Below are 140,456 nucleotides of genomic sequence, written 5' to 3' on the forward strand. Positions count from 1 at the left end.
GCAGAAAAGCAAGCAGGTGGCCAACGTGCCCCCGCCGACCGACCAACGCCACCCCCCCACCGGCCCGACGCGCCCCCCCCTTCACCAACGCGAGACCTGACTAAACGCACAGGTATGTTGACACGTATGTTGGGCCCCAGCAGTAGGGAGGCGAGACCCACCTTTCTCTGCACGAAGTCCATGATGTTCTTGAAGTCGAGGTCGTCGTAGTAGTTGCGGATTCCTCTGCCGATGTTCCTGTTCAGGAGCTCCATGGTCTGCGGGAAGAAGACAGAAGATGCGGCCAACGTCCACGAGAACTGCGTGTAACACGCGTGTGGCGTGATGGGAGGGACCGACGCGGTACGAGGGGCTCACCTGATTTCTGAAGACCAGCGCCAGGATCCCCCCGGTGAGTTCCAGCAGAAGGCAGACCCCCAGCGTGTACATGAACTGCAGAGACAAAATACAATGGGTTAACGGACACAGAAAGTGGGCTTCCCCCAGAATTACCCCCCCCCCGGGCAGAAGGGGGTCCACAGCGGAAGGGCAAGACCAATAGGATGGAGGCAAAATGTAAAGAGGGGGCATTCAGTGCGTTGGCGACTCATCTTTTGCCCACTTTCTCGTTGCCCCCACCTTGAGCTGCCCGTCTCCCCATCACCCTTCCGCTCCACATCCAATACCCCATTTACCCCGATCCCCTTTATTACCAATGCCCCATTTACCCCAATTACCCCGATCCCCTTTCTTACCACCTGCAGCAGGCACAGGTTGTCTCTCAGAGAGGCCAGAACCCCGATGAAAGACACGACGAACATGACCACTCCGAGGAGGATGAGGATGAGTGCCGGGGCGAGGAAGGCTCCTTGCAGGGTCTTGTACTTCTGCCTCTCCACCTCCGCATAGATGCCGATGGCCAAGACAAAAGCCCCGATCAGCTGCAGAACGGGCAAAAAGACGAGCGTTAGGGGCAGGTCGGGTCCAGGGAGGACTCCTCGGTCTCAATACTGCGCATGGTCTTAGCTTTGTACGTTCATTCAGAGCGAGCGCGAGAGAGAGAGACAGAGCGAGCGCGCGAGAGAGAGAGAGACAGAGCGAGCGCGCGAGAGAGAGAGAGACAGAGCGAGCGCGCGAGAGAGAGAGACAGAGCGAGCGCGCGAGAGAGAGAGACAGAGCGAGCGCGCGAGAGAGAGAGACAGAGCGAGTGCGCGAGAGAGAGAGACAGAGCGAGCGCGCGAGAGAGAGAGACAGAGCGAGCGCGCGAGAGAGAGAGACAGAGCGAGCGCGCGAGAGAGAGAGACAGAGCGAGCGCGCGAGAGAGAGAGACAGAGCGAGCGCGCGAGAGAGAGAGACAGAGCGAGCGCGAGAGAGAGACAGAGCGAGCGCGAGAGAGAGACAGAGCGAGCGCGAGAGAGAGACAGAGCGAGCGCGAGAGAGAGAGAGAGACAGAGCGAGCGCGAGAGAGAGAGACAGAGCGAGCGCGAGAGAGAGAGACAGAGCGAGCGCGAGAGAGAGAGAGAGAGACAGAGCGAGCGCGAGAGAGAGAGACAGAGCGAGCGCCAGCGAGAGAGAGAGAGACAGAGCGAGCGCGAGAGAGAGAGAGAGACAGAGCGAGCGCGAGAGAGAGAGAGACAGAGCGAGCGCGAGAGAGAGAGACAGAGCGAGCGCCAGCGAGAGAGAGACCGAGCGAGCGCGCGAGAGAGAGAGACCGAGCGAGCGCGCGAGAGAGAGAGACCGAGCGAGCGCGCGAGAGAGAGAGACCGAGCGAGCGAGAGAGAGAGACCGAGCGCGCGAGAGAGAGAGACCGAGCGCGCGAGAGAGAGAGACCGAGCGCGCGAGAGAGAGAGACCGAGCGCGCGAGAGAGAGAGACCGAGCGAGCGCGCGAGAGAGAGACCGAGCGAGCGCGCGAGAGAGAGAGACAGAGCGAGCGCGCGAGAGAGAGACAGAGCGAGCGCGCGAGAGAGAGACAGAGCGAGCGCGCGAGAGAGAGACAGAGCGAGCGCGCGAGAGAGAGACAGAGCGAGCGCGCAAGAGAGAGACAGAGCGAGCGCGCAAGAGAGAGACAGAGCGAGCGCGCAAGAGAGAGACAGAGCAAGAATGTGGGGAACTGACCACGTGACGGGCAGACAGAGGTTCCCGCCATCTCCCGCCCCGTTGCACTCAGGTGCCAAGCTCATCTTCCTCACCCATCACTCTACCAACCCCTCTCCCCCCGTCTATCATCTCCCGGGCTGCTGCTTCATTATAAAATCCTGATACTTCAGGGCTCCCTTCCTCACTTACCTCCAAATACCCCCCAACCCCTCCCCTCTCCTCCCCTCTCCTCCCCTCTCCTCCAAATACCCCCCAACCCCTCCCTCTCCTCTCCTCCCCTCTCCTCTCCTCTCCTCCCTCTCTTCCAAATAGCCCCCAACCCCTCCCTCTCCTCCAAATACCCCCCAACCCCTCCCTCTCCTCCAAATACCCCCCAACCCCTCCCTCTCCTCCAAATACCCCCAACCCCTCCCCTCCCTCCAAATACCCCCAACCCCTCCCCTCACTTACCTCCAAATACCCCCCAACCCCTCCCCTCACTTACCTCCAAATACCCCCCAACCCCTCCCTCTCCTCACTTACCTCCAAATACCCCCCAACCCCTCCCTCTCCTCACTTACCTCCAAATACCCCCCAACCCCTCCCCTCCCTCTCCTCACTTACCTCCAAATACCCCCCAACCCCTCCCCTCCCTCTCACCTCCAAATACCCCCCAACCCCTCCGCTCATCCCACAATCGGCTCTTTACACTGGGATAGCATCGGGCACCTAGTCCTCCCCAAACATTTACACCCCCTCTACTAGATCGTAAGCTCCTGTGCGCAGGATGCGCTACTTGTTACATCCCGTTTACCCCATTGTACAGCGCTGTGGACTATGGCGGCGCTACATAAATCAATAACATACAGAGTATATACGTGCGCCGGTACACACCATGCAATCGCTCCCCCTAACCACGCCCCGACATACATGTCCCCCGCGTCGCTACATGCCCCAGACCCTCCAGGAATGTCATTGGGACCCCGACATGTCTGGGCAAAGCCACCCCCTCGGGGAGGGGGGTGATGGGGGCAGGAGGGTCTGCACTTTGATCCATACAAACCTGAGACCAAGGGTGGTTACAGTACATACATGCATCTGCACACGCGTGTATATACCTGCCTGCATCTGCACCCGTGACAACGTGCATATAACGGGGGATCATGTGACCCCAAAATCAAGGGGAGCTTATTGTACCCCCAAATACTGCACAGTAGCTCCCCCGGTATGTATCTGGGGGTGGAATTGCGTGTTTGCCCCGTTGCTGAAGGTGTGCTCGGCAAACACTGCTGATAAGACACACCCAGCAGGTAACAAGGACACGGGTGACACGCAGTTTAACCCTTTCCCTCTGGCATGCAAGGTACAGCTGCCTCCCAGCAGAGGCGGTAAAGGGAAAGACATAACCGCCTGGGACTGAGCAGTTTAACCTGTTGTGTAAATCGAGTGGATCCCACACCCCACGCAGGTTCCCCCAAACAGGTCCAGCCAGTTCCGCTGACACTCAGACTTCCCCGGGACGTCCGCGCGTTGCGTGACTCGCTTTCTAGCAGAACGAGACACCTTGAAACTCGAACAGTTTAAAAGACCCTGGGTGCAGCCCTGCCAGGAGGCAGCTCTGTGCACCCACTACTCCCAGGGGACAGTACAATACACCCACAAACACAGTACTTTTTTTTACAAGCCAACTAATTCATTACTACAGACACCAAACTCCTGGATCCTACATGAGTATCGAGTACCGGCTTCCACATCCCTTACAAACCCTCCCTGCCCCCACCCCGTAGATTGTACCCCAACTCTACAAACTGCCGCGTGCCCCACAAATCAACCCCCCGAGGGGGTCACTCACCCAGAAGATGGTGCAGTACACGATGAGGGTAAATTTCAGGCACAGGTAGGGGAACCTGGAGCAATAGCGGACATCCTCGGATCCCATGGCTGGGAGCGAGTGTGAGTGTGAGTGACACAAGGAGAGTGCTAGTATATCAGTGCCACACGCATAGTGGGGAGCGACTCACTCCTTGGCTGTCTCGGTGTTGGTGTCACTCACTCCTCGGCTGTCTCGGTGTTGGTGTCACTCACTCCACGCTCTCTCGGTGTTGGTGTCACTCACTCCACGCTCTCTCGGTGTTGGTGTCACTCACTCCTCAGGTGTCTCGGTGTTGGTGTCACTCACTCCCCGCTCTCTCGGAGGTTGCTGTCTCTCTGGGAGTAGATCAGGTGCAGACTAAATCAGGGAGGAGGAGACAGGAAACAGAATCAGCTGGGAGATCAGCATCCACGGCCAGTTTATACTGGGAGGAATTGGGATCCACGGGCAGCGTACTGGGGAGAGTGGGGATCCACGGGCCGTTTATACTGGGAGGAATTGGGATCCACAGGCAGTTTATACTGGGAGAAATTGGGATCCGTTTGTTGCGTGTGAGGTTGTGCTGTTGTTCGCCGGCTGTGATGTTATTGTGTGTTGTGTGTATTTGGCCTCGCCGTTGTTTTCCGTGTGATCGCTGTGTCCGGCTCCTCCGTCTGTGTCATCTGTCACACTCGGCCGTACCCCTCCCTCACCCCCCTGGCTGGCCCTGCCCTGCCTGCTGCCAGCTGTGCGTGTCACTCTCTGCCCTGCCTATGTCCCCGAGCTGCCTTCAGGCCGAGTGACTCGGACACCCTCCGTCCCCACCGAGTCCCGTTATATATATATATATATATACACCGGAGAGTATATAATATGAGGAATATACAGGGATTTAACGGGTTATAAGGACAGGATTAGTTATACGGCCGGAGAGTATATAATATATAATATGAGGAATATACAGGATATAACGGGTTATAAGGACAGGATTAGTTATACCGCCGGAGAGTATATAATATATAATATGAGGAATATACAGGATATAACGGGTTATAAGGATGGGATTAGTTATACGGCCGGAGAGTATATAATATATAATATGAGGAATATACAGGATATAACGGGTTATAAGGACGGGATTAGTTATACGGGGGGAGAGTATATAATATATAATATGAGGAATATACAGGATATAACGGGTTATAAGGATGGGATTAGTTATACGGCCGGAGAGTATATAATATATAATATGAGCAATATACAGGATATAACGGGTTATAAGGATGGGATTAGTTATACGGCCGGAGAGTATATAATATATAATATGAGGAATATACAGGATATAACGGGTTATAAGGACGGGATTAGTTATACGGCCGGAGAGTATATAATATATAATATGAGGAATATACAGGATATAACGGGTTATAAGGACGGGATTAGTTATACAGGGGGAGAGTATATAATATATAATATGAGGAATATACAGGATATAACGGGTTATAAGGACGGGATAAGTTATACGGGGGAGGGTATATAATATATAATATGAGGTATATACAGCGATATAACAGGTTATAAGGACGGGGTTAGTTATACGGGATGGAGAGTATATAATATATAATATGAGGAATATACAGGATATAACGGGTTATAAGGACGGGATTAGTTATACGGCCGGAGAGTATATAATATATAATATGAGGAATATACAGGGATATAACGGGTTATAAGGACGGGATTAGTTATACGGCCGGAGAGTATATAATATATAATATGAGGAATATACAGGATATAACGGGTTATAAGGACGGGATTAGTTATACAGGGGGAGAGTATATAATATATAATATGAGGAATATACAGGATATAACGGGTTATAAGGACGGGATAAGTTATACGGGGGAGGGTATATAATATATAATATGAGGTATATACAGCGATATAACAGGTTATAAGGACGGGGTTAGTTATACGGGATGGAGAGTATATAATATATAATATGAGGAATATACAGGATATAACGGGTTATAAGGACGGGATTAGTTATACGGCCGGAGAGTATATAATATATAATATGAGGAATATACAGGGATATAACGGGTTATAAGGACGGGATTAGTTATACGGCTGGACACTATATAATATATAATATGAGGAATATACAGGGATATAACGGGTTATAAGGACGGGATTAGTTATACGGCCAGAGAGTATATAATATATAATATGAGGAATATACAGGGATATAACAGGTTATAAGGACAGGATTAGTTATACCGCCGGAGAGTATATAATATATAATATGAGGAATATACAGGATATAACGAGTTATAAGGACGGGATTAGTTATACGGCCGGAGAGTATATAATATATAATATGAGGAATATACAGGATATAACGGGTTATAAGGACGGGATTAGTTATACGGCCGGAGAGTATATAATATATAATATGAGGAATGTACAGGGATATAACGGGTTATAAGGACGGGATTAGTTATACGGCCGGAGAGTATATAATATATAATATGAGGAATATACAGGATATAACGGGTTATAAGGACGGGATTAGTTATACGGCCGGAATGTATATAATATATAATATGAGGAATATACAGGATATAACGGGTTATAAGGACGGGATTAGTTATACGGGGGGAGAGTATATAATATATAATATGAGGAATATACAGGATATAACAGGTTATAAGGACGGGATTAGTTATACGGGCCGGAGAGTATATAATATATAATATGAGGAATATACAGGATATAACGGGTTATACAGGGGTGTCCAACCTGCGGCCCTCCAGCTGCTGCAGGACTACATCTCCCACCCTCCGCTGCCAGCCCCTTAGCTGAAAGAGCATTATGGGAGATGTAGTCCTGCAGCAGCTGGAGGGCCGCAGGTTGGACACCTCTAGGTTATAAGGACGGGATTAGTTATACGGCCGGAGAGTATATAATATATAATATGAGGAATATACAGGATATAACTGGTTATAAGGACGAGATTAGTTATACGGGGGGAGAGTATATAATATATAATATGAGGAATATACAGGGATATAACAGGTTATAAGGACGGGATTAGTTATACGGCCAGAGAGTATATAATATATAATATGAGGAATATACAGGGATATAACGGGTTATAAGGACGGGATTAGTTATACGGCCGGAGAGTATATAATATGAGGAATATACAGGATATAACGGGTTATAAGGACGGGATTAGTTATACGGCCGGAGAGTATATAATATATAATATGAGGAATATACAGGATATAACGGGTTATAAGGACGGGATTAGTTATACGGCGGGAGGGTATATAATTTATAATATGAGGAATATACAGGATATAACGGGTTATAAGGACGGGATTAGTTATACGGGGGAGGGTATATAATATATAATATGAGGAATATACAGGATATAACGGGTTATAAGGACGGGATTAGTTATACGGGGGGAGAGTATATAATATTTAATATGAGGAATATATAGGATATAACGGGTTATAAGGACGGGGTTAGTTATACGGGGGAGAGTATATAATATATAATATGAGGAATATACAGGGATATAACGGGTTATAATGACGGGATTAGTTATACGGCCGGAGAGTATATAATATATAATATGAGGAATATACAGGATATAACAGGTTATAAGGACGGGATTAGTTATACGGGGGGAGAGTATATAATATATAATATGAGGAATATACAGGATATAACGGGTTATAAGGACGAGATTAGTTATACGGGGGAGAGTATATAATATATAATATGAGGAATATACAGGGATATAACGGGTTATAAGGACGGGATTAGTTATACGGGGGAGAGTATATAATATATAATATGAGGAATATACAGGATATAACGGGTTATAAGGACGGGATTAGTTATACGGCCGGAGAGTATATAATATGAGGAATATACAGGATATAACGGGTTATAAGGACGGGATTAGTTATACGGCCGGAGAGTATATAATATATAATATGAGGAATATACAGGATATAACGGGTTATAAGGACGGGATTAGTTATACGGCGGGAGGGTATATAATTTATAATATGAGGAATATACAGGATATAACGGGTTATAAGGACGGGATTAGTTATACGGGGGAGGGTATATAATATATAATATGAGGAATATACAGGATATAACGGGTTATAAGGACGGGATTAGTTATACGGGGGGAGAGTATATAATATTTAATATGAGGAATATACAGGGATATAACGGGTTATAATGACGGGATTAGTTATACGGCCGGAGAGTATATAATATATAATATGAGGAATATATAGGATATAACGGGTTATAAGGACGGGGTTAGTTATACGGGGGAGAGTATATAATATATAATATGAGGAATATACAGGGATATAACGGGTTATAATGACGGGATTAGTTATACGGCCGGAGAGTATATAATATATAATATGAGGAATATACAGGATATAACGAGTTATAAGGACGGGATTAGTTATACGGGGGGAGAGTATATAATATATAATATGAGGAATATACAGGATATAACGGGTTATAAGGACGAGATTAGTTATACGGGGGAGAGTATATAATATATAATATGAGGAATATACAGGATATAACGGGTTATAAGGACGGGATTAGTTATACGGGGGGAGAGTATATAATATATAATATGAGGAATATACAGGATATAACGGGTTATAAGGACGAGATTAGTTATACGGGGGAGAGTATATAATATATAATATGAGGAATATACAGGGATATAACGGGTTATAAGGACGGGATTAGTTATACGGCCGGAGAGTATATAATATATAATATGAGGAATATACAGGATATAACGGGTTATAAGGACGGGATTAGTTATACGGCCGGAGAGTATATAATATATAATATGAGGAATATACAGGATATAACGGGTTATAAGGACGGGATTAGTTATACGGGGGAGAGTATATAATATATAATATGAGGAATATACAGGGATATAACGGGTTATAAGGACGGGATTAGTTATACGGGGGAGAGTATATAATATATAATATGAGGAATATACAGGATATAACGGGTTATAAGGACGGGATTAGTTATACGGCCGGAGAGTATATAATATATAATATGAGGAATATACAGGGATATAACGGGTTATAAGGACGGGATTAGTTATACGGCCGGAGAGTATATAATATATAATATGAGGAATATACAGGGATATAACGGGTTATAAGGACGGGATTAGTTATACGGGGGAGAGTATATAATATATAATATGAGGAATATACAGGGATATAACGGGTTATAAGGACGGGATTAGTTATACGGCCGGAGAGTATATAATATATAATATGAGGAATATACAGGATATAACGGGGTATAAGGACGGGATTAGTTATACGGCCGGAGAGTATATAATATATAATATGAGGAATATACAGGATATAACGGGTTATAAGGACGGGATTAGTTATACGGCCGGAGAGTGTATAATATATAATATGAGGAATATACAGGATATAATGGGTTATAAGGATGGGGTTAGTATTATACTGTAAAGTGAGTACATACTGTCACCCGCTGGCCCTGCCTACTGCCAAATTTATCAGGACAGTCCAGACTAATATCCGCGTTGAAGCCGCTGTTGGATGAAGTTTGCCCTTTGAAGTGTGAAACGCGTTGGCGTCAATCAGCAAACTCTGATTCTCTGAGTGGAAATGGGGACTCCAGATACTGAGCGGACAAACTGGATTAATAAACAATCAGATCTACCAAAAAATGAGTGAAAAACATATTAAACGGACATTCCGCGGAAATACCCCACCCCCTCCCAGGGGAATTAACCCCGTATGCGCCTCCCTGCTCTTTTTACATGTTTACACGCTGCCCTTTGTGAATCCAAACAAAGGCATAAAGAGAAGATCGAGTAGGAAGACGACGACCATTTCAGTGAATTCTCCCACGTGCTCTGGGGCTGGCTTTGCCTGGAATTACATGTTGACCCAGTGCCAGCGGGTGGTAGTATGCGGCGCTGACGGGTGGTAGTATGCGGTGGCGGGTGGTAGTATGCGGTGGCGGGTGGCAGTATGCAGGGCCGGCGGGTGGCAGTATGCGGTGCTGGCAGGTGGCAGTATGCAGGGCCAGCAGGTGGTAGTATGCGGTGGCGGGCGGCAGTATGCGGTGCTGGCAGGTGGCAGTATGCAGGGCCGGCAGGTAGCAGTAGGCAGCGCCAGCAGGTGGCAGTATGCAGGGCCAGCGGGTGGTAGTATGAAGTGCCGGCGGGTGACAGTATGCGGTGCCGTCGGGTGGCAGTAGGCAGGGCCGGCGGGTAGCAGTAGGCAGGGCCGGCGGGTAGCAGTAGGCAGGGCCGGCGGGTGGCAGTATGTAGTCACTTTACAGTATAATAAAGAGGTACAATAAGTGCAGTCATATAATAAGTAGAGCAGTCATATCGATATTATAATGAGGGTAAAACACGGGAGGATAAGGGGACACCATGTAACTAACACACAAACTCACCTCAACACTAACAACCAGACACTCACAACCAGACACTCACTCTAACACCGAACACTTACATACACTCTCCTCCTCCCTCACCTCCTCCCTCTCCTTCTCTCCCTCTCCTTCTCTCCCTCTCCTTCTCTCCCTCTCCTTCTCTCCCTTCTCCCATTCACTAACTCTAAGCTGACACTCTAACACCATACACCAATTCACACTCACACTCACACCATTCACTGACACGCATGCTTCGGGGGAAGCAGTGGTGCTGGGAGTGATTTGCAGCAGGACGTAAAGCGAGTCTGTCCACTAGAGACTTTACGGAAGCAAAAAAGTGGGTGAAGGGAACAATGGTGGGGGGGCAGCGACAGAGCTGTGTGGGGTCAGTACAGGAGTAGCAGAGGGGGCTGCGGGGCAGGATGGAGGGGCAGCAACAGAGCTGTGTGGGGTCAGTACGGGAGTAGCAGAGGGGGCTGCGGGGCAAGATGGAGGGGCAGTGACGGAGCTGTGTGGGGTCAGTACAGGAGTAGCAGAGGGGGCTGCGGGGAAGGATGGAGGGGCAGTTACTCCTCTATATGTAATGTAATTAGGAGATGGTATGAGTCAGGTTTTTCCTCCCCTGTATATATATACAGTATATACCGGGCTGCCAGCGCCTCACACACTTTGTGGCACGTTTAACGCCCGTCTGACTTCCTGTTCCTCCATTAAAGACGTGTTTAGTGATGAGTGACCTCGTTCTACCCCTGAGCGCCGAATATTATCTATCGAGTCACCGCAATTTCTGCCAAAAACCAAATGCTTTGATTTTCCATTCATTTTTTCACTTGCGGTCGGGCGCAGCCCTTTTACCTATTTTGGGGGAATATGACTGTTTTTCAGGCCAGAGAAATGCTATATGGGGTAATTTTAACAAACTGGGGATTTTCCAGTTTTCCCATATATTCTGAGGGTAATTTGGTGGGGAATGGCACTTTTTGACCCAGAGCTCAAATTTTAATTGTAAACCATCTGCTTTTGGAAATCTACATTTCTGGTGAGTATTTGGCATACCTGGGAACTTCTCGGCTTCGGCTACCTGGGACGCGGCCAGGACTGCACACTGACGTCAGCGGGCGGTCCATCCTGCGGTCAGCAGTAGCAGTAGTAGCAGCGGTAGTAGTAGCAGCGGTAGTAGTAGCAGTAGTAACAGTAGTGGTAGTAGTAGTAGTGGTAGTAGTAGTAGCGGTAGAAGTAGTAGCGGTAGAAGTAGTAGTAGTAGTAGCAGCAGTAGTAGTAGTAGCAGTAGTAACAGTAGTGGTAGTAGTAGAAGCGGTAGTAGTGGTAGTAGTAGTAGCGGTAGTAGTGGTAGTAGTAGTAGCGGTAGAAGTAGTAGTAGTAGCGGTAGTGAGTAGAAGTTGTATGTGTGTAGTAGTGCATAACAACTATGTGCACATGCAGCAGTGTGTAGCAGGTTGTGCAGTAGGGTGCGCCAGTTGTGTGTGGTAGTAGTGTGTATGTATGTGTGTAGCATTTGTATGTAGTAGTGTGCAGCGGTGTGTATGTGGTAGTTACGGATGTGTGTAGAAGTACTTTATATCTATGTGTATATACATGTGTATCAGTGTGTGTGGTAGTGTGTATGCAGTAGTTGTGTGTAGGAGTAACTGTGTGAAGTTTGGTGTAGCAGTAGCGTCTATTTATAAGTGTATCAGTGTGTATGTATGTGTGTAGTAGTAGTGTGTATAGTAGTATGCAGCAGTTGTGTGTGTGTGTTGTAGTATGTGTGTGTAGCAGTAGTGTTTATGTGTGTAGTAGTTGTGCGTGTAGTAGTGTGCAGCAGTTGTGTGTGTTGTAGTAGTTGTGCGTGTAGTAGTATACAGCTGTTGTGTGTGTGTGTTGTTGTGTTTGTGTTGTAGTTGTGCATCTAGTAGTATGCAGCAGTTGTGTATATGTGTTGTGCATCAGTTGTGTGTGTCTGTTGTAGTGTGTATGTATGTGTGTAGTAGTTGTGCGTATAGTAGTGTACAGCAGTTTTAGTGTGTGTAGTAGTTGTGCTGGTATTAGTATGCAGCAGTAGTGTGTATGTATATGTGTAATAGTAGTGTGTATAGTAGTATGCAGCAGTTGTGTGTGTGTTGTAGTATGTGCGTGTAGTAGTGTACAGCAGTTGTGTGTGTGTGTTGTAGTGTGTGTAGTAGTGTGCAGCAGTTGTGTGTGTTGTAGTAGTTGTGCGTGTAGTAGTATACAGCAGTTGTGTGTGTGTTGTAGTGTTTGTGTTGTAGTTGTGCATGTAGTAGTATGCAGCAGTTGTGTATATGTGTTGTGTGTTTAGTAGTGTGCATCAGTTGTGTGTGTCTGTTGTAGTGTGTATGTATGTGTGTAGTAGTTGTGCGTATAGTAGTGTACAGCAGTTGTGTGTGTAGTAGTTGTGCGTGTATTAGTGTGCAGCAGTAGTGTGTATGTCTGTAGTGTGTATGTATATGTGTAGTAGTTGTGCATGTAGTAGTGTGTGTAGTAGTTGTGCGTGTAGTAGTATGCAGCAGTAGTGTGTATGTCTGTTGTAGTGTGTATGTATATGTGTAGTAGTTGTGCATGTAGTAGTGTGTGTAGTAGTTGTGCGTGTAGTAGTATGCAGCAGTAGTGTGTATGTCTGTTGTAGTGTGTATGTATATGTGTAGTAGTTGTGTGTGTAGTAGTTGTGCGTGTAGTAGTATGCAGCGGTTGTGTGTATGTCTGTTGTAGTGTGTATGTAGATGTGTAGTAGTTGTGCGTGTAGTAGTGTGCAGCAGTTGTGTGTATGTGACGGCCGAGCCGCACCATCAGGAAGTGGCAGGGTGTGTGAGCAGCTGTGGCTGTGGAGCGGCACTCTTCGTTGCACTCGTGCATGCGCGCAGCCTGCAGGATGGATGCTCGGGGGAGGCTGCCCCTGGATATCTCCAGCAGGGACCCCCAGGATGACTTCGAGCTGATCCAGCGACTGGGGAGCGGGAGCTACGGGGAGGTCTATAAGGTGAGAGACCCCCAAAGCCAACGACACTGTCCCTGGGGAGGAACGGGTTAATGGGATTACTTTTGAGATCTCCCTTTACTAACATGGGGAGCGAGCACTCTACTGACTGCCACTCAATAAGTTTGTGAAACACGGTCCCCCACTGTGACTCTGTGAGAGAGGCTGCCGCTCAGTGTGAGTGTGCGAGAGAGGCTGTGTGAGTGTGAGTGTGTGAGAGAGGCTGTGTCAGTGTGAGTGTGCGAGAGAGGCTGTCACTCATTGAGGGAGGATTGTTCCTGCAGCTGGGGATAAAATATATGACATTTCAGCTTATTCATGACATCATAGCAGCCCAGGCTTTGAATGACATCATGCACTCCCCAGTAAGCGAATGTTTCCTAATAATTCTAATTGTGCTTATGGTCATCACCCTGTCCGCACCGGCCACGTGAGTGGACCAGCTTCAAGCCCTTTGGCTATATCTGGCCCTCTGGATTAACGTGGCCCCCGTGTCCCCAATGACTCTGACCCCCCCTGGCTCCCAGCCTCGCTTTGTGTGCCCCAGAGCTCACTTCCTGTGGTTGCGCATGTAACAGGTGCATGCCGCATCCTCTGCGCTTCCTGTGACTGGCTCTCTGGGGTAACCCTTTCACTGCCAGACACCAGGACTCATTTACAGAACAGCCCCAAAGATGTAGCCGAGACTCTCAGAGGGCCTTATCATATTCACAGATTCAGGGGCCCAAAGTGCACCCCAGTCCCCAAATCTTTATTCACGACACAACGTACAGGCCGGGGGGCATTTGGAGTAGATGTAGTATTTTTTGCAGCTCTGACTTCCTGCCCCGCTGCAGATTCGCACCCACCCCGGGGCTTCCCCTACTCAGGGGACGCAATGTCCTGTTACACTCGCTTTCTTTGTTCTGTTAATTAGCCCGGACACAACATTTAGTGGATAATGCCCCAGTGGTTATGCCAGCTGCCCCCCGGCACACAACGGGGCACACCGCGATATGGACACGATATTCCTCTTCTCACAGAGAATCTGCCCCTTCACCCAGGGAATCTGCCCCCTCACCCAGAGAATCTGCCCCCTCACCCAGAGAATCTGCCCCTTCTCACAGAGAATCTGCCCCTTCACCCAGGGAATCTGCCCCTTCTCACAGAGAATCTGCCCCTTCACCCAGAGAATCTGCCCCTTCACCCAGAGAATCTGCCCCCTCACCCAGAGAATCTGCCCCCTCACCCAGAGAATCTGCCCCTTCTCACAGAGAATCTGCCCCTTCTCCCAGAGAATCTGCCCCTTCTCACAGAGAATCTGCCCCTCACCCAGAGAATCTGCCCCCTCACCCAGAGAATCTGCCCCCTCACCCAGATAATCTGCCCCTTCACCCAGAGAATCTGCCCCCTCACCCAGAGAATCTGCCCCTTCTCACAGAGAATCTGCCCCTCACCCAGAGAATCTGCCCCTTCTCACAGAGAATCTGCCCCTTCACCCAGGGAATCTGCCCCTTCACCCAGAGAATCTGCCCCTTCACCCAGGGAATCTGCCCCTTCACCCAGGGAATCTGCCCCTTCACCCAGGGAATCTGCGCGTTACCCAGATACTCTGCCCCTTCTCACAATGAAAGTACTTGTTGTTCTCCATTTTAGGCCAGAAATAAAGCGAGCGGAGACCTGGCAGCCGTGAAAGTCGTCAACAAGGAGACTGGTGAGTTCTGGACCTTGTGGCCCCTGTTTTTGGCCCCCGTGTTCGCATCCGCTCCCGGCTCTCATTGGGCGTGCTGAATTTACACACAAACCCCTACAACATATATCACGATGAAATATTAATATAAAATTCCCCCGTATTATTTCCTGAGCCGCCATCTTGTTGCCCCGTTGCGGGGTATAAATCTCCCGTCGCCCTGTGATATATGTGATAATAGCGTTACGGAGGGACCTGCGCAGCTGGAAACAATCTCTAGCGCTAGAGCCTCCTGCGCAGTCCGCTAAAACAACGCGGGGAGAGGACAGGAAGCGTCTTCCAACTTCCTGCTCGGGCCGACCAATGGGATTCCGAGGTTCCATCTGCACTGAAATTTATTAATCAGTGCGAACGGCATCAAAATATACGTTTATACAGAAGGCCACGGCGTCTGGGAGACGGGTCGTATGTACAGGTTGTGATACCCCTCAGTGGGGCAATTACCATCAATGTTACCTCTAAGGAGAATACCACGTCACAAGCTGCCAAGTGTCCCTGTTTGGTTTCTCTAGTCCTTCTTGGGCCTCAAACCCCTGTGCCCCTCTTTCCTGCCCTAATGCTCCTCTCTCATCCCTTAATTTGCCCCCCCCCGATATCCATCTCTCTTCTCGCCCCCTCCCGATACCCCTCTCTCCCCCTGATGCCCCTCTTTTCTAGGAGGTCAGAATGTTTGCGGGGTATGAGGGGATCGCAGGGTTCTACGGCCCTAAAAGCCCCGTAATGTGTATAGAAACAGCAGGAAACGGCTTTATAAATTAAATATAAAATAAATATTTTATTCTTGTAAACGCCCCACCCAGTTACAGAAACCACGCCCCAGCCACGCCTCTAATCGCCTTAACCCTATAAAAAAAACTGGCTCCCTTTGGCCTATTAGGAATTAAATGAAAACAAAAAAAAGATGATTTTTTTTATGTCGCTTCCCCTTTAAATAAAAAACATGCGCGACATTCACCAAAACCCCGCGATGTTTGTAAATCTCACACAGACGAGGATTTTTCCATCATCCAGCAAGAGGTGCTGATGCTGAAAGGCTGCGCTCACCGGAACATCGTCGCCTACCACGGCAGCTACACCCGGTAACTCAGCGCGTTATCAGGACTGGTCAGGCAGCTGCGGGTCTGTATATAATGTAGGGGATGTGACCGGGTTATCAGGACTGGTCAGACAGCGGCGGGTCTGTATGTAATGTAGGGGGTGTGACTGCGTTATCAGGACTGGTCAGACAGCGGCGGGTCTGTATGTAATGTAGGGGATGTGACTGCGTTATCAGGACTGGTCAGACAGCGGCGGGTCTGTATGTAATGTATTATCAGGACTGGTCAGACAGCGGCGGGGCTGTATGTAATCTAGGGGATGTGACTGCGTTATCAGGACTGGTCAGACAGCGGCGGGGCTGTATGTAATGTAGGGGGTGTGACTGCGTTATCAGGACTGGTCAGACAGCGGCGGGTCTGTATGTAATGTAGGGGATGTGACTGCGTTATCAGGACTGGTCAGACAGCGGCGGGGCTGTATGTAATGTAGGGGATGTGACTGCGTTATCAGGACTGGTCAGACAGCGGCGGGTCTGTATGTATTATCAGGACTGGTCAGACAGCGACGGGTCTCTATGTATTATCAGGACTGGTCAGACAGCGGCGGGTCTGTATGTAATGTATTATCAGGACTGGTCAGACAGCGGCGGGTCTGTATGCAATGTATTATCAGGACTGGTCAGACAGCGGCGGGGCTGTATGTATTATCAGGACTGGTCAGACAGCGGCGGGTCTGTATGTATTATCAGGACTGGTCAGACAGCGGCGGGTCTGTATGTAATGTATTATCAGGACTGGTCAGACAGCGGCGGGGCTGTATGTATTATCAGGACTGGTCAGACAGCGGCGGGGCTGTATGTAATGTATTATCAGGACTGGTTTTATTTCTATAGGGTGAACAAGCTTTGGATCTGTATGGAGTACTGCGGGGGAGGGTCTCTCCAGGATGTATACCAAGGTATTTACTCCACGCTTGTTATTACCCCATGTAGGGGTAATGATTGTTTCTCTGCCCCCCAGACCTGTCCCGTTTAGCCAAACCTCGGCTGTTATCGGTAAAGACTCCCCGAGTTCCTCCATTTTCTGCTTTGTTCCCCCAGTGACCGGAGCGTTGTCAGAGCAACAGACGGCGTACGTGTGCAGAGAGACCCTACAGGTGAGCCATACATTCCCCCTATACACAACACTACACACTACCCCTATACACAGCACTACACACTACCCCTATACACAACCCTACACATTACCCTATACACAACCCTACACATTACCCTATACACAACCCTACACACTACCCCTATACACAACCCTACACTCTACCCCTATACACAACCCTACACACTACCCCTATACACAACCCTACACATTACCCTATACACAACCCTACACACTACCCCTATACACAACCCTACACTCTACCCCTATACACAACCCTACACACTACCCCTATACACAACACTACACACTACCCCTATACACAACCCTACACACTACCCCTATACACAACCCTACACACTACCCCTGTACACAACCCTACACACTACCCCTATACACAACCCTACACTCTACCCCTATACACAACCCTACACATTACCCTATACACAACCCTACACACTACCCCTATACACAACCCTACACACTACCCCTATACACAACCCTACACATTACCCTATACACAACCCTACACACTACCCCTATACACAACCCTACACACTACCCCTATACACAACCCTTCACACTACCCCTATACACAACCCTACACACTACCCCTATACACAACACTACACACTACCCCTATACACAACCCTACACTCTACCCCTATACACAACCCTACACACTACCCCTATACACAACCCTACACACTACCCCTATACACAACCCTACACACTACCCCTATACACAACCCTACACACTACCCCTATACACAACCCTACACATTACCCTATACACAACCCTACACACTACCCCTATACACAACCCTACACACTACCCCTATACACAACCCTACACATTACCCTATACACAACCCTACACATTACCCTATACACAACCCTACACACTACCCCTATACACAACCCTACACTCCACCCCTATACACAACCCTACACACTACCCCTATACACAACCCTTCACACTACCCCTATACACAACCCTACACACTACCCCTATACACAACCCTACACATTACCCATATACACAACCCTACACACTACCCCTATACACAACCCTACACACTACCCCTATACACAACCCTACACATTACCCTATACACAACCCTACACACTACCCTATACACAACCCTACACATTACCCTATACACAACCCTACACATTACCCCTATACACAACCCTACACATTACCCCTATACACAACCCTACACATTACCCCTATACACAACCCTACACACTACCCCTATACACAACCCTACACACAACCCTACACGTTACCCCTATACACAACCCTACACGTTACCCCTATACACAACCCTACACGTTACCCCTATACACAACCCTACACGTTACCCCTATACACAACCCTACACACTACCCCTATACACAACCCTACACACTACCCCTATACACAACCCTACACATTACCCTATACACAACCCTAAACGTTACCCCCTATACACAACCCTACACGTTACCCCCTATACACAACCCTACACATTACTCTATACACAACCCTACACATTACCCCTATACACAACCCTACACACTACCCCTATACACAACACTACACACTACCCCTATACACAACCCTACACACTACCCCTATACACAACCCTACACACTACCCCTATACACAACCATACACATTACCCCTATACACAACCCTACACACTACCCCTATACACAACCCTACACACTACCCCTATACACAACCCTACACGTTACCCCTATACACAACCCTACACATTACCCTATACACAACCCTACACATTACCCTATACACAACCCTACACTCCAACCCTATACACAACCCTACACACTACCACTATACACAACCCTTCACACTACCCCTATACACAACCCTACACATTACCCCTATACACAAACCTACACACTACCCCTATACACAACCTTACACATTACCCCTATACACAACCCTACACATTACCCCTATACACAACCCTACACATTACCCCTATACACAACCCTACACGTTACCCCTATACACAACCCTACACATTACCCTATACACAACCCTACACACTACCCCTATACACAACCCTACACACTACCCCTATACACAACCCTACACACTACCCCTATACACAATCCTACACATTACCCTATACACAACCTTACACACTACCCCTATACACAACCCTACACACTACCCCTATACACAACCCTACACACTACCCCTATACACAACCCTACACATTACCCCTATACACAACCTTACACACTACCCCTATACACAACCTTACACACTACCCCTATACACAACCCTACACATTACCCCTATACACAACCCTACACACTACCCCTATACACAACCCTACACACTACCCCTATACACAACCCTACACATTACCCATATACACAACCCTACACATTACCCCTATACACAACCCTACACGTTACCCCTATACACAACCCTACACACTACCCCTATACACAACCCTACACACTACCCCTATACACAACCCTACACATTACCCTATACACAACCCTTCACACTACCCCTATACAAAACCCTACACATTACCCCTATACACAACCCTTCACACTACCCCTATACACAACCCTACACACTACCCCTATACACAACCCTACACACTACCCCTATACACAACCCTACACATTACCCCTATACACCACCCTAACCCTACATATTAACCCTGTAGATAGCGCGTGCAAAACCACTAGCCGCTGGTACTTGAACATGCTGCAAACATACGTACAATCAGCGTACATGCACAGGTATGCCTCCATACATTAACCCTTTCCTGCCTCTACACACAGGGCCTCTCCTACCTACACAACCAGGGAAAGATCCACAGAGACATTAAGGTAGGTAACTGCCCCTGTACTTACCCCCGCCCCGAACGACCGCTGTCTATATCTTATCACGTTTACCTCCGATGAGTAGATCGCAAGCTCTCTGCTCGAGCCTCATCACACATACCCCTTCGTTATTCCAGGGGGCAAACATCCTTCTGAATGACCAGGGTGACGTCAAAGTCGGTGAGCGTCCTAACAACGACATAGGAACATATTACCCCCCGGTGACACCCTGCTGTGCCCTGTTACCCCCGTGACACCCTGCTGTGCCCTGTTACCCCCTGTTATACTCCATGACACCCTGCTATGCCCTGTTACCCCCGTGACACGCTGCTATGTCCTGTTACCCCCTGTGACACCCTGCTATGCCCTGTTACCCCCTGTGACACCCTATGACCCCCTGCTATGCCCTGTGACAGCCTGCTGTGCTGTTTGCCCCCCATGATGCCCCCTTTGCCCCATGACCCCCCCGCTATGCTCTGTGACCGCCATGACACGGACTTTCTCTCTCTCTCTCTCTCTCTGCAGCGGATTTTGGGATCTCTGCGCAGCTCACGGCCACTTTTGCCAGGAGGAATTCCTTCATTGGTACCCCTTACTGGTAACGCACTCCGAGCCGGGGGGGGAGCGCACTCAGAGCCGGGGGGGTGCGCACTCAGAACTGAGGGGGGGGAGCGTACTCAGAGCTGGGGCGAGAGCACACTCGGAGCTGTGAGCGTACTCAGAGCCGGGGGGGAGCGTACTCAGAGCCGGGGGGGCGTACTCAGAGCCGGGAGCATACTCAGAGCCGGGGCGGGAGCGTACTCTGAGCCGGGGGGGGGAGTACTCGGAGCCGAGGGGGGGCGTACTCAGAGCCGGGAGTGCACTCAGAGCCGGGGCGGGGGCGTACTCAGAGCCGGGAGCATACTCAGAGCCGGTGGCGGGCGCGTACTCGGAGCCGGGGGGGGGCGTACTCAGAGCCGGGAGTGCACTCGGAGCCGGGGCAGGAAGGTCCTTTCCACAAGCCTTTGGCCGCAGAGCTTACACTCTTGCCTTGCAGGATGGCACCGGAGGTGGCCGCGGTGGAGCTGAAGGGGGGATATACTGAGCTCTGCGACATCTGGTCTCTGGGAATCACGGCCATCGAGCTGACGGAGCTGCAGCCCCCCATGTTCCACGTGCACCCTTTGCGGTGAGTGTCGGGGGTAACAGCCGGGGACCTCCGCCCCTGAGAGTGCTGGGAGTCTCATATAAGTCCGACCTGCCACTAAAACCCACGCCACCAATTTTAATCACCCTGTTAATATCATCAAAAAAAGGAGGAACCTCAAAAAGACCCAGGGAGAAATCTGCCCTTTATTACCCCTCGGGGGCAGTTTTGGAGTTTATCACTTATTTTGCCTTCTTCTGGATAAAAAGATACTTGCATACTTGTGTAATCTGCCCCGGCGCTTTAATGACACGTGACGGCAGCTGGACACACGTGGACGCATGTTACGCTCTTACATGTTGTGTGTATGCATGTGACTCACGGACAGGGCATTGAGAGGTTGAAGTCCCAGGTTGCCATAGCAGCAGAAAATAAAAGCTGCCTCACAGCCTTCTGAGTTCAGGCTCCGGTGGGTACGAGGACTGCCACTAATGACCCCTTTTGCTGCAGGGTTCTCTTCTTGATGTCAAAGAGCGGCTACCAGCCCCCCAAACTGAAGGACAAGTCCAAGTGGTGAGTATAAAGTGTATTCACGTACATTTCTGCCACGGCCTTAAACCAAACCTCGGCCTTAAACCAAACCTCGGCCGGCCATAAAAACCTAAAAATAAAAGGCAAATATTTGTAAGAGCCAATCAGAACAGGGCATGCACCCCACGAGGACGCACTGAGAGACCCCCTCCCCGCCGGCCCGGTAACAGCCCCTTGGGCTTGTCCTGTGGCCCCCAGGAATCTCGAGGTTGGGGTCAGGCTGGCTGTGCTGGGGGGCCGTGTGTGTGTGTGTGGGAGGCATGTGCGGGGTTAATATGTATTTGTGGGGTTAATGCGGAGCCTCTTGTTTTCAGGTCTGCCAGTTTTCACAACTTTGTCAAGGTGGCATTAACAAAAAATGCCAAGAAGAGACCAAGCGCCTCCAAACTGCTGACTGTGAGTCCTGGGAGTGGGGGCTCGGGACACTCACGGTTATATATAGGGGGCAGGGGATGACAGCATGAGTTTGCCTGTCAGTGTACGTTGTTAGCGTGGATCAGCGAACACAGCGTGCCATTGGAACACAGGAGTGATGGGAGTGATAAAGGGCCATTGGAACACAGGAGTGATGGGAGTGATAAAGGGCCATTGGGACACAGGAGTGATGGGAGTGATAAAGGGCCATTGGAACACTGGAGTGATGGGAGTGATAAAGGGCCATTGGAACACTGGAGTGATGGGAGTGATAAAGGGCCATTGGAACACAGGAGTGATGGGAGTTATAAAGGGCCATTGAAACCCAGGAGTGATGGGAGTGATAAAGGGCCATTGGAACCCAGGAGTGATGGGAGTGATAAAGGGCCATTGGAACCCAGGAGTGATGGGAGTGATAAAGGGCCATTGGAACCCAGGAGTGATGGGAATGATAAAGGGCCATTGGAACACAGGAGTGATGGGAGTGATAAAGGGCCATTGGAACCCAGGAGTGACGGGAGTGATAAAGGGCCATTGGGACACAGGAGTGATGGGAGTGATAAAGGGCCATTGGAACACAGGAGTGATGGGAGTGATAAAGGGCCATTGGAACACGGGAGTGATGGGAGTGATAAAGGGCCATTGGAACCCAGGAGTGATGGGAGTGATAAAGGGCCATTGGAACCCAGGAGGTTTCAAAAACAAGGACCTTTCTAAGTGACCCCAAACTTTTACACGGTAGTGTGTGTGAGTGTATGGTGGTACAGTGAGGGTGAGTCTGTGTGCGTGTTTGTGTGTGAGTGTATGGTGGTACTGTGAGGGTGAGTCTGTGTGTGTGCGTGTGTGTGAGTGTATGGTGGTACTGTGAGGGTGAGTCTGTGTGTGTGCGTGTGTGTGAGTGTATGGTGGTACTGTGAGGGTGAGTCTGTGTGCGTGTTTGTGTGTGAGTGTATGGTGGTACTGTGAGGGTGAGTCTGTGTGTGTGAGTGTATGGTGGTACTGTGAGGGTGAGTCTGTGTGTTAGTATGTGTGTGTGTTTGTGTGTTATGTGGGAGGCTCAGAAGGAATACCGCACCCGGGGGCAGTAACCGGTGGGGTATTTCAGACGGGGGTCCTGACCTCTCCCCCATCTCCCCCCAGCACCAGTTCGTGGCCCAGTGTGGACTCTCTGCCAGCCTCACGCAGGAGCTGCTGGAGAAGCTGAGAAACCCAGAGAAGCAGAAAGACGGCCCAGACGGACAGGAGGACGACGAGTATGAGGTCAGAATCTCTGGGGCCTGCGCCCTCCAGTGCCACATCTGCCCCTGCGCACAATGGATTGTCCCGGGGGGTGGGGGGCAAAAAAGAGGGTAAATGTTTTAATCCTGCGAGAAACGATTGCAAGCTCTGCAGGCTAGACTCGAAGAATTCCGCCAAGGCTGCAGATGTTTTTCTGATTTACATGCGGGGGGTTCTTCCAAAACAGTTTAGTTTGCATTTGGGGGTCTCTATAAATCTCTACTTAGTCCCCTGAGAAAATATTCCTAAATAATCCCATCTGGACCCCATTACTAAATAACAAAAATACATCTCTCCTTATAAATGATCTTTTTATTTATCAATTTCTCTATAAATTAGGAATGAATTTTAATTAATTTATGAGGTCATTTATATTATTTTTGGTATTTAATGAAGTAATATTATTATTATTATTATTGTTATTATTACCGTATATTATTATTATTATTGTTATTATTATATTATTATTGTTATTATTACCGTATATTATTATTATTTTTGTTATTATCGTATATTATTATTATTATTATTATTTTTGTTATTATCGTATATTATTATTATTATTATTATTTTTGTTATTATCGTATATTATTATTATTGTTATTATTACATTATTATTATTATTATTACCGTATATTATTATTATTATATTATTATTATTATTATTATTATATTATTATTATTATTACTACCGTATATTATTATTATTGTTATTATTATTATTATTATTATTATTACCGTATATTATTATTATTATATTATTATTATTATTATTATTATTATATTATTATTATTATTACTACCGTATATTATTATTATTGTTGTTATTATTATTGTTATTATTATTATTATTATTACCGTATATTATTATTATTATTATTATTATTATTATTATTCTCTGGACGACCTCCATCCCCTCCAGATCCAGCCCACCTTTTCCCGCATCGTCTCAAAGAACCTCCACTCCAAAGCCCGGCGCTCGGCCTCCGACATCCAGCGTACGTACCGGCGGGGTCAGGGGGGGTTTGGGGGTTTGACGTGCGGGACCCCAATAACGCCTTTGTGTCCCATCTCTCTGCAGTGCGTCAGATCAATTTCGATCGATTAGCCGTAGCGGATGAGTACGGATCAGTACCGGTAATAATGTATTCCCCCGCCCCCCCCCCGCCCTTCTTAGTGAATAACGAGTATTAGATCAGTGGGATGTACCTGTGATGTCATACTGATGTCATAATGTGTGTCAAAACCGTATTAATCCCCAGAAAAAAATGGCAGATGCCGAAAATGATGAAGGTCGCCTGAACCCCTGCAGTAGGTGAGTGGGATGAAGCTGCGATGCCCCAACTGCCCCGGATAAGGGGTAAAACTGAGGCGAGGGACTGACCGGACCCCGAAATCATTAACGGTTATTAATCTCACAGGAGCTCCGATGAAGATGATGACAACGATGATTACGACGATGTCGACATGTAAGTTTTGATGCCGGAGTAGCAGTGGCCATGTACAAATATTCAGGGGTATTAGAAGGGGCAGAAGCGCCTCTCTCTGCTAATGCCCCTCACGATGCACCCCTGGTGTTAATGGTATGACGTTTGCGTTCCCGGCAGCCCAAGTTCTGCAGGTGACGCCGGCAGCGAGATGTCCCTGGATGAGGAAGCCCCTCCCCCTCTACCTCCCAAGGTGAGGCAAACCCCGCCCCCCACATTTAGGGTTCACCTGTCGCCCCGTCATTTACCGCCCCCGCGCCGTCTGTCCGCAGCCCAGATTCCGCGCCTCCTCTGCCAAAACCAACGCTCGGCCGAACAGGCTCCACGTGCCCCCCGCTCTCGTGCGATGCTCCAGCGGTCCGAATGTCCCGAGGAATCCGGGGAAGCTCTGGCCGGAGTGCGTCGGGAACCCGCTGACCACCGCCAACTCCGGTGAGAGGGGCAGATAAGGTGGGGGGCAGGGCTGTGGGGGTATTTGATTACTGATGGATCAGGCACACACAGCTATGCACACCCAGCTTTTAGACAGGGGTAAATGGCAGGGGTTGGGGTGAGAAGGGTCAGGGTTTGGGGTGTGAAGGGTCAGGCTTTGGGGTGTGAAGCGGGACCCCAAGATAAAACCCCTCCCTTTTCTTTCAGAGCCGTCCCTCTTGTTACATCACCTCCCGGGGCCCCCGAGTCTGCCCCCCAAACAGAGGAAGAATCAGGTAAAACTACCTGCGCGATTCCACCTCAGGTGAAGGTGGTAGAGTGGGAGAGGCCAGGCCTGGACCGGCCATCGGGCACACTGGGCACACCGGGCACACGCAGCTGGATGAGCTGCAAGCTCTCCGGCAAACTCCCGCTCTAGTGAATAGACCTCTCATTGAGCACTAAGAGGGATAGGAGATCTGCTGCCTGGGATCTGTCCGTGGTTCTGAATCCAGTGTTGTGAATCTGTTTCCTGGGATCTGTTTCCTGGGATCTGTTTCCTGGGATCTGTCCGTGGATCTGTTTCCTGGGATCTGTCCGTGGTCCTGAATCCAGTGTTGCGGATCTCTCCGTGGATCTGTTTCCTGGGATCTCTCCGTGGATCTGTTTCCTGGGATCTCTCCGTGGATCTGTTTCCTGCGATCTGTCCGTGGATCTGTTTCCTGGGATCTCTCCGTGGATCTGTTTCCTGGGATCTCTCCATGGATCTGTTTCCTGGGATCTCTCCGTGGATCTGTTTCCTGGGATCTCTCCGTGGATCTGTTTCCTGGGATCTGTTGGAGATTCTGACTTCTGATATTTTTTTATCTTTCTAGAAAAAAATCCGGTTCCGAAAGATCTTTAATGGATGCCCCCTGAAAATCCACTCGGCAACCTGTTGGAACGACCCCACATCAAAAAGTAGGTGCCACCCCAAAACTTGCCCCACGGCCCCCCGCCCCACGGCCCCACGGCCCCACAGGACAGGTGGCTGGGACCTAACGGTGTGTGTTTCAGATACGCACATTATCCTGGGAGCCGAGGAAGGGATCTTCACCCTGAACAGAGCGGAGACTCGCGCCTCCCTGGAACTGGTGAGTTTACCCTTATGCATGACCCGGGGCCCCGAACACTTCTGTGCCACGATCCGTGACCCCGAGAGGAGGCGTGTCCACGTCTCTCAAACATGGCGGCACGCGGCAGTCCCAAAGAGATCCGAATAAAACAGCAGAATTATTATTTTATTCTGACCCCCAGCCGCTGGGGTTAACTCTCTACGAATCCTACATTTCACGCAAGAACGTTTTTACCGAAGTTTAGTAAATTTGTTTTTGTGGGGGATTCGCGATTCCTTTATTTTTCAGGGAGATGAATAATGGATTCCGGATATTTTTTGGGGGGGTTCTAGGTTTCGGAGGTGTGCAGGTTTGGGGATTCACGTTTCAGGGAGGTTTTTGGAGCGGCCGGGGGTTACTATTTTATTCCCCCCCTAACTGAATGTCCAGAAGCTGAATAGCCATTAAAAGCCTTCACTTAATAGCCAGTGGCAAAAATCGAGCACTCGTGGCCATTATGGGTCCACAGCACCTAAAATACCACCTCCCTCTGGGCAGCAGCCGCGCATTCTGTGCCTCCGATGATGGATTCTTCTTCCGTTTCCCTTCCTAGCTCTTCCCCGGCCGCACGACGTGGATTTATTCCATAAACGACGTTCTGATGTCGGTTTCCGGTAAGAAAAAAGGACTGGGGGGGCCACCCAACGTCCACCGCCCCGCGAGCGTTAACTCACCGCCTCCCCCCTCCATCTGCCCCAGGTAAAGCCTCGCACCTGTACTCACACGATCTCGTGGCTTTGCACGAGGAGTCTCGGAAGGAGCCACGGCTGGTCCACATCCCCACGCACAGACTACTGCTCAGGTACACTAAGGGGCCACGAGGAGGTGGAGGCGCGTTACATGTGGCGGGAGCGGGCTTCAAAATGGGAATGGAGACCGGGCGTTGGTCCATGTGGGGACCGGACGATGAACAGGGCTCAGCGCTGGGGGGTGACAGGGAGGCTGGTGGGCCGCACACCATGGAGATGGGAAGCGGCCATGTCTGTGGTGGGGTGCGGGAATAGGGGGCAAATTGGGGCAGGTTAAGCAAGACCCTGAATTTTACTCCCCCCCCAGGAGGAAATCTATATCCAGCAAGGTCCCCGACACGAAGGGCTGTAAGAAGTGCTGCGTGGGTGAGTCCCTCCAGGGCCGCTGCTTTACGTTCGCTCGTCTCCTTGTTCACGGCCTCCGTTTACCCCCCGTTGTCTCGTCCCTCCGAGTTTGCCCCGTGAGCTCCTCTCCCGCCATCTTTCATTCTGTATTCTCCCCCATTTCTCCCCCATTTCTCCCCCTCAGCTCACAATGCCTCCAGTGACCGGCGCTTTCTGTGCGTGGCGTTCCAGAGCAGCGTCCTCCTCCTCGAGTGGTACCAACCCCTCCAGAAGTTCATGTTACTCAAGGTAATGGCTTCTGCCCCACCGCAGGCTCCACAATCCCGTCAGATGCCCTTTAATTCTCCCCGGCGCCCATTTCTACCCCACACAGCCATAACTGCCCCAAACAGGCGCCATTAACGGAAACCTGCGCAGAACTTGTGTCGTTTTTGTGATATTTTGTGTCGTTTTTGTGATATTTCGTTGTCGGCTCTTCATTCTGTCGCCTTTCCTTCCAGCAATTCGACTTCCCCCTGCCCTGCCCCCTGGGGCTGTTCCAGACGCTGGTGATACCCGGGGAGCAGTACCCGCTGGTGTGTATCGGGGCCAAGAAATGCCCCTCCCCAGGCACCGGCGTCCGCTTCCAGACGATCAACCTGAATTCTCTGACCTCCTGGTTCACGGACTCCGGGGCAGGTGAGAAACACGTGTGTAAGAGTGCATACGTGTTCATGTCTGTCTGTTACATGTCGTTAGCGTGTCGGTATCACTGCATATTCTGCGTATTCACCTGTTCTCAGGCAGCACGTGTCCGGGACCCGTCCAGGTGATACAGACAGCCGGTGACAGGGCTTTGGTGCTGGCAAACAGTAAGAGAGCGACCCCCCCCCAGCAAACCCCCAAACTCGCTCCCTCTATGATTCTCTGGACCCTCGACGTAACGTGCCCCCCCACCCCACCCGAGCCTCATTTAGCCCCCCTTTCCTCCCTGTCTGCCTCTCCCGGCCCCCAGCCTCACTCAGCCCCCAGCCTCACTCAGCCCCCCTTTCTTCTGCTTCTGGCCCTTCAGCCTCTCTATAAGCTGATCCCGGCCCCCAGCCTCACTCAGCCTCTTTCTGCTTGTGGGGTCTCCCGACCTCCCTGTTTTTATGCTTCTTGCAGATACACTAAACTTTGTGGACCTCCGTGGAGAGCCCGTCCCGCCGTGGCCCGTCCCCGAGGTGTCGTTCACGTTCCCTGTGGAATCTGTAGGTGAGACGTGTACCTGGGATCTGCTGTAATCTACCACCGGGGGCAGAATACCAATGGGGCATTCAGTGCCTGCAGCAGGGGTACCCCATGTGCCCCACCATGTGCCCCACCATGTGCCCCACCATGTGCCCCACCATGTGCCCCACGGGGATTAGTTTCTGATTGATTCAGGAGAGCCGTGTGAGAGCCGAGGGGGTTTTGTAACGAGAGGCTGTTCTTTGCAGTTATTTCAGGGGACAGCATCCTCGTTTTCGGGAAGGAAAGCTTCCAGGTGCTGAGTACGACGTCTGCAGAGGTGAGTAAATCCGCGGGACTCCGCGTGCCGACCGGACGCACAGCACACGAGGAACCGGCCAACCCACCCAATATGGCCGACACCGGTCTCCAACCCACCATAAAATACAATCAATATTATTAATGGAAACCGGTTCCACCGGGTCTTACCCCCCATGGTTTGGGGAGGGCATTCTGTGGCAGTGGTGGGGACCCCATTTCAGTCGGACGTAACGGTGGAGCCACTACTGGGGTCAACGGTCTCCAAGCTTCTTGTAAGCCTGACGCCAACCCAGTGAACAAAACATTTACCGCTCTCTCCTCCCTCGTGCAGGTCGTAGGCGAGTGCAGCGATCGATCCTACCGCCTCTTATCCTCCGACAGGTGAAGTCTCTTCCGACGGCCCCCGTATAGATTAAAGCGCCGATTCCCTACATCAGTCTACAAAACCCTATTACTCCTTTTCTCCTTCTACGCTCCTCATTATTTGTGCTCCTTTTTGGGCTCCCTCTATGCTCATTATTTGGGCTCCCTCTATGCACCTCATTATTTGGGCTCCCTCTATGCACCTCATTATTTGGGCTCCCTCTATGCTCCTCATTATTTGGGCTCCCTCTATGCACCTCATTATTTGGGCTCCCTCTATGCACCTCATTATTTGGGCTCCCTCTATGCACCTCATTATTTGGGCTCCCTCTATGCACCTCATTATTTGGGCTCCCTCTATGCTCCTCATTATTTGGGCTCCCTCTATGCTCCTCATTATTTGGACTCCCTCTACGCTCATTATTTGTGCTCCTTTTTGGGCTCCCTCTACGCTCCTCATTATTTGGGCTCCCTCCACGCTCCTCATTATAGGGGCTCCCTTTTCTCCCTCCACGCTCCCGTTTATTTGCTCACCTCTCTCTCTCTCTCTCTCTCGTTCTCCCCGCAGGGTGATTGTTGTGGAGGCTTTCCATTCCGCCGGCAGAAATGCTACAAACCTTTATGTCCCGGAATGAGGATTACGTCTCGCGCTCCGTGGGTTTGGAGGGCGGCCGTCGAAAAGTAAATAATCTGCATACATGACAAGCGTACCTGGCTAGTGGTAGATAAATGGATCAGCCTCCCAGCAGAAGTGGTCAATGCAGTAAGGCAATGGCGTAGGCCTACGGCTCCTGAATCAAAGACGAGACCGGCGCGTGTTTAAGGTCTGAGAAAGGGGCGACCAGACGAGGGCCGGATGGGTCTGGGTTTTCGATGTATTGCACCCCCAGATATTTGGGGAGACCCCGGGTGTAAGTGCATCGACTTGTATGAAGCTCCCGCTGTAACAATTAAACGAACCTTCTGTTTATGAAAGCAGGTAAATCCCGCGTTCGTCTCCTGAATCCCGGGCTCCTCGGGTCTGTGCGGGAAGCCAAGAGCTTTCAGTTAAATTCCCGCGCAGGCAGATCCCGGACCACATGGGACCCTCGGACACCCAACACGCTACACGGCTGAAGACCCTTCCTGCTACAGGCCCTGGTAATGGAGGCTCCTTTCTGCCGGGGGTGGGTGGGCTGCAGGTACCACGTCACTAAGACCACCACCTTTAAATAATCACTCGTTTTGGGCGTAACGTGGGCTGCGTTTTTACGAAACCCTCGCGTTTGGCGAAAGCAGCTGGCAGGTCACAGGTCAGAGGTCACAGGGTTAATACTTCCCATTCTAATCGGTCTTTACCGGCCCCGCACCCCACCGTGCTCTGCGGGACCCCCTCTGACCGTTACTCTCTACCCACGGCTTGGGCTGCACCCCCGGCCCCCTACTGCCGCAGAGACCGCATCGAGTGGCGAAGCGCGTCGGGTGTAACGCAGTAAAGAGGAATCAGGCGCCGCTCTCACAGCATAATTAATAAATACTTTATTACGGACAATCGGAACAGAAAAAGCAGCAACAAAGGCTGACCCCCCCCCAACAAACCCACGCTGGGGTCTCTGCGGGGCTCCGGAGACCCTCTCTGCAGACAAGACGTACAGCGAATGTAAAACACAAGATGTTCTGCAGCTGCCGGGAGGACGAGAGGCTCAGCCACAGAAACACGCAGACGTCTCACTAACGCGGCCCAACGCGACAAACGAATCCCAGCAGCCACGACTCATTCACAGCCGGGACGCGTCTCCCGGGGAAGGGGGTACAAGGCACTCTGTGACGGAGGGGCAATCCCCCCCCTTTAGAAATCTCTAATAATATTGTGCTTTGACTTTCTGCACCTCTGGGCGCGATTTACTAAGCGGCGCGTTTTAGCTACAGCGCAAAGTCGGAGCTCCAGGGTGCGTTTAGATGACGGCAGAATTCCCAGTTACCCCCGAAATTCCCAGTAAATCCTCTGAAAAATCACCAGGCTCCGAATAGAAGCCATGGAATAGAAACGCGTCAGTTTAATTAAATCCCCTGAATTCATATCAAATAAATAGTGGAAAGATTTGCTTTTTTTAACCCTTTTTTTTTAAAATGTTTCTTTATGGGAAGAACCAACAGCACAAGAGGGGCCCTTCCTGTGCGGCCGGTGGCTTTAAAGCGCGGGAGGGGAGGGGAGGGGGAGAGCTCTTTTGGCAGTGAAAGGGTTAACAGCACAAATCCGGCAGTGAAACGGCACTCGGCCTCGTTCCTACAGAAGGCCTGACACGGTTTCTAGTCTAAGATGCAAAGATCTGCCGAGGTCTCCGGTTTGAATAAAGTGAGATGCTCTGCAGGAATCACCCCGCTGCGTGGCACGGAACTCTCTGCAGCGCTCTCTGGGTTATAAAGACACGAGGTGCGATACTCTGCAAGGTCCTCTGCAGGGATCTCGCCACACAGTAAGTCTGTGAGTGAGCCCCGCCAAAGATGGTGGCTGAATAGGTGGGCTTCCCTGCGGCTGGCAGGGTTAAGGGTCCGCCCCGGACCCCGCTAAAGTATTGGGTGAATTTCCTGGTTATCCGAGCTGATCCTCGTACGTCTTCCTGAAACAGTCCCCGGCCGGGAAGAAATCCCAACACCTCTCCTGGTACATCTTCCAAACGTACGATTCCTGGAGGGCAAGGAACAGATAAACACATGCGCTGCCGAGAACTACAACTCCCATGATGCTCAGCCAGGCAAGAGGCCACTCCAGACGTATACCTGCTCTGAGACATATTCCCATCTCCGGGACCCCCCCCCCAGACCCAGATACAATGCTAATGATATAGACAAGGTGGGTGAGGCATGGGTGGAGAAAGCAGTTGGCTTTCGCGTCTCCAGCCCCCACGCAAGCATTAGCTGCGCATGTCACACGGACCCCCACGGACACGGACGCACGGCCTTCCGCTTACCTGCCCCGTGTGCTCCGTTTCATCCTTGTTAATCAGGTACATGAGGAAGAACCTGTAGGAGAAGAAAGAGGGGTCAGAGCGCTCCTCGAGTAGCCCCTGGGGGCTGAATGCCTGGTGGGACCCATCCGCGATATCAGGCTCTAGTTTCAGGGTCTTGATATGAAGTCTCTGACTGCCCCTATGACCCCGTGACCTCTAACCCCATGACCCCTTGGCTCACATGTAGTTGGCCAGGTTATGCTCCTCCAGCGTGTGCGTCTCGAAGCCGTGCGGCGTTGTGTCGAAGTAATCGCTGCCGATCCCGCAGATGAAGCACTTAGTCTAGAAGCAGAAGAGGGGCAATGAGGCACAAGGGGTTAAAAAAAACATGGCAGGCAGCTGAGGCCAATAGACTTTATATCATGAGAAGGAAGAGAAAGGAGGCCATGCCTTTGATTGGGGCAAATGGAGGGGCACGTTGGGGAGGAATGGGGTAATTAAGGGAAGAGATGAGGTGGAAGGGATGAAGCGAGATATTTGCCACTCACCTCCATGTCCTCCTTCACCTGCTCCTGTTGGTCTCTCAGTTCCCCAAAGGCATCGATGATTAAACCTGTAGACGAAGGACATATGAGAATGCAGAACCCATCTCTGATTGGTGGGTGGGAGGTCACACCCCTAAAGAGCGAGCCTATCAACCCAACCGCGGACAACGCGGCGTCCATATTGCTGCTGCGTACCCTGAATGATGGCCAGCAGGATGACGATGACAAAGAAGAAGAACGTGATGTCGAAGACCACCCGGTAAAGTTCGTACTCGTCTCCGGCGGGGTCTTCAATCTCATCTCCGATGCCCCCTCCAGCTCTGACTCCGACATACATGTGGAAGAGATAACACTGCAGAGGGACAGGGTTCACGCGTGAGATCATACATGATAACAATACATGCAACAGACAGATAAAGTGACGATTTGTCAAGAAACACCCCGACCTCGTAACGTTAGCGGGCATTAAATGAGCCGCCCCTCCCCCCCTCTCCCACTGGTGGAGGGACTTGGTCGAGTCACCAGTGATAAAGTCCCATGGCAGAGACAAAACAGACAGACTGACGATCGGACGGACAGAGAGACGGGCAAAGAGGGCAGCTCCTCACAGTCATCATGTCATCGCACTTCATGTCCGGTTCATCTTCATCTTCACTTTTGTTGTAAAACTTGCGGAAGAAATTAAAGGCGACGACGGTGTAGAGATAAACCACCACAGCCAGGAGGCCGACCGTCATCATGAGCTGCAGAGAAAGGAGGACAGGGGGGATTATCACACAGCGCGGGGAGGAGGAGGGCATGAGAATAACGGAGAGGTAGAGAGAAGCGGGCGGCCGCATCCACTGACTGAGAGGAGAACACGGCCACGATGGTGGGGAGACGGAGGGAAGAGATTGACAAGACAGAATGAAAAGATGGAGGAAAGGAAGGAGCATGGAGGAAAGGAAGAAGCATGGAGGAAAGGAAGGAGCACGGAGGAAAGGAAGGAGCACGGAGGAAAGGAAGAAGCACGGAGGAAAGGAAGAAGCACGGAGGAAAGGAAGAAGCATGGAGGAAAGGAAGGAGCATGGAGGAAAGGAAGGAGCACGGACGAAAGGAAGGAGCACAGAGGAAAGGAAGGAGCACGGAGGAAAGGAAGGAGCATGTGACGCCGCCACATAGGACTCGTACCTGTTTGCCATTGTGTGTGACGGAGGAGAGGATGGTGCGCAGGGTCTTCACGCCCATGGCGATGTCCAGCAGGTGAGCGGCGAAGAAGAAGTTGTTGTAGTGGCCAAGGATAGACATGACAAAGTACCAGACCAGATACAGGAAGGACTGAGGAGCAAACACAAGATTCTGAGACACCATCCCGGCGAGCGCTAAGCCATCTCAGCTGGACGTCTCCACACAAAGAGTCCATTAAACCCCCGACTTACATTATCAGTGAAAACCACGCCGAACTTCCAGATCTGGTATTTTATATCGATGGATGTGATCCTGTTAGTGAGAGATACAAAAACCAGTCAGAGGGGCAGGAAGGTGGCAGAGAGACTTCGAAGGGGCAGAAGGGCATGGCAGATGAGGCGCTGGGTCAGGTCAGCCATCAAATTAGGAGTTTGGGGGCATAAATGACATGTAATGGAAAAGGTAGTAGATAGAGGGAATAGACTTCCTGTCCTTGTGTCTATGGCACCAACGGAGATGTTACCAACCAGGTGAACATGGAATTATCCGGCGGGGGCTTCTTGGCGTTCTGAGAGGTGATCTCCAGGCTGGCCAGGTCCATTCCCAGCAGCTCAGCAATCCTCTCCCGGCCGTAAATGTCCCCGTATTTCTCCAGCACCTACGAACGTTTAATGAGAAGCTAATTAAGGAAAAAATAAGGACCCCCAAATCGTAACATAAAGGCTTTTAGATACGGGATTGAAATAACATTTTCATGGAGGTGGAATCACGAAAACAAAATAGTGAAGGGAACAAACCAGAGATCGGGGACGTTCACTGGTATTTCGTGTGGAATCTAAACATTTACCTTTCGTTTAACAAACTTGTCCCAGTAATTCCTCGGAAACGATCTGCAAAGAGAGAGAAACCCCCCGAAGGCATTGGGTTAGCGTTTATGGTCCTCATCGCCGTCTATCAGAGTGAAATTCCGCTTTCTGGGAAACCCATTGACCGGTCTGTCTTCCTTATGCCGGTAGAATCCCATTCACCGGATCTTATTCCGGAGTTCATTCCGGAGCCGATGGCACGAGCCATCGAGTAAGAGGAAATAATACTAAACCCGACTGCTTGTTCTGTTAACGACCCTAACGTTCCTAACCCTAACGAGCAGCTCGGCCCCATCATGGCATCCTTACGCCTCGCTCACGCTTCACTCTTGTGTCTGTTTACTCACGGTGTGTTCAGGACCAAGCGGTCCCATTGTCCCTTAATGTCATCGTCTTCTGGCTGTTCTGTGATATAGACACCATCGAACTCCAGCTTACGGGCCAGTTCCTTCTCACGCTTGAATATGACGAGCGGTACCTGGCGGAGGGGGGAGAATTCAGTAATAATCCGTGTTATTCCTAGCAGCTGATGATTGCTCTATTTACGCAATTCTATGGTAACCCAGAGACAATGAATTAGAGTCTGTGTGGACACAGAAGGCCGATGGTGGACGATGAGGAGTAAGACGCATGGCCTCACCTTCAGGCAGTTGTATCCAATGATGCAGAGGAAAGCGATGAGCGTGTGAGCGATGGACAGAATGTTAAGTGTTGGCTGCATGTATCCAGTGCTTTCCTCCAAAAAGAAGTATACCAGGCTGTCCTCCTCGTCGTCTTCCTCTCCCCCTCCGTCATCCAGAACAGCCATTTCCTCCTCCATCCCAGAGCCTTCCAAGTCATCATCTCCTTTTGGGGAGTCAGAAACCTGAATTGGTAGAAGACAGAAACATGAAATATGGATATCGGAGGAGCGGCAAACAGAATAGCGTATGGAGAGCCGTAAGAGGAGCGATGGGGAACCAAAACGCCGCGCGTTGACTTACTTTGTAGAAGAGCAGGATGAAGTTAATGGCGAAAGCCACAAAGAGAGCCAAGAACCGCAGGTTGTAAAAGTTTCTGGAGAGATAATTCTGCGGGGAGAGAAGGGAACCCGGCGGTTACATTACTAGCTGTATCATTAAACATACAACATACATTCACAAACTCTTTGTATGTTCCTGGAAGCCTCAAAGATGCCCCGTAAGAGTAGCGAGTTCTACACTGCAGGCGTTAGACAGGGAAGAAAAAGACGAGCGATGGCCTCACTGACCAGGAACTTCACTCTCTGGATCTCCAGTTCATTCCAAAACTCAGAGACGCCATCTCCAGCCTCTGCCTTCCTGTCCCGCGGAGATTTCTTCTTGGGTGCGGCAGTAACCTTGGGTTCTTCGGGGTCTTCGGGTTCCTCGGGGGCGGGGGCAGCCTCTTCCTGGACCTCTGCTCCTTTCTCCCCATTCTCTGAACTGGGATGAAGGACAAGCGAACAACGGTATTTACAAAGGGTTTTGGTGATATTATATAAACTAATCACTAATTGCTTTTAATAACTGATAATTGGGTTAAGGGATGTTCACAGATCAGCTCAGGCGTTGCAGCTCAGGCGTAGGTGGGTTTTTCACTTTGCTAGAGACGTTTAGCACAAAAGCAGGAGATATGAACCTCTTAAAAGTCAAACGTCTTGGTCCCCTAAGTAAAACGTTAGGCCAGGTTAGGGTCGGGTTAAGTTTTGCGGTCTGGTAACTCACTCGGCTTTCTCTGGCTCTGGCTCAGGTTCTGGTTCTGGTTCTGGTTCCGGGGCTGGCTCCTCCACAGCTGCCTCGTGATCTCCCATTGACTCATCGTCCTTAATAAAAGAAGGATTTCACATTTTATTTTGTCGCTCAACACAGCAAAGCGTTTTGGAAATTGGGAAACATTGGCATCGACATCATGTTTCCAGCTGAAAACGGGAGTGAATTGGGAAGGATGGGGGGGTTTCAGAGCTTCCAGCGGCTCTTCAGCGGACAGTCATAAACCTCTGTATCATAAGACGCGTCGCTGGACTTTAATGGCAAAATCATGGCTTTTGATGAGTTTTATCATCTCACTGACGTTATAAAAAGCCGACCTCACGGTTTTCCTGCGTGAAAGGGTTAAGCTGGCCCTGTATAAGGCATGGTTCAATAGTGAGATCAATTGTCAGAATACGTCATGTTGTGACAGAGGTATTATGACGTTATCATTAACTCACCTGGAATTTCCTCTTCAAAATTGGGGATCCCTCTGGAGTTGGCGGTTCCACAGGAGTGGTGTCTCCCATATCGCCTAAGCCACCAGGAGCGTCGGGAGCACTGAGACGATAGTGTCCCCCATCTTTCTTAAGCTCCAGACCAAAGATTTCCCCTCCTTCTTCGCGCACTTCTTCTTTGGTCATGTCCACAAAGTCCGTCACGTCGCCATCCTCCGGGACTTCGTCACTCATCGTGGAAGGAGCCACGTCTCCATGGACCTCGTCCTGTGTGGGGTCTGGCATGCTGGCCAATAGTTCGGTCACAGTCATCTTTTGGGCTCCTTCTACTAAGCTCCCCCCAAACAAAGTGTGCCAGATGAGGAAGAATATACCCTTGCAGACGCTGTAAAAGAAGTGAAGGATACCCAGCAGCAAGGTCCATAAGAAGGAAGCAACAGCCATGAATATCTCCTTTATCGTCATCTTCTTGATCTGGTCAAAAAAGAAGAACATAATATAAATAATGAACAAGTCAGCATGTCCTCCCTAATCCCAGATTCTGAAGATATTTCATACTTTAGGTATGAGGGATTTACCTTGCGATATTGTCTCTTGAGGTTTCTGAAAGTGAACATCTTAAAGAAGTTTATTACGTTGTCCATAAACTCCACAAAAGCTGACGATGCTTCTGGTGGAGCGGAGCCGTCCTCTCCCTCCTCTCCTTCTCCGGTGCCTTCTGCTCCGGCTCCATCGTCTTCATCGTCTTCTGATTTCTCTTCTTCGGGCTCTGAAATCTGGGCAGCGATCTGCATTTCAAAGATGGTGTCTTCGCAGAAGTTGACGAAGAGCTCCATCTTCTCTGATTCCCCTCCTTCGTTGACCACGTCGAAGATGAACTGCCGCTTGGACTCTTTCACCTGAGGCATCTCCCACTGTGCCTTGTTGGTCTCGCTGATCTCAAAGTATATCCTCTCTATCCTCTTGGCTGCACCCATGATCTCGATTCGGCCCAGATAGGGCTTGAAGTAGGTGATGATGCAGTCAGCCAGTTCCAGGAAGTTCCTCAGCCTCGAGTCGTGGGGAACATGCTCAGACAGATTGGTCAACAAGACGGCCACATTGAATCCAATATCCTTGGCTGGCTCCTGGAAGCGGTCGGCAAACTCCTCAAAGTTGATCATCTCATTCTCATCAGCTTCGGAGCAGGAAAGGAGGAACTGGATTTCAGAAGGAGTGTACTGCTTCTGACTGTCCATGGCTTTCTGGAAGTCCTTTTTGGAGATGAGTCCACGAGGATCTGTTACATAATCTCTGTAATGATAAAACACAGTCGTCTGGTTATACTTTACTGTCCCGATGTCTGATAATGTGGGGGGTTTGAAACCCCTGAACGTTTCCCCCATTTCCTTCTCGAGAGTCACGTCTGCCTTACCTGAACGCATCGGACGCCACAATGTCCTTCAGCTTTAAGAACATGTCGAAGAATTTAAGAATCATCTCCACGTTGCTAGAAGACTCCACAAGCATGTCTACCATCTGACGGGCGATGGTACCATTCACCACGTTTCCTTGTAAAGGGAAATAAGCGACCGCATGTGAACACCGAGTAGACATCATCGGAAGTTGACTTGTTTTTAATTATTGACCCGTTGAGGAACACGTTGGCCAAATGTATTGTAAAAGTATGAATATTTGTTATAACAAAGATACTTTTCTTACCTTCCAGTAGAGACAGCAGCATGACCACCATATCCTTCTGCAGGTCTAGAAGCTCCTTGAGGAGACCGATCTGGCTTGAGTCCTGCAAGACAAAAGGGAAAATTAAGGTTCCACCACGGAAGCCTCGCACGCCCCATCGCTAACGTTGGGACTATGCCTCATGGGTCAAAGAGCATGAGAAGAATGGTGTCACACAAGCGCCTCTATTCAACACGCAATCATGGACTTTATATGCAAGTATTAGGTCTTTTTCACACGGTGGTGTCCATTTTCATGAGCACAGAGACCCCCAACCCCCCTGGCATACACTGGCCGCTTTGTGTAAGTGAGAACTGTCCCAAATCTCCAGCAGGAATGGCAAATGATGAAAGAAATACCTGGCCACGCGGACAGGCGACGGGCGTATTGTGGGAATTCAGTGACCCCGTCTTACCTCTGGGTAGAATCGACTCCAGAAACGGTCCTTGTGTGCAATGCAACGAAAACAGATATTTTTATATTCACTGATTCCCCCCCAAAGCAGTCCAGGGAGGGGAAGCATCCCTGCCCCCGCTAAAAAATGTTTATTAAGAAAGTGTCTGTATTTCTGCCCGTGTATTTACGTAAATCCACCCAGAAATTGAAATGAATGTGCGTAATGCCTCCTGTTCAGGGAATACCGTCCCGGCGGTGTCAGTAATGTCTAACCCATGCCCTGAAGATGCCCCTCCGAATACCCCTAAGCTGCACGAGGATGGGTAGAGCAGCTAAATGCAAACCAGCAATGGAAGGGTTAAGGACGGAAGGATGAGAAAGACTCTCTGCCCCAGACACTGTGCTACACGGGGAGCACGGGACAGACATACATGTATCGCTGTGAGGGGAGGAGAAGGAGGGAGAGATTAGGTATCCAGTCGTGCCCACTGACGTGCGACACGCGTGTACCCCACTGCACGTGTGAGTATCCGTGAGGGGTGATCCTATGGGGCTTTGGGTAGATTCGGGGGCGCTGTGGGGCTCCCCTAAAAATGCACGGTGACCCCCAGTCTCAGGACTGCCTGGTGTTGGTTGAGGTTCTCACAGCCTATGACGTTATTCACAGGGTGTCGGGGATACTCTGCGTCTCGCCTCTTCCCTCCTCCCCCCCCGGTGACCAACAGATGTCAAGAGGAGCCAAAAAGTGCCAAATTCACAAGAAAAGCGATGATAAAAGTCACCCCTCCCACCTCACCGGGGAAGAGGGCTGAGCCCACGCAACTCACTGTCACACGGCTGCCGGCGGTAAAACAGGGGGGTACGGGAGGACTCCGGGGAGCGGGCAGGGAGGATACGGGAGGACTCCGGGGAGCGGGCAGGGAGGAGGGAAAAGAGGATACAGGAGGACTCCGGGGAGCGGGCAGGGAGGAGGGAAAAGAGGATACGGGAGGACTCCGGGGAGCGGGCAGGGAGGAGGGAAAAGAGGATACAGGAGGACTCCGGGGAGCGGGCAGGGAGGAGGGAAAAGAGGATACGGGAGGACTCCGGGGAGCGGGCAGGGAGGAGGGAAAAGAGGATACGGGAGGACTCCGGGGAGCGGGCAGGGAGGAGGGAAAAGAGGATACGGAGAGAACGGAGACAAGATGAACAGAAAGCGGGCAGCGTGAGAAACGGGGGGAGGCTGTGATGCTAGAAAGGGTTAACAGTGCGCGAAGCCATGGGGAAATCACGGGCGCGGAGAGAGGCACGAATCAAGATTAATGACCCGGCTCCTTCTCACCGCGCGGGGGGCATCTGTGACATCACAGGGGCAGAAAGTGCACTTCCCAAAGCGTAATCCCAGGGGTGCCATCCAAATATAAACTCTCCCCGCGTTTGAGGCTCCATCAGACTTTAAATCCGTAGAACTCCGTTCGCCTCAATGCCAAGCGCAATAAGCGGGAAATCAGCGGATATTAATGTTTTGGGAGAGATCTAAGCTGACCCGGGGCAGAAAGGGCCGATCCGGAACGCGGCTTCTCCCATCACCCTCAACGGGAATATAACAAAAAAGGTCCAGAAGACCAGCGACCCGATCGACGTCGGCCCAACAGGGTCCCGCTCCATAAAGGAGCCCTCGTCCCCCAACCCTGCAGCCGAGGAAGAACTTCTCCGCTTTATAACACTGGATACAACAGTCATAGCGGTATGTGAGCCCCACAGCAAGATAATGAAATGGGCGCTAAAGGGGCGGAATATTCCCCAAATACTTCGGGGAGAGAGAACGTGATGCTCCCCCAGTAAAGTAGGGAGTCCGTCGGACCCCTTATAATCGGATTATTAGAACGTATCTACGGGAAGCAGAGCGGAGGCCAAAGAAATGGAGGACAGACGGAAACGGATGGAGAAGAGCTCCAAAGAAGCGCTTGGGCGGAGGGAGAGTAAAGAAAAAGACAGACGGAGAAAGGGCTGAGGGCGTCGGGAGAAGCGAGTGACACAGAGAGGAGAGACAGACACCGAGAGGAGAGACAGACACCGAGAGGAGAGACAGACACCGAGAGGAGAGACAGACACCGAGAGGGACGGGGAGCACTTCCAGCTTTAAAGAGACGCAGCCGTGCGACAGAGAAAAGATTCTTACGCCATTTCGAAGTCCTCCGTTTTGGGGCATCTGTCACACATCAGAATAAAAGTGTTATTCAGAATCGTTCTGCACCGACATCAGATTAACCCACCTGCTGAGATGGGAGCGCGTGTGCAGCCCGCACTCACACTAAACCGCAGGCTTCACTCACTGCAAAGGAGTGTGTCACATACGCACGGACACTCACAGAGAAGACAGGCGTGTAAAGCGCCACTGGTGAGGGAACGCTCATACTGAGGAGTGATACATGTTACCAAGGTGTGCGTGTGCAGGGCATAGGGCATAAGGGAGTGAGTGCGGGAGTGAAGATTTGCACTCACACCAACACTAAAATGTGGCAGTTGAGGATGACTGTAATAACTTTAGTTGAGTGTGACTGTACACTGAGGGGCCACTCACAACATGCGCATCAAACATTACACATAAGCATGCGTCCCCAGGACCATTCATACTAAGGGTCTGCTTATTTACTCTGAGCTGTCAGTGTGAGTGCTCACTCAGAGTGCAATGACTGAGTACTTATCAACAGGAGTGAGCACCTGCTAATACCACACGAGTGTATGCACAGCATGGACTCTCGCTCACAAGGGCCGATTGCGCTTCTAACGCCACGATAGAAAGGAATGGTTTGCAGCGGTCGGGAGCAGAAAAGCTGCCGTCTGCCTGCTGGGGACAGCGCCTGGGAACCGACCGAAGCAATGAAAACACTGCGCGGCCGGGGGGCCTCTGAAGACCCTCCTGCCTAACGGTTTGAGCAGACAGGGTAAGAGGACCTCTGGTACCAGCGACATGGTCCGTGTCCGGGTTTGGGATGGTTTACCTGCGCCAGTTTCATCATCATGTGAGCAAAGACATGGAGGAAGCCGACCACCGCGTCCCAGAGACGGCTGTGGGCCAAACTCTGCTGGTTTCCAGTGCAGGGACCCTAGGGGTGAGAGGTGAAGAGTAAACCCACAGCACGGCGAGGAGTACGGAAGGATTTACCCATCTACCGGCTCCACCACGCGTTCCTCCAGTACCTGGATATACTCTGTCAGGCTGTTGAAAACCTGCTTTGCCACAGACATAGCTTTGGAGAAATTCCTCTTCCCTTGATCATCGATGATGTCTTTGCCAGAATAATACCAGTAGAAATCACTAATGGACTCCTGTAATGGGATGAAAGACGTGTCAGAGCGGGGTCTGTCCAAGCACTGCCAGGTCAGTTCACTAATTACAAGTGCTTGGCATAAAATACAATAAATAAATACAAGCCAATTCCTATCAGCTCCCGCAAAAAAAAAAAAAAAAAACATAAAGCTTTTTATCCTCAATTTTCAGGCACAGATTTTTTTATAACTTTTAATATAACGTGCAGGGGAAATCTTGTGAGTTAAAGGCGAGGGCATACGAGTCAAAATTGAATTTGTGTGTCCTCGTCTCGCAAAATGTAAAGTGACAGGCCCCTCGCAAACTCCTCACAGATTACTGAACGTGACTAAGGTTGAGTCTGGTCAGTCAAGATAACCCTTCACTTGATTGACCGCTTGACACGAATAGACACATATGAGCTTGGTCTGACGTGCGAGGAGAGGCTCAGAAGGGGAGGTTTACCTGTAGGCGTAGGAGATAGTCCACGGTGCAGATGATTATATTGATGGTGGTCGTGTTCCCCGTCTGAGTACGCAGGTAATTCTGGAAATCTGAATGGAGAGAGGAGTGATGAGAATCACCAATCACCCCCAATGACCGAGAAGAACATCATTATATCTTCACACTCTCATCTTGGACATCAAACCAAGATGAATAAACTAGTGTTAGCCTAGTCATTACTGCGTCACAAGACTGACATGTATTCTGTCACGGTCATACACGTGACAAGCAGCCCGGGTCTGCTAAAGATGTCTCACCATTATTATGACCCTCGCATAGCAGTTGGAGGAAGCGGAAGAGGTCCTGCGTGAACTGGTCATCGGCCATAACCTTCTCTCCTGGTAATAACCAAGATGATAACACGGTAAGAGGAGAAAGAAAGGTTGCAGGGGGGGAGCAAAAAGAGAGAAATACGAGGAGACAGACAGGGAGATAAGAGGGGTGGAAAGAAAAGGAAGAGGTGGGAGAGAGATGGGGAGAGAGACGGAGAGAAAGAGAGAGATACAGAAAGAAGGAGAGAGACAGGAGGGGAAGAAGGAAGAGACAATGAGAGACGGCGTACAGGACAGAGAGGTGGACGGTGAGAGAGAAAGAAGAAAGAAGAAAGAAGAGAGCATTAGAGAGGATTGGACAGCGAGAGACCGTCATGTGGCAGCGAGGGGTGGGTTAGTGTCCGCTGTGAGTCACCAAATAATCCAAGGAGAAATGTTAATTACAAGTCCAATTACACAGCAAACCAGCAGTAAACGCATGCAGTTAGGGGGCCGCAGGTGGACAGCTATCAGGGGGACCGCAGCAAGTGGCTGGACGCACCCCGCCACCTGCCGAGTCCGGTCAGCCGCCAGCGTTATGTGCGATTTCCTGTTATTTTATGTAACAGTATCAATGTCCGCCTCTGCCGATCCTAACACCCGAATCGCCTGCGTCTCTGCCTGACCCTCGACGTACATCAGCGTCACCGGAGCACAACATGGCCGCCTCCTGTCACGGCAGCCATCTTGTGTTCAGCGCCATGTAAGCTTCACACATCTCGTTTAACGGATCGCTGCTTGGGTTAAATGATCTAGAAGGATCTCTCCGCATATTACCCATATAGTTGCATTCTTAGCGGATTTATAAGGTATTTCAGTTAAATCTCCCGATGTGGCCCTCGGCTGCTGGCCGGCCCCTGAGAAGCTGCGGATCATAGGCTGTTAGTAACGGCATTAATTGGGGAAATTCGGAGATAAAATCCATGTGGAAATTAGTATCGATGGAATAAACCGAGCTGAGCCGCCCCAAAACAGACGCTGCGCCAAAAATATCCCCCGGTTACCGAGGTAACTGCCTGAAAACAGCCCCTGGCACTGGATGTTTAGGACCACTGATCAGTAATAGAGCGGAGCCAAGGACCCCAAACTCTCCCACGTCTGACGAAACTCCTGGAGATCTGCTCTACAGAACCAGGGAGATCACTAGATCTCTGGTGGCGGCCCGGCTCGGAGGGGCGTACGGGGACAGTGGTTGGTTAGTAGAAGCTCTGGTGTAGGGAGTTTAAAGGAACATTTACCCTGTTCACGGTTGATGACTGGGTACCAAGGATGTCAGGGAATGATAGAGGCAGGCAGGAAAGGAGGGGGACAACCATATGTCAGGGAACAGGAAGGAAAATGTCACCATCATTATCAAAAACATATTAATCGGATAACTGCACAAATATAACAACCCCCCCAGAAAACACAGAGAGCGCCCCCATTTTGGGGGTCAGTCAATGGAAAATGGGGGTTTGGAAAGATTTTATCGTTAACTCTTTATGCGCCGGGGAGGCGCACTGATTAATGCAATAACATCACGGCTCATTTGTGTCTGAGATCCTCCAAGATTTATAAACCTAAGACTAAGAAGTGGGGCTCTGGGGGTCTGGGACCCATCGCAGTGATTGGTCATACAGAGCAAAGGGAACCAGTGCTACAGGAAGTATGCCCGGGGGGAATAGACACCGGCGCGCCGCAGCCATCACACAACTCACTTGTCCCGTCTTCTGTCACCATGCCCAGGCCCTCCGCTTTATTCTGACGTTCAAACGCATTCAGGTCCAGCACGCTGAGGGGAGAAAGAGGAAAGTGTGAGGAACATGCGCAAGGCTGCGCTGCTGCCAACCAGGGCCATATTTACCACAGGGCAAAAGTGCAGCTGCCCGGGACCATCCGCAGACCCCAGCGGCCCCTGACTGTCTCAATGCCCTGACAGAACCCTGTGTGTATGTTAATAATGGGAATAGATTCCCCCTGCCTCCCAAATGGTTTGCTCCGTGATACTGAGGAGAATATATTTTACCTCATCCTGCCTCAAGTGATGTGTTCCATGATACAAAGAGGAATAGATCCTCCTGTCTCAAGTGTGCCAGTGTACCAGCTTCTGAAAGGCTCCGGGCCTGCTGCCTGCTCAGTGTGATGCCCTCTTTGTGTGTAGGAACACATGAACAGGTGAGTGAGTGCAGTGTACTCAGTGAGTGAGGGCAGTGTACTCAGTGGGGGGGACAGTGTACTCAGCGAGGGGGACAGTGTACTCAGCGAGGGGGACAGTGTACTCAGCGAGGGGGACAGTGTACTCAGCGAGGGGGCAGTGTACTCATTATTAATGCGCCTGACACGTTTATGAACTGCTGTTTTCAGTCATAATATATATCCTTTTTGGGACGGTCTCAGTAACAGAAATACTTAATTACATTAACTTCTAAATAATTAAAATATCCATTGAAGCCGCAGCAGCTCTGTGAGGGAGAATTACTGTGAGTGCAGTGAGATATGTGCCTTTCATGTATACAGACACATAAATGTACCGTATACATGTATGTATGTTTGTATGTACAGTATGTATACAACCGCGCGTCTCCTTAGCCATGTATTGTCTGGCCAAATGCGTAACAGCTTGGTTTACGGATCTCGCCAGACTGACACCGCGGCTCCTTTCAGGGACGGCCTGGCAAGGGTTGCAGTTCTAGGTCAACAGTGAGCTCCCAATAACCAGCCAGAGAGAACCCAAATTACTTCAGACAGATAAGCATGGACTGTTCTTATGGTAAAGGCAGCAGTAATGGCGCTAACGCCGGACCCCCGAGCCTCTCACCTGCACGTCTGCATCAGGGCCTGCACGCTCTGGAAAAAGCCTACTTCGCGCTTGTCCTTCAGGTACTCCAGCATTTTCTGCAGGAACAGCGAGAGAGGTTAAAGATTCCTACGGCTGGGGAAGGACCAGACGAGTTTAATGGAGGACAGAAAGGGCGATGATGAAACATTCTTCCCCCTTTCTAGATTTATAAACTATTTCTATAGACTCTTCTCCCGTTTACGCCAACTGCTGCTCCATCTTCTGTAGAAATACGGATACCAGTGGGAAGGTGAGCCTGACGAGCTCGTTTAAATGTATCGCTAAAGCATAGGAGCCCCGCAACTCAACGAAACTCTCTGTATCTCCCGGTATAAATGTCAAAAGGCGCCCAAATGAAAGACCGTGGCACAGTACGGAGAATTTAGGGTAAATAATGGCAATTCTGGATTGGTGTGTTGATAGCTAATGTCTTCTGCAGAGTAGTTACTTTATCGTGGACAGAACACGGGTGGAAAAAGCATATACTTGGGGACAGATCATAAGAAGCGCAGGGCGGCTTACTACGGAACACATATATACACCAGCCCTACCTGCTGGACCTTGTTGTTTCCGCCATTGAGTATGGAGATGCCCAGTTTGAGTGTGGAGGACACCATAGCGCCCGGCTCTCCTGAGGCACAGAGGAATACATGTCAGTACAGTCACTTACACCCCACCGGGGCGGAAGAGAAGGGGCAGTTGGTTGGACGACGCGTCCCCAGTCCCTCACCTTTACAAGCGCTTATCATCTGCAAGACCATCTCGGCTGCTCCGCGGTTGTGCAGGCGGGACTGCTGGTACAACAGCCTCTGCTTCTCCATCTCTTTCTCCTGGAAAGAGTGAAGACCGGTGGGCAGCAAGAGGGAGAAGAAAAAGAGAAGACAGAGGAAAATTAGGAGACAACAGGGGCAGTCGGAACTTTGTAAGGAGACGCGGATCCAGGGAAACACTGATGGCGTTTAATCTTATGGGACGAGGGAATGGTTGGACTTTATTTCTCTTCTTAATCTAGGAAACTATGCAACTGTTGGAAGGAGAGTAAACGAGGAGGGGGAGAGCGGTGTAACTGGACAGAGAGCCAGCGGTGAGGGGTTTAGGAAGAGAAAGACACGCAGAGGACGAGTTTACTTCGAATGTGAGCTCCGGTTCTTCCTCTTCGGCAGCATCTTCATCCTCTTCTCCCATGTGGCAACTCTGAGGGGCGCAAGGAGAGGGGAACAGCGTGATTTTTAAAAGTTCTCTGTTTTTGAATCTCTTTCCGCTTTTTTTGCATAAAACCATCCCGCCTGTCCCTCCGAGCCACACGCTTTACAGACGCGCTTTTTTGCTTGTACAAAAAACTAGATAAACCGTAAAAAAAAAACAACAATAATGATTGTGTCTTTCCCCACCTTGGCCATGATATCCGCGTACGCCATGTAAAGGTAATCTTCATCTAATTTGCTGCAAAGAAACGAGAGGAGATTAGTGTTCGGAAACCTGCGCGGCGGCGCTCCGATCTGCGCCGTGATGTCTCTAGCTCACCTCTTCTCTGTCAGAGCCGTTCGGCTGAAGTGCAAAATGAGTTGGTGCAGCGGGTCCGGCTTCTTCTCTTCTTCCTCTTCCTCCTCCTCCTCAGTCACACCGGATTTCTAAAGGATAAAAAGCACATCGCTTTTCCCTTAATTCCTCCCCAGTCTGGGATTTATGGTGTTTTTGGGGAATTTTGCTTATATTTTAATATCATTTCTGCACATTGTAGAGGAATTTATTGCATTCGACATAAGAACGAAGATCGGAGAATGATCCAGGTAATTGGGGGGGGTAATATTTGCCCATTTAACGTCCCATATTGCTCAGGACTCCAGGGTCTGCGGCTGTCACGGGGAGCCCATGCGCAGAGTGTCTCGAGTCGTGAGTGTCTCGTGTTACTTACGGCCAAATCGTCGATCATGCGGTCTTCAAAATCGTGAGCCTCGCTCATTATCCAGGCATATTTGTAGCCCTCCAAAAACATGTTACATGCGCGATGCCTGCACACAGAACAGAATAAAAAACACCCAAACACCTGCTATTTAGTGGTGAAGCATATAAAGTAGTGGAGATACTGCACAGCCACCCTGCAGAGCTGATGGAGGGCAGACAAAGTTTTGGGGGCCGGGCCCCCATGACTCCATGCACCTCCTGAAACTTTATGGGCAGCACAAGCGGCTCCTGCCCTACTGAACGAAGAAATACAGACGTTTCTAGGTGGATATAAATTCAAATTATTTTCATTGATATTTAACTGAATAGCTATCTCAAAAATCAGGAAAGGTCTGAAAGCCGTGAAACCCCCCAATCTTTCCTCGGAATGTCTCGCCCCATTCCTTCAGCCCTACCTGGGGAGATTGTACAAAGGCGTCATGCGGAAGCAGGCCACCACCGCCCGGCGTCTCTGTTTGGAGAGAAGTTTGTGCCAAACGGCCTTCTTGGATTTGAAAGGATGCTCGGTCTGGGCATGCGAAAATTTTTTGGGGAAAAAGGGAAATGATTAGGGGGGGTGAGTGACTTTGGCAGGAGGTCGCTTTATTTTGGGTTACGGACACACGGACCAACGCACCAGCTCCAGGTGATAAAGGACGGCTGAAACCTCCTGAACGCGTTTCACAATCTTCTCTGGGTTGTTGGAGTCCTCTGCCTTCCCAGACATTTTGTTATAAAGAGCCATCTGCCAGCGCATGGAGGAATTATCACACTGCGAGGGGGGCGAGAAGAACCAGGTTAAAAAAACGCAAAGTCGGAGGGGGGGGCGACAAAATGATAAGTTGGGTCAGAGAGCGCAAGGCAGACCAACCTTCCCCTGGAGATGGAGATTATTCTGCAGGAACTCCCGCACCTCTTCGTCTGTATCTTTCTGTAAGAAGGGGAAAAAAGTCACAATGAGAAAGTCAAAGTGTCGACGGCGGGGGGATGCGTCCTCCTTCTTCTACCGTTTTGGACAAGGAGGGTACGAGAAGACCAGGAGATGAAAAGATTCCTTCCGTGTAAAAGCAAAATAGCAGCCGGGTCACAGAACGAGACTCTACGAGGAGGATGAACGAGACTCTACGAGGAGGATGAACGAGACTCTACGAGGAGGATGAACGAGACTCTACGAGGAGGATGAACGAGACTCTACGAGGAGGATGTCTATTCAATGGAAAAGCAGGGAAGGGGCTCTTGGAATTTGAGATGGAGCCAAGGAATTCCCTAGCGCTAGAACCCACCAGGGCATATCGAGTCTTGGCCAGTGTGATCAGCTCCTGGTCGGTAGGTGAGCACATGTTCAAGCCTATGGGTAGCATCTTCTTCAGCGTGGCCACGATGAGGGACGTCTGCACGGAGTAGCGGTCGCCTCTCCTCTTCTTCTTTGTGCGTTCTTGGTCAGAACCTCCAGACTAACGGTTTTGAGAGGAGAGCAGAAAACAAAAAAACAAGACAAGTGACCCTAAATTGATTCAAGGTTTTTTTTTTACAAACGAGACGCATGCAGACAAATGTTCGTTCTAATTCTGTGGTGATGACCAGCTGGCCAGCGCCTCCATAGATTGTCAGCCATCACACGCTCCAGCCAAATGCTCCCGTCAGCCAGTGTTTGCCAAGAGCCAACTGCCAGCGCTTCATGCCATCGCCCTCTGGGGGGTCACTGGAATTTCCAATGGTCACATGACACAGAAAGCAAGACACAGAAAGAAAGGGGGCATTCCTTACACCAGGCCCTGGGGGGCTTCACATTCTGCTCTCGCTAAATAAATACAATCCAAAAATCCGACATCATTCTTATGTGTTTTTTATTATTATTTTTATGTTTTTGTGAAATCGTCGTAACGGATTCCCAGCAGAACGCTTCTGAGAGTATTCACCTGTCCAGAACCAAATACTTCTACTGCTAATAATATATTCTCAGAACCAGAACCAAATACTTCTACTACTAATAATATATTCTCAGAACCAGAACCAAATACTTCTACTGCTAATAATATATTCTCAGAACCAGAACCAAATACTTCTACTGCTAATAATATATTCTCAGAACCAGAACCAAATACTTCTACTGCTAATAATATATTCTATGGTGTAAATGGTGATGGAAGTGGGGTACCAGATTCCGCACGTACCCCAAACACCAGCTTTGCAGGCAATCACAGTTGCCCCTGATAAATAAGGGTCTATATCTCTACAGATGCAGTTATATACCTGGTTTTCTTTTTATTGCACAGCCATTATTCTCGTAGACGGGAGCCCCGCATTCCTGCTTCTGGGGCGTCATGCATCCTATCACTTCTACTCATAGGGGTTCAGTCCCCCAAACTGTGCTAGAACAACATTCATAATCCAGAACTAGCGGGTCGGAGGCTGAGATGGAATGGAAGGAACTTTTACTTTACTGAGAGGGTGGTAGATAAGTGGAACAGCCTCCCAGCAGAGGTGGTAGAGGGTAATACAGTGAGGGTATTAAACATGCATGGGATAGACATACGGCTCCTGAATCTAAGACGAGACCAACGGCTGATTAAGGTTTGAGTCTTTACAGCAGGAGAAACGGGCGACTAGACGGGGGCCGGCCGAATTCTATGTTTCTATGCTCGGCCCCCAATTAAATCACAACCAGCCTTAACGGAGAACATGCAACATCATCTGTCCGTCTGAGCTTTCTTCCCCCCGCCAGGGACAACCACCTCGAGACCTCAAAACACCATCTGAGGCAAAGGCATCTGCCCCTCCGGGGGCTGCGTTGGGGGGCATCACTCAATGAAGGACGACTGGGCCTTAATCACTTCTGATAATGACCCAAACTCTCCGGGAGGGATAGACGTGTAGACACAAGAGAAAGGACTGGAGCGTCACCAGCTAGCTCCTCCACTGCGGTGAACTCCAATTCCCATGACTCTCAGCAATCAGTAGGAGTAACTGATATTCCACAGAATGGCTGAAAGTCTTGGGAGCTTTCATTTAGCAAAAGCCGGCAAGCTAATTGACGGCAGCTCCCGGCCCTTCTAAGTCATACCATTCCTATTTTGTTTTATTTTTAAAAACTAACTTTTTTTTTTTGATTCATACAAAATTCAAAGGTGGAAACCACCTGAGTGAAAGCAGGGCTCGGCCCCTCGGACACTCACAGGGTTATATTGTAATCCCCCCTCCAACCCCAAGAGGATAACCCTTCTGGTCAGCGATTGGGGTGGAGGGGGGGTAACACAATACAGTGAAACCACTGCAGCGAGGGAAAGGGTTAAAGAGGCAGGAGGGAAGGACAGACAGAACGAGCCATGCGCCCCACGCAGGCAGAGAGCGGCAACGCAGCAGCCACACTACAAGAGAACAGTCTCACTGCTGACCTGGCTTTCTCCAGACTACACACGGGAACAGAGAAAGAAACACAAGAGAGCGTTACAATGTATCCGTGGACTCGGAGAGCGACACGTGGCGCCCGGTGCGACGCCGGGGCAGTATCGCGAGCGGAGAGGGGCAGGGTATTAGGGCGACGTTAGAAGCTCTCAGCAATGGGGAAGGTAGGTTTAAGAGTTAGGGTAGCTCATAACAGCAGACTTAAGGGGTCTGGGGTGTGAGAGGGTAGGAGTGGAATGGGGGGCACAACTCATGTCAGCAAGTGGTGAAAGGGTAGATTAGGCTGTGATGGGTAGGAGGAGGCAGATGTGTGGTAGTGATTTTGATTATGATGGGGGGCAGACCTCTGGCAGTGGTTTCCATTACGATGGGTAGGAATAGACTGACCCGATACGATGGGTACTAGCGGGCTGGCCCGTGGCCATGGTTTCCATTATAATGGGTACTAGCGGGCTGACCTGTGGCCATGGTTTCTATTATAATGGGTACTAGCGGGCTGACCCGTGGCCATGGTTTCTATTATAATGGGTACTAGCGGGCTGACCTGTGGCCATGGTTTCTATTATAATGGGTACTAGCGAGCTGACCTGTGGCCATGGTTTCTATTATAATGGGTACTAGCGGGCTGGCCCGTGGCCATGGTTTCTATTATAATGGGTAGTAGCAGGCTGGCCCGTGGGCCTGGTTTCCGTTATAAGGGGTACTAGCGGGCTGGCCCGTGGCATTATTTTCTCTTTTGGTGGGTCGGAGCGGGATGACCTTCGCTGGAAGGCATGGTCTTGGGGGTCACGGTGGGATAACGCCGAGAAAGTCCACCGGTCAGTACTTTACGCACCTTAGACATCTTGCTTTTACTGTCTGCTGTCAGGAACGACATATTATTGATTTCATTCTGAACCACGAAATTTTGCTCTTCTCTCTTAAAGTTCTGTAAAAAAACAAAAGCAGAAAGGAAGTTGGCAAAACAAATGATAAAAAAGAGGTTTTTGGGAGAAAATAACGTGACTTTGAAAGACTGGGAAATGATTTTATTACGTTGGCCCCTGAGACACTAAGCGAAGAGCCCGCCGACAACGCTTACTTACGTGGGATTTGGACCAGAAGATGAAGACCTCACCCACCATGCGGAAGAGTTCCTCGGCATCGTTGTTGGGCTCCGAAAGCCAATTAGCTCTGTAAAGAAAAAGTACGTGTTACACGACAAGCCTACACGGAATACAGTAATATCCGCGGTTTGGAAAGAAAATGACAGATTTAAAAGACACACGCGCATGGAACAGCCACACAGCAACAGTGGCCGAGCTCCTCTGTCGGATACGGTGTCTTCCGTGTCGCCTCACCTGTTGTTATCCACGTAGCGGATGAGCAGGGGGTACAGCGCATACAGGTCTCGGCACAGCACAGAGAACTCGTCCCGTATCAGAGCCTCCGAATCCTCCGACTCGCTCTTGGCCTCTAGGCGAAGCTGCTCCTCCTCGGCCACCACCTTCCCGGCGCGCTTCTTCAGCTTCTCCATGGTGGGAATGAAGTGAGAGCGAAGCAGCTCCGGCTTGGCTTTGCTCACGATGGGCTGGGCGAAAACTGCGAGAGGCCACAAGGTCATCGTACGGACAAACAATTTTTGTAAATGAGGGGGTTTTAATTCAAATAAACCCCCCATTAATACTCTAATAATACTAATAGCTGTCAGATTCTATGTTGCCACGTCGTGGATACTGCCAACTCACAAGCACTCACTTTTAGTGAGTAGATCTCATTCAATTTGGAGAGAGAGACAGTGAACCTTGCTTACAGAAAGGGTTAAAAAAAACCTCACTTTAACCCCCATCCATTTTACCTGCCAGTCTCTTCATCCAGGAGGCCTCGTCAATGCCCAGGTTGTTGACCACAATGCGCAGGATGTTCCCCAGAAGGGCATTCAGGTGCTCGGAGGTCACACTCGTGCAGCACGGCGAGGAATCATCCGGAATATTCTCCGGTCCTCGTTCCCACCACCGAGGGAGGTAGTTACACAGCATGGGCAGGGTTACCTCGATTACATGGGGCATCTCTGTGTAACGGGCGCCGGACTCTGCCAGCATAGAGATGTCCTTCATCAGCGAGTCAAAGTCGGGGATATCTGGGCACATCTCCTCCACCGAGTTGGGGAGACCCAAGACTGGAAGCAAAGGAAGGAAATACATTTTGTTACAAAGGAGATTTACAGAAACGTTTGAGTAGAGGACTGATGACGTTCGCTATGATTTGACCGAATGATTCGGGCTCATACTCACTGGCGCGCTCCCGGGGAGATTTGGTGGTGTAGACAGAGTAGATGTTATACTCGTTCAGAGATGGCTCCAGAAAGGCCACGGGCATGGCAGCTGCGAGACGGGCGAGACATTCACCCAGCGCTGGCCGCTGTCTGGAGAGGACAACGACGGAGTGTTCAGGAACATTCAAACAATGGGGAGCCCAACTGGACATCACACAAAGCCAGCCATCTTCCCCGAGGGCCACAGTCAAAAAACACCAGGATTCCTGTCTACCTGAAATGTGCTACTCACTTTTCCACATAGGGGTTCTTAGTGGTGCCCAGAGAGTAGATACTGCACAGCGTCCTGTAACACGAGACCTGCACATCGTCCACTAGAGAGAAAAGGGAGAGTCACCACCATGTCTGGAACCATTATGTTTTTTATTCATTGTTCGATCTATGGCTTTCCAGTAATGTGCGTTTTTTTCCCCGCCAGCATTTAGCTTACGTATGACATCATCTCCAAACTGATGTTGAGCGATGTGTTCAAAGAGGGAGGTCAGCACAGGCAGCAAAGCCACGGTCGTGTAGTTGATGTTTTGGGCTACGCCTTTCACTTGGGTGCGAGACTGCGACACTTTGCCCAGCTTTAAATTTTCCACCATCTTCTCAATGTCTTCTGACGCTCCTTCAAAGAAAGAGCGCAGGCCGGCCTTAACGATCTCTGGACCGGACTTCATCACTGTTCTGAACCGAGGAGATAGAGGTGGGGGAGTGAAAAGAGGGGTGAGGGGTCCGTGTCCCGGTGTCTGTGTATTAGGAGGGGTGAGTGTCCCGGTGTCTGTGTATTAGGAGGGGTCCGTGTCCCGGTGTCTGTGTATTAGGAGGAGTGAGGGTCCCGGTGTCTGTGTATTAGCAGGGGTGAGGGTCCCGGTGTCTGTGTATTAGGAGAGGCGCGTGTGTCGGTGTCTGTGTATGAGGAGGGGGTGAGGGTCCCGGTGTCTGTGTATTAGGAGGGGTGAGTGTCCCGGTGTCTGTGTATTAGGAGGGGTGAGGGTCCCGGTGTCTGTGTATTAGGAGGGGTGAGAGGTCGGTCTCGTACCTGGCATCCAATGAGCGAGCCAGAATGTGCAGGCAGTTTACGACGGCGGGGGCATCATTCCCTGGAGAGACACAGAGGGGGTAATTTTTCGGGGCGTGTTGTTATTCCTGTTATAGGAAGGAATGGGGGGCTTTCCCCAATGAAACGGGTTGGGTGTTAATTGAACTCATGCAAGAAAAACGTAATTATAGGAAGAGATTAGAACTGAAAACCTCCGGTGACGTGTTGAAGGGGCCACAGCACACGACCGCTTACCGAACAGCGAAACGCGGTGTCGTACCAGGCCAGCCATCTTACAGAACAGACTATCAGAGAGAGAGCGTCAGAGGAGGAGAATGAGACAGAAGATGGTGAATGCAAAGATTAAACAGCAGATCAGCAGCAGTTTCATACAACATAACAGACCCGTACATACTGGCACACGCGTGTTTCTACACACGGACTCTGCCCTGCGCCAAAGGGCACCAAACACACAGTATTATACTCAGCATCACTCTACACGGCGAGCACCGACCTAGCAATCATCTCCTTCTCCTTGTTGGACGCGTGGCCCCCGCTGCCCAGCACTTTGGCCGGCGTGGACAGGAAGTACAGGCAGTGGTTGGAGAAGTACTGGTTAATCAGAGGCAGCAGGATCTGGACGGAGAGAGAACAGAGAATGAGGCGAGAGCGAACGCATGAGACTCAACACTTGTGAAAGAGACAGACAGAGACAGAAAGAGACGTCGCTCGCGTTACGGACAGGAACACTTACCTTCGCAAAGAATTTGATTTCCCGTTCATGGGGCGATTTCTCTACCCTTCCGCTGCTCACCACAGCCTCTGCAGGCGACAAAAAAATAAAACGGGTTTGACTAGTTGGCTAGTAAGTTGTCGGCCTCGGCGCCTGCTCTACAGGGACGCGGGAACAAAGCCACCCGACACAGCAGAGACGGATTAGAATGAGGGGCAAACATGTCTACCGCACTCATATCTATGAATATACAGGAAGACATGTTATGTGTAGAGCGCAGTGCCGTGTGTGGGGCGCGCAGTGCAATTTGGGGGGCGCGCAGTGGCGTGTGTGGGGCGCGCAGTGCTGTGTGTGGGGCGCGCAGTAACGTGGAAGACACCGAGTCCGGAGACCCTTACCCAGATGAGCTATAAATTCCTGGGCGCTGTCCATGAGCTTCAGCAGCTTCTGGAGGAACCCATAGGCGAAGCGCTTCTCGATGGATGATGTGTCCAGCTCCATGTCCTTCAGACCCCTGAAAAAGGAAGGATAAAGAGTCAGCCTCATTGGGTCCCCTCCGCCAGGCTCTGCCACCGCTCGCTCCGCACTCACCGAGTCACTGAATAGCCATTAAGCTGGAGGAACTTCAGCAGCTCGTGTGCCTTCTCCCGGTCCCGAGCTTTCTCCTTGGCCGTCAAAGTGTCGTAAGGAACCAGCAAGGGGTGAGTTCCTCCTCCTGGAAGGCAACATGAGTTACACATTGAGGGCAGGTGAGACGGATGGGCTGTGGAGCGCGGGGTAGCTATAGGTGTCCGAAGCATAGAGATTGACAGATAAGACCCATCCAACCCTTCTAGCCGCCCGTCTTCTCCTGCTGCAGAACCCTGAATCTTCATTCAGTCCTTGGCCTTGACATTCAGGAGCCACGTGTCTGCCCCACGTATGTGTTGGTTGAATTGATGGGTTTGATGCGTCGCTGAATGGGTTATGTTGGTAAATTCTGTATGTTGGAGGGTAAACATGCAAACGATCGGGTTTGGATCTCACCTTTTGACTCCAGCTCCAGTTTCTTCTTACGCCCCCAGGTATTGTGATAATTCTCTGCCAGCTGCTCGGCCATTGACTGCCAAGGAAATGCCATGAAATGTTTGGTGGGATAATTAGAGAGACATGTTATAAATGACAGGGAAGACCGAGCTGTCTATTCTATCAGCCTAAGGCTCCTCCTTATTCACCCCCAATATTGTGCGCCCCCTGGAGGGGTTTAAAGTCCTTGCATGTCGGCTCTCAAAGCCTGAACTTCCGAGCAAATGTGTTACAGCCTTCTAGGCAGAAGAGGAGACGCCAGACCCCACAAGCTGTTCGGAACCCCCCCGAATAATGAAACGAGCCCCAAAATTACAGCCAATCAGCAGAGAGCAGGGTCCCTACCTGCAGCTCCCTGGACAGAGTAATCCCAGTAAGGTCAATAGGGGTTGGGCTGAATGTCTGGACGCTTGGGTCATAGGTCGCCTGAAATACACGGGGAGAAAAAACTCTAGATCAGGAATTAGGAGAATAAGGCACGGCAGATCACACATCACACACGGGCCACGTCACACGCTTCTCTCTGTCACACACAGGACACGTCACGCGCTTCTCTCTGTCGCACACATAACACGTCACACGCTTCTCTCTGTCACACACGTCACACGCTTCTCTCACCTGGGCAGACTGGGAGATTTTGCGGGTTTTCGCTTTCTTCTCTGTGCGCTCGTCTTCTCCCTCTCGCGCTTTCTCCACCATCCATTCCCAGGCGATCATCGCTTTCAGAGACTCTTTGATTGGCCAGCGATAGATCTCTTTATCCTGCGAACGAAACAACGCAGACTGTGATCTGAAATCGGAGCGACGCGGCTTCACACATTAGCACCTAAACAACATGTAACACGTGTGCACTTTCCCCGGACACACTTACCTTTTCGGAGAAGGTTTTGTACGGGCGCAGCATCGGGTGGGTTTTGGCTTCTTCGTCCACCGTCTCTCCGTACGACCAGTTATTCTGAATCTGCGGGAGGGGAACGTTCAGCCTCGTTATTAATCCATCCTAAAGTCAGGAATTTTCCGGAAGAAAAGCATGGATTTCCCAAACGCAGCCAAGGTTTACGCACCTTCTCGAATGCCCACTTGTCGTGAGTGTACTCAGCGTATTTATTGATAAACCCGTCGAGTTTCTCTGGGATAATCACGCTGAAACCAGAAAGAAGGATTAGGGTATTTTTTTTTCCGCCCCAGTTGCCATCCCCAGACCTGGTTTTGCTCTCCATCATTCCAACAATATGGTCTCTTATCTGATCGCAGATCGCTGGCCGTATTCCAAGAGAATGTAGCTACTTATACTGAAAACGCTACATTGTATATGGTACAGATATTAATTTGCCCTAATAGGTAGGTATTTGCCCCCGTTTTAATTCTGAATTTGCAGACGTGGCGGCGTTTCACGTTGGAGACACTCCTTACTTCAGGGTCTCCACCGGTTTGGGATCGAAGTTTCCCTCTGCGTCCACGGACGCCTTCTTCTCCGTTTTGGAAGAGTAGCTGGCATCCACGTAGTCTGGGGGGATCGCTCCTGCGATGGCGCACAGGCACGGCATGGTGATCTTATAAAGCTCCGCATCAAATTTCTGCAATAAATAAAGTCATTATCCGGGCAGAGAGCGTCACTTCATGACCTGACCGCCACGGATAATGGCGACGCTAGCACTGGCTGTCCATTACCTTATGTGCGAGGGATTCGAAGATGCCCCAGAACAGCTTCCGCGTTAAGTGAAGCTCTTCTTCAGATGTCACGCCGTAGTTGGCCCAGCCGGTTGGAAGGCAGTAATATTTCCAGCAGCGCTCGTAATGGTTGGTGAGAAGCTGGAGGACAAAGACAGCGTGAACATCGGACTCGATAAAAGGTAGCGTTTAACCTACACGTTGGGTTGCGAAGGACAAAGGATTGGTGGCGTTCCTCACCTTTAGTGGCATCTTGGCGTACTCGTTCAAAATGGGCACATCAAAGACCAACCGACGCAGGAGATGCTGTAACATGGACGGACGGAGGTACCTGAAAGCAGACACGCAGAAATGAGACACGCACAGAATGGAACCGAGTCAAAGACAGACAGAGGTGACGGGCGGCCGCGGGTATTAGAGAGAAAGGAGAGAGAAAGACCAGGAAAGCAAGAAAATGAGTGTTCAAGAAAAACTGCGCAAAGGCAGAGTGACAGAGACAAAGAAAGGAGAGTAAGAGACAGACAAACCAAGAGACAGACGGCAGGACAGAGAGTCACTCTGAAAGGAGAAGGAACAATTAAGATATTGAGAACCTGGAGAGTAAATGAGAAACAACGTAATAGGAGCAATAACCTGCACAGAGCCATCAGACACTCCTCAATAACATCTCTCTGCGCCTTGGTGAGTGAGCGCCCGCGTGACAGCCGGTAAATGGTATGGAGCATGGAGTCCACCATTATAGCGCGGTGTTCAGTGCCAGCAAACAGGGGGGCACATTTGGTGATCAGGGGGAGAACCGCCAGACATAGGTACCGGTTCAAAGCTAAGGCCATCTCCGTGGTACTAAAGGCAGCCTGTAGGAGAGAGAGCGGGGTATCAGGAAAGTGAATCAGAGGAACCTAGACTTCATTGGGGGGTCAGATCCAGCGGGGTCTGATCCAGTCTTTTGGTTCAGGTGGCCCTTGGACCATAGGGATACTCACTGTGTCCAACGATGCTGCAGCCCTCATGTCTGGCAAGAACCCAACCTCTAGAACCTGGAGCAGGAAGTCCTGGGTCTCAATGCCGTAGACACGGTCCAAAAACAGGACCATTGGTGATTTGTGATCTGGAACAAAGCTGGCAGACATCTTTGGCTCAATGGTGTTTCCATCTGGTGAGGAGAAGACATCTTTTCATTACTGAGATTCTGTGTAGGGATGAGGAGGACAAACATGGCCACTAAGATTCCACCCATCTCACCTTTGCCAAAGGCAGGAATCTGGAGTGGCAGACTAATGACTCCCACCAGGTCCTCGATAGGAACCAAAGATCGAAGGATTGCGCGGATCCTCAGAGCTTCTCCTTTACCAGCCTGGATCAACTGAAAATACCAAGGAGATATTAACAAAGGACATCAGGAGAAGATGTGGATAAATGAGTCTCCAGGAGCCATGGTGGAGCTGTGTATATATATATATATATATATATATAATGGGGTCTAAAGGACCGAGTCTAAATCATTCTCTTACATGCATTTCTGGGGCACATCGTCCCAATAAATCAATGAGAGCAGCATAGAAGGACATGATGGCGTTTCCGAGGTGCACCCGGTTCTCCTCGTGGACCTCCTCTCCGCCGTACCTAGGAAAAGTAAAAGAGACGGGATGTACGTTAGAGGTCTGGGGGAGCGACCAATAAATAAATGAGAATAAGAACCAGATCCAGGAGAACACGGAAAGGAGGAATGTGGGACAGGAGAAAGGACAAGGAACAGACCACGGGCAAACAATCTCCAGCTGCTTTGGAGCCCCTCATCCTAAAACAGCTTGCATATGGCAAGATGGGCATCATGAGACTGGTAGTCAAACAAAAATGGAGGAAACAGAAGGAAGGAGAACAGGACGGGCTGTGACTGCGCCAAAAGAGAAGGGCTACGATCATCGCCTTTCACGTACATCTCCCGCCGTCTATCCTTCTTCACTGTGGGCCCATCCCTTGCTGGATCCTCTGAGATTTTGATGGCGTCCTCTATGGCGGCAAGAAGCCCGTTCCCTCCTTCCCCTCTCAGCGCTGGACCGAAGCACTCGGGCCGCCGGATCAGAAGACGCACCACCACATTGGCGTTTTCTTCCACACTTTCTCCTGCGGGAAATCCAGGGAGACTTGTTTACCTCACCGTGTACATATATACCCCAAACTAAGAATGACCGACGAGACAAAAAGCAATTTGCTTCCAATTTATAACCAAGGAAAGACACCAATTTCCACTCCTTCTTCTATAACCAGTCGTATAAACGTTTATTTGCTGAACGGATCATTATTCATTAGCCAACGGAACCAGAAAAAGTGAAAACTCACCTAAAAGTCTTTTCAACGATAGAAGTGAAAACTTTTGGGTAAATTGCATTAATTCCATAAACATATTCTGTATTTTTACAAATGGCACCAGATGCCCTCGGCTCTCACCTACCGTTCACAAAAACTGCAAATCGCAGGAAATCCAGGTATCTTTCCCCTCCGACCGGGTTCCACCCAATATCAGGGTAACCTTTAGCCAGAAGCATGGGGCAGCTTTGAAGACCACAGCCGGCCAGATAGGAGACAACCTGACGGAGGTTCCAGAAAGCAGAGGATTTAGGAAACTATTTGCGGCAAATTCATTTTGGAGCGTGGGGCTTGATAATGGTGGGAATGGGAATATATTAACCGTGAACATGTGATTTCTGAAGAACCTCTCAGACTCACCTTCTCCAAATCCTGCTCCTGAAGAGCTAAAGCCAGCTCATTGTTATCTATGACTGATGCGGCGGCCACGTCTAGGGGTGTTGATCCTCTCATCCCTGCAAGAAGGTAACATACAGGGTCAAAAGCCAGTTCTTCCGCGCCCGGCGTCCTAGCGTTACTCTCCCCGGCCTGATGAGGTCTTACCCAGCCCGATGCCGCTGTTCTCCAGGAGGTAACTGAGATGGTCAAACATGGCTCTTTGGTTTTGCCGACTGATCCTACAGAAATAGCAGAGGAACCGGCAGCAGTTGGTCACCATTTTGGGGAAGCGAATTTCCTAGAATAAAGATAAGAGAGTGATGATTAAATAATAATAAATTAAAGACAAGACTATATACAGAGAAACCCAATGGGTGGCTTTGCTCTTGACCTATGTAGACACATTGATGCCCTCGAAGGAGCACCATCACTTTCCACTATCATCAGGGCACCAGTGTTCATACATGTAAACAGTCTATAGTTGGAGCGTGGCGCATGTACGGAAGTGGCCTTTTGGTCAGCGGCCATATCTAATCCCTGGTGGAGCCGCTACATTCACAGCATCAGGCTGTGCCTTACCTTGGATTCTCCTCCTCCCAGTACGTTCACCATCACTTCCATCACCGTCTCATGCATCCCCAGAGCCCGCATAAGGTTGGGATGCTGGTAAAACACCTTGTTGTTCATTATATTTCTAGAAGAAGAAGAATGAGTCTGAGATCAGGTACAGAATATGGGATCAGGTACAGAATGTATAGGAGTTTAGCTGAAGTTCAATAAACATAAAAAAAGGATTTAAAGGATCCTTACATACAGAAAGCTAAAATGTTATGATATTGAGAACAAGCAAAGAAAGACCAACCCGATACTTTGAATCATCAAGTTCTCCTCCTCGGGTCCCATCTGTACAATGAGCAGGGAGCGGATCTGGCCCAAACTCTCCAGAAGGTTCATGGTGTCTTCCACCGAGATGGCGTTTATGGTGTAGGCCTTGGGAAGAGCTCGGATCAGCTCCCCTAGCCCATCGTACTGACGGTGGAGCAGGCTGAACATCACGCGGACCAGCTCAGGGCTCTGGATAAAGGATTCCTGGGCCCAGTGAACCATGGTGTGGGAGATCAGCTCCTGCAGGGTACCTGGCCGTGCAAGAAAGAGAGGAGTCAATGACCACGGACTTGGTGTCTCACGTTGGCGCTTGACAGGACTATAAGACTGGGACTCTATGAGCAATGGACATGAGAAGCGAATAAGAACAGTAAATACAAATGAATTAGTTGGATGTAATTCTCTAATCTCTAGGAGGACATAGTCATGTGGTGGGAGCAGAAATGTATCATCACCTGCAGGGTCAAACTGGAGATTTTTATGGTTATGATAGATATGTCCGGACTCATTAAAGAGAGATCCACTGACAATAGATCTGCAGAGTAATCCTCAAGTCACCAAGAAACTCCAAAGGAACCATCTAAAACTGCATCTAGGAACTGGTAACAGAAGTATGCACCATCATGTGTGTCCAAAGAGGACATACCCAAAAATCTGCGTCCATTAGTTACTTACCAGATCCTTACTCCAATCCAATATTCTCCTTCTCTTATTCCTCCCCGTTCAGCCTCTATCACTGCCCTCATCCCTCTATCCCAGGCTGTTACGCTATTCCTCACCCCAGCAGCCCTCCCAGCTTTTGGGTCTATTGCCCTTCGCTTACTGGGTTTGGGTTCTTCCTTCTCCTCCGGCACCGGTTCTGGTTCTTCCTTTTTGCCACGCAGATTTCTCACTTTCTCCACTAAGTTAGCCAGCCTTCTGGCCAGGCCGGTGTCCTCCAACTCCTCTTCCTCTTCTCCTTCTATCTGAACTCCTAGCGAACAAATACAGATACGTGAGCTGCGCATGCACATAACAAAATATGACAGCGTCTGATCCCAGACTACTCTCCCGAATGGCGTGTGATCTTACTGGAGAGGACTCGACCAGCTAATGGAGTCATTTGCCTCTTACCACAATGAGCCAGGAGGTCGCTGTGAAACTCTATTAACTCTTCCCGAATTTCTTCAGGCACCGGGTATTCCTCCTCGGAAACATTCCTGCAGTTCACAAGCATGTTTATCTGGAAGAAGAGACATCAGGGGGTCAAACATCCAAAAATGCGCATGTAAGAGAGCAGCAAAGTACACGCTAGATTAAGGGAGCACAATGGGATCATGTTGATGGGATGCTGGAGTATGAGGAGGAAGGCCATGTCACCTGTTCCTGTGGAGGAGAGCGGAACTCTCGCGTCCGTCGCGCTGTCTCTGCGGCGGACATCGTGAAGGCTTGCATCAGCTCCTTGTAGCGTTCCCTCTGATTGGTCTGCAGACGGTCAACATGGCGTTCTGAGAATGCGATGATGGCTTCCACGCGGTGCTGCAGCTCCCGGTCGCAGAAATACTGCAGTAGGTTGCACATCTAGTGGCGAGAGATAGACAATTCCTTCAGGCTATGGGGCATGGAGAGAGCCTCACATTCAGCCAAAGATCAGTGAAACATGGAGATATTCCACCCGAGTAGACTGTCAGGGCAGTCTGTGAAGTCTGTGATTGCCTAAATACTTTATACCTCCAACTCAATAGCATGATAGCTCCTGGGGTATGCGATGGGTTACAAGTTCTTGAGTTTAGCAACCTACCTGCAACTTAACGGACTCTGGAAGCTTCATCTGCAGCAAGCCTTCCTCCAGACTTTCTTCCTTGGCCTCTTCCTCATCAGCCTCTGCAACTTTTTCTTCTCCTTCGTCTGTCTTTTCCTGTCCTTCTTCCTCTTCGCCTGTTCCTTCCTCCTCTCCACCTTCCTCTGTAGGTTCTTCTTCCTCCTCTTCCTCTTCTTCCTCTGTTGCGTTCTCGTCTTCTTCTACCGCTTCCTCTTCTGAGAAAACATTGGGCTCTATCATCTTCAGGATGTGTTTTACATCATCGTCCTCAAAAACACCCATAATCAGAAGTGTGGAGATGAGTTTTAGGACCGGTACAAACTGGAACTCCACACTTCCCCCTACCGGGTCTCTAGTATGCTGCCCGCCATCAAACACAGCCTCGGTCAGCATGTTGATGGCCTTGATCTTAAGAATGTCCAGGGGGATGAAAGGGCTATGCTGGTACAGTTCGCTGCTCGTACTGACGAAACAGGTGTGTGAAAAATGAAGCTCAGGCCTCAGACAGGTGCTCATGCCAACCCCGGGAAGCCCGTGCTTCTTGCTGTCACTGGGAAACAGCTTGATGCTCTTTGTTTGGTCGGTCATGGGGACAATGAACTCGTTGTTCATTGTGAGACGGGCCCTCTTGGCTGACTCCAGGTGGATGCTGATGAGCAAGTCGTAGAAACCGCTGCGGAGGAGTCCAGAAAGATGGTTGCTCTCGATAGTGTAAAGCAACTGGGATTCGTCTACGTGGCCGCTCAGAGCATGAGCCACTCGGTTGTTGCCCAAAGCACAGACCGAGCAGTAGAGCTTCAATGTGTGGTAATGGAACTTCAGCATGTCCAGGCGCTCCGACAGCTCCAGGATGTCGATACACCTTTTGGGCGACAAAACGTCAGTAACAGTTACTCCCGCAGCGCTGTCACCCTAACGTCTGGCCGCTAAGCAGGTGCCCAACAATTTCTCACCTGTTCTCCTCGGGGATATGGAGAGCCATCATCATGAGCGGTTCCGAGCACTCCACCATCCAGCCGTGGCGGTCGCTGACTTTACCGGTCTCTACGTTTAAAAACTCATCTGGCATTCGGCTCCACACCACAGGCGTCAACATCTGGACGTCCAGCCGAGGAGGGCACTGGGGCACCGGGTTCTTGCTCTCGCTGCGGAACATGGCGGCTGATATGGGCATGATGTTCTGCGACAAGGTGGGAAAAGGGTTAAAGGAGAGAGCGCTGTGACGACAGCGAGAGGAAGATGGACAGCTGATGTTTAATTCAGGAGGGGTAAACAAAATGATATGGGGTACAAAGTAACGAGTGAGGTGGTGGCATCCGCGGGGTATCTTTACAGCACAAGGGTTTTTACCTTCAGTTTTCCAAGTTCAAACTGGAACATGTTCTGGCTCAGGGGCTGGACGAAGACGGCCGGGAACAGCTTGGTGTTCGGTTCCACCTAGAAGTCAAAGGAATGACAATTTCTTGGGCAAAAAATCTTAAACATAATAACAAATTCTAGTTTAGATATACAAAGTTCTTGAAAACATTCAGTAGAACGTGTGGGTTTCTTTCAGTATTTTATGTATGTAAATATTATGTATATTCGTATCGCTAGTTTAAAGAAATGTTAAAGCTCAGAGTTCCCTTCTTGATGCATCTTAAGAACATAGCTCTGTGTCAGCGAAGGACGATGGTGAAACGGTATTGCGTTCCTTCCCAAGGTATCAAACGTTCCGAAGCAGAACCATAGAGGTCGCTGCGTTATAAAATAATGTGCAATATTTCTTTTATCTCTCTGCTTGTATTTGAAGGGATTTTGGTTCGGGAAACATAGAAACATAGAAAGTGACGGCAGATAAGAACCAGTCGGCCCATCCAGTCGGCCCAACCTCTGAGTCCTTTTCTTTAGTACCGGCCCTTATCCTATATCTAGCTTGGCCTTATGCCTGTCCCATGCTTGCTTAAATGCCTTTACTGTATTAACATCTACCACTTCTGCTGGAAGGCTATTCCATGCGTCCACTACCCTTTCCGTAAAGTAATATTTTCTGATGTTACCATTAGGCTGAAACCGCAGCCGGGTTCTCGTACCTGGAAGAACGTGTTGACCTCTTTCCCGTTGGCCGTGAAGGTCATTAGACCAGTCGCCAGATCAACCAGGCAGCCAATCACGAGGTCCTCTTTTCGGACGCGAGCCTGCTGGGTATTAGCACTGAATTCTCCTCCCCAAACCATATAGCAGTTACTGCGCTTGATGCTAGAAGAAAGAATCATAAACCTTCGTATAGAAACATTTTCTACAGCAGACGGTGGGATTAATGCTGACGTTCCCGGTAACGGTTTAATGACTTCCCTTCTCTCGTGTCAGTCGGCACAGGCCGGGAAGCATGGGTTCTCCGGCGCGAACTCACCTGTTGAATACGTTCCCTTTGTCATCCCCCATGGTAATGGTGGCAAGACGCACTTTGTTCAGGTCAAAGTTCATGTCATAGAGATGGTAATCAGGGGTCACCCAGCCCACCCATAACCCAGTTGGCTCCTGTCCGGCGAAAATCCTCACCGAATAATAATACTGCGAAGGGAAGAAAAAATCAGGACTGATATTACCCAGCACCAAGAACACAAGAAGCTCTCGTAACCATGCGAGCGCATCGCTCCGGCTCTGATCCCAATTCTCATTACAGAGTGATTTGGGCTCTTATAACGAGACCCTAAAAAAACCCCTTTTTTGTGATTCTGAGCTCATTTTTGCTGCTCTCCAAGAAACATAAGCACAGCAACTAGATTGTAAGCTTCTAGGATCAGGGCCGATAACATATCCCCACTATATATCTTCAGATCGTCAGCTCAGTACGCTCATGTTTTATACCGTGGTCGTATTCATAATGATCTCGGGGTCATCTCGGTCGTCGGGCACCACGTCCTTCATCAGACGGGGCATGGCTGGCACCACGGGGGGTGGAGAGATGAAGGCCGACTTCTTGGCCTTGAAAAGAAACCTTTGAGAGAAAGGCAATAACATGCAGATGAGAGACTGGCGAGTTGTGTTACCTTCGTTGTGTAAGTCTATGCATTGTCGCTGTATTGTCTCACCCTCTCTTCCCTTTGCCTTTTTCAGAGGCCGTGTCCTTCTCGTTCTCTGGTTTGGGGAGTTCCTTCGGTGGCTCCTTAACAGCCTCCTTCTCCGTGATGGCCTCTGCTTCTTTACGGCTGGCGGATTTCTTCAAGACCTCGAACTCCGAGTCCATGTCCACATCCAAGACATCTTCCTCGGGGATGGTGAAGGTGCGGGTGAGAGGGGTCGCCACTGGCGTACATTTAAAAGTCTCATGGAACTCAATGGGCATACTGAGCCTGAAGAAGAGCATGTCGGTGTTGCTGTTCTGGGAGCCAAAGGTCTTATGGGTGACTTTCAAACATGGAGGATTGTCAACTGTACCGTCAATTCTTCCAACCTAAATTACGGGGTATTAGGAAAGCAGAATATTATCTCAGAATAAAACATTCTTCAAGGATTAAAGCTCGCCTAGCGCGTCTCCCTCACTCACCTCGATGTGGCCGTGGTCAGGGGGGACAGGCACAAACTGAGGAAGACTCTTACTGAACCACGTAGTGATGTTTCGCTTCATGTTGATGGCAAAAGGTTCGAAGCCTTCCTGCAGACCACAGATGGTGAAATAGCGAAGACTGCTGACGTCCTGACCGAGGTTCAAACGGCCGACCTGGGACATCCCAAGACTGCAGACCGGGATAAACCCTAGACAGAGAAGTAGTACGTGTTCCAGACCTACGTGTTCCAGACCTACCTGTTTGCAGACAGAAGAATGCCAGGGGAAGCTTGAACTCACCATCGCCAATTTCTATGTCCTTGAAAGCCAGTTCGGAGCCAGAGTCACTGATCAGCATCTCGCCATTTAGGGTAAACATTATATTCATGTCTATGAGGTCAATCATACAGCCAACCACATCTCCCGGCTGCCAGTTACGGCCAAACGGCTCGCTTCCGATGTGCCATCGCTGGCCCTGAGAGATGGCAGATAACGGGAGGTTATATCTATACTCAAGCACAAGGACGGGCACACGGGCCACATGGACGCTTGTTTGTGGTAACATGTTAGCGACAGCAGGGGTTCTGAGTTTAATGTATCCGTCGTCTCCGAGGAAATATTCTGCCCAGGAGCATTTTATCTACTCAGATCTTACCAGTTTGAACGCCAAGGTTTAAGGTTTGAGTGGAATTTACTAAATGTGGTTATCAGGAATTCAGAAAATTTGGGTTAATATCTATTTTAACAAACATGTCTCTTGTCTTCATCCACCCTTTAAGCGCCAGAGGGAAGGTGCCTCATCCTTTCCCCGGCCAAGACGAGATAGATAAATAAAACGGCAACCCGATAACACACAGATGTCCGGCCGCCATTGCTGGGTGTGTAAGTGCACACTCACAGCAGATACTCACCCTGCAGCCGTTAAACACGTATGCCAGCTCGTCGGCTCCCAGTTCCACGTCTGGCCGGACCTCAGGTCTCGCCCAGCCGACTCTCATCTCCCCGGTAGTGACCGCCTCAAACTCAAAGTACCATTTCCCAGAATTGACAGCGTAGGACTTTTCAGCGCGGAAGATCCGCACCCTTTCGCTACGCGGCTTCGTGACGCCCTGGGCAGCGGCTGGAGGGGAAACACAAATTCGGCTTCTCAGCACACTTCGGCATTTAGGCGGTAATGCCTGAGCTTTCGGCGTCCGTTGAATAGATAATAATGTTTCCAAAAAGCCAGACTCACTGCTTTCCTGATCCGGGGGCTCGATGTTGTAACCGTATCCGATAAGGGTGCGGACGGCCTCACAAAGACTGTCACGGTTGGTCTTCTTGGTTTTTTCATCCAGCAGACTGTAGGGCACGAGGCGAGGGTTCCTCTTATGCTTTATATCCTGAGCATAGAGAGATTTACGTCACTGATTGATTCATCGCAGGCCGGTAGCTCACGTATTCAGCACAGTGAGCATCGGTATAGCGGCGGGAGCGTGGCAGACAGACCGATATACCTGGATGATGCTGTATGTCCACCCTTGCTGCACCCTGTCTCTCGCCCACACGTTGTGCCCGTTTTCAGCCAGCTTGTCCACCAAGGTGTTCTGGGCAGGCGTCAGCTTGACATGGGAGAGGTCCAGAGGAGCTGGTTTGTAGCTGTTGGACATCATATACCTGGAGGGACGAGAGGCAAGCAATGTGACCAGGCAAGCAATGTGACCAGGCAAGCAATATGACCAGGCAAGCAATGTGACCATTGTCGCCATTTGCTTGGGTTGGCTTTTTCCTTTAGGGCCCCTCTGCCCTCCGTATCCCAGCATGTGGGAGCCACTCACGTTTTAGGAAGTTTGATTTTCTTCAGGTTTTCCTCTGCTTTTTCATCCGCCATTCCCACGTGGCAGCCCAGGGCAAGCAATGTCCTGTAGAGAGCGAGGAGATATTTATCAAAAAGGTCTATCTGGGAACTGACTTTTTCGTCCGCTACCCAGGGTATTATCCACGGCCCCCGTCCCACGCCTCTTACTTCAAGGTTTCTCCGGACATGAGGAGGTTGTAGTTTCTCTCTGGCTCGGGAAGGCTGTGGAAGTCCAGAAGGCACGGGTGCAATCTTTTGTTATCGTCCCGGATCTGGAGAAGCGAGAGAAAGTGCGAGCACAAAATGAGAGACAGGGACCTACAGCTATTCGATTCTAAGAGGAGGCGTTAGGGCAGCTCATCAAGTCCCTCACCGGTCCGTAGGTCCATCCTTGCTCTATTCTGGTCAAAGCCCACAGCTCATGGATGTTCTCTGCCAGCTTTTCACGGATCCGTTCCAGGTGAGGGGGGAGAACAATCTGGAGGAGAGAGGTAGAAAGGTACGATGAGAGTTAATTCACTTGTTCTAATGGCCAGAACATACTTTAGACACGTCTGACGGACAGCTCTGATTTTATTGCTGCTCCATCTTGGTACCTGCACGGTATCCACGGGACATGGAACAAAGGAAGTGTGGCAGAGGGACCTGGTGGGACCCAGGAGGTTTCTGATGTCCTGGAAGTCATGCTTATACTCTTTGATGGGCTCGACCCGCATCCGGTCCCGCGGCAAAAGAGCTTCATAAACTGGGGCATATCCAGGAGGGGGCATAAATTTGAACTCTCCATGGCGACCACCCAACAGGAATCGAATTCTGTTGAGCGCGGCACAAATTAATGTCAGAAAGATTGTATCCAAACACAGAAGCTCTTCCGTCGTAAACAAGACGGGGGAAAGTATCCGCTACTCACTTAACTCCAGGGGAAAAGCTGCACACTGGGAAAAAGAGCCCGTCCAAGTTAAAGTTCTCAAACATGCCCTGTACGGGGTGCCCGTTGATACGAAAAGAGATACTGGGCACCGTCAGGTCCAGGCAGCAGCTGACCACATCATCGCCTGCCAACAAGTGCTGGTTATGTGACGCTACCGACCGGCCAACCCGACCTGTCAACAACAAAAACGGTCATTTCAAGTCCAAAAAAGACAACATGTCTACAACCTCGGCATGGGTGCCCCATCCAAGTTTAACCTACTTTTGCCCCAAGATGCTGATTTGTTTATTACAGATTATTTAGTCCTTTTACCCCAAGGACTTATTATGTGTCGACTAAGTAACCAGGGACAGGTTCATCTCACCTGACCAAAGATGGAGACCATCAAAGCCAAAGGAGTATAGGTCATCTCCCACACCGTTGGCTCCCCAGCCCTCTCCTGCCCCAGGGTACGGGCTGTACCCTTCAGTCATCGCCCAACCAACGCGCAGATGGGTTGCCTCAGCGGTCACAAAAGGTTCCATGTGGTCCACGATCATCTCGTAATACCACTTCTTGAACTGCGTAGACCCCTCGCATGTGCCCAGGAACACATTTGGTCTCATGCTGGAATACAGAAGGTTTGTGTCATTCGTATGGGTTTAAGATTTGGGGGGGGGCACCAATGGCCTATATTGGTCTTTTCTGGGTTAAGGAGTCACAGAGAAATGAACGGCCATGAAATGAAATAATATACCTGCTGACATAATTGACCAGCTTTGTCTGAAGAAGAAGGTCGCGGCGCGGAAGGAGGTTCTCAGTGATCAGGTTCTGGTTAGACCTAACGGCAACCCCGTTACAGACGCAAAGAGAGCAAAGAACGTCCAACACCTGAGAGAGGGACGAGCGTCCAAAGTAAGGACAATCCAGAGACACGCAGTGAATTCAGAAACAGAATACCGACTAATGAATGGATGCGAATACCTTGTGGTTACGGCCGTGTTTATCCAGAAGAGAAATGATGGACTTGATGTGGTTCTCCTTAATAATGTTCAGAACCTCAGGACTCTCAATTAACACGCAGTACAGCACCTCCAAAATCCCTGCAATGGAAAGAACCCCGGTGTAACGGCCACTGACCACGGGGACACAACCGTAGGGTCTACAATGCCACCACGAGCACGGTGCAACGGGGTTCTCGCTGCTCACCTGATGAAGCCTCCAGCCGGTCCAGCTTACTGACCACCCAGTCCAGGTTACTGGAGAAGAGAGCGCAGTTGGAGCGATTACCCCTGATGAGAGAAGCTGTGAACCAGAAGGCAGAGAATATCATCAGAACCTCCTAAACCTGCTTAAGGAGACTAAAGGAGATTTGGGGCAGTTTCCGTGGCATTTCCCAAAAAGACTCCCTGCTGTCTACTGCGGCATCCGGTTCTCAAGTCTGACTGAAGGAGCCAGAGGAAGTAGAACTCATCTTAATGATGATTAATATTATTAGGGCCAATAAAAGAAAGCCAGCACGTACCCAGCAGTTCATATAACAAGTTTACAATCTCCTTCCAGGACTCGGCAGCGTCCTCGCCAGCAAACTCCGCGAAATGCGCCGCCGTGCTGTAGATATTCAGCCTGTCGATACAGTCCAAGACCAGAGAGATGATGCCCTTGGGGGGGAGAGAGAGAAAGACGGAATCGTAACGTAAAATAAAGACTTTTAGCTCTTAAGGACGGGGCCTGCCGGTAAAATGCCGGTAAAATGCCGGCACACGGACGCGGGGCCAGCTCGGACAATGCCAGTTACTGCATGCAACGGCATGTACGGGAATCGGGGAATGCTTTGGATCCCTGTCTGGCGCCCACCTCCTCCTGGAAGAGGTTCTGGCGGTTTTTGAGAGAGCGGAGCTTGGTCTGTTTCTCTTCGTGCTGCAGTTCCTCCTCTGGGTGCTGGAAATAGCCGATCAGATCCTGCAGGGTGAGAACCACCATGTCCAAGGGCAGGGGGACCGGCTTGGCTGGCTTGTTCTTTGCGCTGAGGCTGTCCAGTCCTCTGCAAATAAGACAGACGGTCATTAAGAACGGTGAGGGGTGATGGGGGTGATAAAAGCGAGCGTGACGAGAATGGGCAGTGAGTAGCGGCATCGCGTGACGCTCTGCAGGGAGTGGATGCTCTGAGCGGGACTCACTTGATGAAGAGGTTGAAGAGCCCTGCGGTGCTGAATATCATTCTTGCAGCCTGGGATTCCTCCCTTTGGGAGCGGGAGAGGGAGAGCGCGTCGTCCATGTGTCCTTCCTGGTGCAGAATAGCCTGAGGATGGGGGGAATGGGGTTAGAAACAAGAGCCGAGGGGCAGACGGGGACTTTACGTGCGTCCAACTGGGGCCATGTTCACTTACCTTGCGCTTCAATGGACCCAGGCGCACAACTTTGGGATCCGCCGCACCATACGTGAGCCACAGCCCACTTAGGACGTGCTGCACAAAGCACATGGATTCCCCGTACTTGATCTCCGCTGCGCCCATACCCTCCACGTCTCTCTTGGGGGCCACATCCAACTTTTCCTGCAGAGAAGAAACAGCAGTGTCGGGATATAAGGAGGAGAGGGGGCATTTGTCAGTGATTAAAGGGGGCAGTGAAGAGGAAGATTATTGTCCACTGGTGGCCTCCTCACCTTGGATGGCCGGAAGCAGAACGCCGTGGACTTGGTGTTTGCCTTCTCTGGCTCGAGCAGCACGAGCCCCTTCTCCTCGTCCCGCGCTAGGTATCTGCCGGTGGTAACGTGGCGCACGCGGAATGGCTGACCCCACCGCATGTGGCTCCCGCTCCAGCTGTGGGGAGAAGTGCATGCAATCACACTGCAGCCTCTAGAGGGGGCCACCTATTGCCCCCGCGGGGTTAGAAAGTATCGGCGTATTACAATAACCGGGACGGATAAAACTCAAACCTGTGAATGATCTCATCATTTTAATTATTCTGTTTTTAAAAGTTTACTAGATAATTTTTCTACATTCGGGAAAAAATTCTATATATCCGTGCATATTGTATTTGTATATTCAGCTACATTTCTGCCCCACTGCCCCTAAACTCTACCAGGTACTGACCTATTTACCCCTGGAAGCCCCTCCTGTTACTTACCTGATCCTCAGAGGCTCCAGGCGCCACAGGGATCGCGCATGTGAGCAAACAGCTCCACCCTCATAATGCGGTAGCCTGGGGTACAGGGGAGGAAAAAGTTAGTGCCAGACCCTTACCCTCTCCCTAGACCCCCAGGTTAGCCTCTACTCAGACATACCTGCGCTGCTCCTCGCCTTGGTCAGTGGAGGCAATGGTCAAACACTCATCCATGTGACCATGAAAGAGCCTCAGGACGTGTCCTCCAGTCAGGTATCCTGTGTGAAGAACCCAGGGTTATCACCCACCTCCGGTTCCCGACCAAGACCATGATCTCCATTTATCAAAACGAGAGCAATTCTGGAGCACAGAGCTGACTTTGGACGAGGAGGGTTCATTCATTGGTTTGTTTTAGAGGAGATATGATGTCATATTTAGCACCAGAATTGCTCAGCTGTCACATTGATAAATATGGCTGTTTTATTGGTTAGGATTAGCGAGGGGGATCAGCTTCCTACCTTCAGCCATCTCACAGCCAGATGTGATGGGATTCATGTTCCACAAGGTCTGCATGAACGAGGCGTCCACCTGGAGCTCACCGCTGGCGGTGGAGAGATGCTGGAGAAAGATGAAGACATTATAAATATATATATGATATAAGATTTATTTACAAGGAAACCAAACCCAGGAGAAATGTTAGAAATAAAAAGAGGGGAAAATAAAAGTTGGAGGACAGAAAAAAGAAGATGGAGACGAGTGAAGATGGACACATCACCAACTTACCAGATACCTCTCGGAGGACACACTGACCAGGATCAAGTCGTCTCCAATACGCACTTTCTCACCTTCCGAGCGCTGTTTGGACGCTGGGTGGATGGTCCACCAACACGCTTCTCCTACAACCGGGGGAAAGACTCATTAGCTGCAGACACTGAATGTCCCTCCCGGTGAAGAACATCTCCAAGACAGGACCGGTGCCAAATGCTGGTATGTGTACCAGGGTCAAAGAAACTTGGTGGGATCCCATCCATCCATTACTGGACAACCCAAACATCTCCAACACGGCGCAAGTTCTGTAAATACGTCCCCATCCGCAGGTCCTAATCTCCCACACAGTCCTACCTGTTGCGTCCTCTTGTAGCCCCACGTCAAACGCCAGCTTATCCGTCAGAGAGCGAGACGTGGTGAGACAGCTGAGATACTAGAGAAAAGGAAAAAGCTTCCATGAAGATGTCACACAATCGTGACCTGGCAGGGGCAAGATGGCGGCTCCCACATCAGGAAATAATGGAAGGCTGGGTGGAACTTTAAGAATTTTACTTAATTGCAAATAAAATAAATAAAACTAATATGATGTATAGGTGTTTGAATCACCTATTGGACATAATCTGACATTTTCATCCATTTTCCCTTGTTATTTCCCAATACAAACCCTGCTCGGTTTCCTTACCATGTCGCTGTGACAGTGGCGAAGCAGAATGGCGTGACCGTACAGCAAGGTCCGATGTCCTCCTCCTTGCGATGACTGGACGAAGAAGACAGGAGGCAGTGTAAGAGTCATGAAACCATTTTGTACAATTGCCCCCCCACAACCTTTACAAACCCCACCACTAGGGGCAACCATGGGTCTCCATCTATTGAGGATGCGCATGGATAACAGAAATGGCAGGCCATCATTAACTCTAAGAACGTCACCACCAGGCAAGTCCGCAGTGGTGTTCAGGATCGGAGGGGCTGACTGCTCTGCTGCTGGCCATTTCTAGGTCCGTGTTAGAGAGGTTCCAGGTCAGTGGATTGCATGCAGCTATGGAAATATAACCATCTGGGGCCGTATGGGCCGACCATGCAGCCTTCCTGTGGATAATCCATACAAAAAGATGGAGCACACCTCATTGTTCTCTTCTGGAGACTGATCACCAACCAAGCGTCACAGGCTACCGGTTGCCACCAGGTTAAGCAAATGCTTAAGTAAGACTCCTGCTTTAACTTAGTTAAACCCCACTTTGCACAAACCCCCCAAAGTGCAGTTGTGTTTATTATACGGTGTCTCCCGGAGTGAGTATGCCTTGTGGTTCTTGCCCTGCGGTGAAGATTGGAGAACGCCCCTTGACTTGTGCTTTAAGCACAAAGACATTGATGTTATAATTGAAGTATAATGAGGTGTACTGCATCTCCATGGTCAGATCGTTAACGGAGTAGGAGACCAGGAACCCATTAATCGCCAATCCTAACACCCTAAACCCAAATCTGCCCAAACGGGAGGACGTTATCCAAAGAGTCGAAGTTCTTCTGTCCCAGAACGCCTGTTAGAGGATTCATTTGTACCATGCAAAAAAAAGGAAAAGAAAGGAAAAGAAAGGGATTGGAGAGAAACTCAAAGTAAAGTCAGTGATGGAAGGAATGTCTAGTGCTGGTGAGAAATCGGGTCAACAGAAGAGGACATCGGCAAACAGGCTGCAAAGCAAGGACACCAGGAGGAACGAGGAGAGGCTGGATCTGGGAAGCTGGAAACCACATCTCTCTCTGGAGAGAAAATCCCAAAGGTGAGGTCAGTGCGTCGGGCAAGGCTGGCCAATCTAAGACGGGGTCACCACCCAACGGCTTGTAAAGAGATGTTCTTTAATTGGCTGCAACGTATCACTCGGAGGACAAGAACTGGATACGTGGAGCATTAGAGGCTTGGATGAGGAGCAAAATTATACACTTTGTGTATCCTTTCCCGTCTCAGAGAGGAGTGGACTCTAAATCCACTAACGGGTTTCCACGTGGACTCAATCTAAGGCTAACGTTTACCAAGAACTTTACTTATGGCAGCCTCTTCATAGCCATTCGCAGTCAGATAGACGGTGGGGTGTTGGCCGCCGCGGGTCTATATGACACATTCTAAATTATTATTGCTGGTGTGAACGCGCCTTCTCTCCTTTCACGTCTCCATTGCCGGTAGGACCTCTCGGCGGAGCGCTGGCTATTTCCGGAGAGTATTTTTCTCCACCAGCTGCAGTGACATACGAGCACCAGAGACTTAAGCCAGTTTAAGATGGGGGTCACCACCCGACAGCTTGTAAAGGGATTTTCTTTAACTGGTTTCAATGTATCGCTGGGAGGAAGAAAACTGGATACATGGAAAGGCAGAGGCTCACATGGGGAGTAAAATGAACCCTGTGCGTGCGCAGCTATTCCGATATCACCGAGTAAGCGGCTCTGCGCTGGAATGATACGAGAAGAACCTCTTTTGGGGCGAGTTAAAGAAATGATACGTTTTGCGTATCCAGGGGTCTCGGCAGGAGGAGAGATGCGGTACCGGCTGCGAGGAAAGGGGCTCGGGGAGTCACATGAGGTAGCAGAACAAAGCCACGAAACATACCCATTTATCCAAATTGGGCACCTAGCACGAAGACAGAGAAAGAAAGCCAAAACAAAACACAGAAGAGGTTACGTCACAGAAAGATCCTCGAGGCGGCTCCACGAAAATACGTTCCTGCCTGAGCCAAAGACCACCACAGACGTACAGGTGTGAAATATGGGGGGCAGAAACCACCCCGGCTTCAGCTCTCCAGGTGATGTTGGATTACAACTACTATGGTGCTCAGGCATTATATTGGCTAAATGGACTACGATAGCCAAAGGATGCTGGGAATTGCAGTCCATCCACATCTGGCGAGCTTCCCGTAAGCCTTTCCCCACTCCCGGAATCAGATACTTCTGCACGGGCTTGGATACAGAATGTTCAGCCATTTTCACCAACTACCATGGTAACGTGGGTATTCCGGGGACAGACAGGGAGCCCCCGCAAGCCACAGAACCCCACTCCCAAATTCCACATCACCCCAGATCCACTGGAACGTGAAAAACACTTTTACATCCGTATTAGAAATGTTCTTAAATATCACCTTTTCTGTAAAACCCCAACAAGGAGAGACGTTCTAAACCTTGACAAAGTCCGGCCATAAGACCGATGTGGCGGAACGTGGCGGAACGTGGCGGAACGTGGCAGAACATGGCGGAACGTGGCGGAACGTGGCGGAACGTGGCGGACTAGGGGCCAAAAGAAGAGCAGACCTACAGACGCCTCACCTCGCCTCCGATCTCCACTGTGTTGGCCAACATCTCCTGTAGGGCTCTGACCGACAGAGACTGCTCCAGGACAAAGCAGCAGATGGCGAGATCCGGGGGCACGTTCTACAAGAAACACAAAAGCATGAGAGGCAGCGGGGGCATTGGGCAGCGGGGTCCAGGAGGTGCTTTAGGCTGGCTGCGGCTAGGCCGTCCCCTCACCTGGGCATTGGACGTTGGTTGCAAGAAGCAGAGACGGTTCCCGAAGCCCTCGGCTCCCATGCACATCTTGAGCTGCTCCTTCCTGAAGGTGGTGCTGCACTGCAGGACAACCACATCTTCCTGCAGGGGCAAAAAATGGAGATGGGGTAATGTGGGGTAATGTGGGGTAATAGGGGGTTATAGGAGAGGTTGGTTATAGGGTGGGGTACATGGAGTAATTAGAGGGGTATATTGAGTAATAAGAGGGATTATAGGACAGGTTGTATGGAGTAATAGGAGGGGTTATAGGGAGGGTTATATGGAGTAATAGGAGGAGTACTAGGATGGGTTGTAGGAGGGGTTTGTGGAGTAATATGAGGGGTTTATGGGGTAATAGGAGGGGTTATAGGGAGGGCTATATGGAGTAATAGGAGGAGTACTAGGATGGGTTGTAGGAGGGGTTTATGGAGTAATAGGAGGGGTTTTAAGGCAGGGTATATGGAGTACTAGGAGGGATTATAGGGTGGGGTACATAGAGTAATAAGAGGGGTTGTCGGAGGGGGTTTATGGAGTAATAGGAGGGGTTATGGAGTAATAGGAGGGGTTTATGAAGTAATGGGAGGGGTTTATGAAGTAATGGGAGGGGTTATATAGGGTAAAATAAAGGTTCAGCGCTGGCCAAGAGGGCAACTGTCATATTACATTTTATCTGCTTGCCACATACAGCGTCTGGAATAACACGAGGGTTTCACTTAGTGTCGTCCCGCAGCATTTCCCCAGTGAACCTTTCTGTGCTCCATCTATTTTTTTGGGACAGTTCATGTGTCTGGCCACTGTATGTTCGGGCCATATGGATGGGCCCTGGGCTGATGGTTAGCACCCCCACCCCCTATATGAGGGGTTAACACTCAGCAGCATGTCATTAAACTGCGGATTCAGCAGAGTGCAGGCCCCCGCCGGACCGACAGCTGTCTAAAGGAGGACTGAATGACGAAAGGTTCAAAAGACCCCCCCACAGACGCATAAAGTGGGGGCATTTATACAGAGGCCACCCTGCAGCATGCATTTTCATAACAGCTCCCAGGAGATAACAGAACAGCTTTAATTCACTGCACTTGCAAAATAGGGCTCTTCCTAACAGACTGCGCCGGGATATAGGGCTCTTCCCCTATAGATCACACCGGGATATAGGGCTCTTCCCCTGTAGATCACACCGGGATATAGGGCTATTCCCCTATAGATCACACCGGGATATAGGGCTCTTCCCCTATAGATCACACCGGGATATAGGGCTCTTCCCCTATAGATCACACCGGGATATAGGGCTCTTCCCCTGTAGATCACACCGGGATATAGGGCTCTTCCCCTGTAGATCACACCGGGATATAGGGCTCTTCCCCTATAGATCACACCGGGATATAGGGCTATTCCCCTATAGATCACACCGGGATATAGGGCTCTTCCCCTATAGATCACATCGGGATATAGGACTCTTCCCCTATAGATCACACCGGGATATGGGGCTCTTCCCCTATAGATCACTCGGGGGTCTCTTTCTCGTACAGAGGGCCGGGCTTTAGGCTCTTCTCTGCAGACGGGGAACGCGATATTTTAAGGCTGCACCTGTTGGGGGTTTTACTGAGATCAACACTCAGCAAATAACCGAAATTCCAGCAATCCACATTCACACCGCTAACCGCACAAACTGACACACAACCCGCATATCACACAACATACAACACAACACACAACCCGCGGAATGCATATCACACAACATACAACCTGCGGCCTGCATATCACACAACACACAACCCGCGGCCTGCATATCACACAACATACAACACACAACCCGCGGCCTGCATATCACACAACACACAACCCGCGGCCTGCATATCACACAACATACAACCCGCGGTCTGCATATCACACAACATACAACACAACACACAACCCGCAGCCTGCATATCACACAACACACAACCCGTGGCCTGCATATCACACAACATACAACACACAACCCGCGGCCTGCATATCACACAACCCGCGGCCTGCATATCACACAACACACAACCCGCGGCCTGCATATCACACAACACACAACCCGCGGCCTGCATATCACACAACACACAACCCGTTGCCTAAAGTGTAAAGTGCTGCCCCCACATACGGAAGCGCACATGTCCTGGGAAACATGCCTGATGCGGGCAACGGGGAAATACGACACAGCAGGAAGAGGGTCTCCATTCACCCCCAAAACCGGTGCAGGACTCATTCTTTCTACCTGGGAGGCTTGGCCAATGTTTGTGGTTATCATATTGTTATATATAGGTATAAATTGGTTCATTGCATGCGGCTGTACATACGTGTGGAGCACACGCAGAGCCCCTGGAGGTGATGGTTCACATATGACAGTAGAAGTAAACCTCAGTGCCAGAATTGGCCCATGGGGCCAATACATGACAGGTGTGTTGGATGCTCAGGTGCCCCTGCTTTTGGGGTTTTGGCTCCTATGACGTTCTGTGACAGGGCCAGGCTAGCCGCCTCATATGTCCGTGTGACGTTTAGCCGGGTCACGGAGCGCTTTTGTGTCCGGTTCCGTATACTGTGACCCGGTAATATATTATATTGTGTGTTTATTGTGTAACCGGCCCAGAGACTGAATGTGGCTGCAGCTCCGGCCTTCAAAGAGACGATCCTATAATCTGGCTGGGGCTCTTAATCAGCCAGCACAGCCCTGTCGGCCCCGCCGGCCCCCGCACTACAGGGGGGGTAACACAGGTGGGGGAACCCATCGTATCCCTTAATCCCCTCACCTGATACATCCCCTGTATACTGATGGGATTTGTGATGGGATGTGAGTGATGGGAGTTGGGTTTGGTGCGCAGTGAATTGAGATTATATATAAAGTTCTGTGTGTTTGTAAATAAAGTTCTTGTTTTACTGTGAATGGTGGTCTGACTGATCCGTGGATAGCAGGAGCTCCGTATGAGGGACTGACCGGTGATTCCTCAGCCCTCAAACAGGGGACCCAGCCTTGGGGACGGGGACCCTGTAACACCTTCATCAAAATTATTGTGGCTGAGGGTCATGGGAGTTTTTCTGCCCATGACAACGGCAGCTACACTGAGCCTGGGACCTTTTCAGCAAAGGCTACTTGGGGTCCCCCCCTTATGGGGGCGGAGCTTCCATCATGAGGTGGTGCAAGTCGGATGTGGGGGCGGGGTTGGTTAGCTTTTGGAAGGCGGAGGATTGATGGGAAGTAGGGGAGTAGGTGCGTCGGGGTGGGCGGGACCTGCGCAGTGATTGGGTATGACCAAAGGCCCGGAGAGACCAGGGGAGGCAGGCCCGGGCTCGGAGACTCCGGGGCAGTCCAGGACTGCCCCGGATAACGAAGGTCTTCTATGTACATTTAACCCCTTAATGACAAAGCCTGTACATGTACGGGCTCAAAATGCATTGTTTTCAATGGGTTTAGGGACCGCCCATTGTCCTTAAGGGGTTAAACAATGCAGTTCCTATAACGGATGTGTAGGGAATGAGCTGCCCCACGTCACAGAAGGCGGACCGTTACCGGGGTACTAGAACGCCACCTCCCATGTTTGCTGGGTATGAGGGTATCACAGGGTTCTACAGCCCTAAAAGCCCCAACAATGGCCCTCTCCTTCCATGATCCCCCTCTCTCCTCCACTGATGCCCCTCGGCATCAGGTCAGAATGTGCGCTGGGTATGAGGGTATGTGATGTATGATATGCATGATGTATCTGATGTATGATATGTATGATGTATGATATGTATGATGTATGTGAAGTATGATATGTATGATATATGTGATGTATGATGTATGAGATGTATGATATGTGTGATGTATGAGATGTATGATATGTATGATGTATTATATGTATGATGTATGTGATGTATGTGATGTATGTGATGTATGAGGTATGTGATGTATATGATCTATGATGTATATGTATGATGCATATGATGTATGATATGTATGATGTTTGTGATGTATGATATATGTGATGTATGATGTATGTGATGTATGATATGTATGATGTATGTGATGTATGATGTATGTGATGTATGATATGTATGTGATGTATGATGTATGTGATGTATGATATGTATTAGGTATGTGATGTATGTGATCTATGATGTATATGTATGATGCATATCATGTATGATATGTATGATGTGTATGATGTATGATATATATGTGATGTATGATATGTATGATGTATGTGATGTATGATATGTATGATGTATGTGATCTATGATGTATATGTATGATGTATATCATGTATGATATGTATGATGTGTGTGATGTATGATATATATGTATGATGTATGTGATGTATGATATACATGATGTATGATATGTATGATGTATGTGATGTATGATATGTATGATATATATGTGATGTATGGTATGTATATGTATGTATGATGTATGTGATGTATGATATACATGATGTATATGTATGATGTATGTGATGTATGATATGTATGATATGTATGATGTATGTGATGTATGTGATGTATGTGATCTATGATGTATGTGATCTATGATGTATATGTATGATGCATATGATGTATGATATGTATGATGCATATGATGTATGATATGTATCATGTGTGTGATGTATGATATATATGTGATGTATGTGATGTATGATATGTATGTATGATGTATGTGATGTAAGAGGGTATCAGGAAGGCTCTCCGCTCAGCACCGAGATATTTAGGCCACGTCTTCGCTCTGGGTCTCCGGGGCCGGCCGAGGCTTTTTATAGATCGGGTGAAACGCGTCTGTCCTGTTCTGCTGAGTGTGGGGGGGGGGGTATAGAATTACATGATACATACATTCTTATGCATGCGCGAGAAGACATTAACCCCCCGTACCCACAGAGGTGGTTAAGTGGAACAGCCTCCCAGCAGAAGTGGTAGAGGGTAATACAGTGAGGGGATTTACATCATTACAGGTCACGGGCCCAGCAGGCTTTACCTGCGAACCGGTGAATGTAACAGAGGATTAATGGAAGTGTCTTATACAGAGTGACTACTATGTGTGTTATACGCAGAGGGGTAGTTATACGGGGTGTAGTCCTGCTTGTTATACACAGAGAGGTAGATCTGGGTGTTATACAGAGAGGGGTAGTTCTGCGTGTTATACACAGAGAGGGGTAGTTCTGCGTGTTATACAGAGGGGGTAGTTCTGCGTGTTATACACAGAGAGGGGTAGTTCTCCGTGTAATACAGAGAGGGGTAGTTCTGCGTCTTATACACAGAGAGGGGTAGTTCTGCGTGTTATACACAGAGAGGGGTAGTTCTGCGTGTTATACAGAGAGGGGTAGTTCTGCGTGTTATACACAGAGAGGGGTAGTTCTGCGTGTTATACAGAGAGGGGTAGTTCTGCGTGTTATACACAGAGAGGGGTAGTTCTGCGTGTTATACAGAGAGGGGTAGTTCTGCGTGTTATACAGAGAGGGGTAGTTCTCCATGTTATACACAGAACTCTTACCCCAGGAGCTTGCAGTCTAAAGCATGACCTGCTCCGGAGACCGGGTCTCCCATCCCCCCAGCTCGCTCTCTAAGTGTTAAAACTCCTGTCACCGAGTGTCCGTTTTGGTCGCTGTCACTCACACCCCCCCCCCCCCGCTATGAGGCTTTGATGAGAACCCAACAGGTGTTTTGCCCTCGAGACCCCGGCCCTGACACACTCACAGCGCCCTCACTCACCCACCGCACACACTCACCGCACCCTCACTCACCCTCCACACACACACTCACAGCGCCCTCACTCACCCTCCGCACACGCTTGAAGCACACTCACTCACCCTCCACACACACTCACAGCGCCCTCACTCACCCACCGCACACACTCACAGCACCCTCACTCACCCTCCACACACACACTCACAGCGCCCTCACTCACCCTCCGCACACGCTTGAAGCACACTCACTCACCCTCCACACACACTCACAGCGCCCTCACTCACCCACCGCACACACTCACAGCACCCTCACTCACCCTCCACACACACACTCACAGCACCCTCACTCACCCTCCACACACACACTCACAGCGCCCTCACTCACCCTCCGCACACACTTGAAGCACACTTACCCTCCACACACACTCACAGCGCCCTCACTCACCCTCCGCACACACTCACAGCGCCCATGGCCCCTCTGTCCGAAACCACCTTTATAAAACTACGACTCTAGAACGCCCAGGGTAACCAAGTGCCAGTGTGAGCGTACACTCACTCACCGCACTTATCCTCCGCACACCCTCACCCTCCGTACCCTCTCACCCTCCACAGACACTCACCGTCCTGAGGAACTGGATCTCGTCCTCACTCTCTCCTGCTTCAGCCATGGCTGGGGGTCTCGGCAGAGGACGTCTCCCGGGGGTCTCCTGGCACTAAATCCGTTGGTGTTGAGGGGGGAGAGAGAGCGGCTGCTGCCCCCCGAGCTCCGTGCAGAACGATGACACAGACAGCCTGTCCCCTCCGCTCCCCACCTCCGCTCACTGATTGGAGGGAGCGCTCCTACGGCCAAAATACCCACAGAGGGGCAGGAGAGTGGGAGGAGGGCAGGGAAAATAGATGGGGGGGGCAACAGCAAGAGGGAGGGGGCACGGGGAATAAAATAAAATGGGAGAGGGCGGATTGAGAAGGGGGCAAAAGATTTATTACAAAGATTGTTTCCAAAAACTGCCCCCAGCCAGGTATATAATAAATGGGGGGGGGCTGGGCTTTTCCAGATTAATGAATCTCTGAAATTTATGAGGAACTCCCAGGGGCGGCGTGGGGCAAATCGCAGGGGCGGCGCGGGGCAAATGGTAGGGCGTGGGGCAAATCACAGGGAATGGGGCAAATCCCAGGGGCGGCACCTGGCACATGGCAGGGCGTGGGGCAAATCGCAGGGGCGGCGCGGGGCAAATCGCAGGGGCGGCGTGGGGCAAATGGTAGGGCGTGGGGCAAATCGCAGGGGCGGCGCGGGGCAAATGGTAGGGTGTGGGGCAAATCGCAGGGGCGGCGCGGGGCAAATGGTAGGGCGTGGGGCAAATCACAGGGCATGGGGCAAATCCCAGGGCATGGGGCAAATCCCAGGGGCGGCACCTGGCACATGGCAGGGCGTGGGGCAAATCGCAGGGGTGGCACAGGGCACATCGCAGGGCACTTCCAGACCCGCCTTAAAATGTCTGGGGCAAATTTCTAAATGTGGAGCAGTCACCATGGAAACCAACGGGATGATCACTACCGTGTTCAGGACTTTTAATCAGAACCACTTTAGTAAATATGATCGTACGCCGGAGCTCTCAGGGTTTTTGCCCCAGTCTCACAGTGAGGGGGCAAATTCTCGGGTCACGCAGTCTGACTCCTTCCTATCCCCCCCCCCTGCTGGGATCGTATATAAGACTCCCAGTTGGTGCTTTTGGCCCCAGTATGTTATGGGTGATCTCCCTGCTTGAATGCAGGTGACTCCATTAAATGTTTTTAAATAACAAGTCAAGGTTTCCATGGCAACCGGTATTACAGGTACAGGTATTGGGTGACACATCTGGGAAATCACTGCATAGAATCTTCATTAAAGGGTTAATATTTCCAGCATCTGGGGGGGCCGCTCATTTAGAAAGTTCCCCAGTATGAATATGATCCAGTGTGTAGCCCCGCCCACTTCCAGTATGAGAACCCGAGGATTACTGGAGAGCACCAGGAAAGCTCCAAAATATTAACGGGGCCGGAAATAGACAGCGGCACCGGGGGGGGGGGGGGGGCAACTTTACCCCGCTTAATTTATAAAGCTGTTTCCTGCTGTTTCTATACACATTATCGGGGCTTTTAGGGCTGTAGAACCCTGCGATCCCCTCATACCCAGCAAACATTCTGACCTCCTAGAAAAGAGGGGCATCGGGGAGGAGAGAGGGGTTTCTAGAGAGCGCCTCTGCCGGTGCCCCAGGCCCTGTATCATCCACTCCAGCCAGCCGTATAAAAGATATTAAGCAGCCGCGTAGAGGCCCAGCGCCCCCTACAGGCGGGGGAGGGAGTCAAAACTCATCTTTCTTGAGAATAAATATTTTCCCTAAATGACTCTTTTTATGACTCCTGTTGAAGACCCCCCCCTGTGTATATTTTGGTGTAGAGCCCCTGCTGCCCCAACCTCCCCCCCCCAGGATTATCTGCCGCACAAAGAGGAGCGATCGGGGCAAAAAATGAAACTGTTTACCCCAAAACGTACACCCCGCGGCTTCACACGCAGAACACAGAAAACATACCTGGCAGAGTCCGGCCTCTGTGTGCGCTATCCAATCAGGACGCAGAGCACAGGAAGGATCCAGTCACCAGGATCACAAGATTTATTCCAAATTATTTATTGTTAATCACATTATTAATAATTACGACAGATTTGATAAAAAACAAGAAAAGTCAATATTCTAGCAAAATTCAGGGAAAATAACCCCAAATACCCCCCCCCCAGGGTCCGCAAACAACCCCCCCATGCGGAGTTTATTAAAACACATAGAAAGACATTTTTAGTGAAGATCTCGCATCAGGAGAGCGCGGCTTAAAAAACATTAAAAAAGACAACGTTATTATAATACAGAGCGGCCCGTTAAGTAGATGAGCGCCTGATTGGGGGGGCGGATTACTATCTCTAGTGTTTAGTACTCGCAGGTCACAGAGGGTGACATCGCTTCAACCACCGGTAAGGATGGGGGGGGGCTAAACGACAGAAGTATTTTAAGGGGAAAATACGACAGCCCCCCCCACCGGTCCCGGCAGAGACTCATTTAGTAGAAATGTCCCACGTGGCCTGGTTCCTGTCACGCTAACCAGACCCCCGTATTATAAACCCAAAGAGCCCCCCAGGAGTTCTAACTTGGCTCCAAACAGAGGGCAGTTTTGGGAGACTCCGGGCCCCGGTTGGCTGCCCCCACCTGCCGGAACAACAAGCAGTCGGTCGGCGGACTGAGGCTGAGCTCCATGGGAAGGTCGGCGGTGTCTGCCGGCCCCTCCGGACTCTGGTGACCCGCCCCGCTCAGGGTGATATTTTTGCGGCTGACGAACACTCGCCGGTTTCTGTCACTTAACGTTTTGGGGTCTTTTCCGCCGGGTTCCGGAGTTTTCCGCTCGTCCGTCTCCTCCGTTAGGCCAATCCCGCTCTCGTGGCTCAGGGACCGGCCGAACCGCCGAGCCCCCTGCCGCCGGATCGTGTGGGGGGCCGGCTGTTTCGAGTCCTTTTGCGGAGGATCCTCGGCGGGCGCTCGAGATGCCCAGGGAAAGCTGAGCACCAGTTTGCGCACGCTTCGGTACTGCGCCATGTGGCCCCCGCTTCTGCCGAAATGTGGGGGGCTGCTGGGCAGCGAGGACAACGACAACTGACTGTGGATGGAGAAGACCTGAGTGGGCGAGGTCAGGGGGCACATTTCACAGACGTCTCCATGCATCTTCTCCTCGGGGGTCTCCTCCCGGCTGCCCCCTTCTACCCTGTACTCTGCGCTGCTGGAGCCGGCGGCATCCTCGTAGAGCGGACACCCATCAGCCCCGGTACCGGCACACTCCCCCACGTTCTCCGGCATACTCAGCGAGCGGCGCATGGACCGGCACGTCCTCCCGCGGGGCAACTCCGGCTCCACGCTCACCCGCTCCATGGACTTCCACGAGGCAGCAGAATGCAAGGAGGAGCGAGAAGAGGACAAGTCAGCACACGAGGGGTTAACTAGAGAGAGAAAATAGAACGATAATCAGAGACCTGTCTGACCAGTCCTGATAATACACACAGCCCCGCCGCTGTCTGACCAGTCCTGATAATACATCCAGACCCGCCGCTGTCTGACCAGTCCTGATAACGCAGTCACACCCCCTACATTACATACAGACCCGCCGCTGTCTGACCAGTCCTGATAACGCGGTCACATCCCCTACATTACATACAGCCCCGCCGCTGTCTGACCAGTCCTGATACCGCAGTCACACCCCCTACATTACATACAGACCCGCCGCTGTCTGACCAGTCCTGATAATACATACAGACCCGCCGCTGTCTGACCAGTCCTGATACCGCAGTCACATCCCCTACATTACATCCAGACCCGTCGCTGTCTGACCAGTCCTGATAACGCAGTCACATCCCCTACATTACATACATCCCCGCCGCTGTCTGACCAGTCCTGATAATACATACAGACCCGCCGCTGTCTGACCAGTCCTGATAATACATCCAGACCCGCCGCTGTCTGACCAGTCCTGATAACGCAGTCACATCCCCTACATTACATACAGACCCGCCGCTGTCTGACCAGTCCTGATAACGCAGTCACACCCCCTACATTACATACAGACCCGCCGCTGTCTGACCAGTCCTGATAATACATACAGACCCGCCGCTGTCTGACCAGTCCTGATAATACATACAGACCCGCCGCTGTCTGACCAGTCCTGATAACGCAGTCACACCCCCTACATTACATACAGACCCGCCGCTGTCTGACCAGTCCTGATAACACGGTCACATCCCCTACATTACATACAGACCCGCCGCTGTCTGACCAGTCCTGATAATACATACAGACCCGCCGCTGTCTGACCAGTCCTGATAACGCAGTCACACCCCCTACATTACACACAGACCCGCCGCTGTCTGACCAGCCCTGATAATACATTACATACAGCCCCGCCGCTGTCAGACCAGTCCTGATAGCGCATGTACATTATTACCACGGTTTGCAGGCTTCACAGACAGGGCGGCGACACGAAGTTCTCTCCCGTTGAAGATCGGTCCCTCGAGAGCCTCGGCGACGATTCTCTTCATCAGATTCCAGCCGCTCTCTTCTGGATTTTTCCCTTCCGGAGTCTGCAGGAGAGACAAAGATCCCGAAGAGCTTATTGGGGCATCTGACAGACAGAAGGGGGCAATTACCACCCCTGAGCTAAGAAACAGCGGCCGGGGGGTTAATCCGCAGAAGACCACGGACCGGGGGTATGGGCTGGGTGGGTCGTATCCGCCATTCCCACCCCCGCAGATGGGTCCGCACCCCGGGGGGGGGGGTAACTACGATAACCCAGCGCTCACCGGGTGTTTGGCCGGCCGCGACCTCTGGAACAGGCGCAGGGAATGCCGGACCTTCTCCCTTCTCTCCAGGTGCGCCGGAGACAGAGAGATCTGGCTGGTCCTTCGGGACAGAGAATTCCACGTTAGACGATCGTGCGGGTGATCCGAGGGGCCATGGCGGGTGAGCCAAGGGGCCGAACCTCACCTCTGGGCCCTCTTGCCCTCCTTCCTCTTGGTCCTGGCCCGTGGCCCTTTGAGTGGAGGCTCAGGGGTCAGTGGAGCCTCCAGCGGCACGGCCGTCAGCTCCAGGAAGGTGCCAGGACTGGGGGGGAACTCCAGGAAAACATCCCCTCCGATCCCATTATCTGCAGAGGATGATAAAGAGACCCCCCCCGATGTTTCTGCCCCCTTCGGAAGATCCACGGAAGTGAATACAACCGGCAATTACCCACCTCTCAGGGGGGACGCAGGGTCCGGTACCGGCCGTGGATCCGCGCATGGCGGGTCGTCATCCGGAACGGCCAGCAAAGATTTCCTGGAAAACGGACCAGACATGGAGGGTGACGAGTGGAGCGGGGTGGCGAGCGGAGCAGGGCAAAAGGAGGGGAGTGAAGAGCGAAGCGGGGCAAAAGGAGGGGAGTGAAGAGCGAAGCGGGGCAAAAGGAGGGGAGTGAAGAGCGGAGCCGGTACCGTTTCTTAGCCATACACGGCTCTCCGCACGCCGAGTCCTCGGACGCCTTGCGCTTGGCTTTGCTCCGCGGGGGTTGTTCCGTCTCATCTACCAGAGCAGAAAATGGGGGAAAATTAAGGGGGGGGTTACATCCCACTGAGGGACACGGGGGGGGGTACCCTGGCGTCTCTCACCGGGGCTGGCTCGCTCCGGGGTGGCACTGGAAGACGTCAGTCCGGATTTCAGTTTGCTGAGCGCTTCGTTAACAAGCCCTTGGGAGGGAGGGGGTTAAACGATTATTATATGTATTACATGTATTATACAGACGGCGCCGTCTCTTACCACCCATGCTGCGCCGCCGCCTCCTGCGAGTCACTCCTTCCTTAGGGGTCTCCACCTCGCCCCCCGCAGCATCCGGGCACAAAGACGTCATTTTCTCCGAAATAAACGCCGGGGTCCGTCCTACCGGCACAGTAAATACATACCGCCATTATCACGCGTCCGCATGCCCCGCCCACTGCGGGGTGACAGAGGGGAGATATGGGACGCAGAGCCTGCCCCACCCACTGCGGGGTGACAGAGGGGAGATATGGGACGCAGAGCCTGGCCCGCCCACGCAGAGTGTGTCCTGTGACCCATAGCGGTGGCGTGATTAACCCTTTGCTGACCTATGCCCTCTGCGTGCTCGATCAGAGTCTGCATCACAGACGCCTGCAACTGGAGCTGCCGCTCTGCACCGATTGTCAGCTTCTCGCCCAAGCCGTGGTTGGAGAACAGATTTGGAGCCAAAACCAGAGCCAAGTTCCCAGAATCCATCCTGTTCTCGAAGCTCCTGCAATCCGAAAAGACAAATTAGTACCTAGTGGGGCAAATACCCCGTCCTGCCCCGCCGCGCTCTTATCCCGAACTCTCCGTCCAATGGTGCGGCTACCTCGATGCCACGTCCTGCAGGAAGGTGCAGAGGTAGCGCAGGGTGGTCCCGTGGACGGCGGGCAGCAGACATGTCACCAGGGTGCTGGCAGACCCTTTCTGCCCCTCGGCCACGCACTCCTGGATCTGGCAGAGGGGGTCCTGCAGCTCCGGGGGGATGAGGGGCTGAGGAAGCTCTCGGAAGAACTGCTTGAGGAGACAGGCCACGTCGCCAGGGTGGGCCGACTCCAAGCGGCCCTTGCCGGACTCCAGCTGGGCCTGTAGGGAGAAATCCGGGTCACATGGCAGTGTGGTAGGGAGGTAAAGGGTTAACAAAATTCACCACTAACCGTGCTTTATCTTCGTGGCTGGAGTGGAAATCTGCCCCCCATTTTACCCCATTGGGGGGCCACTGGCCCCGAGCGCTGCTCACAGCTAATAGCCCAGAATCACCGGACCCCTCGCTGATAAAAACCATCCCACCGGATCTAGAACCTGAATTGGTCGCCGTTACTGCCCCTTTAAGACTCGAAGGGTTCTTGGTGGGGTTTCCGTGACGACGCCGGGGTTTCTCAAACATCCTCCCCGCCCGCTGCGGTCTCTCGGCTTCCTCTCGGGCTCTTGCCACACACCGGCAGCGCTCTCTTACGCAACCCCGACACGCGTGACCGGCACAGGAAGAGCGGCCGGCACACGGGGCCACGGAGCCCCCCCGATTATTGTGATGGGGCATGGGGGGCAAACGCTGAATCAGCCCCGTATCCAGTCACAGTATCTGCCCCGTTACCCAGAACAAAGTCTGTGGGCCCCTAATACCACAGACCCCCCTCCGTGGGGTCAATCCAGCCAGGGATACCCCCAGGCTCTGCCCTCGGGTGAGGGGGGGTATTACCGTCACTTATGAATAATTAACCCTTTGCCTTCATCATCTGAAAGGGGCAAATCAAAAACCGTTTAACATAAACTGTAGGGGTAACGGGGTATAACCCCGCGTGATGTAATTGCCCCGCAGCACCCCCCCCATATTACCCCGAGGAAATCGATACCTTCAGAGCTTTGATCCGAATGATGGAGCCGGATTTCCGGAAGAGGCCCTCGGTGCGGAGATGGCTCCGGAGAAACTGGCAAATGTCTACCACCAACCTGCGGGAAGCGGGACCGGGTTACACAGCAAAATGACTCCGGACACCAAGCGGCCCCCGGCACTTAGTCCTCCCCGGGCATGAGCAGTGTCTCTGAATTATACATGTTCCTGCTGCAAAGAGCCGTATGTCTATCCCATGCCCTCACTGTATTACCCTCTACCACCTCTGCTGGGAGGTTGTTCCACTTATCCCCCCCCCCCCCCCCGTAATGTATTTAAATCTTCCTTCAATTTCATCTGAGCCTCTAGTGTTAGATTCCGGTGGTAGAGGGTAATACAGCGAGGGGGTTAAACACGCATGGGATAGACATACGGCTCCTGAATCTAAGACGAGACCAACGCCTGATTAAGGTTTGAGTCTTTACAGACTAGACGGGGGCCGGAGGGGGCCGATCTGTCGTTGGGTTTTACGTAACTCCTCCCTGAAACCATTAAGAAGGAATGTTTTTGGGTTTATTAAGTTACCCCCCAGGGAGAGCAAAATACCCCCTGGCCTGCAACTTACTGTGGAACACCACCCTCCTTGCTGTTGACTGGGAGGGACTGTAACGGGACCCCAAACAACCCGTCGGGGGGCATCTTCTTCTGGAAGGAAAACCAAACCCGATGAGCGGAACGTCCCTCGATAACAAATCCCCCCCCCAAAAAAACTCGGAACCCGGAACCCACCTGAGCGTCCAGACTGAGGGACTTCTTCAAAGGCCGGATCTTAATCCCCAAGGACTTCAGATACTGGATGATGAGGACGGAGGGGCCCGTGGCCCCCATGGCTCCTTTAGTGATCATTTAATGAGACTCCAGCGCGGGCGGCTCTTCTCTGCAATAAACACCCCGATATCAAGACGGAACCCAACCCCATCATCCCGGGGGGGCACGGAACCCAACCCCATCAGCCCGGGGGGGGCACGGAACCCAACCCCATCAGCCCGGGGGGGGGACAGAACCCAACCCCAAACCCGCATCAGCCAGGGGGGGGCACGGAACCCAACCCCAAACCCCCATCAGCCCAGGGGGGGGCACGGAACCCAACCCCAAACCCCCATCAGCCCTGGGGGGGGCACGGAACCCAACCCCAAACCCCCATCAGCCTGGGAGGGGCACGGAACCCAACCCCAAACCCCCATCAGCCTGGGAGGGGCACGGAACCCAACCCCAAACCCCCATCAGCCTGGGAGGGGCACGGAACCCAACCCCAAACCCCCATCAGCCCGGGGGGGGCACGGAACCCAACCCCAAACCCCCATCAGCCTGGGGGGGGGCACGGAACCCAACCCCAAACCCCCATCAGCCTGGGGGGCACGGAACCCAACTCCCATCAGCCCGGGGGGGCACGGAACCCAACCCCAAACCCCATTATCTCGGGGAGGACATAGGGAATGGATCCGGTACAGGGATAAGTGATATGATGGGTCCCCCCCCTTGTTATCCCCCCTGTAGTGCGGGGGCCGGCGGGGCAGACAGGGCTGTGCTGGCTGATTAAGAGCCCTAGCCGGGTTACCTGATCGTCTCTTTGAAGGCCGGAGCTGCAGCCACATTCAGTCTCTGGGCCGGTTATAAAATATCACCGGGTCATGTGATCAGAACAGGGACATAGACGCTCCATGACCCGGCTAAACCGCACACCAACCCCCGACACAGACCCCCAAAACACCCTCACCCAACAAAACACTCTGTGCAAACTGCCCCCCGACAACCCCACCCAGAGCGCCACGAGAATGTCTGCCTCTGCCTGGGGCCAGGAGGTCCGGGGGCAACTCCCGTTTACCTGGCCCTGTCACCTCCACCTAAAGCCAGTAGCCCGGCTCCTTCCCCCAGCAGAGGAGGTAAAAGCTTCCAATCAGCTCATTTAATAAACAGAACTTAATTAAAATCCCAGACGATACATTGTATCCCCTCCCCCAGCCCCACTATACCCCGGTATGAGACCCCCGGCCCATGCACGTCAGGACCCCCCACATTAGGGGTCAAATTAACAGCCACAGGACCCCCGCAGAGCGGCAAACGATTCCGTCACCTGTGATTTGGTTCCGAGTCTCCGGGACGCAGAAGGATCGGCTCTGTTACCTGCCCCAAACTATTCCTCCCCGCCGAGCATGCTGGGATCTGCCCCAAGTCAGCAACCCCGGGGGGCAGATGGAAAAACCGGCCCGGATTCCCTAACAGACCCCGGACTTCTTCTGTTAATTGGGTTCAGCAATCAGGACGAGCGTCATCATCATCATCATCATCATCACACAGCCCCGCCGCTGTCTGACCAGTCCTGATAATACATTACAAACAGCCCCGCCGCTGTCTGACCAGTCCTGATAACGCAGTCACATCCCCTACATTACATACAGCCCCGCCGCTGTCTGACCAGTCCTGATAATACATTACATACAGCCCCGCCGCTGTCTGACCAGTCCTGATAACGCAGTCACATCCCCTACATTACATACAGCCCCGCCGCTGTCTGACCAGTCCTGATAACGCGGTCACATCCCCTACATTACATACAGCCCCGCCGCTGTCTGACCAGTCCTGATAACGCAGTCACATCCCCTACATTACATACAGACCCGCCGCTGTCTGACCAGTCCTGATAACGCAGTCACATCCCCTACATTACATACAGCCCCGCCGCTGTCTGACCAGTCCTGATAACGCAGTCACATCCCCTACATTACATACACACCCGCCGCTGTCTGACCAGTCCTGGTTATATGTTACAGGGTCTGCACTGGCAGTGAAGGGTTAAGCGTGGCGTTTGGGGGGTTGCGGCGGGTGTCGTAAGGTCTCGTGGAGCTGTCTCTCTGTCTCTTCTGGTGTCTCAGTCTCTCTCGCAGTTCCTCTTTAGAGAAGACACTCCCCGTCACACTCCTCGATCCGGACGCTGTGCAGCTGATGTCACCGAGGGTCTGTAGGAAGGGGGTGATTAGAGGCGGGCGAGGGTCCCGTCCCTGACTTTTCTCCGGGCCCCGCAGACCCCCAGAGCCCGACCATGAATCGGAAAGACAGCAAAAGGTGAGCCGGCGGGTGGTGGGTGGTGGGTGCCGCGTCCCGGCGCTGGGCAGGGTTGGTTATTCGGTTTCCTGTCTCTTTAGCATGAAAGGGCTCGGATACACCGGTAAGTTACCCGCTCGGGCGGAGGTCTCGGCGGTCTCCTGCTTCACGGCGTTCTTTGTAGCGAGGAAAGGAAATATTTTATTACTAGTAACTAGTAGGACGTGAGACCTGAGGGAGTGGGAGAGGGGGCCGGGCAGGGGCCGGGCAGGGGTGGAAGAGGGTCGCTGACACCGCTCCTGTATATGTGGGCGATACCGGCAGAGCCCCGAGTCACCCCAAAGTCATTACTGGAGGCAGATTTTTTTCTTTCACCCCCAGGAAGTCCCGGCAGGATCTTCAGCACCAAACCCTGAGCAGTAACGGGGTCTTCATCACAGCCAAGGGCCGGCCCAGGCAGAGCAGGCGGCGCATGACCTGCCCCTCTCCGGCCGAGATAAACAAAGCCATGGTGGCCGTGACGCTGGCCCCGCTCGGGAAGGGCTGCAGCCTGGAGGAGCTTCTGGAGAAATGCGTCCAGTCGTTTGGTGAGGATGGGAGGAAGGTTGAGTTTAGTGGTAGATGAGAGGAACAGCCTCCCAGCAGAGGCGGTAGAGCCCGTGGAGATATTAATGCTGTTTTCCGTTGGAAGATCTGGAAGGGCAGCTGTGGAGGAACGAGGACACGGTTCATATGACTCTGGTGATGCACAGCTGGGTGGTGCCGTCGGCGGAGTTCGCACAGAAGCTTCTCCAGATATATCCTTCGCGGTGTGGGGTGTGGAACGCGCGGGGGAGGGGGTTCTAGATCTGGGGGTTCTCCTATTCTAAACCCTGCGTATTTAAGCTTAACTCCCAGCTACGTATAAAGACGCCGCTCAGAACCACACGAGGATCGCCGTCTGTCACCTGGCCAGGTAAGGGGCATCTCTGAGCCCCCCCCGCCACGTTCCTCCGGGACACGCGGGGTAACTCGCGGGGGCAGATTCCGGAGCGGAACGCGGAGTCATTTATACCGAGCGAACGGAACGGATACAAACAGCCGCTTCATCTCAGAAGCCTGGAGTGAAGGACGCGGGGTTCCTGCCCAGGAGCCACTTCTTGCCCTTTCTCCTCACCCGTCTCCTGGTATCTGCCGGGATCTCCTGTATCTGCTGGTATCTCCTGTATCTGCCGGTATCTCCCGCTGGTATCTGCCGGTATCTCCTGTATCTGCGGGTATCTCCCGCTGGTATCTGCCGGTATCTCCTGTATCTGCTGGTATCTACCGCTGGTATCTGCCGGTATCTCCGGGTATCTGCCGGTATCTCCCGCTGGTATCTGTCGGTATCTCCCGCTGGTATCTGCCGGTATCTCCCGCTGGTATCTGCCGGTATCTCCCGCTGGTATCTGCCGGTATCTCTTGCTGGTATCTCCCGCTGGTATCTGCCGGTATCTCCCGCTGGTATCTGCCTGTATCTCCGGGTATCTGCCGGTATCTCCCGCTGGTATCTGTCGGTAGCTCCGGGTATCTCCCGCTGGTATCTGCCGGTAGCTCTGGGTATCTGCCGGTATCTCCCGCTGGTATCTGCCAGTATCTCCCGCTGGTATCTGCCGGTATCTCCCGCTGGTATCTGCCGGTATCTCCCGCTGGTATCTGCCGGTATCTCCTGTATCTGCCAGTATCTCCCGCTGGTATCTGCCGGTATCTCCCGCTGGTATCTGCCTGTATCTCCGGGTATCTGCCGGTATCTCCCGCTGGTATCTGTCGGTAGCTCCGGGTATCTCCCGCTGGTATCTGCCGGTAGCTCTGGGTATCTGCCGGTATCTCCCGCTGGTATCTGCCAGTATCTCCCGCTGGTATCTGCCGGTATCTCCCGCTGGTATCTGCCGGTATCTCCCGCTGGTATCTGCCGGTATCTCCTGTATCTGCCGGTATCTCCCGCTGGTATCTGCCGGTATCTCCCGCTGGTATCTGCCGGTATCTCCCGCTGGTATCTGCCGGTATCTCCCGCTGGTATCTGCCGGTTTCTCCCGCTGGTATCTGCCGGTATCTCCCACTGGTATGTAATATGTAATTGCATGGTTTTGTACCGTCGGACGGCGTCTTGTTGACCCAATCGCTGCTTCCTTCCCGGGATGGATCTTCCCAGCTTGGCCTCTCTTCGGTTTCTCTTCGGTTCTCACCCTCTTTCTCCATTTTTTCCTCCCCAAACTGCCTGCTTGCCCCGTCTGTGGATAATGTAAGCGTGTCGCGCAGGTTTTGGATCAGCCAGTACCCGGAGATGTTCCGCCTGGACGCCCAGCTGGAGCAGACGATGGCCGAGTTCTGGGAGGTGGTGGAGGAAGGAAGAGGCCGATGCCCCGGAGCCATCCCCAGCTCGCTCGTGTAAGGGGGGGGCTCCTTTCATCTGCTTCTACGCCTTAAATACCCCGTCGTACCCGGACATGTCGTTTGCCCCTTGTGACTCCTCTGTATAATACCCCCTTGTGACTGCCCCTCTCATCACTCTCAGCCTCGAACCGGACGCCTCGAAGCCGCTCCAGGAGTCGCCGAGTTTCAATAAGAAAAGGAAGGTGTCCCTGCTGTTCGACCACCTGGAGCCGTCGGAGCTGGCCAATCACCTCAGCTTCCTGGACTTCAAGTGCCTCTGCCGGATCACGGTGAGATGGGGGCCACGCGTGGACGGACCCCCAGACGGCACGCTGACCCCGTGACGGAGAATCCCGCCCCCGAGGGCCCCCCGTCTCCGGCACGAAGCGGGGCCACAACTCACAAATAACATTTCTGCTACAAACTGACGATATTTTAACCCTTTCCATTTATCGATCGGGGTTTTCTTGGCATATTTGTCTTTTCTTAAAATAGATCTGGATATCGGGGGCCGGAGACGTTAGAGCCCCCTTTGGATTCCGGTGATTAGTGAAGTTTTAGACGATTAAATACAAATTACTTTTTTTTTCGATATCAGAGATTTCTTCTAATGGAATATTTTATAGAAACAGAGAACCCGCCGGCAGATCGCCCCCCGCCGGCCCCCGTCTAGTCCGTAAAGACTCAAACCTAATCAGTCGTCAATCTCGTCTTAGATTCAGGAGCCGTATGTCTATCCCATGCTTGTTTAATACCCTCACTGTATTACCCTCTACCACCTCTGCTGGGAGGCTGCTCCACTTATCTACTACCCTCTAGCGTTAGTTTCCTTTCTCTGTTATTCTCCGTTTTGCTCCCCTCTCTCCTGCAGCATTTGGACTATCGCAGCTACACCATGCAGACGCCCCTGCAGGAGATCCCTCGCCTCGCCCGCTCGGTCGCTCTGTGTAACAGCATCTCTCAGTGGGTCCAGATTATGATCCTGAATCGCCCGACGCCCCAGCAGCGCGCCGAGGTCTTCACTAAATTCATCCAGGTCACGCAGGTGAGAGAAACGCGGGGCAAGCGACAGCGGCCGGAATCAAAGCCCCCCGCCCCCCGCTTCCTAATCCCCAAAAATCAAATGCGGCACGTGGGGGGTATATCGCTGGGGGGGGGGGATATTACTGTATACAGCGCTGGGGGTTATATTACTGTATACAGCGCTGGGGGTTATATTACTGTATACAGAGCTGGGGGTTATATTACTGTATACAGTGCTGGGGGTTATATTACTGTATACAGCGCTGGGGGGGTATATTACTGTATACAGCGCTGGGGGGTTATATTACTGTATACAGTGTTGGGGGTTATATTACTGTATACAGCGCTGGGGGTTATATTACTGTATACAGCGCTGGGGGGTTATATTACTGTATACAGTGCTGGGGGTTATATTACTGTATACAGCGCTGGGGGGTTATATTACTGTATACAGCGCTGGGGGTTATATTACTGTATACAGCGCTGGGGTTATATTACTGTATACAGTGCTGGGGGTTATATTACTGTATACAGCGCTGGGGGGTTATATTACTGTATACAGCGCTGGGGGTTATATTACTGTATACAGCGCTGGGGGGTTATATTACTGTATACAGTGCTGAGGGTTATATTACTGTATACAGCACTGGTGGGTTATATTACTGTATACAGCGCTGGGGGGTTATATTACTGTATACAGTGCTGGGCGTTATATTACTGTATACAGCGCTGAGGGTTATATTACTGTATACAGCGCTGGGGGTTATATTACTGTATACAGTGCTGGGGGTTATATTACTGTATACAGCGCTGGGCTTATATTACTGTATACAGCGCTGGGGGTTGTATTACTGTATACAGCGCTGGGGTTATATTACTGTATACAGCGCTGGGGGGTTATATTACTGTATACAGCGCTGGGGGTTATATTACTGTATACAGCGCTGGGGATTATATTACTGTATACAGCGCTGGGGGTTATATTACTGTATACAGCGCTGGGGGGTTATATTACTGTATACAGCGCTGGGGGTTATATTACTGTATACAGCGCTGGGGTTATATTACTGTATACAGCGCTGGGGGGTTATATTACTGTATACAGCGCTGGGGGGTTATATTACTGTATACAGCGCTGGGGGGGTATATTACTGTATACAGCGCTGGGGGTTATATTACTGTATACAGCGCTGGGGGGGATAATACTGTATACAGCGCTGGGGGTTATATTACTGTATACAGCGCTGGGGGTTATATTACTGTATACAGCGCTGGGGTTATATTACTGTATACAGCGCTGGGGGTTATATTACTGTATACAGCGCTGGGGTTATATTACTGTATACAGCGCTGGGGGTTATATTACTGTATACAGCGCTGGGGGGTTATATTACTGTATACAGCGCTGGGGGGTTATATTACTGTATACAGCGCTGGGGGTTATATTACTGTATACAGTGCTGGGGGGTTATATTACTGTATACAGCGCTGGGGGGTTATATTACTGTATACAGTGCTGGGGGTTATATTACTGTATGCAGCGCAGGGGGGTTATTACTGTATAGAGCACTGGGGGTTATATTACTGTATACAGCGCTGGGGGTTATATTACTGTATACAGCGCTGGGGTTATATTACTGTATACAGCGCTGGGGGGTTATATTACTGTATACAGCGCTGGGGGTTATATTACTGTATACAGTGCTGGGGGGTTATATTACTGTATACAGCGCTGGGGGTTATATTACTGTATACAGCGCTGGGGGGTTATATTACTGTATACAGCGCTGGGGGTTATATTACTGTATACAGCGCGGGGGGTTATATTACTGTATACAGCGCTGGGGGTTATATTACTGTATACAGCGCTGGGGGTTATATTACTGTATACAGCGCTGGGGGGTTATATTACTGTATACAGCGCTGGGGTTATATTACTGTATACAGCGCTGGGGGGGTTATATTACTGTATACAGCGCTGGGGGTTATATTACTGTATACAGTGCTGGGGGTTATATTACTGTATACAGCGCTGGGGGGTTATATTACTGTATACAGCGCTGGGGGTTATATTACTGTATACAGCGCTGGGGTTATATTACTGTATACAGTGCTGGGGGTTATATTACTGTATACAGCGCTGGGGGTTATATTACTGTATACAGCGCTGGGGGTTATATTACTGTATACAGCGCTGGGGGTTATATTACTGTATACAGCGCTGGGGGTTATTACTGTATACAGCGCTGGGGGGTTATATTACTGTATACAGCGCTGGGGGGTTATATTACTGTATACAGTGCTGGGGGTTATATTACTGTATACAGTGCTGGGGGTTATATTACTGTATACAGTGCTGAGGGTTATATTACTGTATACAGCACTGGGGGTTATATTACTGTATACAGCGCTGGGGTTATATTACTGTATACAGCGCTGGGGGTTATATTACTGTATACAGCGCTGGGGGGTTATATTACTGTATACAGCGCTGGGGGGTTATATTACTGTATACAGCGCTGAGGGTTATATTACTGTATACAGCGCTGGGGGTTATATTACTGTATACAGTGCTGGGGGTTATATTACTGTATACAGCGCTGGGGGTTATATTATTGTATACAGCGCTGGGGGTTATATTACTGTATACAGCGCTGGGGGGTTATATTACTGTATACAGCGCTGGGGGTTATATTATTGTATACAGCGCTGGGGGTTATATTACTGTATACAGCGCTGGGGGTTATATTACTGTATACAGCGCTGGGGGTTATATTACTGTATACAACGCTGGGGGTTATATTACTGTATACAGCGCTGGGGGTTATATTACTGTATACAGCACTGGGGTTATATTACTGTATACAGCGCTGGGGGTTGTATTACTGTATACAGCGCTGGGGGTTGTATTACTGTATACAGCGCTGGGGTTATTACTGTATACAGTGCTGGGGGGTTATATTACTGTATACAGCGCTGGGGTTATATTACTGTATACAGCGCTGGGGGTTGTATTACTGTATACAGCGCTGGGGTTATATTACTGTATACAGCGCTGGGGGGTTATATTACTGTATACAGCGCTGGGGGGTTATATTACTGTATACAGTGCTGGGGGTTATATTACTGTATATAGCGCTGGGGGTTATATTACTGTATACAGCGCTGGGGGGTTATATTACTGTATACAGCGCTGGGGGTTATATTACTGTATACAGCGCTGGGGGTTATATTACTGTATACAGCGCTGGGGGGTTATATTACTGTATACAGCGCTGGGAGTTATATTACTGTATACAGCGCTGGGGGGTTATATTACTGTATACAGCGCTGGGGGTTATATTACTGTATACAGTGCTGGGGGTTATATTACTGTATACAGCGCTGGGGGGTTATATTACTGTATACAGTGCTGGGGGGTTATATTACTGTATACAGCGCTGGGGGGTTATATTACTGTATACAGCGCTGGGGGGTTATATTACTGTATACAGCGCTGGGGGTTATATTACTGTATACAGCGCTGGGGGGTTATATTACTGTATACAGCGCTGGGGGTTATATTACTGTATACAGCGCTGGGGGTTATATTACTGTATACAGCGCTGGGGGTTATATTACTGTATACAGCGCTGGGGGTTATATTACTGTATACAGCGCTGGGGGGTTATATTACTATATACAGCACTGGGGGTTATATTACTGTATACAGCGCTGGGGGTTATATTACTGTATACAGTGCTGGGGGTTATTAGTTACTGTATACAGCACTGGGGGGTTATATTACTGTATACAGCGCTGGGGGTTATATTACTGAATACAGCACTGGGGGGGTTATATTACTGTATACAGCGCTGGGGGGTTATATTACTGTATACAGCGCTGGGGGTTATATTACTGTATACAGTGCTGGGGGGTTATATTACTGTATACAGTGCTGGGGGGTTATATTACTGTATACAGCACTGGGGGGTTATATTACTGTATACAGCGCTGGGGGTTATATTACTGTATACAGCACTGGGGGTTATATTACTGTATACAGCGCTGGGGGTTATATTACTGTATACAGCGCTGGGGGTTATATTACTGTATACAGCGCTGGGAGTTATATTACTGTATACAGCGCTGGGGGGTTATATTACTGTATACAGTGCTGGGGGGTTATATTACTGTATACAGCGCTGGGGGTTATATTACTGTATACAGTGCTGGGGGGTTATATTACTGTATACAGCGCTGGGGGGTTATATTACTGTATACAGTGCTGGGGGTTATATTACTGTATACAGCGCTGGGAGTTATATTACTGTATACAGCGCTGGGGGTTATATTACTGTATACAGCGCTGGAGGGTTATATTACTGTATACAGCGCTGGGGGTTATATTACTGTATACAGCGCTGGGAGGTTATATTACTGTATACAGCGCGGGGGGTTATATTACTGTATACAGCGCTGGGGGTTATATTACTGTATACAGCGCGGGGGGTTATATTACTGTATACAGCGCTGGGGGGTTATATTACTGTATACAGCGCTGGGAGGTATATTACTGTATACAGCGCTGGGGGTTATATTACTGTATACAGTGTTGGGGGGTTATATTACTGTATACAGCGCTGGGGGGTATATTACTGTATACAGCGCGGGGGGTTATATTACTGTATACAGCGCTGGGGGGTTATATTACTGTATACAGCGCTGGGGGGTATATTACTGTATACAGCGCTGGGGGGTTATATTACTGTATACAGTGTTGGGGGTTATATTACTGTATACATTGCTGGGGGGTTATATTACTGTATACAGCGCTGGGGGGTTATATTACTGTATACAGCGCTGGGGGTTATATTACTGTATACAGCGCTGGGGGTTATATTACTGTATACAGCGCTGGGGGGTTATATTACTGTATACAGCGCTGGGGGGTTATATTACTGTATACAGCGCTGGGGGTTATATTACTGTATACAGCGCTGGGGGTTATATTACTGTATACAGCGCTGGGGGGTTATATTACTGTATACAGCGCTGGGGGGTTATATTACTGTATACAGTGCTGGGGGGTTATATTACTGTATACAGCGCTGGGGGTTATATTACTGTATACAGCACTGGGGGGGTTATATTACTGTATACAGCGCTGGGGTTATTACTGTATACAGCGCTGGGGGTTATATTACTGTATACAGCGCTGGGGTTATTACTGTATACAGCGCTGGGGGTTATATTACTGTATACAGCGCTGGGGTTATTACTGTATACAGTGCTGGGGGTTATATTACTGTATACAGCGCTGGGGGTTATATTACTGTATACAGCGCTGGGGGTTATATTACTGTATACAGCGCTGGGGGTTATATTACTGTATACAGTGCTGGGGGTTATATTACTGTATACAGCGCTGGGGGGTTATATTACTGTATACAGTGCTGGGGTTATATTACTGTATACAGCGCTGGGGGGGTATATTACTGTATACAGCGCTGGGGGTTATTACTGTATACAGCGCTGGGGGTTATTACTGTATACAGCGCTGGGGGTTATATTACTGTATACAGCGCTGGGAGTTATATTACTGTATACAGCGCTGGGGGGTTATATTACTGTATACAGCGCCGGGGGTTATATTACTGTATACAGCGCTGGGGTTATATTACTGTATACAGCGCTGGGAGTTATATTACTGTATACAGCGCTGGGGGGTTATATTACTGTATACAGCGCTGGGGGTTAAATTACTGTATACAGCGCTGGGGGGTTATATTACTGTATACAGCGCGGGGGGTTATATTACTGTATACAGCGCTGGGGGTTATATTACTGTATACAGCGCTGGGGGGGTCCAGTAAATCTTTATTATTTTATGTGAATTTATTGTTTTTTTGGTTACAGAAACTTCGCAAACTGCAGAATTTTAACACCCTGATGGCGGTGATCGGAGGGTTGTGTCACAGCGCCATCTCCCGCCTGAAAGAAACGCACGGTTTCCTGTCGCAGGACGTCCTGAAGGTGAGGGGGGATGGGGTCACGGAGACGCGCATGCCCCCAGCGACCCCTTCTTATCCTTATTACTCTATTTCCCAGAATCCTCAGCTACGATCTCTACATGAAATAAACCCAAGTAATGGTGATTACTGATTATAATAAGCAATAAATATGTATCGCCCCCCCCCCCGGGATGTGTCTAATGGGAGCGGCTATCATAACTTCCTGTCCTCAGGCTCTGTAGGCTCCTCCCCATTAAACTTTCTCCCTCCCACTGCAAAGTTGCTGATTTTTGCTGATTGGTCCAGACTTTAGATATAGGGAGTACAGTTAGAGGCGTGGATGGGGCGGGGAATTTTAAAGAATTATGCATTTATTTGCCCCGTTTTATTTATAAAGCCGTTTCCTGCTGTTTCTATACACATTACGGGGCTTTTAGGGCTGTAGGACCCTGCGATCCCCTCATACCCAGCAAACATAGAAAAGAGGGGTATCAGGGGGGGAGAGAGGGGCATCAGGGGAGGAGAGAGAGAGAGAGGCATCAGGGGAGGAGAGAGGGGCATCAGGGGAGGAGAGAGGGGCATCAGGGGAAGGAGAGAGTAGTATCAGGGGAAGGAGAGAGAGGGGCATCAGGGGAGAAGAGAGAGGGGCATCAGGGGAGGAGAGAGAGGGGCATCAGGGGAGAAGAGAGAGGGGCAGGCATCAGGGGAGGAGAGAGAGGGGCAGGCATCAGGGGAGGAGAGAGAGAGAGAGAGAGGGGGTGTCGGTGGAGTAAAGGGGGGCATCCCCCCATCCGGCCCTTGCAGCCGCCCGTTTCCCGCTTGGTTCGGGGGAGACTGAGGAGCCGCCCGCGCATGTTCTTTCCCGGCAGACGCTGAGCGAGATGACGGAGCTGCTGTCGTCCGGCAGTAATTACAGCACGTACCGCAGGGTGTATCACGAGTGCGCCGGGTTTAAGGTCCCCGTCCTCGGCGTTCACCTGAAGGATTTGGTGTCTCTGAACGAGGCTCTGCCGGATTATCTGACGGACGGAAAGATCAACGTCAGCAAATTACACGGACTTTACCAGCACCTGCTGGAGCTGCGGCAGCTGCAGAGCGCCCGGCCGCCGACCAAAGCCGACAAGGACGTCACCTTACTGCTCACCGTGAGTGGGAGCCGGCGGCCGCCTGCGCTGGGTGTCCGCGCTGTGGGGGGAGGCTCTGTGCCGCTGTGTCTTGGTGTCGCTGTGTAGTAGTGTGTGTCGTGGTGTCGCGGTGTAGTGTTTGTCGCGGTGTAGTGTGTGTCGCGGTGTAGTGTTTGTCGCGGTGTAGTGTGTGTCGCGGTGTTGCGTGTGTCGCGGTGTAGTGTGTGTCGCGGTGTTGCGTGTGTCGCGTGTGTCGCGGTGGTGTGTGTGTCGTGGTGTCGCGGTGTAGTGTGTCATGGTGGTGTGTAGTAGTGTGTGTCGTGGTGTCGTGATGTAGTGTGTGTCGCGGTGTAGTGTGTCGTGGTGGTGTGTAGTAGTGTGTGTCGCGGTGTAGTGTGTGTCGCGGTGTAGTGTGTGTCGCGGTGTAGTGTGTGTCGTGGTGGTGCGTAGTAGTGTGTGCCGTGGTGTCGCGGTGTAGTGTGTGTCGTGGTGTCGCAGTGTAGTGTGTGTCGTGGTGGTGTGTAGTAGTGTGTGCCGTGGTGTCGCGTGTCGCGGTGTAGCGTGTGTCGCGGTGTAGTGTAGTAGTGTGTGCCGTGGTGTCGCAGTGTAGCGTGTGTCGCGGTGTAGCGTGTCTCGTGTTGTCGCCGTGTCGTGATGTTGTGTAGTAGTGTGTGTCGTGTTGTCGCCATGTCGTGATGTTGTGTAGTAGCGTGTGTCGCGGTGTAGCGTGTCGCGGTGTAGTGTAGTAGTGTGTGCCGTGGTGTCGCAGTGTAGTGTGTGTCGCGGTGCAGCGTGTGTCGTGTTGTCGCCGTGTGGTAATGTTGTGTAGTAGTGTGTGTCGTGTTGTCGCCGTGTGGTGATGTTGTGTAGTAGCGTGTGTCGTGTTGTCGCCGTGTGGTGATGTGCCGCTCCGGGTTGTGTCTCTCTTGCAGTCCTCCCTGGACCTGTTTCACACGGAGGACGAGATCTACGCGTTATCGTACAGCCGCGAGCCGCGCAGCCACAAGCCGCAGGTACGAGCCGGGAAGTAGTGACACGACTCCGCCGCCCAGTGGACTTTTCCCACTTTATCCAGCCGCAAATATTTAGTGTCCGATCCACGCCGCATTCAGATAGCAGAACGTTCCGGGGCCCCGGGGGTCCCCGTTACCTGTATTTGTGGCCCCAGTAAGTTGTCTTCTTCTCGCAGCCCACGGTTCCCTTCAAGACCTCCACGGACATCGCGCACTGGACCCCCGAGACCCCCGGCCCGCAGGACGCCGAGACCCTCAGTCACAACGTGGAGCAGATGGTGGAGGTGAGTCCTCTGGGGCTGGAGAGCGCGGGGTCACCCGACACGCGTGATTTCCTGTGGACACGTATTATCACATGTATGACAATGGAGAAGCTACACATAACTTAATCGCCGCCCAGCAGAGGCGGTATCGGGGCTTATTAGTGAGCTGATGGTAAGCAGGGAATGCAGTAAAGGGGCGAAGATGCTGGGTGTCCAGCGAGGGGCATTAGTGGCAACAAAAGGAGGGGGCGCCGTCCCTTTACAGATCTCTGGTCAGACCTCACCTGGAGTAGTAGGTACAGTGCTAGACACCCAGAAGGATATCGACACATTGGAGAGACGGGGAGGGAATTTATTTCCAAGGACGAGAAAAATTACAAGAGAGCAGAATCTAACACTAGAGAGTCAGAGAGGGTGGGAGATAAGTGGAACAGCCTCCCAGCAGAGGTGGTAGAGGGTAACACAGTGAGGGTATTAAACATGCATGGGACAGACATACGGCTCCTGAATGCGATTAAGGTTTGAGTCTTTACAGACGAGACGGGGGCCGCCGGGGGCCGCCGGGGGCCGCCGGGGGCCGGGTTTCCTCACCTGCACAAAGATTTTCTCGCTGATCCGGCGGCCGCTTCCTGGCTGCATTTCCTGATTTGGTGCATTTTGATTAACCCTTTACACTCAGCTACTGAAACATACAGATACCCCGGGCCCCCGGCAGATCGGCCCCATCCGGCCCCTGTCCAGTCTTCAAAGACTCAACCCTTAATTAGCCGTCGGTCTCGTCTTAGATTCAGGAGCCGTATGTCTATCCCGTGCATGTTTAATACCCTCACTGTATTACCCTCTACCACCTCTGCTGTTAGGCTGCTCCACTTATCTACAGATTATTATGTCAGTGAGTAACTGATGATCATGAAGCCGTCAGGATGCGCTGAGTCGAGTCAGGCAGATTTATTTCCCTTCCGATGATGTCACTGGCCCTGTTTTTTCAGACGGTTTTCCAGTTTTATGACCCGAAGCGCCGCGGCTTCATCTCCGTCGAGGACTTCGATAAAATTGTCGCCAACCTGCCCTTCTCCTGCCACATCCTGGAAAAGGAGCAGTAAGTGCCGGGGGTCCGTCTCGGGGGCCACCGGGGGGCCGCTGGTGGGAGGGGGTCGGGAAGGACCCACCTGAGCCTGGCCACGCCCAGTCGCCGTCAAGGCGAGCCTCACGAGTCTCCTGCTGAGTTCTGAAGCTCCAGGTGAGGCTCCTGAGCGCACGAGGCGGTCCGACCGCGGCCCCCGCCTGACCCCAAAGTGTTGTCTCTCCGCAGCGAGGGCCCCGTCAGCCGCCAGGCGATGGCGTCTTATTTCATGAAGGCCAGCCACGTCTGCTCCAAGCTGGGCGTCACGTTCCTGCGCAGCCTGCTGGAAGCTCGCCTCAGGAAGTCTCCGCTGTGCGGCAGCTGCGTAAGTCACCCGTCCCCTCGCCCGGTTATTGCACGCCCCTTTTCTCGCCCTCCGGTTATCGCGCGCCGCCCCCCTCTCTCGCCCTTTTAGCCCTCCAGTTATCGCGCTTTGTCTCTCGCCCGGGTTGTTGGTCAGCAACTCCCATCACCTCTGTCCGTTTCCTTTTCAGATCTGGGCCGTGGCCAAGCAAGGTAAGAGAAGCCGAGGCGCCCAGTGCTTTATCTCCCCACTACCCTCAGCCACCGCGCTGCCCCCCATCTCTCCCTCCCCACTACCCTCAGCCACCGCGCTGCCCCCCCACATCTCTCCCTCCCGACTACCCTCAGCCACCGCGCTGCTCCCCCACATCTCTCCCTCCCGACTACCCTCAGCCACCGCGCTGCCCCCCGACATCTCTCCCTCCCCACTACCCTCAGCCACCGCGCTGCCCCCCATCTCTCCCTCCCCACTACCCTCAGCCACCGCGCTGCCCCCCCACATCTCTCCCTCCCGACTACCCTCAGCCACCGCGCTGCTCCCCATCTCTCCCTCCCGACTACCCTCAGCCACCGCGCTGCTCCCCATCTCTCCCTCCCGACTACCCTCAGCCACCGCGCTGCTCCCCATCTCTCCCTCCCGACTACCCTCAGCCACCGCGCTGCTCCCCATCTCTCCCTCCCCACTACCCTCAGCCACCGCGCTGCCCCCCATCTCTCCCTCCCGACTACCCTCAGCCACCGCGCTGCCCCCGGCCTCCGCTGATGTCTCCCCCCCCCGGCACAGGTTTGGACGCGGATGGGATGCAGAGCTGGAGCCGCGCAGGAGAATCCCGGACTCCGCAGAGCAGAACCTTCCAGAAATCCACCCAGACCGACGGAGGCAGCGAGGACGAGACCCCCGGCAGCGGCTCGGCGGCAGGACCCCCGGGGGAAGCCCCTCGGTGCGGGGACGCGTGTGGCAGCTCGCACGCTCTGTACGGACAAGTGAGGGAGATGGAGAAGGTGAGATCCGCCCCGTATATTAACGGGAACTTCCCCAAACTGCCCCGAATGCCACCCTCGTGCCCCCCCCGGTGAGCGCAGACCCCTAGATACCCGCAGCTTTATTCTGCCCCACTCTACCCTGGAAACTTCTGGTCCCTTCGCTTGAGTCTCATTCCTTTAGTTAGACTGGTCTCCTAACTCCTGTTACCACCTGTGCTGGGAAGCGCTGCCAGGGAATGACCCCCGGTGTAACGTTTGATTCCGCGCAGGAGAAGAACCGCCTGCTCCTGGAGAACGCCGGGCTGCATTGCACCAACTCCCAGCTGTCTGCCGAGAACGCCCGGCTGCAGAGCCAGCTGTGTGCGCTGCAGGACCAGATGCGCATGCTGAGCCTGGACGCGGCCGCACAACCCGCCATCGGGCGCATCCTCGACACCATCAACTCACTGCATCTCTAGTGCGAGGGGCACCTGGGACTTCTACCCGGCGAGCGGGGGGCAGATGACGCCAGCGGGGGGGCCGAGGACTCTTACAGACATCGCGGAGATCCGGAGCGACAATTAAAAAAAATGAGCGGATGGAAAATTATTGCCCGGGGGGGGGGGTCTGTTTCCATGTCACATGACATAACAATTCAGATGTTTCATGCAGAAGGGAATGGGTTAATCCTGAACCCCTGGGGGCGGGGGTGGAATAACCCTCATGTCACCGAACCACCCCCCCCCACGCGAAACGCTTACATTTCCTAAAAGTAACAAAACGGACAAACATTTAATGCGGGACTCATTTATTCCGCCAACCAAAAATTCAGGGAATGCGGTTTTTATGATTTCAGGCCCAAAAAGGTAACAGAAAAGCCCCAAATTCTGCAGACTGAAGAACGAGGAATCGGACAAAAAAAACGGCAGCAAAAATATTCGCAGCGATCGTTCCAGAAATAAAAAAAAAAATTAAAAAAAAATATAAAACATAATAAAAAAAATCTGTGATTTATCGCGTTTTATAAATCATTTTAGGTCTCCGCCCCTTTTTTAGTTTGTAATTATAAAAATAAATGTATCACATGACTCTCTATACATAGACCGCTGGCTATAGACGTCGTTTGCAGCCAATCAGCGCCCCCCGCAGGAAATCGCAGACATTCCACCCGGAAACCAAACGGAAACGAAGACAACGAAAATAAATTTACACACGGAGCGGATTTGGGGAAATTAAACGGTTTCCGAACCTTCCTTCTAACGCCATCAGTGCCCAGAAAAATAGATATTTTAGCAGAATGAAGGAAGCAGTTTGTTCTCGGGGGGCCGCTCGGGACCCCCAGGCACTCCAGGAGTTACGGGTCAGTTCTTCCTTCTCTTGCTTCGTCGCCCCCATCGAGGCTGCCCTCCTCGCCCTCCACCTTCCCTCCGCTTCTCCCAGGTAGGCATGGGGGGCTCTATCTCATTGGGGCGCCCGCCTCGATCAGGCACGGTACCCACCATGAGGACCTGCGACCAGAGGGAGGCGGTAATACATCGAAAGAGGGGGCCGAGGAAACGGGTCACCGAAGGGTTAAAGGAGAAAGGGGCTGGAGGGGCTCTACCTTGTTAATGGCGCTGCCGGTTCGCTGGCAGAAGGCGGCGTTGCAGGTGTGGAGAATCCGAGAGTCGTCTTCCCGCGCGGCCAGCAGGTGAGACAGAGAGACCCCGGAGTCCGTCGTCAGAGACCGCCGGAGAGGCCACAGCGCTTCCTGCATGGCGGAGCCCTTCTCCTGCGGGCGACAAAACCAATAGAGTGTCTGCCCCTCCTACAGCGGGGCGACACAGACAGGAGGGAGCGATGGGGCACGGAGTCTGCCCCTTCCACTGCAGGGCGACAGGCAGGAGGGGGCGATGGGGCACGGAGTCTGTCCCTCCCACTGCAGGGCGGCAGGCAGGAGGGGGCGATGGGGCACAGAGTCTGCCCCTCCCACTGCAGGGCGACAGGCAGGAGGGGGCGATGGGGCACAGAGTCTGCCCCTCCACTGCAGGGCGACAGGCAGGAGGGGGCGATGGGGCACAGAGTCTGCCCCTCCCACTGCAGGGCGACAGGCAGGAGGGGGCGATGGGGCACAGAGTCTGCCCCTCCCACTGCAGGGCGACAGGCAGGAGGGGGCGATGGGGCACAGAGTCTGCCCCTCCCACTGCAGGGCGACAGGCAGGAGGGGGCGATGGGGCACAGAGTCTGCCCCTCCACTGCAGGGCGACAGACAGGAGGGAGCTTTGGGGCACGGAGTCTGCCCCTCCCACTGCAGGGCGGCAGGCAGGGGGGGCGATGGGGCAGTAAGTGCGCTGCGGGTCTCTGACCTTGGCTCGCTCTGACCAGTGGAAGGACTGCACGGTGACGTCGAATCGCGTGACCAGCATGCGCATCCGGCACTCGTACTCCCAGCGCAGGGACCGCTGCAGATCGGCCAGAGCGTCCTGCGTGCGGAGAAACAGCGTATCAAAGAGTGCAGCCCCGAGACCCCCGCCGTCACCCCGAGACCCCCGCCGTCACCCCGTCTAATCACCATAGCAACCAACAGAACGCTCCAATCAGCAGGAGACTGAATAACTGCTTCTAAAAGAGGGAGAGATCCTCAAAACGAGAACGACCGGCAGATCGGCCCCCGACGGCCCCCTATCCAGTCTGTAAAGTCTCTCAGTCGTTAGTCTTGTCTTAGATTCAGGAGCCGTCTGTCTATCCCGTGCAGGTTTAATCCCCTCACTGTATTACCCTCTACCACCTCTGCTGGGAGGCTGCTCCACTTATCTACCACTCCCTCACAGAACCTCCAAGATCCTGCCAGCAAAACCCCCAAATATCAATACAATAATAAAAAATACACAAGAAGGTCCCCGCGTCCCACCCGGCCGTCCTCTCCGTACCCACTGAGCCGCCAGCAGCGGGGTTTTCAGTAACGGGGGAGACTTCTGAGCCTCTGGGACGGCGGCCGAGACGTCGCGGACCTAAAAACACAGAAAAACCTTCAGTCGCAACGCAGAGGAAACGGCCCGATGTGCGGACCCCCGCCGGCTGCTTCCTGCGCAGCCAAAGCACGGGCCCACGAGTTTAAATCGCAAGCTCTTGGGTCACCTTGGTCTCTATTTGTCTCATGTACTCGGCCACCGGCGTGTCCAGGGCAGGTTCAGCCAAGCCCAGAGCTCCGCGGACTCGCTGCAGCTCCTGCAGAGCCTCTTTGGCGGGACCCCCGGGATCGGGCGCAGGGGCCCTCCTACTATCCAGGATCCTGGCGGCCTGCAGCTCGGTGCCGAGAAACACTGCGGAGAAAGGAGGCCGGTGATTGGTGGAATCGCAAACGCCTCGCCCGACACACGGGGTGACGCGCCGCGTGCGCAGAGACAACGGGGTGTCGTTACCTAGCAACAGCAGGCAGTTGTGGGGGTCCGTCAGTCTCGCTGTGACCTCTCCGGTGGTCAGTGGGGGGTAAGGGCAGTGGAGTTCACTCAGCACCCCACTCATTTCCAGCTGGAAGGTCTCTGCGTCCTCGGGGCCTGCGGAGGAGAAGAAGACGGCGGCAGGTAATCCACGCCAGGTAATCCACGCCCGAGAGCCATCAGCACGTGGCCCCCGGCCCCTCACTACCGGACCCCCGCCCCCGGACCCCTCGCTCCAAGCCCCCCGCCCCCGGGGCTCACCCTCCGTAGGGGTCACGTTCTCCCCGAACGAAGACGCGGCTCTCAGCTCCGAGACGAGCCAGACGCACAGCGAGGTGAAGTCCTGGCAGGCAGCACCCAGCGCGCAGGGGAGCACCGGGGCATCTTCACGGCACAGAGATCCCGCGTACCTGAAAGTGACCCCGCGGGGCGGATCACAGCGCAGACAGAGAGGGGTCGATTATAATGAATACCTCCATCATAACCTAGCACTGGGGTAACAGTACCCGGGCCCCGTACCCCGGCCGGCCCACCTACCCCAGACCCAGCCCCGGACCCAGCCCCAGCCCCACACCCAGACCCAGCCCACCTACCCCAGCCCCGGCCGGCCCACCTACCCCAGCTCCTGCAGCAGTCGAGATGCTTCCTTGGCCAGAGTCCCAGGGGCCGCGGCCTCTCCTGAACGTGCTTCCAGGGCCCCAGCCACTCCTGCGGCAGTTTGAGGGGCCCCAGCCTTTGCTGCCCCTGTTTCCGGGGGCCCAACCTCCGTTGCACCTGTTTCCGGGGGCCCAAGCTCTTCTGCCCCTGTTTCCGGGGGCCTTGACTCCCCTTCGCAGGCCTCCAGCTGTCCTCCGCCCCCGTCGTCTATCTCCATGCCAGTCCGAGGCCTCACTCTGGGCCTAGGGGCGTCCAAAGGTCTCCTGGCAACCGGTCCAGAATCAATACGTCATGAGCTCCTCTTCCAATCAGAAGCCTGGTTATCCTTTCGGCTGCCCGGAGAGGAAATGACAGGAAGTGAATGTAAATAAAGTTCATTCAAATAACAGGAAGATGACGCAAAACATCAGTAACCGCGAAACCGAGATCTTCGGAGGACCGTAAATCGGCGGCAGCGGGCAAAACACCCGAGTCACCGGCCCAGTGACCCCGCCTAGACTGTCCAGATCCTCCCCGTGTCCCTGATACCCCTCAACTCCCCCGAGACCCCTCTCTCTCCCCGTTCTCTTTGATAACTATACATTATACAGGGCTGGTCACTGATTTATCTATACATTATACAGGGGCCCGGTCACTGATTTATCTATACATTATACAGGGGGCCGGTCACTGATTTATCGATACATTATACAGGGGGCCGGGTCACTGATTTATCTATACATTATACAGGGGGCCGGTCACTGATTTATCTATACATTATACAGGGGCCGGTCACTGATTTATCTATACATTATACAGGGGGCCGGTCACTGATTTATCTATACATTATACAGGGGGCCGGTCGCTGATTTATCTATACATTATACAGGGGCCGGTCACTGATTTATCTATACATTATACAGGGGCCGGTCACTGATTTATCTATACATTATACAGGGGCCGGTCACTGATTTATCTATACATTATACAGGGGGCCGGTCACTGATTTATCTATACATTATACAGGGGCCGGTCACTGATTTATCTATACATTATACAGGGGCCGGTCACTGATTTATCTATACATTATACAGGGGGCCGGTCACTGATTTATCTATACATTATACAGGGGGCCGGTCACTGATTAATCTATACATTATACAGGGGGCCAGCTCACTGATTTATCTATACATTATACAGGGGGCCGGTCACTGATTTATCTATACATTATACAGGGGGCCGGTCACTGATGTATCTATACATTATACAGGGGCCGGTCGCTGATTTATCTATACATTATACAGGGGGCCGGTCACTGATTTATCTATGCATTATACAGGGGGCCGGTCACTGATTTATCTATGCATTATACAGGGGCCGGTCACTGATTTATCTATACATTATACAGGGGCCGGTCACTGATTTATCTATACATTATACAGGGGCCGGTCACTGATTTATCTATACATTATACAGAGGGCCGGTCACTGATTTATCTATACATTATACAGGGCCGGTCACTGATTTATCTATACATTATACAGGGCTGGTCACTGATTTATCTATACATTATACAGGGGCCCGGTCACTGATTTATCTATACATTATACAGGGGGCCGGTCACTGATTTATCTATACATTATACAGGGGGCCGGTCACTGATTTATCTATACATTATACAGGGGGCCGGTCACTGATTTATCTATACATTATACAGGGGCCGGTCACTGATTTATCTATACATTATACAGGGGCCGGTCACTGATTTATCTATACATTATACAGGGGGCCGGTCACTGATTTATCTATACATTATACAGGGGCCGGGTGGCTGATTTATATATACATTATACAGGGGCCGGGTGGCTGATTTATATATACATTATACAGGGGCCGGTCACTGATTTATCTATACATTATACAGGGGCCGGGTCACTGATTTATCTATACATTATACAGGGGCCGGTCACTGATTTATCTATACATTATACAGGGGCCGGTCACTGATTTATCTATACATTATACAGGGGCCGGGTCACTGATTTATCTATACATTATACGGGGGTCGGCCCCTGATTTATCTATACATTATACAGGGGGCCGGCTCGCTGATTTATCTATACATTATACAGGGGGCCGGTCACTGATTTATCTATACATTATACAGGGGGCCGGTCACTGATTTATCTATACATTATACAGGGGGCCGGCTCACTGATTTAACTATACATTATACAGGGGGCCGGACACTGATTTATCTATACATTATACAGGGGCCGGTCACTGATTTATCTATACATTATACAGGGGGCCGGACACTGATTTATCTATACATTATACAGGGGCCGGTCACTGATTTATCTATACATTATACAGGGGCCGGTCACTGATTTATCTATACATTATACAGGGCCGGTCACTGATTTATCTATACATTATACAGAGGGCCGGTCACTGATTTATCTATACATTATACAGGGCCGGTCACTGATTTATCTATACAGGGGGCCGGTCACTGATTTATCTATACATTATACAGGGGCCGGTCGCTGATTTATCTATACATTATACAGGGCCGGTCACTGATTTATCTATACAGGGGGCCGGTCACTGATTTATCTATACATTATACAGGGGCCGGTCGCTGATTTATCTATACATTATACAGGGGCCGGTCACTGATTTATCTATACATTATACAGGGGCCGGTCACTGATTTATCTATACATTATACAGGGCCGGTCACTGATTTATCTATACAGGGGGCCGGTCACTGATTTATCTATACATTATACAGGGGCCGGTTGCTGATTTATCTATACATTATACAGGGGCCGGTCACTGATTTATCTATACATTATACAGGGGCCGGTCACTGATTTATCTATACATTATACAGGGGGCCGGTCACTGATTTATCTATACATTATACAGGGGCCGGTCGCTGATTTATCTATATATTATACAGGGGCCGGTCACTGATTTATCTATACATTATACAGGGGCCGGTCACTGATTTATCTATACATTATACAGGGGCCGGTCGCTGATTTATCTATACATTATACAGGGCCAGCCCTTCCTGTAGGGTAAGCTCCATAAGGTGCAGTGAAGCTGTGGCTCATTTGGGAAGGACTCGGCTACTAATGGTGGAGCGGATGAGATGTCGGAGGCCGTAGCGGGCGAGCGTCCTGATATTTGGGGCCGATTCACCGTTTTCTTTGATAAATGAATCCGGAGAACACGCTTAATGATCAGACTGCGTGTTCGGGTCACGTGGCTTCCACATGGGATCGCGGGAAATAAACGGACATCATCCTCTTGTTTTCTTGCCGTGATACTTTGTGGAATTTACTCAATTCATGTTTTTTACAATTAATAATAAAAGCGCTTTTTCTATATATCGGATCACAGCCAGAGAGACCGGATCACAGAAAGAGACCGGATCACAGAAAGAGACCGGATCACAGAAAGAGACCGGATCACAGAAAGAGACCGGATCACAGCCAGAGAGACCGGATCACAGCCAGAGAGACCGGATCACAGAAAGAGACCGGATCACAGAAAGAGACCGGATCACAGCCAGAGAGACCGGATCACAGCCGCAGAGAGACCGGATCACAGCCAGAGAGACCGGATCACAGCCGCAGAGAGACCGGATCACAGAAAGAGACCGGATCACAGAAAGAGACCGGATCACAGAAAGAGACCGGATCACAGCGGGAAAGACCGGATCACAGAAAGAGACCGGATCACAGCCAGAGAGAGACCGGATCACAGCCAGAGAGAGACCGGATCACAGCCGCAGAGACCGGATCACAGCGGGAGAGACCGGATCACAGCCGCAGAGACCGGATCACAGCCGCAGAGACCGGATAAAAAAACAGCGACGTCACTTTGCCAGGAACTAAAAATATGGCTGCATCCTCAGTTCTTATTTTTTTGAGAAACTTTTTTCATGTGATTTTTTCTGGCTGGATCGGCCCCTGGCGGAGTATCTGGCCCCCGGACGGCGCGGAGTATCTGGCCCCCGGCCCGCACAGAGTATCTGGCCCCCGGCCCGCACAGAGTATCTGGCCCGCGGACGGCGTGGAGTATCTGGCCCCCCGCCTGGAGAGGAGTATCTGGCCCCCGGACTGCGCGGAGTATCTGGCCCCCGGACGGCGTGGAGTATCTGGCCCCCTGCCTGGAGAGGAGTATCTGGCCCCCGGCGGAGTATCTGGCCCCCGGGGTTACATTCAGTTCTGCTGCATGGTCCGAATGACTCCAGTGACGCTCGGCTGTGAGAGGACAGCAATCGCCCAGAGCACCCAGAAACGGAACGTTTCCCGCGGAACGCTCTAGAACGGTTCTTTCTACATAAACCCCGAACAACCGTTCACAAGACCCACGCGGCTCTGAGACGCCGGCTGTACGGAGCGGAGCACCATTCTGCCCTTAGGATACATCCCGGCCCGTCTGCGGCCCTCAAAGACTGGAGTCGTGCAGCCCCCCCCCCATGCAATGCCACAAACCGGAAACGCGGCTGCCCTGTAATTGGCAGCACCGCTCGCTGTGACGCCCCAGCAGTTACCCCCCCAGTTAACAGACCGAGCCGCTGGTTGCACTCATTAGAGTTTAATTCACCTGTTATTTCGCCCCACCAGTAAAACCAGTAACCCCCCCCGTCCGCAATGCATTAAATTACACAGCGATATAAATTAAAATCCAATTTAATAAATTAACAGAACGTCCGGTAGTGACTGGCGCGGCCGGGGGGTCTCCGGGCAATAAATACTCAATAACAGAGGGGGCGACCCCTGCTTGTGCACAGATGTATCAATAAGCGGAACCCACCTGTGCCGTAGCCGGGGGGCTTCCAGGTCTAGACGGTGATAACCCCCGCGTCCCGTCCCAGTTTACAGGGTAATAGTGCATTTCGACCTCAGGCCAAAGTGTAAAAAATGATATTTCCAGCCTCCTCCAAGGAGATCCTGACGGGTATTTAAAGGGACAGCACATAATAAATAAAGCATTATTTAAAGGCGCTGATGATGCCCCCCCCCGCGCCGTAGCCTCACGTTGTGCAAAAATAATTCTACCCCTGATTACCGTTTCTGATATTACTCCGGGGGCCACAATAAAGGGGGGGGGGAATAAAAGCCAAAACTGCTCAAACTTCGAGTTCTTGGGGTTTTTTTTTTAAATGTATTTACTATTTTCTGGTGGGGCCACTCGAGCCGCTTTAAATACCCCGGTACAGGGCGATTATCACTGCAATTAGCTTTGTTTGGCCTCAGGTGGGGCTGAAGCTCTGATGCCCCCCCCCCGGCAGTATGGGGTCTGTTGCCCGCTTTTGAACCCCCCCACACACGCTATTTTTTTTGGTAGGTCTCTGCAGCTGCTTCCTCCCCCAAAAACATTTTTTTTTAACCAAAAAACATCCCCACTGGGCGGTGGAACCGGGGAGGCCACGGGGCAATCGTCTCACAATCCCCCCCCGCGCTCCTCCTCTCACCGCACCGCTTTGTGTTTGCCCCCGCAGCAGCCGCAGTGTTCGCCGCACCAGTGGCACCCCCGCAGCGGGAGGTAACAGCACATGCAGGGGACCACGAGGGACAGCGCGACCAGGGCGGCCCAGCGGACGCAGAAGTGGGGATGCCCCGGGTCGCAGGAGCACGGGTCCGAATAGTCGCCCTCCGAGTCCGACATGCAGTGGTACAGCAGGCTCTCGGCGCACCACATACAGGAAAGCTGGTAGACGCAGCGCCCCATGGGGTCGGGGGCATCTTGGCACTGCCCTCGGCCGTTCTCCTCGCTGCTAAATACCCCCCGGCAGTACACGCACCGGGCCGTGGCCATGTCCTCCTCGGCGGCCGAGTGAGCGTGTTCCTTAGACTTGGGGGAGGGAGTGCCGTGGATCCTGCAGGAAGGAGAGCCCCTGGGGTCCTTCAGGGGCCCCTCGCTTTCTGAGGCCGCCGTGGCTCCTGGGAAGTGGCGCTCCTTCGCTTTGCTCCCGCTGGCTTTTTGGAAGTGGACACGCAGGTCGGACTTGGGCTGCTCGGACCCCTGCAGGGCGGCGCGCCGGTAGTCCTCGTAGCCCTTGGACACCCAAAGGTCCTTGCAGGGGTTGATGCTCTCCAGCTCCTCTTCATCATGGAAGGACAGGCGCTGGAGAGGCTGCGACTGGGGAGGAAAAAACAAAACAACCGTAACCGTTTACTGGAGAAGAAACAAAGTAACGGGAGAAACCTCACCCAACCCGGCCATCAAATCTGCCCCGTGGGCACGAGGCCTGCGTACCTGCGTCGTGGGGCTGCCCGAGGGGCCGAAGCCGAACTCCTCGGACGCCGGAGAGCGCATGTAGCAGCTGGACGAGGACTCGCTGGTGACGATGGTGATGTGTTTGGGTAACATCTCCTTCCGGCTGTTAGAAGACGACTCGCTGTCTGTGGGCAGCTGAGAGACACCGGAGGGGGGGGGTTAGACGGGCGGGGGGGCCACGTTTTCTACGCATTCCAACAAAAACATAGTAACGGCAGCACGCTGAGGGGCGTGAGGACCGCCGCGCATGCCACATGCTTACCGGGATGGCGTCTTCCAAAACATCTGCTTCTTCGGGGGAGGCGGACGAGGAAGAAGAGGACGATGAGCGGGAGAGAGAACCTGTAAAAGGAGACAAGACCGGTTAGGGGCCACCGGCCGGACCCATCCGTGGCTACTCCTGGAAACGGCCTGATGGAGGCGACCAGCGGACCCTTACGAAAAATTACTGCGGTTTTTTTTATATTGCAAACCTACAGTTATACTTCAAAGTACTGCAGCTTTATTGCATTTGTTCTTCCTTACAAAAATAACTGCAGTAAAACTGCCGTGCAGTGAAGCACAAATGCAGTAAATGTGCAGTAAAAGTGCAGTAAATGTGCAGTAAAAGTGCAGTAAAAGTGCAGTAAATGTGCAGTAAAAGTGCAGTAAATGTGCAGTAAAAGTGCAGTATTGCAGTTATTTCATGTCCCAAAAACTTTGTAAGGGGAGGTTCCACCTCACGGATGGCGTTTCTGGCCGGGTCTCATTCGAGGCGTCCATCAGGAGCCGTTACCGGGCCACGAAAAGAATGGACGGGAAGATTTAGAACATCTCCCCGATATCCGATCCCACCCCGGGCCCAACCACGTTCTCAAACCTTCTGCCAGCTCCTCCACGGCCGCCTGCACGCTCCTCTCAAACGTCACGGCATCCGCCGGGCTCTGGAACGTCAGTCCGAACTTCTTCTCCTCCACCTTCCAATGATGGAATATGGGGTTGGCCTTGTTATACACCAGACCCTTCTTCAGGACGCACTCCAGGATGGTCTGCGTGAGACAAGGGAATGAGCCACGGGAAAGGAGACACGGGGAATGAGATACGGGGAATGAGACACGGGAATGAGCCACGGAAAAGGAGACACGGGGAATGAGATACGGGGAATGAGACGGGGAGGAATGAGACATGTGGGATGAGACGGGAGGGAATGAGACGGGGGGAATGAGACATGTGGGATGAGACGCAGGGAATGAGACATGGGGAATGAGACGCGGGGAATGAGACATGTGGGATGAGACGGGGGAATGAGACGCGGGGAATGAGACGGGGGAATGAGACATGTGGGATGAAACGCAGGGAATGAGACGGGGGAATGAGACACAGGGGATGAGACACGTGGGATTTGACCCGTTGCTCTGATCTCTGGGGTTCAGTCTATAAAATCAGGACCGGTTTATAAACTGATCCCAACAGAACCGGCCAATCGTGACAATTTACTGGCCTAAATACCGGCGTTAATATCCATGAATATTCATTCATTAGCGGCAGCACTAACGTTGTCTTAGCGGTGGTGAAGTGGTACCGGGACCACGTGGATTCTATACATGGCCACCTAATGCCACGGGGGGCAAATCTGGGCACCAACGGGTATATACGGTACTTACCGTCTGATCTCGGAGCCGCTCCCCTCGGATAAGGTAATCTCGCTGGTGGGCCGCGTCTGGCCGCCGCACTTTGCATATCATTACGTGGCTGAGACCCCCTCCTCCCATCGGCACCCAGCCCCCACTAGAGTCATCTCTGGACATCACCACTGCTCGGACCCTCACGATATAACTGAAACAGCAAAAGACAGGACTGGTCAGACAGCGGCGGGTCTGTATGTAATGTAGGGGATGTGACTGCGGTATCAGGACTGGTCAGACATTTACTTTTTACTTTACTGAGAGGGTAGTGGATAAGTGGAGCAGCCTCCCAGCAGAGGTGGTAGAGGGTAATACAGTGAGGGGATTAAACATGCGCGGGACAGACATACGGCTCCTGAATCTAAAACGAGACCAACGACGGATTAAGGTCAGACTAGAGGGGGGCCGGATGGGGGCCGATCTGCTGGCAGGTTCTGTTATAAACAGTAACAATAACAGCCAATTACATTTAACAGCCGGCATGGGAAGTAAAAGTGGCCAATAGCAGAAGAGCAGCGCATAGATCCCGGCTCCTATTGGCTGGTTAGTTTGCTTTCCCTTAAACCCTTCTCCAAAGAGAATATCCCTGATTTTACCCAAAAACTCTGAATTTTCCCAATAAATTCCATAATTTTCCTATAATTACTGTTACATCACAACAAATATTTGTTAAAATGATACATTCCTGTATTTTGTACAGCGCTGGGGAATATGATGGCGCCATATAAATCAACAAACAATAATAATAATAACCATATACCATATTATATTTACGCCAAGCTTTGTTACCATGACAACCATCATCGCTGTAATGACTCGTCAATTTACAGTTTTACCGCGTAAACCAATCGGATTTCACGGCTTTCATTTTTAATAGTTTTACAAAAAAAATGAGGAGAAAAAGAAATTAAAATGATTTTACTAAATATAATGTTCATAAAAAAATACAAATTAAATAAAGGAGACTGTGGTCACCCGGGTAACCAGTATTAACCCCTTCAACTCCACACGCTTGCCATGGTAGAAATAAAATACATTTCAGGAAACCGAATGAAGAGAAAAAAATACAAAAAATATAAATAATAAAGAAATAAAAATATATAACAGGATATTTCAATAAACCCCGGCAATCTTAAATGGTGTATTAATAATATATAATACTCATTTACATTTTTGGGGGAATTTTATTTTAATGAATTTGAATATTTTTTTTAATATAATTTAGAATCTGGAGATTGAAATTTGACAAATATCTTTAAAAAAAAAAAAAAATTCCTCAAATATTCATAAATTGGTAAGAAAATTCAACGAAAACAGATTTGGGGCAAATCATTTGAAGCGCCCGGGTGACCAGCAGCGAGATGGCGATTCGCCTCCCAGTTCAGGGCTTTTATCGGTCTGGAGGGGTATTGTGGTCTGGCTCAACACGGCTTTAGGCGCAGGCGCCAGATAAAGGACCCATCGCCGCGTTTTTCGGTACACATGGGCAGTTAATACCGAATAACCCACGACATAACGCATAGGGTATAAGCCCAGGGCATGTACCCCAATTGCCCCCCACCGCCCTCCCCCCCAGTGACGACATGGTTAACTATTAAATAAATGGCAGATTTTGGTTTTGGGGTCCCAGGCGCAGCCCCAGGAAATTGCCGGCTGCCCCCCTTGTGGGGAGGCAGGAGGTATCTGTGAATGAAGAGGCTTTTTGTGAATGGCTGGTCACATGACCACAGGCTCTTTGTCCTCCCCGTTAATAAAGAACAGGTGACAGTGTGACAGCCCCCTAAACACATGCATGGGGGCAGCAGGGGCCGGGCGGGGGCAGGGGCCGCTGTGAGGCCTGCCTGGGCCAGTACTTGCCCCGCTGAGACGGGCATTAACATCTGCATAGGGAGGCAGTGAGGAGGAGGAGGGTGGGGAGGGCAGCAGCTCATGGAGAAGCAGCACAGCCCTGTTTTTATGAATGAATGCAGATGCAAATGGGGTTCATTCACAAATATCTGCCCCTTCCATCCCCCCTCCGCGGGCTGTGAAATAAACACGGAATAAAACACCGGACCCCCCCCCGCGCTGCAATACCCCAGGCAGTGGCAGAGATGGGGGGGGGTACAAAGCAAATACCCTGCCCAGGGCACTGGCACTCCGAGGGTTAACGGGCTGCCTGGGCACTGAGGACCCAGGGGGGCTTTATCGGGGTGGGGGGGGGTAAATGCAATGGGGCAGGGGCAGGTGTGTGGGGTCCGGGGCTGCTGTTAACCCTGTGGGTGCCGTGCCCCGGCAGCACTCACTCTCTGTCCATGCTGATGGGCGCTGTCCCCGCGGCTGGTGCTGAAGCTGCTCAGCCCCTCTCCGGGCCCCTGGGCCCCGTCATGCCGGTGCCGCTGCTGGCGGGGATCACGGTGAGGCTCTCGGAACAGAAGCCATTTTTTTTCAGGTAACGACAGAGCCCCCCCATCCCTGCCCCTCCCCCTCCCCTCCCCCCGGGCTCCGGGGCTGTCTCTGCGCGGAGGGCCCGGCCTAGCGGCACCGGGGGGTTCGGCGGGGGCTGTTCGGGGGTCCTTGGGGCTCCCCGCGCTGGGAATGGGGGGGGGGTGAGTCTGGGGGACCGGGGGGGCGAAGCGGGAGGGGGGCTGGGGAGGGCAGATAGGCAGGGCAGGGGCCCGCACGGTCCTAGCGCCGGCTCCGGAGACGCACCTGCCCCGCTGGGTATTTACTTTCTACCAGGACCAGGGTAATAAGACTTAACCCCGGGGGTGCCGGGCACCAGGCTGCCTGCCAGGGGGGAGGCGCGACCGTGCTGGGGCCCCATAGGCAGACTGAGGCTGGGGGTCTGTATGGATAATGATACTGGGGGTCTGTATGGATAATGAGGCTGGGAGTCTGTATGGATAATGAGACTGGGGGTCTGTATGGATAATGATACTGGGGGTCTGTATGGATAATGAGACTGGGGGTCTGTATGGATAATGAGACTGGGAGTCTGTATGGATAATGAGACTGGGGGTCTGTATGGATAATGATACTGGGGGTCTGTATGGATAATGAGACTGGGGGTCTGTATGGATAATGATACTGGGAGTCTGTATGGATAATGAGGCTGGGAGTCTGTATGGATAATGATACTGGGAGTCTGTATGGATAATGATACTGGGAGTCTGTATGGATAATGAGACTGGGGGTCTGTATGGATAATGAGACTGGGGGTCTGTATGGATAATGAGACTGGGGGTCTGTATGGATAATGAGACTGGGGGTCTGTATGGATAATGATACTGGGGGTCTGTATGGATAATGATACTGGGAGTCTGTATGGATAATGATACTGGGGGTCTGTATGGATAATGATACTGGGGGTCTGTATGGATAATGATACTGGGGGTCTGTATGGATAATGATACTGGGGGTCTGTATGGATAATGATACTGGGAGTCTGTATGGATAATGATACTGGGGGTCTGTATGGATAATGATACTGGGGGTCTGTATGGATAATGATACTGGGGGTCTGTATGGATAATGAGACTGGGGGTCTGTATGGATAATGATACTGGGAGTCTGTATGGATAATGATACTGGGAGTCTGTATGGATAATGATACTGGGGGTCTGTATGGATAATGAGACTGGGGGTCTGTATGGATAATGAGACTGGGGGTCTGGATAATGATACTGGGAGTCTGTATGGATAATGATACTGGGGGTCTGTATGGATAATGAGACTGGGGGTCTGTATGGATAATGATACTGGAGGTCTGTATGGATAATGATACTGGAGGTCTGTATGGATAATGAGACTGGGGGTCTGTATGGATAATGAGACTGGGGGTCTGTATGGATAATGATACTGGGGGTCTGTATGGATAATGAGACTGGGGGTCTGTATGGATAATGAGACTGGGGGTCTGTATGGATAATGAGACTGGGGGTCTGTATGGATAATGAGACTGGGAGTCTGTATGGATAATGAGACTGGGAGTCTGGATAATGATACTGGGGGTCTGTATGGATAATGAGACTGGGGGTCTGTATGGATAATGAGACTGGGGGTCTGTATGGATAATGAGACTGGGAGTCTGTATGGATAATGAGACTGGGGGTCTGTATGGATAATGATACTGGGAGTCTGTATGGATAATGATACTGGGGGTCTGTATGGATAATGAGACTGGGGGTCTGTATGGATAATGAGACTGGGGGTCTGTATGGATAATGATACTGGGAGTCTGTATGGATAATGATACTGGGGGTCTGTATGGATAATGATACTGGGGGTCTGTATGGATAATGAGACTGGGGGTCTGTATGGATAATGATACTGGGAGTCTGTATGGATAATGAGGCTGAGAGTCTGTATGGATAATGAGGCTGGGAGTCTGTATGGATAATGATACTGGGGGTCTGGATAATGATACTGGGGGTCTGTATGGATAATGAGACTGGGAGTCTGTATGGATAATGAGACTGGGAGTCTGTATGGATAATGATGCTGGGAGTCTGTATGGATAATGAGACTGGGGGTCTGTATGGATAATGATACTGGGGGTCTGTATGGATAATGATGCTGGGGGTCTGTATGGATAATGAGACTGGGGGTCTGTATGGATAATGAGACTGGGGGTCTGTATGGATAATGATACTGGGAGTCTGTATGGATAATGAGACTGGGGGTCTGTATGGATAATGATACTGGGGGTCTGTATGGATAATGAGACTGGGGGTCTGTATGGATAATGAGACTGGGAGTCTGTATGGATAATGAGACTGGGGGTCTGTATGGATAATGATACTGGGGGTCTGTATGGATAATGAGACTGGGGGTCTGTATGGATAATGATACTGGGAGTCTGTATGGATAATGAGGCTGGGAGTCTGTATGGATAATGATACTGGGAGTCTGTATGGATAATGATACTGGGAGTCTGTATGGATAATGAGACTGGGGGTCTGTATGGATAATGAGACTGGGGGTCTGTATGGATAATGATACTGGGAGTCTGTATGGATAATGATACTGGGGGTCTGTATGGATAATGATACTGGGGGTCTGTATGGATAATGATACTGGGGGTCTGTATGGATAATGATACTGGGAGTCTGTATGGATAATGATACTGGGGGTCTGTATGGATAATGATACTGGGAGTCTGTATGGATAATGATACTGGGAGTCTGTATGGATAATGAGACTGGGGGTCTGTATGGATAATGAGACTGGGGGTCTGTATGGATAATGAGACTGGGGGTCTGTATGGATAATGATACTGGGAGTCTGTATGGATAATGATACTGGGAGTCTGTATGGATAATGATACTGGGGGTCTGTATGGATAATGAGACTGGGGGTCTGTATGGATAATGAGACTGGGGGTCTGGATAATGATACTGGGAGTCTGTATGGATAATGATACTGGGGGTCTGTATGGATAATGAGACTGGGGGTCTGTATGGATAATGATACTGGAGGTCTGTATGGATAATGAGACTGGGGGTCTGTATGGATAATGAGACTGGGGGTCTGTATGGATAATGATACTGGAGGTCTGTATGGATAATGAGACTGGGGTTCTGTATGGATAATGAGACTGGGGGTCTGTATGGATAATGATACTGGGGGTCTGTATGGATAATGAGACTGGGGGTCTGTATGGATAATGAGACTGGGGGTCTGTATGGATAATGATACTGGGGGTCTGTATGGATAATGAGACTGGGAGTCTGTATGGATAATGAGACTGGGAGTCTGGATAATGATACTGGGGGTCTGTATGGATAATGAGACTGGGGGTCTGTATGGATAATGAGACTGGGGGTCTGTATGGATAATGAGACTGGGAGTCTGTATGGATAATGAGACTGGGGGTCTGTATGGATAATGATACTGGGAGTCTGTATGGATAATGATACTGGGGGTCTGTATGGATAATGAGACTGGGGGTCTGTATGGATAATGAGACTGGGGGTCTGTATGGATAATGATACTGGGAGTCTGTATGGATAATGATACTGGGGGTCTGTATGGATAATGATACTGGGGGTCTGTATGGATAATGAGACTGGGGGTCTGTATGGATAATGATACTGGGAGTCTGTATGGATAATGAGACTGGGGGTCTGTATGGATAATGAGGCTGGGGGTCTGTATGGATAATGATACTGGGAGTCTGTATGGATAATGAGACTGGGGGTCTGTATGGATAATGAGACTGGGGGTCTGTATGGATAATGAGACTGGGGGTCTGTATGGATAATGATACTGGGAGTCTGTATGGATAATGATACTGGGGGTCTGTATGGATAATGAGACTGGGGGTCTGTATGGATAATGATACTGGGGGTCTGTATGGATAATGAGACTGGGGGTCTGTATGGATAATGAGACTGGGGGTCTGTATGGATAATGATACTGGGAGTCTGTATGGATAATGATACTGGGAGTCTGTATGGATAATGATACTGGGGGTCTGGATAATGATACTGGGGGTCTGTATGGATAATGAGACTGGGGGTCTGTATGGATAATGATACTGGGGGTCTGTATGGATAATGAGACTGGGGGTCTGTATGGATAATGAGACTGGGGGTCTGTATGGATAATGATACTGGGAGTCTGTATGGATAATGATACTGGGGGTCTGTATGGATAATGATACTGGGGGTTTGTATGGATAATGAGACTGGGGGTCTGTATGGATAATGAGACTGGGGGTCTGTATGGATAATGATACTGGGAGTCTGTATGGATAATGATACTGGGGGTCTGTATGGATAATGATACTGGGGGTCTGTATGGATGATGAGACTGGGAGTCTGTATGGATAATGAGACTGGGGGTCTGTATGGATAATGAGACTGGGGGTCCGTATGGATAATGAGACTGGGGGTCTGTATGGATAATGATACTGGGGGTCTGTATGGATAATGAGACTGGATGTCTGTATGGATAATGAGACTGTGAGTCTGTATGGATAATGAGACTGGGGGTCTGTATGGATAATGAGACTGGGGGTCTGTATGGATAATGAGACTGGGGTTCTGTATTGATAATGAGACTGGGGGTCTGTATGGATAATGATGCTGGGGGTCTGTATGGATAATGAGACTGGGAGTCTGTATGGATAATGAGACTGGGGGTCTGTATGGATAATGATACTGGGGGTCTGTATGGATAATGATACTGGGGGTCTGTATGGATAATGATACTGGGAGTCTGTATGGATAATGATACTGGGGGTCTGTATGGATAATGATACTGGGGGTCTGTATGGATAATGAGACTGGGAGTCTGTATGGATAATGAGACTGGGGGTCTGTATGGATAATGAGACTGGGAGTCTGTATGGATAATGATACTGGGGGTCTGTATGGATAATGATACTGGGAGTCTGTATGGATAATGATACTGGGGGTCTGTATGGATAATGATACTGGGGGTCTGTATGGATAATGATACTGGGAGTCTGTATGGATAATGATACTGGGGGTCTGTATGGATAATGATACTGGGGGTCTGTATGGATAATGATACTGGGGGTCTGTATGGATAATGAGACTGGGGGTCTGTATGGATAATGAGACTGGGGGTCTGTATGGATAATGATGCTGGGAGTCTGTATGGATAATGAGACTGGGGGTCTGTATGGATAATGATACTGGGGGTCTGTATGGATAATGATGCTGGGGGTCTGTATGGATAATGAGACTGGGGGTCTGTATGGATAATGAGACTGGGGGTCTGTATGGATAATGATACTGGGGGTCTGTATGGATAATGAGACTGGGGGTCTGTATGGATAATGAGACTGGGGGTCTGTATGGATAATGATACTGGAGGTCTGTATGGATAATGAGACTGGGGTTCTGTATGGATAATGAGACTGGGAGTCTGTATGGATAATGATACTGGGGGTCTGTATGGATAATGATACTGGAGGTCTGTATGGATAATGAGACTGGGGTTCTGTATGGATAATGAGACTGGGAGTCTGTATGGATAATGATACTGGGAGTCTGTATGGATAATGATACTGGGGGTCTGTATGGATAATGAGACTGGGGGTCTGTATGGATAATGAGACTGGGGGTCTGTATGGATAATGAGACTGGGGGTCTGTATGGATAATGAGACTGGGGGTCTGTATGGATAATGATGCTGGGAGTCTGTATGGATAATGAGACTGGGGGTCTGTATGGATAATGAGACTGGGAGTCTGGATAATGATACTGGGGGTCTGTATGGATAATGATGCTGGGGGTCTGTATGGATAATGATACTGGGGGTCTGTATGGATAATGAGACTGGGAGTCTGTATGGATAATGAGACTGGGAGTCTGTATGGATAATGATACTGGGAGTCTGGATAATGATACTGGGGGTCTGTATGGATAATGAGACTGGGAGTCTGGATAATGATACTGGGGGTCTGTATGGATAATGAGACTGGGGGTCTGTATGGATAATGAGACTGGGAGTCTGGATAATGATGCTGGGAGTCTGTATGGATAATGAGACTGGGGGTCTGTATGGATAATGAGACTGGGAGTCTGTATGGATAATGATACTGGGGGTCTGGATAATGATACTGGGGGTCTGTATGGATAATGAGACTGGGGGTCTGTATGGATAATGATACTGGGGGTCTGTATGGATAATGAGACTGGGGGTCTGTATGGATAATGAGACTGGGGGTCTGTATGGATAATGATACTGGGAGTCTGTATGGATAATGAGACTGGGGGTCTGTATGGATAATGAGACTGGGGGTCTGTATGGATAATGAGACTGGGAGTCTGTATGGATAATGAGACTGGGAGTCTGGATAATGATACTGGGGGTCTGTATGGATAATGAGACTGGGGGTCTATAGACTGAGTGCCCCAGTACTGGGTATCTATAGACCAGGCCCCCCCCCCCCCCCCCCCCCCCGATACCAGGGCCGGGAATCTGAGTATTGGAATAGATTTCATTCTGGACATTTGGCGTTTCCGGTGGTGAGGGTGTTTAGGGGCCCCAAGCGACACGGAATGGGGGCCCTTCTTAAAAAACCCTGAACTTCATCATCACCCTTTATCTGCGGAGCTGGAGCCGCCGTCGCTGTCAGTCATGTGATATTTTGGGTGAATTTCCCGGCTCAAACACCACACTGAGCTGATGCTTTATGGCGATGCTAATGAAGTCTGTTCCCCATAGACTTTAAATAGAGTCCACCTGTGTGATTAAGACTGAGCAATTCTATCGTTTCTGCTGAAGGTTCGACCACATTCAAAAAACCCCAGAAAATTTTAAGAAGCCTTTTTTTCAGTTTCCATGGAAACAACGTGTCACTGCTGGCTGTTACATCACATGACAATTAAGTGTTCCCTCAAAAATGTTATTTCTGGGAGGGGTTTGGGCCCCAGCAGCGCCGGGAATGATGTAAATATATTTATTCGGCCCCACCTGGTCAGTAGCTGTGCGCTAGAAGCCACTGTGTGGTGTGACTTGGGGGTCTTTGGGCTTAATTGCCCCCCTTGTTTTTATTGCTCCATAAAATATGTCAGATAAACCAAAGAGGAACCCTTTTGGGTTTTTGTGGGTATGGTTAGAGGTGGGGCGGGGGTATTTGTGTAACTGGGTGGGGCATTTAGAAGAAGAATAATGGGGTTTATTTACCCCGTGTAATTTATAAAGCCGTTCCCTGCTGTTTCTATGCACATTATCGGGGCTTTTAGGGCTGTAGAACCCTGCGATCCCCTCATACCCAGCAAACACTCTGACCTCCTAGAAAAGAGGGGCATCAGGGGAGGAGGGAGGGGGCATCAGGGGAGAGAGGGGTATCGGGGGGAGAGAGGGGAATCGGGGGGAGAGAGGGGTATCGGGGGAGGAGAGAGGGGTATCAGGGGGAGAGAGGGGTATCGGGGGGAGAGAGGGGCATCCGGTGAGGAGAGAGGGGCATCAGGGGAGAGAGGGGCATCAGGGGAGGAGAGAGGGGGTATCAGGGCAGGAAGGGGTCATAGGGGAGGAATGAAGGGGGTTTGGGACACATGGAGAGACTGGACAAGCTGAATGGGGCAGGTTGGCAGTCATGCTTTGGGGGATATGTCACTCTGTGAGGTTCACACCCTAGTCCGGGGCAGATTGTAGGGTCTGTAAGAGTAATATGTGAGACGTGGCCCCAAACCATGAATACTGCAACTCCCATAACCCTCAGCCGTTCCCCAAACTGTAACCTTTTGTTTCCAGCTTCAGGCATCCAGAAGGATCCCCAAGGGCTGTGGGGGCAAATACTGGTTTAACTGGCAACCAGTGAGAGTAGTACAGGGGTTAATTTGCTACCAGTAAACCTGCACAGGGGTGATAACCAGTGTGACTGGGAGACTCGTGGTGTGACCAGTACAGGGGAGGTTAATAACCAGTCTCACCAGCCTAGGGGCAATCAATGTGCCCCCCCCCAGCCGCACCCTGCAGCAAAATACCCCCCAGGAGCTCTGAAGGACCCCCGGCCCGACTAACAACCCAGACTCCGCCTCTGCATAGGCTCCGCCCGTTGAGCGGTATCCCCGCCTCTTCCCCGGAGCTCGGGGGCGTGTCCTATCACTTAGCAACGAGAGGGACTCCGGAAACTGACAGTTGGAGAGAAGGAGAGAGCCGGAGGAGAGACACAGAGAGTGAGAGAGATTTAGAGACTGAGAGAGAGGGAAAGATAGATATAGAGAGTGAGAGAGACAGAGAGAAAATGAGAGAGAAGGTGACATAGTGAGTGAGAGATACAGTGACATAGTGAGTGAGAGATACAGCGACACAGTGACATAGTGAGTGAGAGATACAGTGACATAGTGAGTGAGAGATACAGCGACACAGTGACATAGTGAGTGAGAGATACAGTGACATAGTGAGTGAGTGAGCGAGACGGAGAGAGAAAATGAGAGAGACAGAGAGAGACGGTGACATAGTGAGTGAGAGATACAGCGACATAGTGAGTGAGAGATACAGCGACATAGTGAGTGAGTGACACAGTGACATAGTGAGTGAGAGACACAGTGACATAGTGAGTGAGCGAGACGGAGCGTGAGAGAGATAGCGACATAGTGAGTGAGAGATACAGTGACATAGTGAGTGAGAGATACAGTGACATAGTGAGTGAGAGACACAGTGACATAGTGAGTGACACAGTGACATAGTGAGTGAGTGACACAGTGACATAGTGAGTGAGAGATACAGTGACACAGTGAGTGAGAGACACAGTGACATAGTGACATAGTGAGTGAGAGACACAGTGACATAGTGAGTGAGAGATACAGTGACATAGTGAGTGAGTGAGCGAGACGGAGAGAGAAAATGAGAGAGACAGAGAGAGACGGTGACATAGTGAGTGAGAGATACAGCGACATAGTGAGTGAGAGATACAGCGACATAGTGAGTGAGAGACACAGCGACATAGTGAGTGAGAGATACAGCGACATAGTGAGTGAGAGATACAGCGACATAGTGAGTGAGAGACACAGCGACATAGTGAGTGAGAGACACAGTGACATAGTGAGTGAGCGAGACGGAGCGTGAGAGAGATAGCGACATAGTGAGTGAGAGAGATGGAGATACAGAGACACAGAGACAGCGCGGGGGGTCGTGGCACAGATTGTGTCCCCTGGGAAATATCCTCTCTTGGCCGGCTTGGCGTTGTGAGAGTTATTGTAATTTGCCCATCCCTACCCTAAGCTTTATACCCTTAGAGATGAAACTTTTGCCCCGATTTAACCCCCGAGCCCTGGCAGGGGCCCCTGGGGATGTCAGAATAAAGCTGTAAATAACTGGGGGACCCCTGCGGGGCAGACGGTGCTTTAGGGTGTACGGCCTTAGTACCACCCGACAGTCCCGTGATCTGTGCTGTTCCTGCTGTTTTCTAGAGCGGCCTATGATGTGCTGGGAGGATGGGGAACGTTCAGCCTGACGGAGCGTCTCAGGACCAGGAGCAAGAAGGCGCCCAAAATGGAGAGGCGAGCGCGTGTGAAGAGCCCAGTCCCGCCGCGGAGTCGGGGGACGTGCCGGTACCGGAGCAGCCCGGGGGTACCAGAGGGAAGACTAACAGAACCTACCCCCGGGCAATAAACAAGGGCAACAAATGGAAGGTCCACAAGGAATCGGACGTGAGAGAGGAGCTAGAACACCAAGAACCTGCCCTGGGAACGTCTTCACAGGGGCCGCGAGGGCCGTCCGAAACCTCGACCGATAGCGACCCAGCGAGCAGCGCGCAGCCTCCGCCGCCGACCACGGATCCGCCACAAACAGAAGGGGTTAAACAGGCGGGTGACCGAGGGGGAGAGAGCGAACCGGGGGAAAGGTCCGGTGCGGCCACCCGCCACAGAAGGAGACCAACGCAACCCGTGCCGGGGCTTCCTCCTGAGAGACCGCCAACGAAAAGCCATGGTCCCGGCAAAGAGCCGCCATCTTACCCTGCTTCCCAGATCCCTCCCGATCCAAGCGCCAGTGAATGCCCCAGACCCGCTGAAGCCCCTCCGAGCGGGCAATCTGAGGGCGGCAAAGCTCAAGGGGCAATCGGTGGAATGCCTGCCCCTTCGCAGAGCGTGTCCCCCGCATCCAAGACTGCACCTCCCCCGACAGATCCTAGCCGAGCCGGATCCAGTACCCCCGGAGAGGGTAACAACTTCCTAATGCAGAATTTCGAGTTCCGCGCCGTGGCCCCTCCGAGCAAACCCCAGTCCGTAAAAACAACGGAGCCATCGGACGCGGGCCGGAAAAGGACCTCAGCAGCGAGCGCTGCGCATGCCCTCAAGCATGTACGGCGGGTCACAGGCGAACCCAGGTCAATGGCGGAGAAGCAGGGGGCAGGAGGGGATGTCCAGAATGTTCTAGGAGACCCCCCAAGGTCATCTGCCGGAGCCGACCCCGGGGAGACAAAAAAAGAACATCTGCCCCCAGGGGTGGAAAAGTCCTGCCAAACGTCACAAGAGTCGAGTTTCTCAATGTCTATGGAAGAGTTTCTAATGACGTCGACGTCCCCGAAAGTCATGCGCGGGGAGGAAAACCAGACGTCGGAGAGTTCCAGCTCAGCTCCAGAACCCCCAACCTTCAGCGTCGAGAAACCCAAATTCAGCTGGATCACCCCTCCGGAGAGTCCCACTCATTACTTTCAGTTTAAAGGTTCCCAGAAAACAGCAAAAGCCCCCCGATCCGTCACGGCCAGACCCCTGGACACGTCATCGGACGACTCCATTACAGGGCCGGGGCAAAAAGACCCCCAAGTGCCTCTCACAGGGAAGGCGGAAGGGATGTCCAAAGATCTACACCCCGCTCTGGCACCGGGGACGCCCGCCATCGCCAGCCAAGCGGATCTGAGGAAATACACAGCAAACGCCTTCGCGCGGCCCATGGGAATCGGGGACCCGGAGCTGGACGCGCAGGCCGACACTGTCACCCCGGACGAGGACGTACCAAAAGCCGCGCATGTGCCAAGAGACAACCGGGTTCACCAGACCAAGGCGAGCTCCAAACCCAGCCGTTCCAATAAGGCCAAGAGCAAAGGACGACCTCCGAGGCGCCCCCAGCCCAACACCAAGTGCCCCGGGGTAATAAACCAGAATACCCAACAGGGGAATACCCCACAGGGTCCGCAGCCGCCTGCCAGGGGCCAGCCAGCAGGAGCCCAGGGCAACTTGGACAAACCATTGTGCAGCGAGGCGGCCAACAGCGCTTTGCCTCCACCCTGGGAGACAAATCAGGAAGAGGGGGCTTCGGAGGAGAAGCCGCGGCAGAGGTGGGCCGGTTTTCATGTCGACACGGTTTGCGGGGTGAGAAGTCGGTGCAAGCATCGGCCGCTGAAACTGCCCCCCAACATCACCTCCTGGTAAGTGTAAGTCATCGCGATGCTCGGGGGGCTTAAACAGACGGGCCGTGGCCCATATTCAGTGATGTAACAGACGAGTGCAAACACTAAAGGAGCAAGCGGGAGAGTTGCAGTTTCACGTCACCAATTCAACTATGCATCATGCAGGGCCAGTTCAGGAACGTGCCAGGGCGGCCCTTCATAATGCTTAGGGGGTATATAATAAATACTGTATACAGCGCTGGGGGTTATATTACTGTATACAGCGCTGGGGGGTTATATTACTGTATACAGCGCTGGGGGTTATATTACTGTATACAGTGCTGGGGGTTATATTACTGTATACAGTGCTGGGGGTTATATTACTGTATACAGTGCTGGGGGTTATATTACTGTATACAGCGCTGGGGGTTATTACTGTATACAGCGCTGGGGGTTATATTACTGTATACAGCGCTGGGGGGTTATATTACTGTATACAGCGCTGGGGGGTATATTACTGTATACAGGGCTGGGGGTTATATTACTGTATACAGCGCTGGGGGGTTATATTACTGTATACAGCGCTGGGGGTTATATTACTGTATACAGCGCTGGGGGGTTATATTACTGTATACAGTGCTGGGGGTTATATTACTGTATACAGTGCTGGGGGTTATATTACTGTATACAGCGCTGGGGGTTATATTACTGTATACAGCGCTGGGGGGTTATATTACTGTATACAGTGCTGGGGGGTTATATTACTGTATACAGTGCTGGGGGTTATATTACTGTATACAGTGCTGGGGGTTATATTACTGTATACAGCGCTGGGGGTTATATTACTGTATACAGCGCTGGGGGGTTATATTACTGTATACAGTGCTGGGGGGTTATATTACTGTATACAGCGCTGGGGGTTATATTACTGTATACAGCGCTGGGGGTTATATTACTGTATACAGCACTGGGGGGTTATATTACTGTATACAGCGCTGGGGGTTATATTACTGTATACAGCGCTGGGGGTTATATTACTGTATACAGCGCTGGGGGTTATATTACTGTATACAGTGCAGGGGGTTATATTACTGTATACAGCGCTGGGGGTTATATTACTGTATACAGCGCTGGGGGGTTATATTACTGTATACAGCGCTGGGGGGTTATATTACTGTATACAGCGCTGGGGGTTATATTACTGTATACAGCGCTGGGGGTTATATTACTGTATACAGCGCTGGGGGTTATATTACTGTATACAGCGCTGGGGGTTATATTACTGTATACAGCGCTGGGGGGGTTATATTACTGTATACAGCGCTGGGGGGGTTATATTACTGTATACAGCGCTGGGGGGTTATATTACTGTATACAGCGCTGGGGGTTATATTACTGTATACAGGGCTGGGGGTTATATTACTGTATACAGCGCTGGGGGGTTATATTACTGTATACAGTGCTGGGGGGTTATATTACTGTATACAGCGCTGGGGGGTTATATTACTGTATACAGCGCTGGGGGTTATATTACTGTATACAGCGCTGGGGGGGTTATATTACTGTATACAGCGCTGGGGGGTTATATTACTGTATACAGCGCTGGGGGTTATATCACTGTATACAGCGCTGGGGGGTTATATCACTGTATACAGCGCTGGGGGGTTATATTACTGTATACAGCGCTGGGGGGTTATATTACTGTATACAGCGCTGGGGGGTTATATTACTGTATACAGCGCTGGGGGGTTATATTACTGTATACAGCGCTGGGGGGTTATATTACTGTATACAGCGCTGGGGGTTATATTACTGTATACAGCGCTGGGGGTTATATTACTGTATACAGCGCTGGGGGGTTATATTACTGTATACAGCGCTGGGGGGTTATATTACTGTATACAGTGCTGGGGGTTATATTACTGTATACAGCGCTGGGGGTTATATTACTATATACAGCGCTGGGGGGGTTATATTACTGTATACAGCGCTGGGGGGTTATATTACTGTATACAGCGCTGGGGGGTTATATTACTGTATACAGCGCTGGGGGTTATATTACTATATACAGCGCTGGGGGGGTTATATTACTGTATACAGCGCTGGGGGTTATATTACTGTATACAGAGCTGGGGGTTATATTACTGTATACAGCGCTGGGGGTTATATTACTATATACAGCGCTGGGGGGTTATATTACTGTATACAGCGCTGGGGGTTATATTACTATATACAGCGCTGGGGGGGTTATATTACTGTATACAGCGCTGGGGGTTATATTACTGTATACAGTGCTGGAGGGTTATATTACTGTATACAGCGCTGGGGGTTATATTACTATATACAGCGCTGGGGGGGTTATATTACTGTATACAGCGCTGGGGGTTATATTACTGTATACAGTGCTGGAGGGTTATATTACTGTATACAGCGCTGGGGGTTATATTACTGTATACAGCGCTGGGGGTTATATTACTGTATACAGCGCTGGGGGGTTATATTACTGTATACAGCGCTGGGGGGTTATATTACTGTATACAGCGCTGGGGGGTTATATCACTGTATACAGCGCTGGGGGGTTATATTACTGTATACAGCGCTGGGGGGGTTATATTACTGTATACAGCGCTGGGGGGTTATATTACTGTATACAGCGCTGGGGGGTTATATCACTGTATACAGCGCTGGGGGGTTATATTACTGTATACAGTGCTGGGGGTTATATTACTGTATACAGCGCTGGGGGGTTATATTACTGTATACAGCGCTGGGGGGTTATATTACTGTATACAGCGCTGGGGGTTATATTACTGTATACAGCACTGGGGGGTTATATCACTGTATACAGCGCTGGGGGTTATATTACTGTATACAGTGCTGGGGGGTTATATTACTGTATACAGCGCTGGGGGTATATTACTGTATACAGCGCTGGGGGTTATATTACTGTATACAGTGCTGGGGGTTATATTACTGTATACAGCGCTGGGGGGTTATATTACTGTATACAGCGCTGGGGGGTTATATTACTGTATACAGTGCTGGGGGGTTATATTACTGTATACAGCGCTGGGGGGTTATATTACTGTATACAGCGCTGGGGGTTATATCACTGTATACAGCGCTGGGGGGTTATATTACTGTATACAGTGCTGGGGGTTATATTACTGCATACAGCGCTGGGGGGTTATATTACTGTATACAGCGCTGGGGGGTTATATTACTGTATACAGCGCTGGGGGGTTATATTACTGTATACAGCGCTGGGGGTTATATTACTGTATACAGTGCTGGGGGGTTATATTACTGTATACAGCGCTGGGGGGTTATATTACTGTATACAGCGCTGGGGGTTATATTACTGTATACAGTGCTGGGGGGTTATATTACTGTATACAGCGCTGGGGGTTATATTACTGTATACAGCGCTGGGGGGTTATATTACTGTATACAGCGCTGGGGGGGTTATATTACTGTATACAGCGCTGGGGGGGTTATATTACTGTATACAGCGCTGGGGGTTATATTACTGTATACAGCGCTGGGGGTTGTATTACTGTATACAGCGCTGGGGGTTATATTACTGTATACAGTGCTGGGGGGTTATATTACTGTATACAGTGCTAGGGGGTTATATTACTGTATACAGCGCTGGGGGTTATATTACTGTATACAGCGCTGGGGGGTTATATTACTGTATACAGCGCTGGGGGTTATATTACTGTATACAGCGCTGGGGGTTATATTACTGTATACAGCGCTGGGGGTTATATTACTGTATACAGCGCTGGGGGTTATATTACTGTATACAGCGCTGGGGGTTATATTACTGTATACAGCGCTGGGGGGGTTATATTACTGTATACAGAGCTGGGGGGTTATATTACTGTATACAGCGCTGGGGGTTATTACTGTATACAGCGCTGGGGTGTTATATTACTGTATACAGCGCTGGGGGGTTATATTACTGTATACAGCGCTGGGGGGTTATATTACTGTATACAGCGCTGGGGGTTATATTACTGTATACAGCGCTGGGGGGTTATATTACTGTATACAGCGCTGGGGGGTTATATTACTGTATACAGCGCTGAATGCCCGGCCTGTTTGTGGCCCCCGAGGATCGTTTGTGAAGCCGGGTATTTGGGAATACGGCGGAATAGGATGCGGCGGGGGCCCCCCGAGGGCCGGGGTAGCTGCTCAGAAGGGCCGCAGGGTCAGGTGCGGCTTTACAGGCAGCTGGACTCACCGCGTTCTTGTTACTTTTTGCAGGTTCTCAGTAGCCGAGAACAAGCTGACGGAGCCCATCTGGGTCACCACCCTGAAAGTGGCGTCCGCGCTGGCCCTGGCCACCAAGCCGCTGCTGGATCAGCACGAGGCCACGGAGCGGAGCCGTCACGAACGCAAAGAATAAAAGCCATTAAGCGAGCGAGCGCCTCGTCGTTCTTGTGTCCCGACCAGGCAAACCCCTGCGGCGCTGTAACGCTTACGCCTCGGCGGTCTCCCAGCAGAGTGAAGCGTAGGGGGTCCTCGCTGACGGACAGGCGCCGGCTCTGACCTATACTTTGTGTCACCCGATAGGACGATAGACGTCGGCTAGTGTAGATTTTGGGGTAAATTCTCAGCATTTCGTGTCCACGTTTCCAGCGCTCCCGGACCCCCCCGTATATTATTATTTTGGGGCGTCTGTATCTCGCCCGATGTATAGATCAAGAGATGTCAGAGCAGGTCGCGTGTTAGACTCCCTATAATGCAGCATGTACCAATCACAGGCCGTCCCGGGCCACGCCCCTTCCCACAAATTGCTTACAGAAACGAGCAGAATCTAGAACGTTCCTGAAACCCGAGAGAACCCAAAGATAAGAAATGCGGCCGACGCCATGACGACCACAAACGCCACACCTTGAGATACTCCGTTTATTATACGCGTGATACAACCTCTGCATGCGCCGTGGGACCCGCGCAGTGCCGTAGTCACCGGGTCCATGACATCATCACACGCGCAACCCGCACCCCGAATACCCCAGCGTGTCGCCCCCCCCCCCGAGGGGGCTGGCTGGGCTCCTGCGTACGATCCGGTGACGCGAGGCCAAAGAATCCTTTCCACTCCTCAGGAGCGGCCTCGTGCCTGCGCAAGCCCACAAAGCCACGGCGCGTAATATTATACAAAAACCCCACAAATAACATAAAAAAGCCGACACGGGCAGAAAGTCCAGGAGAGCCGAGGAGGAGAGCGCGGGGGCCGCGGCTGGCGCTAGACGATCATCTCCAGCTGGCGGGCATACTCGATGACCTGTTTGGCTAGTTCCGTGGACGGTATCGTGGCCTCCTCCGGGTTGTGCTGTTGGCTGCTGAAACTGTAGTAGTTGTTGGGGCTCAGGACCCAGCCTCGCTGCAAAGACAAGAGGGGGGCATTTATTATCCGGCGGGAATACTGGGGGGGCTGCCACGGGCAACAGAGACCACCGCGTTTCTACGGCTCCAGGAAACCGCTTACCCCACGCTCACCGAGAATAATCTGCCCCGGGGACCACACACGATGTGTGCATGCGCTGGGAATAACCTGCCCTGGGAAGCTAGCAGGTGGCCCCTAGGATCGGCCCCCGGGGGGGGTTGGGAGAGAATAATTGGGTACGAACCTTCTTGGCGTAATCCGTCATCTTCTTGGGGGTGTTGAAGAAGAGCATCCTCGTGGCCTCGTTAAACAGGATCTTCTCATACGCCTTCTCGATGCATCCCGCGATCTCATCCCTGCCACGAGACACGGCGGCACGTAAAACACACGCGTGGGCAACGGCACGCACGGCAAGAGCAGTCAACTAACGGAGCGTCCTCCCGGCAGAGGCGGGGAGACCCGGAACTCACCGTATGGTGTCCAGCAGAATGTCGATGAAGAAGGTGTAGCTCTCCGCCGGGATGTTCCCCTTGGCCAGGAACACCTTGTTATAACTTCCCTCCATCAGGTACTGAAAGCAGAGGAGAGCCAAGGTGAGCGGGGGCCGCGAGGGCCGACGGGCTCTACAACTCCCATCACCGCCAGCCCAACACCAAATACCTGCTCGAGGGACACGGGGTGCT

At 51.2% G+C, this 140,456-nt stretch overlaps 8 protein-coding genes across 17 annotated transcripts in view; 2 read left to right on the forward strand and 6 right to left on the reverse strand.

The window, feature by feature from the left end:
* Positions 1-3,998, reverse strand: part of TSPAN15 (tetraspanin 15) — a 6,497-nt gene extending 2,499 nt beyond the window's left edge. The window contains exons 1-4 of one of the 2 annotated variants that reach the window (XM_053473978.1): positions 3,909-3,998; positions 738-920; positions 358-432; positions 162-257 (exon numbers count right to left, since the gene is read on the reverse strand). In XM_053473978.1, the coding sequence (XP_053329953.1) occupies positions 162-257; positions 358-432; positions 738-920; positions 3,909-3,995 (441 nt within the window). In that variant the 5' untranslated portion in view covers positions 3,996-3,998. Of the gene's footprint in view, positions 1-161; positions 258-357; positions 433-734; positions 921-3,908 lie in introns of both variants that reach the window. The other variant, XM_053473977.1, reaches the window with a different exon arrangement.
* A 9,182-nt stretch (positions 3,999-13,180) lies between these two features.
* Positions 13,181-30,604, forward strand: MAP4K1 (mitogen-activated protein kinase kinase kinase kinase 1). The gene is made up of 31 exons (XM_053472926.1): positions 13,181-13,413; positions 15,046-15,103; positions 16,128-16,218; positions 17,070-17,134; positions 17,277-17,332; positions 20,152-20,199; positions 20,331-20,373; positions 20,719-20,791; positions 21,230-21,361; positions 21,830-21,892; positions 22,225-22,306; positions 23,465-23,584; positions 24,525-24,600; positions 24,684-24,739; positions 24,865-24,917; positions 25,024-25,071; positions 25,210-25,282; positions 25,362-25,521; positions 25,729-25,796; positions 26,376-26,460; positions 26,557-26,633; positions 27,208-27,268; positions 27,354-27,456; positions 27,711-27,769; positions 27,933-28,036; positions 28,249-28,426; positions 28,531-28,599; positions 28,892-28,981; positions 29,206-29,276; positions 29,589-29,638; positions 30,189-30,604. The coding sequence occupies exons 1-31, from the start codon at positions 13,288-13,290 to the stop codon at positions 30,253-30,255; spliced, it is 2,505 nt and encodes an 834-aa protein (XP_053328901.1). The 5' UTR covers positions 13,181-13,287; the 3' UTR covers positions 30,256-30,604.
* Positions 30,605-31,115: 511 nt separating this feature from the next.
* On the reverse strand, positions 31,116-84,111 carry RYR1 (ryanodine receptor 1). Of its 7 annotated transcripts, XM_053472517.1 has the most exons (107): positions 83,934-84,111; positions 77,618-77,737; positions 77,417-77,521; positions 76,707-76,727; positions 74,793-74,867; positions 74,465-74,543; positions 74,126-74,238; positions 73,861-73,960; positions 73,524-73,620; positions 73,367-73,441; positions 72,903-73,059; positions 72,628-72,792; positions 72,418-72,539; positions 72,095-72,281; positions 71,763-71,898; positions 71,447-71,542; positions 71,222-71,340; positions 70,995-71,128; positions 70,623-70,864; positions 70,238-70,430; positions 69,924-70,140; positions 69,701-69,805; positions 69,496-69,599; positions 69,308-69,391; positions 68,987-69,146; positions 68,725-68,872; positions 68,402-68,610; positions 67,791-67,965; positions 67,491-67,699; positions 67,036-67,397; positions 66,812-66,941; positions 66,354-66,514; positions 66,034-66,199; positions 65,312-65,398; positions 64,915-65,141; positions 63,941-64,823; positions 63,520-63,720; positions 63,274-63,382; positions 62,984-63,133; positions 62,138-62,411; positions 61,855-61,969; positions 61,441-61,573; positions 61,258-61,352; positions 60,983-61,118; positions 60,468-60,654; positions 60,042-60,153; positions 59,773-59,893; positions 59,514-59,683; positions 59,164-59,384; positions 58,771-58,861; positions 58,531-58,671; positions 58,273-58,436; positions 57,924-58,002; positions 57,731-57,820; positions 57,478-57,621; positions 57,205-57,285; positions 56,821-56,896; positions 56,386-56,509; positions 56,193-56,308; positions 55,816-55,883; positions 55,576-55,697; positions 55,317-55,366; positions 55,062-55,122; positions 54,468-54,706; positions 54,270-54,351; positions 53,997-54,127; positions 53,561-53,881; positions 53,064-53,304; positions 52,809-52,896; positions 52,559-52,651; positions 51,714-51,728; positions 49,602-49,772; positions 49,190-49,249; positions 48,956-49,090; positions 48,735-48,847; positions 48,290-48,386; positions 47,899-48,005; positions 47,766-47,817; positions 47,503-47,568; positions 47,105-47,204; positions 46,926-47,005; positions 46,354-46,430; positions 45,254-45,327; positions 44,795-44,812; positions 43,503-43,583; positions 43,207-43,295; positions 42,633-42,761; positions 42,434-42,538; positions 39,036-39,117; positions 38,749-38,884; positions 37,913-38,627; positions 37,338-37,808; positions 36,853-36,950; positions 36,378-36,570; positions 36,112-36,198; positions 35,769-35,993; positions 35,476-35,606; positions 35,110-35,152; positions 34,790-34,920; positions 34,514-34,574; positions 34,266-34,412; positions 33,704-33,838; positions 33,291-33,447; positions 33,099-33,163; positions 32,792-32,892; positions 32,572-32,623; positions 31,116-32,288 (listed from the first exon to the last, which is right to left on the reverse strand). In XM_053472517.1, exons 1-107 carry the CDS (start codon positions 83,979-83,981, stop codon positions 32,193-32,195), a joined length of 15,132 nt encoding a protein of 5,043 aa, XP_053328492.1. In that variant the 5' UTR covers positions 83,982-84,111; the 3' UTR covers positions 31,116-32,192. The 7 variants fall into 7 exon arrangements, with proteins under 7 accessions (XP_053328492.1, XP_053328496.1, XP_053328493.1 ...); XM_053472521.1 differs by lacking the exon at positions 76,707-76,727; XM_053472518.1 differs by lacking the exon at positions 51,714-51,728.
* A 2,372-nt stretch (positions 84,112-86,483) lies between these two features.
* Positions 86,484-92,196, reverse strand: LOC128503959 (rho GTPase-activating protein 11A-like). Its single transcript, XM_053474156.1, has 13 exons — positions 92,053-92,196; positions 91,889-91,968; positions 91,286-91,382; positions 90,262-90,518; positions 89,999-90,162; positions 89,673-89,792; positions 89,525-89,602; positions 89,351-89,438; positions 89,113-89,195; positions 88,866-89,025; positions 88,682-88,781; positions 88,327-88,462; positions 86,484-87,328 (listed from the first exon to the last, which is right to left on the reverse strand). The coding sequence occupies exons 1-13, from the start codon at positions 92,167-92,169 to the stop codon at positions 86,484-86,486; spliced, it is 2,325 nt and encodes a 774-aa protein (XP_053330131.1). The 5' UTR covers positions 92,170-92,196.
* Positions 92,197-94,363: 2,167 nt separating this feature from the next.
* Positions 94,364-109,075, forward strand: RASGRP4 (RAS guanyl releasing protein 4). The gene is made up of 16 exons (XM_053474157.1): positions 94,364-94,386; positions 94,747-94,952; positions 95,057-95,176; positions 95,263-95,320; positions 96,643-96,771; positions 96,899-97,046; positions 97,628-97,801; positions 103,678-103,794; positions 104,642-104,917; positions 105,829-105,909; positions 106,086-106,193; positions 107,162-107,271; positions 107,485-107,620; positions 107,790-107,811; positions 108,383-108,600; positions 108,852-109,075. The coding sequence occupies exons 1-16, from the start codon at positions 94,364-94,366 to the stop codon at positions 109,038-109,040; spliced, it is 2,115 nt and encodes a 704-aa protein (XP_053330132.1). The 3' UTR covers positions 109,041-109,075.
* A 794-nt stretch (positions 109,076-109,869) lies between these two features.
* On the reverse strand, positions 109,870-112,990 carry FAM98C (family with sequence similarity 98 member C). 2 transcript variants are annotated; one of them, XM_053473504.1, is made up of 9 exons: positions 112,755-112,990; positions 112,598-112,724; positions 112,242-112,390; positions 111,963-112,097; positions 111,679-111,863; positions 111,471-111,551; positions 110,907-111,023; positions 110,165-110,332; positions 109,870-110,069 (listed from the first exon to the last, which is right to left on the reverse strand). In XM_053473504.1, the coding sequence occupies exons 1-9, from the start codon at positions 112,852-112,854 to the stop codon at positions 109,923-109,925; spliced, it is 1,209 nt and encodes a 402-aa protein (XP_053329479.1). In that variant the 5' UTR covers positions 112,855-112,990; the 3' UTR covers positions 109,870-109,922. The 2 variants fall into 2 exon arrangements, with proteins under 2 accessions (XP_053329479.1, XP_053329478.1); XM_053473503.1 differs by having other exon boundaries at positions 112,598-112,990.
* Positions 112,991-117,808: 4,818 nt separating this feature from the next.
* Positions 117,809-123,005, reverse strand: SPRED3 (sprouty related EVH1 domain containing 3). Its single transcript, XM_053473374.1, has 6 exons — positions 122,869-123,005; positions 120,563-120,734; positions 119,779-119,947; positions 119,182-119,261; positions 118,899-119,054; positions 117,809-118,781 (listed from the first exon to the last, which is right to left on the reverse strand). The coding sequence occupies exons 1-6, from the start codon at positions 122,877-122,879 to the stop codon at positions 118,110-118,112; spliced, it is 1,260 nt and encodes a 419-aa protein (XP_053329349.1). The 5' UTR covers positions 122,880-123,005; the 3' UTR covers positions 117,809-118,109.
* A 16,276-nt stretch (positions 123,006-139,281) lies between these two features.
* PSMD8 (proteasome 26S subunit, non-ATPase 8) overlaps positions 139,282-140,456 on the reverse strand; it is a 2,825-nt gene continuing 1,650 nt past the window's right edge. The window contains exons 4-7 of one of the 2 annotated variants that reach the window (XM_053472631.1): positions 140,434-140,456; positions 140,247-140,344; positions 140,018-140,132; positions 139,282-139,770 (exon numbers count right to left, since the gene is read on the reverse strand). The exon at positions 140,434-140,456 is cut by the window's right edge and continues 143 nt beyond it. In XM_053472631.1, coding sequence (XP_053328606.1) covers positions 139,633-139,770; positions 140,018-140,132; positions 140,247-140,344; positions 140,434-140,456 — 374 coding nt within the window. In that variant the 3' untranslated portion in view covers positions 139,282-139,632. Of the gene's footprint in view, positions 139,771-140,017; positions 140,133-140,243; positions 140,345-140,433 lie in introns of both variants that reach the window. The other variant, XM_053472630.1, reaches the window with a different exon arrangement.

Source organism: Spea bombifrons, chromosome 8, assembly GCF_027358695.1.
Source record: "Spea bombifrons isolate aSpeBom1 chromosome 8, aSpeBom1.2.pri, whole genome shotgun sequence".
Lineage (NCBI taxonomy): Eukaryota > Metazoa > Chordata > Amphibia > Anura > Pelobatidae > Spea > Spea bombifrons.

Bases quoted from the DNA above. Each gene is read 5' to 3' on its own strand.
- SPRED3 (XM_053473374.1), bottom strand. The intron at 119,948-120,562 runs GTAAGTACCGTA...TGTCTCACGCAG, and splicing joins AGCGGCTCCGAGATCAGACG to ACCATCCTGGAGTGCGTCCT. The intron at 119,262-119,778 runs GTTTGAGAACGT...CTCCTTTTACAG, and splicing joins CGTGGAGGAGCTGGCAGAAG to GTTCTCTCTCCCGCTCATCG.
- MAP4K1 (XM_053472926.1), top strand. From the start codon at position 13,288: ATGCGCGCAGCCTGCAGGATGGATGCTCGGGGGAGGCTGCCCCTGGAT. The intron at 27,457-27,710 runs GTACACTAAGGG...CTCCCCCCCCAG, and splicing joins ACGCACAGACTACTGCTCAG to GAGGAAATCTATATCCAGCA. The intron at 27,770-27,932 runs GTGAGTCCCTCC...TCTCCCCCTCAG, and splicing joins CTGTAAGAAGTGCTGCGTGG to CTCACAATGCCTCCAGTGAC.
- RYR1 (XM_053472517.1), bottom strand. From the start codon at position 83,981: ATGGCTGAAGCAGGAGAGAGTGAGGACGAGATCCAGTTCCTCAGGACG. The intron at 71,341-71,446 runs GTGAGCAGCGAG...TTTCCATTGCAG, and splicing joins CCGGCTGGAGGCTTCATCAG to GGATTTTGGAGGTGCTGTAC. The intron at 42,762-43,206 runs GTAAACCTCCCC...ATCCCATTACAG, and splicing joins ACTATCTCCTACGCCTACAG to GAGTCCATTAGTGATTTCTA.
- LOC128503959 (XM_053474156.1), bottom strand. From the start codon at position 92,169: ATGATCACTAAAGGAGCCATGGGGGCCACGGGCCCCTCCGTCCTCATC. The intron at 89,439-89,524 runs GTGAGAGACGCC...CTGCTCTGGTAG, and splicing joins CCCGGAGCGAGCCAGCCCCG to ATGAGACGGAACAACCCCCG. The intron at 88,782-88,865 runs GTGAGGTTCGGC...TCTGTCCCGAAG, and splicing joins GAGGGCAAGAGGGCCCAGAG to GACCAGCCAGATCTCTCTGT.
- RASGRP4 (XM_053474157.1), top strand. From the start codon at position 94,364: ATGAATCGGAAAGACAGCAAAAG. The intron at 97,047-97,627 runs GTGAGATGGGGG...TCTCTCCTGCAG, and splicing joins AGTGCCTCTGCCGGATCACG to CATTTGGACTATCGCAGCTA. The intron at 97,802-103,677 runs GTGAGAGAAACG...TTTTGGTTACAG, and splicing joins AATTCATCCAGGTCACGCAG to AAACTTCGCAAACTGCAGAA.
- FAM98C (XM_053473503.1), bottom strand. From the start codon at position 112,854: ATGGAGATAGACGACGGGGGCGGAGGACAGCTGGAGGCCTGCGAAGGG. The intron at 110,333-110,906 runs GTCAGAGACCCG...TGTCGCCCGCAG, and splicing joins ACTGGTCAGAGCGAGCCAAG to GAGAAGGGCTCCGCCATGCA. The intron at 110,070-110,164 runs GTAGAGCCCCTC...CTCTGGTCGCAG, and splicing joins CCGGCAGCGCCATTAACAAG to GTCCTCATGGTGGGTACCGT.